At 42.8% G+C, this 137,771-nt stretch overlaps 1 protein-coding gene across 1 annotated transcript; it reads right to left on the minus strand.

The window, feature by feature from the left end:
* Window positions 1-56,174: 56,174 nt before the first annotated feature.
* On the minus strand, window positions 56,175-121,316 carry Barx2 (BARX homeobox 2). The gene is made up of 4 exons (XM_041657540.1): window positions 120,705-121,316; window positions 70,421-70,724; window positions 65,472-65,556; window positions 56,175-57,205 (listed from the first exon to the last, which is right to left on the minus strand). Exons 1-4 carry the CDS (start codon window positions 120,889-120,891, stop codon window positions 56,936-56,938), a joined length of 846 nt encoding a protein of 281 aa, XP_041513474.1. The 5' UTR covers window positions 120,892-121,316; the 3' UTR covers window positions 56,175-56,935.
* Window positions 121,317-137,771: the final 16,455 nt, after the last annotated feature.

A 137,771-nucleotide genomic window follows, 5' to 3' on the forward strand; every position in this document is an offset into this window, starting at 1 on the left:
AACATTTGAAAACTTTAGAACAAAAAGAAACAAGCTCGCCCAAGAGAACTAGACAGCTGGAAATAATCAGATTGAGAGCTGAAGTCAACAAAATATAAATAAAGAAAACAATACAAAGAATCAATGAGACAAAGAGTTGGTTCTTTAAAAAAATCAACAAAATAGACATGAAAAGAGGGACATAACAACAGACATGGAGGAAATACAAAGAATCAACAGGTTGTATTTCAAAACCTGTACTCCAAAAACTGGAAAACTTAAAGGAAATACACAACTTTATGGATAAATATCACTTAACAAAATTAAATCAAGACCAGATAAGCAAATTAAACAGACCTATAACTACTAAAGAAATAGAAACAGTTATCAAAATCTCCCAACCAAAAAAAAAAAAAAAACAACAACAACAACAACAAAAAAAAAAACTCAGGACCAGATGGTTTCAGCTCAGAATTCTATAAGATTTTCAAAGAATAACTAATACCAGTACTCCTCAAATTGTTCCACACAATAGAAACAGAAGAAACATTGTCAAACTCTTGTCATGAAGTTACAATTACCCTGGTACCCAAACCACATAAAGATATTACCAAAAAAAGAGAATTATAGACCAATCTCACTCATGACCATTGATGCAAAAATACTAAAAAAAATACTGGCAAATCAAATCCAAGAACAAATCAGAATCATCATACACCATGATCAAGTGGGCTTCATGCCAAAGAAACGGGGATGGTTCAACATATGAAAATCTGTCAACATAATCCACCATATAAACAAACTGAAGAATAAAAAAACACATGATCATCTCATTAGATGCCAAAAAAAGCTTTTAACAAAATACAGCATCCGTTCATGATAAAGATCTTAGAGAGAGCAGGGATACAGGAAACATACCTAAACATAAATAAAGGCAATATACAGCAAATCTACAGCCAGCATCAAACTAAATGGAGCAAATCTCCCAGCAATCCCATTGAAATCAGGAACAAGACAAGGTTGTCAGGTATGGGAGGTCCTTCTGCTTATGTGTTGTTTTTGTTGGTTAATGAATAAAGAAACTGCTTTGGACCTATAGCAAGGCAGAACTTAGGTGGTAGGCAGGGAAAGCTAGGGTGAATGTTAGAAGAAAGAAGGGCAGAGTCAGAGACACCATGGAGCCACCACCAGAATCAGACATGCCGAAACTTTGCTGGTAAGCCAGTGTCACATGGTGTTACACAGATTAACTAATAAGAGTTAGCCAATAGGGAGGCAGAAGCAGGCAGATCTCTGTGAGTTTGAGGCCAGCCTGGTCTACAGAGCGAATTCCAGGACAGGAACCAAAAACTACAGAGAAACCCTGTCTCGAAAATAAAAAAAAGAGTTAGCAAATAATAAGCTAGAGCTAATGGGCCAAGCAGTGATATAATTAATACCATTTCTATATGATTATTTTGTGTCTAAGCTAGCCAGGTGACCGGAACCAACAAGTCCCTCCTGCTACAAATTGGTGCCTAATGTGACCAACTAAAATCCACTTAAAACCTGAGAGAGCTTAATTCTAGACACAAAAATATAGAGTTTAATACAGCCTCTTGCTGTTTGCTTGCAGCTTGCCACAGATCCTTTAAGAGAGGTTTTCCTGACTCAGCTGTGGAAAAAAAGAAGCCAAGCTGTTTTAAACTGCCGGTTTTCTGGGCCATGCTGCCAGCATGATGTTTGGCTCTTTCAGGAGACCAACTATATGGATGGGGTTTGTGAACAATGTTCTGTGGCTTGCTTGATCACAACTTGGACTAGCTTTGTGTGACCAGAAGTGGTTAGGTGTGTGTGGCTCTCAGAGGCAGTGAGTGGCTCTGCCATGCTGGACTGGGCAGGCAAATAGGCAGAACCATATATATCATAGTAAGGGCACAGCTTAAGTTTTACCCTGGGTGGGAAAGCAGTAAGTACAGTATATACCATAGTAATGGTACAGCTTAAATTTTAAGAAGTACTTAGCATTTTAAGAAGCACTCCTGGACAGTAAAGAATTACAGATATCCAATAAAGAAAAATCTAGATGGAAAAGAACTCTAAGTGGGTCACAATGTTGGATAAATGTACGTAGGCTTGGCAGAGAAAAAAAGAGTATAGAGAGTTATATAAGGAAATAAATGGTTTATAAAAAAAAGTAGAACAAAGTCTTTAAAGACACAGAGTACAGGTAGTCATAGATTACAAGGAATAAAGAAAAATAAGCCATGTAAAAATGGAAAACTCACAGAGAATCTGGGTTATGTATATTATTGTTGTTGAATTTTTTGACTGTGAATGAGCTAAATACAGAGAGACATATCATTGTATAGGCTGCTAAGCTAAACCAGCATGCATATTATAAAGATATTTTGACTTCCAAATTTGGGTCTAAGGATATGTTGCTTTGAAAAAGAGGTTCTTCTCTTGTTTCCACAGAGGATGAGAACTTGTGAATTGCTTCCAGACAGGTGTGGTTTGATGGAACAAGACCTCCTGAAAAATTGCCTTGAACACCCCTCAAAAACACTTCGCTCAATAAACAGCAGGAAGTAGTTTGGACAGAACTATGCCCATATTACCAATTATTGTCTATAAATGTTTGTTTACATTTAAACGGTGATATGATATAGATATGAATAATTTGCATTGGTATGGATCTTGGTTTATTTATACAAATTTAAGGTCAATTTTTTATATGTATATGTATTTCTGACCTTGATTAAGGTATTGTGTTTGTGGAGCTCATTTAAAAATGTAATGCATAATTAAGAAATATAAGTTAATAGATACTCATCTATAATAGGCAAACTTGTAGTCATGTTAGTTAGATTTTCTAGGCATATCAAAATACATTTTGGTTAGATAACTAGTCTCCAAATCTTTCAGAGACCTACAGAATATGGCATTTAAAATATTTTAAGAAGTTAGAACTCTTCATGACAATGAGCATGCACCAATTACTTCAAGAGGAAGATGAGCATCGAAGAGGCTCCTTAGCCATGGGCAAGAAACTGCTCTTGCCTGGATTGCTTAACTGGACATGCAGGACCCACAGAGAAAGGACTGCTGAACTTGCCTAAAAGTGAGAAAGTCCTTTGGGGTTCCTGCTTCATGAAAGAGTCTGCTACACATTCTACAGAACACAGAAGAAAGTGACTGAAAACTGCCAATATAGGTTGAACTGTCTTTGAAATCTCCTGCTTCATGGAAAAGTCTTTTAGATACTATGGGTCTGTAGGCTAAAGATGAATATTCCAATGGTACAGAAAAACTTTGGGTGACTGTCCAGGTAGTGAGATGTCTCTGTTAATTCTAGAGTTTCGAAAGTTGCTACAATGCATTTCCAGTTTACATTGGTAATATAATATCTTTCTGGAGTTTTTGATGGAGTTGAAGTATTTATAGTTATAGTTTTCCTTATTATGATAAAAGATAAACTAGATATAAATATTGTAACTAATTCTTGCTTAATAACTGTTTTGTTATATGTAATATTTACTATGGTAAAGTTAAAGCCTTCTTTTTTGTTTAAACAGAAAAGGGGAAGTGGTATGGGAAGTCCTTCTGTCTATGTGTTGCTTTTACTGGTTAATGAATAAAGAAACTGCTTTGGACCTATAGCAAAGCAGAACTTAGGTAGGCAGGGAAAGCTAGGATGAATGCTGGGAGAAAGAAGGGCAGAATCAGAGACACCATGGAGCTGCTGCCGGAGTCAGACATGCTGAAACTTTGCTGGTAAGCCACTGTCATGTGGTGATACACAGATTAATGGAGATGGGTTAAATTAATACGTAAGACTTAGCCAATAAGAAGCTAAAGATAGTGGGCCAAGCAGTGATTTAATTAATACAGTTTCTGTGTGATTATTTTGAATCTAAGCTAGCCAGGTGGCTGGGAACTAATAAGCCCCTCTTACTACAATTTCCACTCTTTCCATAGTTATTCAATATAGTTCTTGAGATCCTAGCTAGAACAATAAGACAACAAAGGGAGATCAAGGGGATACAATTTCGAAAAGAAGTCAAACTCTCACTATTTGCTGATAAGATGATAGTTTACATAAATGACCCCAAAAATTCTACTAAGGAACTTCTACAATTCATAAACTCTTTCAGTAATGTAGCAAGAAACAAGATTAACTCAAAAAAATCAGTAGCCCTCCTTTACACAGATGATAAATGGGCTAAGAAAGAAATCAGAGAAACATCACCCTTCACAATAGCCACAAATAGCATAAAATATCTCTGAGTAACTCTAACTAAACAAGGGGAAGACTTGTATGACAAGAACTTTAAATCTTTGAAGAAAGAAATTGAAGAAGATACCAGAAAATGGAAAGATCTCCCATGCTCTTGGGTAGGTAGAATTAACACAGTAAAAATGGCAATCTTACCAAAAGCAATCTACAGATCCAATGAAATGCCCATCAAAATCCCAGCAAAATTCTTCACAGACCTTGAAAGATCTGTACTTAATTTCATATGGAAAAGCGAAAAAAAACAGGATAGCCAAAACATCATGTACAATAAAAGAACTTCTGGAGGCATCACTATCCCTGACTTCAAACTCTACTACAGAGCTATAGTACTGAAAACAGCCTGGTATTGGCATAAGAACATACAGAAGGACCAATGGAACTGAATAGAAGACCCAGATATTTATCCACACACCTTCGAACACCTGATTTTTGACAAAGAAGCAAAAAATATCAAATGGAAAAAAGAAAGCACATTTAACAAATGTTGCTGATATAATTGGATATCAACATGTAGAAGAATGAAAATAGATCCGTATCTATCACCATGCACAAAACTCAAGTCCAAATGGATCAAAGACCTCAACATAAAGCCAGCAACACTGAACCTTATAAAAGAGAAAGTGAGAAGTACACTTGAACACATTGACACAGGAGATCACTTCCTATATATAACCCCAGTAGCACAGACACTGAGAGAAACAATTGATAAATGGGACCTCCTGAAACTGAAAAGCTTCTGTAAAGTAAAGAACACGGTCAACAAGACAAAAAGACAGCCTACAAAATGGGAAAAGATCTTCACTAACTTCACATCAGACAGAGGTCTGATCTCCAAAATATATAAAGAACTCAAGAAATTGGTCATCAAAAGAACAAATAATCCAACGAAAAAGTGGAGTACAGACATAAACAGAGAACTCTTAACAGAGGAATCTAAAATGGCTGAAAGACACTTAAAGAAATGCTCAACATCCTTAGTCATCAGAGAAATGCAAATCAAAACAGCTCTGCGAATCTATCTTATAACTGTAAGAATGGCCAAGATCAACAACACTAATGACAATGTATACTGGAAAAGATGTAGGGTAAGGAGAACACTCCTCCATTGCTGGTGGGAATGCAAACTGGTACAATCCCTTTGGATATCAGTATCGTGATTTCTCAGACAATTAGGAAACAACTTTCTCAAGACCCAGCAATACCACGTTTGGGTATGTATCCAAAGGATGCACAATTGTACCACAAGGACATATGCTAAGCTACGTTCATAGCAGTATTGTTTATGATAGCCAGCACCTGGAAACATCCTAAATGCCCCTCTACTGAAGAATGGATAAGGAAAGTGTGGTACATTTACACAATGGAGTACTACACAGCAGAAAAAAATAACATCTTGAAATTTACAGGCAAATGGATAGATTTAGAAAAGATCATATTGAGTGAGGTAACCCAGACCCAGAAATACAATTATCATATGTACTCACTCATAGGTGTTTTTAAGCATAATGCAAAGAAAACCAGCCTACAAATCACAATTCCAGAGAACCTAGACAATAAAGAGGAACCTAAGAGAGATAAACATGGATTTAATCTATATGGGAAGTAGAGAAAGACAAGATCTCCTGAGTAAGTTGGGAGCATGTGGACCTTGGTAGAGGGCTGAAGGAGAGGGGAGAGGCAGGGAGGGAAATAGAGAAAAATGTAGACCTCAATATAAACAAATAAATAAATAAAAATTTTAAAAAACAAAAAAGAAAAGAAAAACAGGCTTTTAAGAGACAATAATATAATATAATAAGACAAAAAGAATAATAATATATTCTCTATTCAGGATATATTGTATAAGAACCTATTTTCAATAAAAAGGGGAATTAGTTTACATAATAAATAAATCTGAAATGTTAAAAAATAAAATAAAATAAACCTTGTCTCTTGCCACTCTGTTCTCTCTTTTCTCAACTTTCACCCCCTAATATCTAATTCTGGGTTTTTATTAAGAACAATTGGAATTTGTGTGACACATCCGGCAGAGACACAGAGTGAAGTACTCTAGTTTTCCCTGCCTAGCTCTACTCTGCCATATCACAGGCCAATGCAGATTCTTTATTCATTAACCAATAAAAGCAACACATATACAGGACTTCCTATATCAAAATTTGTCCTTCTGGGTCTGGATTACCTCACTCAAATACCCAGAAGTGGTATTGCTGGGTCTTGAGGAAGGTTGTTTCCTAATTTTTTGAGAAATCACCACACTGACATCCAAACGGGCTGTACCAGCTTGCTCTCCCACCAGCAATGCAGGAATGTTCCCTTGACCCCACAACCTCTCCAGCATAAGCTGTCATCAGTGTTATTGATCTCGGCCATTCTTACAGATGTTAAGATGAAATCTCAGAGTTGTTTTAATTTGCATGTCTCTGATAGCTAAGTATAGAGCATTTCCTTAAGTGTCTTTCAGCCATTTTAGATTTCTCTGTTTAGAGTTCTCTGTTTAAGTTTGTACTCCACTATTTTTTATTGGATTGTGTGTTCTTTTGGTGACCAATTTCTTGAGTTCTTTGTAATTTTGGAAATCAGCCTCTGTCTGATGTGGGGTTGGTAAAAATCTTTCCCCATTCTGTAGGCTGCCATTTTGTCTTATTGGTTGTGTCCTTTGCTTTACAGAAGCATCTCAGTTTCGGGATGTACCTTCATTTTTAAAGATAATTTTTAATTGGGTATAGGAGAAAGGGGGTTAATTTATTTGTTTGTTGTTTGTTTTTGTCAGTATCTCTGAGATGTTGTTTCACTCTCTTCTGGCTTATAATGTTTCAAAAAGAAATCTGCAGTTGCTTTTTCTTCTTTTGTATAATGATGTATTTTCTTCCTGGTTGTATTAGGCTATCTTTCTTATCATGAGTTTGAATTAGTTTAACTGCAGCATACCTTCATGTTTCTTGTGCCTGGGATTTGTTAAACTTGTTGGATCTGTGTGAAATTTTTAGCAAATTTAGAAATTTTTTGCCCTTTTTTTTTTTTTTGCTACATACCTACTCTTTTTCCTTTTAATTCCAAGTATTGTGTGGATAAGAGTTTTCTGCATTTGCTGGTGCTTCGGCTTGTTTTCTTTGCCTTTTGTCCTTCTTTTCTTCTTCCCTCCCTCCTTTTCTCCTCCCTCTCTCCCTCCCTTCTACCTCCCTCCTTTACTTCCTTCTTCCCTCCCTTCCTTTCTTTTTGGTCTTCTTTCATTGCTTTATCTTGGATAGCTTTTATTTCCATGTTGAAAAGTTCACAAATATTTCTTGCACAATGTCTAAGTTTCTATCCAGTGAATTTCTCATTTCAGATATTATTAATACTACTCTAATAACTATTTTGAGTAATCTTCTCTAATTACACATTTGGTGTTATTTCAGATCATTTCACGCATATGCATTTGCTTGTGTATGAGTATGTTTCTGTAGATCAAATAAGAATTCAATAGTTGATTATATGTCTGTTAGGTTTTGATAACATACCATGAATTACATATTTTTATTTTGGCACTGACTATTTTTACATTCCTGGAAGTATTGTGAACCTTGTCCCAGAATTTAGAAACAGTCATTAGAATTGGTCTGACCCTGTCAAGCCTTGTTCTGCATTAATCCTGTGGCCTCAGAACTAGGATCAATGTTCCCTATTACTGAAGCAAAATGCCGAATACTCTATCCTACCACATGAATTATTAGTTTGAGACCCTTCCCAGCCCTGTGTGAGTGCCAGCTATCATCCTCTCTCTTCCTCTAGTGTGATTTTTTCACCGTTCTTGAGTAGCTGCCTCCCGGGTACCAACTGGCCCTTACTCTGGTGAAGAAGAGCCCTTTGCAGATCTGCAGACCTCTTTCCTGTGCAGCTGCATCCTCAAAATTCTTGACTCTGTAAACTCTCTCTTCTCTCCTTACGCCCTCCCAGCTTTGCCTCCTCAACTCACTAATATCACCAAGTTCCGCTCTGTTCTCTAGAAACTCTTCTGACCTATGAGGTGATATCATCCCCATCAACTTGCACCAGTGATATGTTCCCATCTCTTGGAATTACTTTCCTTTGTTATCTGGTTTTCAATGTTAAATCACTGTCTGTGGATATACGTATGCATACATATATATGTATATACACATATATATTGCTTTTTATGTATTTCAGATAAGATGGTAAATCTGATTTCTACTTTCCCATCTTGGAAGAAATTGAATTTCTCATTACCTATCATTGAATTCAATTAGAATTTTAGCCAATCTTGCTTCTGTTGGTTAAATCCTGTACTTGATCACTATTTCTGTTTAGTAGCCTTGATCGTATTCACTCAAAGAAAGATTTTCCTTGGGCCTAACCTCCACATGCATCCTCCATCTGCAGAAAGCAGCTGCTACATCCTCAGTCCTTTCACTACCTCTGTCCCAGGGCTCTGGGTCATGGATACTTTTGAGCTCTCAAGGACATACTTATGATTGGGTGGATGGTCGTCCTCATGTTAGATCTACTTCAGTGTTCTTTCTCACGCAGAATCTTTTGGATTTCTCCTCCCCGTTTTGACTTTGACTACCATGTGGTACACAGCCCTGCTGACCACTAAATGAGAGACAATTGCAATTACAGAAATCCCTGGTAGCACACTAAACCCCAGATCACCACAAACAAAACTCATATTAACAAATTTGGTCTAAATTTAAAATTCTATTTTTGTCCTCCATTCTCATTCATCTCCTTATCATTTGTATTTCAGGCTTTTGACCTTGTAAGTCAGTACAATCTTATTATTTTGTTTCCTATTCGCAGACTGCCTTTGCAATCACTTCCATGGCATATTCTGAGACTGGACTTTAGTTCTAGGTCAGAAGGCAATGAGAGGTGGTTAATGTAGGACATGAGGTCAACTGGCTTTTACCACTGGACGAACAGCTTTTAATGAGACATTTCATTAAGAAAGGAATGGTTTTTAATGCAGAAGGAAGGGTGGGTTTCTCCTGCTGAGTCTTTCTATATTGACATGCTCTCAAATGTCTCCGCACTAATTCTCCATGGCTCAGTGGTTCCCAGTCAGTGTCCTGACATTGACCTGAGAATCCTCTTAAGTCTGAGCAGTCAGCTTCCCATGAATTTTTCAGCTACTTCAGCCTGTGGCTACAAGAGGTAGCATAGAAACTAGCTGATTGTAGGCATCTCCAGAGCTAAAATCTTCAGCTTGTAATACGTCTTTTTCTGTCTTAAACCCTCAGCAAGAGGGCTGGGTCTTCAGGTGGAATGTTTTCACAGCATTCATGAAGACCTAGTTTTAATTAATAACACCACATACATAACAAAACACCTACCAGGTTTAGAAGCTAAAACTGAGTCTGTGTCCTGTAATTTTTTAGTCCCTCCTTTAAGGAGGCCACCAAGCATTAAGTGGGTAGGTTAGGTGATAATTTAGCTAATTATTGAATCGTTATCATGTATGACTTTCCTTCTATTAAATGAAAGTGCAAACAATATGGAAAGCAGCCAAATGATTCCATGGTCCAGTCTTGTCTGGAACAAGAAGCCTGTATCTGATGCCAAGAATCTCTTCCCTGCCCCTTGGAAATACCATCACTTTGTCCCTGTGTGATAGCCCTCCATAACCCTTGCTACAATCTGGCATACTGGTTCCTCTATTTATAAAGCAGAATTTCTGGGTAGGAGATCCTTGGCAAATATTAGGACCCTGCTGTGCCAAGTCAGGATTAGGGTCCTCTGAATCTTGGTCACAGCAAATACTCATAGAAGAGACGGAAGCAAGTTGTGGCTAAAATTATAGGGTCCAGTCCCCCCCCCCCCCGCCTCCCAGCAACCAGCACATCACGCCCACGTTTGGAAGAGCTAATATTCCCTATTCTTCTAGAGGTCAGGTGGCTGAGGACCACAGCCAGGGCTCTTCTGATTGGGATGTGAACATTAGAATTCACAGGGGAAGCAGTACCCCCTGGGATTAAAAGGTGCCACCTCTTTAAATCTGATCTTCCAGAGTTATTAGCAGGCTATTCTTTGGTCTTTTCCTCTACCATCCTTCATTCAGGATGTAATCTGATCCTGAGAAGTAGATCTCTGTGTTCAGGGGAATCTTTCCTAGCCAGAAGAGCTGTGTAGGAAGATCATCATTAGCAAGACACATTCATCAAATACCTTCTCACCATCTGCTCTACCAGGGCTCTGAGAAACAGAAGCAGGAGGCACGGCCCTTGGCTCAAGGACGTGTAACCTAACACAGACACGGGGGCTTGGACAGGTCTGGAAGGATCAGACATGTGGTGAAGAATAAGAGGCAGCTGACACATAGAAAGACTACAAACTATTGTGCTGACAGTGAACCCTTTGTGTTTACCCCATCCAGGTCCTCATTACTTCATCCTGGAGCTATGCGAACAGCCCCTTCACTGCGTGAGCCCACAGTGGCTCCCTTCCTGGGTCCACCCTGAGCATGTCATTTTGCTCAGTGACTACCTCTTGCTTCTCCCAAGCCTTTCTTAGCCTAAGGTTAAAAACAAAACAAAAATCATAGCTTTCCATATAATAAAATTTTATTCTCATGATTTTCTGAAATAACCAAAAGCTAGTCATAACTAACCAAATCTTTTTTATTAAGTTGTATTTTATTAATCCAAGCAGGACCCACCTCCTTTCACATTTAAGTGGGACCTTATTTGTTCTGCCGAAAGATAATTGACTGTTGCACACTCTTATGGGACCCCCATGTCTTACTTTTTCAGGCATTTTTTCCTCTTTGGTTTACTACTCATTTCTAGGTTTGTTTTTCAGAGTCCGTGCCTTGGCTCATACTGTTTGTGCTCTGAAAACCACTTCCTGCTGCTATCTGGTTTCTATCTTCATGTAACCAGACCCTCCCAATAGTATAAAGCATAATTTAAATACCTCAGAGGATAGTTTGTGCACTGTCATTCAAAACATGGATTCCTTCCAGCAGGGCACATACAACACCCATGAAAAAAAAAAAACATGGATTCCCAAGGCTTTTATCTCCCAGTTCATTGGTTCTCAATGAGGATCAGGAATTGTATTTTCATTTCCAGGTCAGAGGACAATAAGCGATGGTTAATTTAGTAAATGCGAACAAAATTGGCTTCTGCCACTAAACTAGTGGCACTTATTGAGGCAATGGCAGATATTTCATCCAGAAAGGAACAGCTGTGATCCAGAAGGAAGACCAGGTTCCTCATCCTGAGATTTTTGATATTTACAATGAAACAACTCAATGAAATTGAAGAGAAAAACTTAAAGAGAATAAATGCCTATATGATGCCCAAGAAAATGTAAATATAAGGCTGATGATGAAGACAATTTGGGATTTAAAAACAGAATTCAATAAAGAGATAGAACCATTGAATGGGACTCAAGCTGAAAAGAAGGGACTGAAAAACCCAATAGTCCAGCTTGAAAACTCTAAGGAAGGTCCTACAAGTTAAATGAATCAAGTACAAGATAGAATTCCTGGTCTCAAAGATAAAATGGAGGATCTAGACCAAACAAGCAAGAAACATGAACAATTTAAAAACTACAGGAAAGCAACATTCAGGAAATATGGACATTATAGAAAGAACAACCTTTAAATTGTAGGCATAGATGAGGGAGAAGAATCTCAAGTCAATGACATAGACCAGATCATCAACAAGATCATAGAAGAAAATGTCCCCAAATTAAGAAAAGATATACCCATACAGTTGCAAGCAGTATCCAGAACATCAAAAGTCAAAATCAGAAAAGAAAATCCCCGTGGCATATTATAGTTCACACACTAAGTACACAGAATGAAGAAAGTATTGAAAGCTCTAAGAGAAAAGGCAGAAGTCGCATATAAAGAAAACTCATCAGAACAACAGCCGATTTCTCGGTGGAAACTATGGAAGCTAGAAGAGTTGGGAGCAAGGCATTTCCAGTCTTACAAGACTATGAAGGCCAACCTAAACTAATATACCCAGCAATACTATTTGCCATTGTTGAAAAAGAAAGAAAAGATTTCTACAATATAAACAGGTTTAAGCCTGGCGATGGTGGCACACGCCTTTAATCCCAGCACTCGGGAGGCAGGCGGATCTCTGTGAGTTCAAGACCAGGCTGGTCTACGGAGCTAGTTCCAGAACAGGACAGGCTCCAAAGCCACAGAGAAACCCTGTCTCGAAAAACCAAAAAAAAAAAAAAATTATACCACACAAACATATATAGCAATGTTTGGAGCTGAATTGAAGAATGAGCAGCCAAGAGGATGTGGAAAGAAATATGAAGTCATAATTACTAAAAAAACAAAATTCCACTGAGAACACAAATAACAACACCAAAAACCAACAACATATTGATCACAATTAATAGACACATTTCAATAACTCTAAATAGTAATGGCCTCAATTCTCTCATCAAAAGACACAGACTGAATGAACAGACCAAGAAACAAAAATTTGTCTATCTGTTGTTTACAAGAAGCACAACTTAGCTTCAAATATAGGCAAAACAATCCTGAGCAAAATAAAAATTAATAATAGTGAAGGAATTACCACTCTAGATTTCAAGATACATTATAGAGCCTTGAAAATAAAAAACAATATGGTACCTGCACAGACTTACAGACTTGCAGATCAATAGAACAAAATTGAAGTACCAAATATGAGTATATGAGACATCAGCCAATTAATATTTGATAAAGATGCCAATAAAATGCACTGGAGAAAAGAAAACATTCTCAACAAATGGTGCTGGGAAAACTGAATTCCTACACATAGAAGAATGAAATTAAACCCATCTATAACTTAAAAAAAAACTAACTTCAAATGGATCAAAAATGGGAAACTTGAGATACTGAAACAGCTAGAAGAAAATATAGGTGATATCCTACAGGATACCGGTATGGGAAAGAACTTTCTGAAGAGGGATCCATTTGTCTAAGAATTGAGACAAATTTATAAAACTAAAAACTTTTACACAGCAAGAAACAATCACTCTGGTAAATAAAAGCCCACAGAATTTGAGAGAATCTTTGTCAAATATAGATCTGACAGAGGGTTAATATCCAGAATATACAGAGAACTAAAAGAGAACCGACCCACTCAAAAATGGGACTGAGGTCTGGACCAAGAGTTCTCAAAAGAAAACATGGAGAGGGGGAACTAACTCTCAAAAGAAAAAGTTCATAGAACAAAAATCCTGACACTGGGTATAAAGCCATCTTTTGAATTGCTGGTCCTGGTCACCCAAAAAACTCCTAAAATATTATAGACTATTGCTGTAGTTTTTGGTTGACCTCCAAAATTGGAAAATTATGTCCCTATTGCTGAAGATACTATGCACTTCAGACACAGAGCCCAGAGGTCCCTTGACTGGAACTGACCTAAATGCTCCCTCCCTGAGGACCAATTTTCATGGTACCAGAAGGTACCATGAAAGATTCCAAAGGAGGGAAGCCAGCTATAATACCTGGGAAGCATGACAACCTGCATGCGAGGATGACCCTAGGGGTGCAAGGGTACAGTTGTGGCCTGCATACCTGGCTGATGACCAACAACTCTCTGATTGGACTGAAGACCCACTCAACAAGAGGGAAATCATGCCTGGTACTGGAAACCTAGCCAGCTACCCAGAGATAGTGAAGTCATGGATCTTGGAAGAGATTGCTACTTTACTAAGCCAGCATAGCCCCTAACTGCATTCTAAATATTTGTCGTTATCCACACAGCGAAGTACAGTCCTCAGCCCTTATCAAGGAAAGTTCTTTTTACAACAGCTCACAACTGTTTCAGAAAACCACAACCAATAAAAATGCAGAGTTTTGGATCCTAGTCCCAACCAACACATCTACAATGCAATTCCTGCGCCTAAGGCTCAGGGGTCATTGTGGAAGAGGGGGACGAAAGATTGGTAGGAAGAGCCAGAGGAGCAAGGAGTTTGTTGTGAGACAGTGTCTCCTTGGAATCTTAGGACCTGCACCTATAAAGTCCCAACATGACTGCCTAAACAAGACCTGAACGAGGACAATATCAACAGACAAGCTAATGCAGAAGGAAGAGAGGCTCATGGGATCCCCATCCTGCATAACGAACTGTAGGCGACTAAGCAATACTGAGAATGGGAGACCTGTTCTTCCCCATACAGACAAGCATACACATGTAGAAACAACTGATGAGAAAGGAACCACATGTTTGAAAGAGAACAGGAGGAAGGAAACAGGGAAAACGATGTAATTATACTATAGTCTCAAAAAATTTTTTAAAACCTGTAGAAAAATAAGAAATCAGGGCAATCTCCTCAATAAGCAAGGGTAGAATAGTCCCAACAAGCCGGGCAGTAGTGATACATGCCTTTAATCCCAGCACTTGGAAGGCAGAGGCAGGAGAATCTCTGTGAGTTTGAGGCCAGACCTAAAGAGTTCCAGGACAGGTTCCATAGCTACACAGAGAAACCCTGCCTCAAAAACAACAACAACAACAAAAGAAATATTCCCGATAAAATACCTGCAAATTGAGTATAACAACATATTTTAAAAAGTTCATTTACCTTGAGCAAGTTTGTTTCATTCCAGACATGCAACATGCAAGGTTGATTTAATGTATACACACCAGTAAATATATGTTAACATATTTTTGGGTTTTTGAGCAGATATATCCAAGACAGAAATGACATGACCTTATTAATAGATATAGGAAAAGCCTTTGGCAAAATCCAACAGTGCTTTATTGAAAAAAAAAGCCCTGGAAAAAAACTAGGAATAAAACCAACAACCTCAATATAATAAAGTTTATGCATGACAAATCATACCTAATACTAAAATATAAAACATACCTAAGAATAAACCTAAGGCACAGAAATACCTCTACAGTGCAAATTTCAAGATACTAAAGAGAGAATTTAAAGAGGACAGTAGAAGACAAAAAGACTTCTCTGCTCATGTCTCAGCAGAATCAGTGCAGAGAAGTTGCCACAGGTGACCACACAGGTACTGCGCCTCCTCCTACAAATTCCAATGGCATTCTTCACAGAACTAGAAAACAATCAACCCTAAAGTTCTTGTGGAAACACAAAAGACCCTAAATAGAAGTAATCCTGAGGAAGAAAAGCAACGCTGGAGACGTCCTGATATCTGGTTCCAGATCCATAGTATAAAACCAGTGCGCTGCTGGCACAAAGACAGATACACAAAGCAAACAGAGCTGAGGGTCCACACCAAACACCCACAGCTATGGACTCCCAATTTTTGACAAAGATGATGGAACCCACATTGAAGAAAAGACTGTGTCTTTAACAAATGATGCTCAACAGACAGCTCTGTGATGATGAAGTACAAACAGCCAATGAAAATAGCACTCGACATCCTTAGTCATCGGGGAAATTCAGATTAAAACTACCCTGAGATCCATCTCACTCCAGTCAGGTGTAATCCTTAAGAGAGCAACACATGCTGCCATGGATGGAGGGGGAAAGAATTCTTATACACAACTGGGAATGTAAACTGATAAGGTCATCATTAAAATCAATGCAATGTTTCTCAAAAGCTGTCAATATAATAACCATATAATTCCACTCCTCCACTCTATCATCGCTACTCCAAAGGAATCTAAGTCAGGGTACCACGGAGGAACTTCCACATCTCTGTTCATTTTAGCACTACTCGTAACAGCCAAGTTCCTGAATCAGCCTAGTTTCCCACCAAGAGGTGAAGGATAAAGATGTGAAATATATACACGTCATGCATATATGCATAATAGAGTTCTACTTAGCCATAAAGAGTAAAATTATGTCATGTGCTGGAATGAATACACTGAAGATTGTCATGCCTAGCAAAATATGTCAGACTCAGAAAGATAACTGTTATATGTTCTTTCTAATACATGGACCATATACAAAAACTTAAAATTTTACACACACACACACACCATGAAAGTAGAGCAAAAACTATCTGAGGCAAGGAAGGGAAATTAGTGGGGAAAGTGGCAGGTATGGGGTGATTATGATCAAAACACATGATACATTTGAGTGACAAAAATCACTGTGTGTAATGAGTATATGCTAGCTAATTTTAAGTAAATTATCATCAGGTGGAAACAGAGCACAATCTGTTGACTTGCTAGAGTGTAGATGCTCGAACCCTCTGAAGGTGAGCATGAGGGAAACAAAGTCAGAATAGGACCACTCCCTTTGGCCTGACACAGTGGTCATGCCTGGAGTCTTAACACTCGCGGGACTGACACAGGGCTGTCAGGAATTTGGGCCAAACTGAGGTGATAGTAAGGATTCTGTCAAAGAATGAATGAATGAATGAATGAATGAATGAATAAATAAATAAATAAATAAATACAGACTCAGAAGACTGTTGAGATGGCACTTGTCACCAAGCCTGACCGCCAGAGTTTGGTCCTTGGAACCCACATAGTAAAAGGAGAAAACTGGCCAGGGCACATTGTCCTCTGACCTCCACACATGTGCTGTGACATACACACATGCACGTACAAATACACACACACACATACACACTCACTAAATGTAATATATTTAATTATAAATATTCTCTTGAAAGTTTTTTTTTAAAAAAAAAAAAAAACAAGCAAACCAAAGCAAGCATCCCAGCTGCTCTCCCTGCCTTGAGGTCATATTACAACAAGATCCTTCCTATCCAGTTTAATGGTGGGAAAGGAAAGAAGGGGGGTGGGAAAGGGAGAGAAATTGTGAAACTAGAGAAGAGCTGTCGTCGTAGCAGAGAGTAAACTGTCTACTGCAATAGCTAAAGGCATCTGCAGTTTCAGTTAGCACTAATGAGTGACCCTAACAATATTCTGTAGAACCCACTATACAGAAATGACCCATAGTCTTACAGAAGATCACCACTGAAAATGGAAAATAAAATTATGAAAAGATACTACCTACAGCAACAACGGCAAATATAAAGTATCTGGGGATGATTCTTATATTTATGTTCTGGATGTTTGTGGAGACATTTTTAATCATTAAAAGATAATTTCAAGGCCATTTTCTTTACAAATATGATCTCATAATGTAGCTCTGGTTGGCCTGGAACTCCCTATGTAGACCAGGCTAGCTCTGAACTCACAGAGGTACACCTCCTCTGCCTTCTAGCTACCTAGCTAATTCCCCAGAATTTTAAAAAGATTTTAAAGATAATATTCCCTAAATTAATGTACATACCCAATATAATTTCAAATTAACAAGGCTTTGTTTCAGATAGCTTGGTACACTCACTTAAAAGTTCATATTTTATAAATCCAAAAAACTATGTAGGTAAAGATGGTGTAAGGAAGAATTGACCAGGTAGACTTTTTCTAGAAAGCCAAATAATTATATAAGTGTGCATTTTCATGAAGACAAAAGACAAATGAGGTAAATGATTATAAAGTTCACTATAGAGATTCAGACAGTCATACATGTGTGTCTCATAAGACTTTACAAACCAGTGAAAACTGGATTAGCCATTTAATGAATGACACATATCTGTACAAGAGGAAAACCATATCTTACTTCATGTGATATACAAAAAACAACACCCAGAGATTCCAGTTGTTACAAAAGAAACCTAGGGATTATAGAAGAAAACAGAGCTTATGAGACCCAAAGTGTAAACAAGCCATCGGCTAATATTTAGCAACTGCATTGTGATCCACTGTATGTAAAGGATAAAGAAAAGCACATTTTAAATTTAGAAAAGAATATTTTTAGATGATGCACAGAGGAATACACCTGAATGACAAACAAGGGAAAACCCATCCACCTAACAGACAATGAGATACCATTCCGCAGCAATTAGATTGCACAGAGCAGATATGATAGCAGTCTCATTCACTGCTGCCCTTTGCACACTTTGGAGAGTGATTTGGCGATTCCCATCGAGTAGAAGTTGTGCACACAGCACACAATAGCAATTCTTCCTTCTCGGGGTCTGTTCCAAAGAGACTCCCAGATATGCTCAAGAGGACGTGTACCAGTTTTATAGATTCTGTGCCATAAATGTCAGTGACAGTTGCCTTAGTGTACATCTTTCTTAACTGGAAAAACAACAGGCCTTGCTTTGTAAGTGTGGTGTGGGGGATTGAACCCAAAGCCTTGTGCACTCTAGGCAAACTGCTCTACTACCTAGCTAAATCCCCAGCCTTGCATTTATATGCCCTCAGGCTGTCCTCAAACTCATAATCCTCGTGCCTCTGCCACCTCCATACTAGGGTTATAGTCAACATTACCATGTCCGCTTTAGACCTACTTAATCCAGACATTAGCATCATTGAATTTTTGACAATATCCCTTGATTAGTTCTTTAATGAATCCCTCCACTTCGAACTATTTAATATGGTTTCTGCAATAAAATTTAGGTTAATGCCTCCCCAGGCCTATGTTGTGATAATTGGCTCCCCAGTTTATAAAGCTGTTTTGAAGGCTATGGAGCTTTTAGGAGGCAGGGTCTCACTGGTGGAAGCAGGTACAGGGCTTTGAAGGTTACCCCTGCCCTTGGTTCTTGCTGCCTCTTTGCTTCCTGATCTGTGTTGTGCAAAAGGGCCATTGGTGCAAGCTCCTATGGCCAAGGAATGAGTTACTCCTGCCACCAAGTGGTCCCTGACACAGTGGACTGAACACTTGGGGCAAAATGCCCCTTTCTTCCCTTAAGATGTTTGCGTCAAATGTTTTGCCACAGCAACAGAAAGGTGGCTAGTCCATCTAACCAAGATTCCAGTTGACAGCCAGGTGCATTGTTCTGTAGACAAAGATTACCAACATTTGAGGAACATTTCTAATCAGTTAGAGACAGGGGAAAAAGGCAGAGAACATATGACGGAACTATTTTCCTTTCTGTTGTATACTGGGAACTGTACGTGGAACTCAGAATCTGTGTTAGTGGGGTGCACGCTCAGGAGCGAGGGCTAGGGCTTAAGGAACCCGCTTATGCAGTAGAGGATGCTAGCGAATCCTAAATCTGCAGTACACGTTGGAAGACTGAAAATGCCAGCAGACGATGATGTCATGTTGAGTTTGAAGGTAGACTGGAGGTGGAACTCTTTATTATGTTTTTGAGGAGGACCTTGGTGTTTTTTCTTAAGGCCTTCAACCGATGCAATGAAGCCTTCCCACATTACCAAAGATAAAGAGTTCACTTGAGATCTACTGACTTTAAGTCAATTATATCCACGTCTCACCTCCACAGCAATGTCTACACTAGTGGTTGAACAACTTGACCCAATGGCCTTTCCAAGTTGACCCATAAAATCCACCATCACGGGGCCTCACTAAGGTTAGTAATGATTCAGGAAGAAAATACAATTCAACTCACCTATTCATATTTGAAACAAATTCCTGTAATGAAAAACAGACTAGCAAGAGAAAAGAAGTATGTTTCCTAAGGTGCACAGGGGACCTCTCGCAGAACAGTGACTCTGCCATGGCTCAGGAATCTGCTGTCAGAAGCAGCAGCATTACACCTCAGAAAGGCGACCAGACCAAGGAAAGTGGTCTCTGGCTTCAGAGACAGGAAAGCCGTGGGAAGGTATAAGTATATGGGCTGGAAACGTAGATCCTTTAGTGAGGCATCTTAACGGGCAAGCACGCACATTCAGTCTTTCCCAGGGACCCCTTGTCTTTATGAATCTCTGTCCTGCTTTGAAACAACACAGAGGAACTCAGCATTTGACTGTGTTTGATTCAGTGCTTCTTTCCTTATATTGGGGGGAAAGCATTTAGATCCTTTCATGCCCCACACATCAAATGCTCACATAGCATTTACTCTGCCTTAGGTACTTCCCCAAACTCTTGATGAAAAAAATTTGAAAAATACAATCACTGACGTCTTCGGGTTAACACTCTTAATCTGGATATCTGAAATTCAAGGGCATTGTAAAATATGGATTTTTTTTAATGTCAGTGATTGATTGCACAAGAGGAAAACATCACACTATTGTTGAAAACATGGTAACATAATGTGTAATATATGAACACAATATAAATGAATTCTGTGCTTATATTTGGGTCCCCTCCAAAAGATATCTCATTGCACATATGCCAATATTCCAAAATCTACACCATCAGCATACAGCATACATTTTAGACCTGGAGAACGTACACTCCCCGTTGTGTCTTTTCTCCTCCCTTTGACTCCTCATTTCTCCTTCTGCAGCTCTTCACAGCTGCTTCTATACCTAACATTGCTTCTAGCTTGGGATCTGCACTCAAGAGCAGAAACCCAGTTCTGAGCACTAGTAGACTCCAATCTAGAAAGTGCTGGACCAACTGCTGCATGTGCATTTAGCATGCTCCTTAAAGATTCTGGAATGTGCAAAAATTTCCAAAAATATACAAATAATAGGGGAGACAGAGCCCAACTTGTACCTCTCTTCTCACCAAATGAAGCTTCTAATACTGGGAATGGGTTGCATCACATTGAGTTTTTGTCCAAAGGGGCTCTATGGGAAACCCCAAACAACACAGGATCAGAAGTTTGAGGCCAACCTTAAATTTAAAAGACCTTATTTCAAAAAAGAAAAACAGTGTGGGTTACTCATAGGAACCCAACAAGGACCAAACAGTAGAAAATGATGCCAGGGAGAGAAAGATGAATTGCATTAGATTATGCCTCCGGATGACCTATACAAAGCAATGTTTTGATATTTTGAAGTATCATTTTCCCTTGATGTTACAATATTCAGATTATCTTATACTTTTATCTTCTTGTGAAGCCCATGTATGATGATGGCACAGGGTCTTAACCTGGCTCTATGCGTTTATTATTGTAACATGACCTTGTGTTCCTTTACCCTTAGCATTCTTGTAGCCATTAGTCTGAAAGGACAACCCCCAACGAAGGTAGCCAGCAGCAAAGACTGACTCACTACGTTCACTGCGAGGCATGTGGTCTGACTGGGAATGAAGGGAGGGCCTGCTTTCTCCTCGCCTCTTTAAGCTTTTGCTGTTTCTACAACAAACAAACCCAGTACCAAATAGAGGCAAATAAGAAGGCAACACCAGGACAGTGAGTCTGTCCAGCTGCGAGAAGTCTGGGTCTGCCTCACCAGTGAAATTTCTAAGAACTTCTGACCCTGCTTCCACATGGTCTCATTTCAACCTTTTCAACATCTTTTCCTGATCTACTCTCATTTCCTTTTCTCAACAACCTCCTGCTAGGACTTCTGCTGAGCGGTAGGGCATTTGCCTACTGCAGCTGAGGCCTGGTTTTCTTGCCAGCACTGCAAAAGAATAAGACAGACTGGCTTTCAGGTCTACTCTTAAAGCCATCTCTTCTTAGTTCAATCTGTGCCTTTCTCCTGCCTCAAGACCTGCTTTGCCTTCTGAAGGCAAAAACAAATCAAACTTTTATGGATGCGTATGTCCCTTCTTTAGTCCCCTCCCTCCTGCCATTTACCCATCTATTCATGGATGCGTATGTCCCTTCTTTTGTCCCCTCCCTTGCACCATTTACCCACCTAAATGATTCACATCTGAGCCTTGCTTATTCATTGCCATTCTATAACTAGATACAGAAAAATACCCCATGAGAATCAGAATGGTGCTTAGAAATGAGCTGTCTCAAGCCATTTAGTGTATAGATGAGGCCCAGAATCGTTTGTGAGAGGCACTGTCTTGGGCAATGCCATTGATAGAAGCAGGATCAAAAATACTGTGTGTGTCCTGCCTGCCATCCTGCCCCAGGCTCCTTTCTGTCCTGTGAGTCATTGGATTTAGTGGGGTGGGATATTCTGGTAAGTGTGGGAGGCTCTCCTCAGAGCTCTTCCCACACCTCTGCCCAAAATAATTCACCACCTCTCATCTCACATCAACACGACTTTTGTTTTTAGCAAAGAGTGTCACTGTCACTTCGTCCCATTCATCCATTCATTATTCACTTAGCAAACATTTTCAGCCACCAGGGTAGATTCTTAGGAAACAAAGAGGACTGTAAAAATGTCTTACTCTTCAAAAGTGTCGAGTCCCTGCGGGGAGGAGGAAGAGGACATAGACACATAAATAATCGTTGACGCATTGGAGTCCGGAAAGTATCTGAGACAAGCTTGGCATCTTCAGAAAAGAACATGCCGAAGCAACTTAAGCCTGAAACTCTGGGGTATAAAGGAAACTCCAGGTAGCTTCCTGAGGCTGGAGTGTGGGGGAGGGGCCAGTCTTGAGGAGTGAGAGGAGAAGTATGTAAACCTGAGTAAGTCAAATCATGAAGGCCTTGTGGGCCATGCACGGAAATCTAGACGTTATCTTTCAGTCTAACAGGAACCTTAAAGGTATGTAAGCTCTGGAGTTATGTGTCTAGACATGTATTTTTAAAAGGTTACTTTGGGGACACAGTAAAGAATGATGAGAAGGAAGTGAAAGCATAGAAGAGGAAACAAATTGACAGATTGTTGTCACGGCAAAATCAACAAGGGCCCGCATGGATTCACTCACCAGCAGTATTTAAGAAATCTCAGGGTCATCCTTGCAAAGGGGCCATGCTAGCCTTAGGGGAGGTGCCTAGTATTACTGCAACTTGATATGCCATGTTTGGCTGATATCCAGGAAAGGCCTTCTGCTGTTGGTTACTTTTTACTCTTTTGGATCTTTGAGGGGTGCCACCCAGCTCCCAAATTAATCACACACAGAGTCTTATTCTTTCTTATGAATGCCCGACCTTAGCTTGGCTTGTTTCTAGTCAGAATTTTATTTTATTTTATTTTTTAACTTAAATTATCCCAACCACCTTCTGCCTCTGGACCTTTATCTTTTTCTATTTCTATATACCTTTCTTTACTTCTTACTCCATGGCTTACTATGTAGCTGGATGAAGTCCTCCTCTCCTTCTTTTCTTGAAAGTTCTCTTGTCAAATTTATCCTATTTATTGTCTCTGATTGTCAGTCATGCCTATCCTTTCCCTGGCTCAGCTCTTTATTAGACCGATCAGGTGTTTTAGGCAGGCAAAGCAACACAGTTTCACAGAGTTAAATGCATCATAAAGGAATGCAATGCATCTTTGCATCATTAAACAAATGTTACACTGCATAGACAAATGTAACACATCTTAAACTACTATTCCACAACAGCCTGCCCTTTTCTGGAGAGAAACAGAGGAGAGTGGTGGCAGAGGACTGGGAAAAGAGAGGGAGGAGAAACTGCAGTTGGGATGTAAAGTAACAACATCAACAATAAAACAGTTGGATGTGGAAACATAGTAATAAGAGAGGATTTAATGTACAGGTTTAAGGATTTTGATGAGGGTGGTTGAGTGAATGTGGTTCATGTTACCAGAAAGTAAGGAAAGGCAAAAAGATCAAAAGTGAGATTTAGGAAGGAATAAAATGGCCTCAAGTTTGAGATTCCTAAGTTATATCCAGGTAGAGACTTCTCCTTGGCAGATAGAGATAGAGCCTCTCAAGACAATGACCTGAATCAAAGATGCTGATTTGAACATCATTGTAAGATGGTCAGCAGCTAAAGCCATATTAAAGAACAGTTTTTTCAGGAGACGGAAAATTGAGGCAGAATCTTAGAGGGTGCCAATACTGGGGTGGAAACAGAAAGAGAGGTCTTAAGGGGCAGACTCAGAAACTGTTGCTGAACAGACAGTGTGGGCCATAAGGGACACAAAAAGAGAGCTTAGGAAGCCCATGGCCAGCACTGTCCACTGCAGAAAGGCCAAAGAAGACTAGATTCAGAAAGCAACTCCTATCTCTGACTACTGTGGTGTTGGGGAAGGCTCAAATGTAGTTGACTTTACCGTGGGAGGAGTCTGAAGACCTAGAGACTGAGTCTAGAAAACCAGCCACGAAAGGATGCAATGAGAATATTAGCTGAACTGTGTATACAGTGGCGTCAACACCTCTTGACTAAGCAAACCTACGCACAGTGTCCTAGGGCAATTGCCTCAAGGTCCTAAATTTGCCAAATAATACTCAGCTAACAATAAGACAGCTATGGCTTCACAGAACCAATATAACAGAACATCTCAAGTCTCTACTAGATCACTAGAAATCCCTTGAAAAATTCTAAACAAAGGAATGCTTTAGATTCTTCTTAACATGTAATCTTTCTTCTTTTTTCTTCTTTAAATGCAATCAACGTAACAATATCCATAGATTCAATGGCATCAAAATCAAACTCATAGCAAATTATCTTACTGAGATGGGAAACTGATTCTAGAGTTTACAAGGAGAGGTAAATTACCTAGAATTGTAGAAACAATCCCAAAGAACAGAGTTGGAGGACTGCCATTACCTGATTTCAAGACTTCTTCAGATTCCTAGGGCGGTCACGACAGTGAGTACTGATAAAAAGAAAGACAAACAGATCAGTGAACCGAGTGCAGAAGACAAACAGATCCACACAAGCAAGATCAAATGATGTTTGATGGAGCAGCAAAGCTCCTAAGTCTTTCCAAGACGTGAGAATACCTGGACATACACATGAAAAAAAAAGTTTTTCTTAATTTTAAGCCGACTTTATGCTCTTCACAAATAGTAACCTAAAGTAGGCCAGAAGGCTAAATATAAAGTGTCAAAGATAGAATTCTCAGAAGATAGGCTGCGTATTAGTCTGCCAATAGCCTTCACATGATGCCATGAAGACACAGTTGAGGGGAGGGTTTTGTTATGAATAAAAACTTTCACTCTGAGGAAAACACACTGTCAAGGGACTAAGTAGACAAGACACAAACTTAGAGAAAATATTTGCAAAAGATAGAGTTGACAAAAGATTATCCAAAATATACAACGAACACGCAATAATTCAAAATGCTCTATCTAAATGGAAGTCCTGAACAGACTTCTCACTGGAGATTCCGGCATCGTATAAATCAAATGAGGATCTACTAGAGACCTATTTGAGTAGCCAAAGTGTGAAACACTGATAACAACAAGCACTGTGGAGGATGCAAAACTGTGGAACGATGGGAATCTCTCACTCGTTGCTGGTGGGAATAAAAGATGGTGCGGTCATTCTGAATGGCATCTTGACAATTTCTTGCAAATCTGAAAACATGACTTTTGCACAAGTTCACGGATTGATGTCCCATCCATACAGCTCAATGGAAATAAAAAATTAGGATAAAACATAATCTCTACTCCTACAAGAGTCAATAACTGCGACCGAATTTATCAAACCAGATGGAATCTTCTTGAGAAAGCAGTCATAGGTACCGAGAACCCACACCTAGATGAACTGAGCATCTCTGATGAGGTCAGTGCCAGCCACCAGAGAAGTACTTCTTTCACAGACACTGGCGTCACAGGAACAGTTAACTGGTCAACCAAGAGCTGGACACACACCTGGTGGTGAGGCCTGAAGACACAACGCTTCAGTCTCAACTCAAAGAGCTCCAGCTGAGGTCAGTGGGAGCCGCTCACACAACCACTCACACCATCCTCTCCCTACACACGTTAGCACTAGGAACAGTTCCAGGGAAGAGCTGCTGCAGAGCCTGGTAGGGGACAGGACTGGCGAGGGGATCTGGCTGTGAAGGCCTAGACTGGAGTTGGATGCTAAGGCTGAGGCAGACTTCTTGGCTGAAGTCAGCAGGAGCCCACAGCAAGGACTTCCTGAGAGGTTTTGCAGGGGCTCAGAGGACACTGAGATGGATTACTAAAGAGTAAGTGTTTACTGGAAGAGTCACTAATGCCAAAGTCAGATAGGCAGTCTGGCAATAGCATGGCAAGAATTCTGAGCTGATGTCAAGACCCATCTCCAGAAACAGATAGCATGGTGGTGCTCTCTGCAGGGAGACACCAAAGTCCTTGTGGCAGAACTCATGTTCTTATACCTTTTCAGATGCTTAGGGAGAATTCACAGAGCAAGACTGAAGCGAAGCTCTTTGATACCCAGACAAGAAGCAAGGAATGGAGTGGGGACCAGAATATGTGACAGTCAATGCCCACATTGATGTTAACTCACTTTCCCGGAGGGAGATCCTAGCCATGGATGTCTGTTAGCTAGGGACTCGCGGTGTCACAGACAATGCCTGTCAGTGTCTGTAAGAGGATGCTGCCGTGGATGTGACCTCTGCAGAGGCTCAATTCTAGCCTTACATTCTTACACTAATCCACCCAGCCAACTCTGAGCTCTGGGAATCCCGAGAAAGGAGGAAGGAGGGAACTGAGAACTATACCACGCAACAGAACAGTTGTGGGAAAACCCAAAGCAATTGGTCTCAACTCCACTGGAGCAATGCACACACACCCCAATCAGTTTTCCTAGGTTTGAATTGGAATTCCAAATCACACTTCCTCCATTAGCTTAGTTTGTTTCAAGAAACACTACAGGGAGGGAAAGTATTCAAAATCCTTCCCATCGAGGAAGAAGTCCTAACTGATGTGGCATTTTGAACCGAAGTACTTTCCCCCATGTTCTCTTTTCTGTTGATTATTTTTGCCATTTTTATTCCTTTTTAAATTTCCACTCCTGTGTAAATGCCGCAAGGTGGTCTTGCTTCCGTCTGTTTACTCCTCAGCTAGGCTTTATATTGTCCTGCATGTTTCTCTAACCACTCTGTTGTTGTGTGTGTTCTATTACTCTTCCAACACACAACTCACACACATTTCCTCTCCTGCCCACCTCTTTTCCTATTTTTCTTTGTCTCATCTCCTCTTCTTTTTCTTTCTTAACTATAATTTTCCATAAATTTTATAAGCCTTAAAATTAAAGGAACCAAATGAACCTAAATGAATTGCAAAAGGATTCAAATAGATGAGCAAAATAATGAAATAAATACAATATATGAAATAAAAATTAAGGAAAAAATAGAAATACTGAAAACAAATCAAATTTTAGAAATGGGGCTGGTAAGAGAGATGGCTCAGGGAGGAAGAATGCTTATGTGGAACCCTGACAGCCTGAGTTTGATCCCTAGACTCTAAATAGTAGAAAGAGCTAACTCCTACAGGTTATTCTCTGACAGCCACGCATACAGTATGGAACACACACATGCACACACACACACATGCATGTGCACACACATACACACAAATGCTTGTGCACACACATATGCATCCACACATGCGCATATACACACATATACAAAGGATTTTTCATCCTAAGGTCATCAACAATGTAATCAATAGGATCATAAAAAGCCTTGCAAATCTAGAAAGAGAGAGGACCACTCTCTCAGCAGATGTTTGGAACACCAGCTGCACAGACAAGAACCACCCACATTACACTGTAATTAGAGAACAAAGAAAGGCACTGAAAGCTAAAAGTGATAAGCGCCAAGTCACATAGGAAGGAAACCCATCAGAACTACAGCATATTTCCCAAGCCCTAAATGCCAGGACAGTATGGAATGTCATGATCCAAGTACTAAGGGACAGTAATTGACTGACTTGTGCTACTCACCCGGCAAAGCTATTGATATAACTGAGGAGAAAGAAGGACTCTCCTAACAGAAATTAACTGAAAGAACCTGTGACCGCTGGGCTACTGAAGATAGCTGAAGGAATTCTTCAGACAGGAGAGAAAGATAAAGACACACATGATGCCAAACCAAATGAAGATACAAAAATAATAATAATAAAAATTATAGGCCAAGCTCCCAAATAAACACAGACACAAAAATTCTCAAATACCTGGAAACCAAATTTAAGAACATAGAAAAAAAGGACTACTTGCCAGAATAAAATTGGCTTTATCTTTATTCCATAGATGCAGGAATGGTTCAATGGACAAATTACATAACGTACCAAATCACATGAATGGACTCAGTGAAAAAAATCCCATTATTATCTCAATAAACAGAAAAGGGTTTGGACAAAATCTAACATCATGATAAAAGTCCTCAAGAAACATAACAGAAGGATTATATATCAATATGATAAAGGACACATATAACAAAAGAATAGCCAATATTATACTAAGTGGATGAAAACTCAAAGTATTTCCACTAAAGTTGAAAGTAAGACAAAGGTGTTCATTTTCTCCATTCATACTGCATTGCCTTGTCCCAGCCTTAACATGTGGGAGCTGTTTAGTCTAACTGCAGATTGATATGCCATGTTCTGTTGATACTCATGGGAGACCTGCCCTTTCCTGGATAGAAATGGAAGAGGAGGGGACTGGGAGTGGAGGAGTGAGAGGAGATGGTGGTGGGGAGGTGAAGCCGAGGTGTAAAATAAAGATGAAAAAAAAAACACAGGAAAAAATAAAAGGGATACATGTAGGAAAGAAAGACATCAAAGAATGTTTATTTGCCAATGTGATCCTACACATAAGGGACCCTGAGGACTCCACTAGACAGCTCTTATAGCTGATGAGTATTTTCTAAGAGGTGAGATGAAAAATGAGTATAAAAACCCAGCTGCTTTCCTGTACACTAGGGAACAATCCCATTCACAATTGCCACAAGAAAACCAGGAATAAAGCTAGGCAAAGATGTGAAAGACCTCTACAGTGAAAACTTCAAAGCACTGATGAAAGAAACCAAAAGCAAATAAACGAAAACTAGAAGACAGAGTTTTCATTCTTGTGGATTAGAAAGAATAGTAGCATGAAAATGGCCTTGCTATCAAAGTAATCTGTAGATTTAATGCATTCTCCAGGAAAATTCCAATGTCTTCACAGAAATAGAAAAAGAAAATCTTAAAATCTATATGAGTGTACAAAAGACCTGTTCTGGTCACTTTTTGTTGTTGTGGTAAACACCAAGACCAAAGGCAGCTTGAGAAGGGAAGGGTTAATTTACACCTCTGGGTCATAGACCATCATTGAGGGAAGTCAGAGCAAGAGCTTAGGCAGCAGCCTTGGAAGAATGCTTACTGGCTTGCTCTCTGCTTCTCTGTTCAGCTCCTAATACAGCCCAGGACCACCTGCCCAGGGATGTTGCCACCCACAATGGGCTGGGCCCTCCCACATCAATCATTAGTCAAGACAATTTCCTCACAGCAGATGCTGGTCACAGGCCAATCTGATCTGGGCAGTCCCCCAAGTGAGACTTCCTCAAATGACTGTGATCTTTGTCAAACTGGCAGTTGTGGCTATCTAGGACAAGACCCAAGATAACCAAAGTAATCCTGCGCAAAAGAACAGTGCTGGAGCCGTCACCTACCTGTTTGCAAGTTCTACTGCCGATCCATGGCACTGTCCTCTGAGCAGAGCGGCCATTATCATCTCCATCAGAGCCGCTGTGACGAGTCCAGGAGCCCTTCAAGCTCGGGTCTTTTAGATTCCCTTCACAGATGTGTGTCCTGAAGGTCATCAGAACCTCACTTGAGATTCCAGCCGCTGTTTCCTATACCTCCCTCTGCATGAAATTCAGCATATGTTACAAGTGGTCTAGTAGTCTCAGGAAATGATTGTGCATGCTGAGTGCGGAAAGTTAACGGAAGAGGGGACTCCACTGTGCTGCCATGGAGAAGCTGTCCCCAAGGCTGGGTGAGACTTTTCTGTGGTGCAATTATTTTGGAGTCAGTTCCCTCTAAGTAGCCCTTCACACGTGCTCTGTATGCAAGTCAATAAACTAATTGGCCCGTGAGCTTGGGCTTTGGTGGACTTGTACTGCGGTGCCCAATCTGGGCTGAATAGGCGTTTGTTCCTGTCTCCCCAGAGAAAGTTCACATAGAAACAATTTACACAATACCAGCACAAGAACAAGGATGTAGATCAGTGGACAGAACAGTGGACCCACACGGATGTAGTCACATGATTTTTGACAGAGATCCTAAAAGTATCCATGGGAGAAAAGTCAATCTCTTCTACAGGTGATGGCATCAAAAACTGGTATCTATGATGTGAGATTCCTCTCTGTATGCTATGAATATGTTTTATTACCATTGGTTAGTAAAAAAAAAAAAATTGCCCTGGCCTATGGCATGACAAAATAGAGCTAGGTGGGGAAACTAAACTGACTGTAGGGAGAAAGAAGATGAAGTCGGAGAGATGCCATGTAGTTGTTGAAGGAGAAAGACTCCAGAACCTGACCTGTAAGCCACAGCCTTGTGGTGATACATAGATTAATAGAAATGGGTTAATTTAAGATGTAAGAGTTAGCTAGGAATACACCTAAGCTATTGGCCAAACAGTACTGTAATTAATATAGTTTCTGTGTGATTATTCGGGTCTGGGTGGCTAGGAAACTAAAGCTCAGTCTCCATTTATATATCTACCTGTAGGAGAATGAAATGAGATACTTACCTTTCACCCTCTATAAAATTGTCTCTAAATGGGTCAATGGCCATTAACGAAAGACTAGAAACTCTAAACTACTCACAAATGAGACTTCACTAAATTTAAAGTCCTCTACACAGCAAAGCAAACAACCCAGGTGAATAGACAGCCTATATAATGGGAGAGATTCTTTGCTTGCTATACACATGACAGCATTAATACAAATAATTCTATGCAGATATACTATATTTGTATATATAACATACAAATAACTCAAAACCACTGAAAAAAAACAAACAACCCAACCAATAAATGAATTAATGAAATGAGCATATAGTTCTCAAAAGAGAACGCACCATCAGGGAAATGCAAAAACTACATTGAGAGTGTCTTGCCCCAACCAGAATATACATACACATATATATACATACATACATACACACATGACATATATAGTAAATTTCTTCATTATTACCTCTCAAGGCCTCAAAACACATGAAGAAAATTAAAACGCACATTACTAAAGGATCCAATACGAAAGGACTTGGACCATATGATTCCAGCTGTGTGATGTGCTAGAAAAGGCAAAGCTATGGAGACAGTGGACCATGGTTGCCAGGGGTTGCAGAAAAGGAAAGAGCAGGGAAGCAACGAGAATTTCAAGGCCAAGAAATCACTCTACAAGGCTTTTCTGGTGGATAAGTTCCACGCTTGTATTGTGTTGATTTGGGGAAAACCCATGGATTCTAGTGAACTGCCTTCCATCCCCCTACCAGTCATAACCAGCTTCAGAAACTAGCCATGGGGATTAGACAATCAAAAATAGAACTAACTTTAAACAGAAGGGACAGAGGTGCAAAGGCCTCAGAGCTTTGCCATGGGACACACAGTGGGCAGGTGGGTGGGTCTGCCCTTCCTGATGTTACTGAAGGGTGTGTGGGAGGGCTGAGGACAGTCAGAGACAACTGTGAACTGTGGGTATATCTAGGGCGATGGAGACCTAACATTTTGAACTTTGTGGCAATATAAGATTTGCCCTGGTCATGGTGAACTGGATGCTGGAGTGCGGCTATAAGTAATTACCACCTGACTCTAGTTATTAAAGACAGGCCCTGAACTCTTATTCATTTACTTATTCAAGAGAATACCAAGGATCTATCATTAGTCAGGGAGCTTTTGAGACTTTGAAGCTCTAATGGCAAACAAAAGCAGACATTATGTCTACCACCTGAGTACTTACAATCCAGACAGTGGGAGGCAGAAATTAAGAAAATACACATAGATATATCATTGTAAACCATGCCTGGTGCTTTAAAGACAAGATAAAGAGCATATAAAAAGAACTTTTGAGCTGGTCTAGAAAGTCTGTGGTGATTGATTTTCCTAAACTAGCAATGTGTGAGGCGAAAAACAAAACACGGAGCAGAGCTTAACAGGGAAGGGAAAGGACAGCAGCAGTACTGGGGAGGAGAGAAGAGCACAGCAGACCAATGAGAGAAGAGAAGGTGACCCCAGAGAAGGCCACCATAGTTGGAGTCCCATAGCAGCCAGAGGAAGAGTGTGGGGATAGGAGCTGTCAAGGCAGGCCAAGCAAGGCAGCTCTAGACAATAGAGGTACTGTAAAAGATAGGAAGGGATAGAACTGCTTCCTGGGTCTCCAATTCAGTTCCTGGGTATATAATAAGGCCACTCACAGGAGCACAGCAAAATCTCTTTTTGTTATTTTATTTTCTGAGAATGAACCTGGGGGAATATTGTGGATTAAATTTGGGATATACTGAGCTTATGATGTATTTTTCCAGCCACTTAGTACACATGTCTAGCCGGCAGCTGAGTTATCTTTGAAGCTTTGGGTGTACAAGAGATATCTCATAGAATAAATACACATACTAGAGAAAACAGAGGACTTGTGGAGAATCTAGAGACATACAAGAACTTAATGACTTTCATAGATTAAGATAAACCTTTAAAGGAAGCCAAGGAAACAATGCTGAAATGGGAGAAAAGATGAATAAATGTCATCCAACAGACTGAAGAGTGAGAAATGGCTCAGATGTGCGGGAAAGTTAAGTAAGACCATGTCCAAAAATTATCCCCAGCTCTAAAGACAGTTCAGTGTTTACAAACTCTTTCAGTGATGTGATGAACCAGAATCCGGATTGGAGTTGAGAAGAGTAAAGAAATCTAGATTTTGAATCCATGCAGCTTTTCCCAGAAGGCATCGCTGGAAAATGGCATGATCCATTGCTAGAGATAAAAGTACGCTCAAGAGAACATTTTATTCCTGATATGTAAAAACAAATTTCTGTGTCCACCCAAGATGGAGTAACAGAGACCAGATCTACCTTCCTGCTTGACATGACAGCATCAACAGTTAGGCAAATACCTATTAAGTAGTTCTTATTTAAAATGTTCAAGAACAAAAGTGCTTCACAATTCAAAGATCTTTGGATTTGGGAATTTTCATATATACATAAGAATGGAGCATAAGTCTAAATGTGAACACCATTTATGCTCATATTAATCTGAACTCATAAATAGAAGCTATTGTACTTTTGATGACCAATTTTTTGAGTTCTTTGTATATTTTGGAGATCAGACCTTTGTCTGAGGTGGTGAAGATCTTTTCCCATTCTGTAGGCTGTCATTTTGTCTTGTAGACCATGTCCTTTGCTTTACAGAAGCTTTTCAGTTTCAGAAGGTTCCATTTATTGTTTCTCTCAGTGTCTGTACTGCTGGGTTATATTTAGGAAGTGGTCTCCTGTGCCAGTGTATTCAAGAACTTCTACTCTTAACAGTCTCAATACTGTTCAAGAGTTCAAAGATTTTTCTGACATTCAAGGCAAGTTCTTAGCTGTGAGTGTCTTTTTAAAGTAAAAAAAAAAATACATACTCCCAATATACAATATGTCACATAGCAAACATTTCCACTCCAAAAGGGAAGAATAGAAAAATAAGGAAAGACTGGACCAAAGCAAGATTAAAATGCAACAGGGTAGACATAAAACCCAGAATCTCATGTCCAGTGTCAGAGACTCATCTGGGATATGATGGACTTAGGTAACTCCATTTCTGTTCCCTACATCACATTTGGCCTCTCGGGCCTGCTCCACCTGGTGCCTGCAACTTTCATTGGCATCTTTAGCACATTCCTGATATTTCCAACTCTCTGGAGTCTCTATTAAATCTTGACATTCACTCTCACAACGTTATACATCTGCACTGTAGAACCTTTCTTCAGAGGGTCTGATCCTATCACATATTGCCAGTCTTCATTGCCTTTTGTCTGGAACCCTGGTGCAGCCCTCAATACCTTGTAACTGTTGTATTCTGGTGCCTGGAAAACCATCACTGCATGGGCGATGTCTAGGTGCACTGGTAGGTTGAGAAGTAGCCATAGCAACAAGAGCCTACAAGTGTCCATGTGGATTAAGCAGGACAAGCATTTCCATTGGTAGCCCTGTTCAGAGAGGTGCCCTGGAGGCTCTCTTTGTTCAGACACTCTCCTTTCTAATTAGTTCACGTTTTGACACCTTGGAGACTTCGCTGGGTGGGGTCTTGCTCTAAAGTTACCTTTGCTGTTATCCTAGCAAAGTCTGAGGCTACTCTTCTCAATACTAATCTCTTTAACTACTACAACCACTTTGTCTGCACCTGCTTTGTCTGCTCTTAAATGTCTTCGTGTCGATTTCTTGCTAAACTCTACTTCTTTTATATTCTTATCTTCCACCTTTTGCTTTGAATTTTCACCATAAATCTAACTGGAAACACAGCTAAATTTGTGCTGACTTAAAATTTCCTCTTTCAAATAAATCAGTTCACTCTTTTTAAATTAATTTCAAATTTTCGGGTCCTGGACAGAATGTACAAAGATTCCTCACCAGAATGGACCATAATGGGCCTCCACTCAATTTCCTTTTAAACTCCCTGTTTCTGCCTGATAACTCACTAGCACCATCTTTACTGTACTCACTTCTGCAGATAAAATGTTCTTCCAAACTTCCACCAGAACGGCCCAGTAAGCTCTGATCACATCTCCAAGCTCTTCCACATCCCTCATATAAAACCGTTCTAGAGACCAAGGAATCACATTTGTTGTGTATTGCAGCCAATAACCCCACTCCTCAGCACCAATTTTCTCTTTCAGTAAGTTTCGTGCCACTTTAGCAAAAATGCCTAAAATAGCAATTTAATAAAAATAAGTTTATTGTTGTGGGAATTATGGAAATTTGGTCTGTTTTGGCCAGTGACATTTGGGGTGACTAACCCTATGGGCATGGTTTTCTATGGATATGTGACCTGATAAAACCAAGAAGAGGGTGTGCACTCTTTCTTGGGTGGTCAGAGCAGGGGCAAGCCTTGAGGCTGGTCCTTATCGCCCTTGGGCAGAATTGTCAGGACAAGGGCAGCTCGGTCAGCAGCAGCATTGTTCAGTATGAGTCTGTTTTTCCATTGCACCCCTTAACAAATTATTGACCAGACCTTGCGGGCTCCCACTTCAGTTTATTTTGGATCATAGTTTTAGGACATATTAGTCCATTTATTATGATAGAGGAGGTGTGTGAGCTCAGGTGGCTCTGTCCATGGTGGCAGGAGTTTGCAGTATGGATTGTTATATCTGGGCATATGAGAAATCAAAGAGCTTCAGAAGAACTAGAGACAAGTAAGCCTTCAAAGTCTGTCCCCAGCAACATAATTTTTCTAGATAAGCCATAATCCCAAAAGTTGCATGACCTACCAACACAATACCACCACCCACAGACCAAATACTCAAACATGAGTCTATGGGGGAATATTTTGCAATCAAACCATAAGGCTACTTAAATTTATTTGTATATTAAGTTGCAGTTAAACTCTTATCAAGGTTGTCTTTATAAATTATTAAAGGAATCCCAGCACACATATATTCTAATGCATGTACATGTCATCTTTGGATTTTTTTCTGGAATCTAGATGCAGCCCTCAATAACCCTCTAACTATTGTATTCAGATGCCTGCAAGACCAGTACTATATGGGCAATGCCCAGTTCTGCTCAAAGATGGAGAAGTAGCCTAGCATCTCTGAGACATGGTGGCAACAGCCTCTGAGCTTTGGCTATAAGTTCCCCCTATAGCCAAAAAGCTATTTGTAACTAATACCTGCTGGCAAAGGGGAAAATCATTTTTATCTAACGGGGTATCACTGGGCACTGGGTATATCAACCACACTCCAGAGCAAAGTCCATGCCCGCGAGTAGTTGGCCAACACATAAGTAATTTCCTGTATTTTGTGGAACTTCTTGTTGTGTTTTGGGGTATTTCTTGTCTTTTTTTTTTTTTGCTTATTTTTTTGATTTTCTTTTTTGTGGGTATATGTGGTTTTATTTTTATTTTTTTGAAAGAGAAAGATATAAAGCTCAATGGGTAGGGAAGTGGAAAGGATCTGGAAGGAGTTGGAGGAAGAAAAAATGATCAAGATGTGTTGTAAGAAAAACAGCTAAAAACCATCAAATAAAAATATTTATAAAAACATGCACACCTTAAGTGGGTCAGGTATGGTGTCATACATCTTTAATCCAGCACTCTAGAAGAAGAATAGGCAGATCACTGCAACTTCAGAGCCTACTTGGTGTACATAGTCAGCTCCAGGCAGGTCATGCTACACAGTTATCCCTGTCTCAAATAATAAAAGTAAATTAAAATCATAGTTTTAAAAAAACAGTACAGACTTCTACATTCCGGGTAGAAAGAGTGAGTATCCTGTGTTGGTGAGGATACAGAGGGCAGAAACTGTCTCACGCTGTTGGTAGGAATCAAAACTAATGCAATCGCTTTGGAAAACAGCTTGGTAGCTTTGCAAGAAGTTAAATACTAAGTTGCACAATTACCAGCCAGTTTTTAGGAACTGGAACTACCTATGAGAAAAGAATGCAAGTAGTACATTAATATCCACATAAGCCTCATTTATAATGACATGAAAATGGAAACACCCTCCGGTGTCCATCAACTGGTAAATGGATAAATTACGTTTGTTTTTATATGCCTTAGAATGTTACTTAGCAATAAAAAATGATTTATGCATACAACATGAATCTCAAAATAATTACACTGACTAAAAGAAGCCAGACAAAGGGTACGTAGAGTATGATTCATTTCTATAAATCTTTAGAAAACAAACTAATCTATAATGACAGAAGGCAGATGCTTGATTATTTGTGGATGACAGGCAGGGAGGATAGAGGAAGGGATTAGAAAAGGGCAAGGAAGAAACCTTCTGGGGTGCTGGATGTATTCACTATCTTACTGTGGTGGTGGCTTTTACATGTATACACATATGTCAAAGCCTGTCAAATTATACACCTGCGATATTTAAAGTCTATTATATGTCAATTATCTGTCAGTAACACTGTTTAAAAATAATACTTCTGAAGTAGGCACAGAGATGAAAGAGGAGGGATATATGATAAATTTTCAGAAATTGAGAAAGGGGCATCCAACACACAGGTGGAAGGGGTAGTTTCACAGAGAGGAAGAACAGCTTTTAGTAACAGGAGGGAAGGAAAAAGGAGGCAGGCAGAGAGAAAGGCTTGTAGGTTTTGTAACAGGAAATTGAAGCAGTCCCCTCTATGTCTTTTTTTAATGAAGAGTTAGAAGTAAAATTGTCCGCTGAACATGAGGTGGAGGCATGAACTAGTCGCTGCAGACACAATACAAAGTTTTCTTAAGCAGAAAAACAGTCTCCAGGAAGTGTCAGGGCGTGGCAGAGAAGGCTCATCTTGAAGAGGTAACAGTGTCTGTTGCTCTTCATGGGATTTCCTCCAAAGCAACCAGACTCCCTCTGCAGACAGTGATGGCAAAAATATAAAAAGGGAAGACAGATCTGACACCAGCAGGATGTAGAATCTAAGATGAATTCGGAGCAAAAAGGACAAAGCTAATATTGTCTGAGAAAATGCACCTATAGAATGGAGGTTCTGGGGGTATTTGATAATGGTTACAGAGTAAGTTAAATTTAAAATGGCAAGAATTAAAAGTTGTTGTGAGGCTGTTCATTGCTGCTCTATTAAATAAAAAACAGAAAGTGGAAACAACTTAGTCATCCCTCAACAGATGAATGGATTTAAAAAAAAATGTGGTACAATTACACATGGAGTATTACTCAGCCATTAAAAAAATGGCATCATAAAATTTGCAGGTAAATTATAGAACTAGAAAAAATCACTCTGAGTGAGGTATCGCAGACCCAGAAAGACAAATATGGTATGTATATGCTTATATGTGACATTAGCTGTTATCTTAAGACAATGATAATCAAACTACAATCTGTAGAACCACAGAGGGTCGGTATAGAGTAAGGGACTAGAGAGTACAGAGAGGCCTTGCTAGGTAAGAGAAATAGAATATATGGTTATAGATGGATGGGAGATTAAAATGGAGGATCAAATGGGGAGTCAGAGAAAAGAGGGGAATGAGGGAGGGAATGTGGGAGAGACAGCTAAAATAAAGGGCCATTTGTGGGATAGCATAGAAACCTGATACAGTAGAAGCTTCCTAACACACACACACACACACACACACACACACACACACACACACGAAGGTGATCCTAATGAAATAGCCAGATAATGGGGGAGACCGAGACCCAGATAGCCATCTCTTATTAGGTTTGGGTTACACCTAATTGAGTTTTTGCCAAAGATGCCTCATGGAAATTCCCAAACAACACAGGTTGTTGCCCAGACGATAGGCTTGCACTCCACAAATTAACAGCAAGGCTCCATTTTGCTGAAGTCAGCAGCTACACAACTCCTTGAATATGGTGAAGTCAAGCTTGTGCCTACAAAGAGCCTTCACCCCTGCATGCTAGCATCTTTGGTACAGGAAGGTACTCGGCACATTACTAAAGGAGACATGGAAACACCAACCCAGCCACAAATCCTTTGAGCTACAATGGTGTCCTGCCTGCAAGTTACGCTTGGGCAGTGGGGGCACCAAGCTTGTGGGAGTAAATGATCAATATCTGATTTGACTTAAGACCCACTCCACTAGATGGAACTCGTTATACCCAACACAGTTTGGGTGACCTGATACTAGATAGCCTGGGAACCTAGGGTAAAGCCAATTACTACTGTTTGTTCTAAAAAAAGAAAATGTAGTGACAGAATAGCTGATAATGACATTTCTATACTCATAGATTAGTGCCTTGCTCAGCCATCTTCAGAGAACTTTCCTCCTTCAGCAGATGGAAGCAGATACAGAGGCACACAGCCAGACATTATGCAGAGAGTGAGAGACCTTGGAAGACTCAACCCTACAGAAGTTGTCTCCATCAAATTCCTCCCCTGAGAGTTCAGGGAAACCCGTGGAAGAGAAGGCAGAAAGGATGTCAGAGGCAGAAGAGATGGAGAATACCAAGAAAACACAGCCCTCTAAATCAGCATAATCAAAGCTCATGGGAGCTCACAGAGATGGAGTACCAGACACAGGACCTGCACGGGTCTGCACAAGGTCCTCTGAATATAGATCATGGCTTACAGTTGGAAGTTCAGCCTCCATTTTGGTGGTATGGAAGAGATTTTAAAAAAAAAAAAAGGTACAGCTCATTGTTAGGCCATAATAATAACTGATCTTAAGCTCATGGATTTGGGCCTCTAACCACTCTCTGGCTTCTTGTCTGGTTTATCTTTCATTTCCTACCACCCTCCAGGAGGTGGCACAGCCAGGAGAGGCCCACAAATGAGCCTAGTATTTGAACTTCAGCTCCCACAGCTGTAAACCTCATTTCATTTCTTCATAAAAAGAGCATGCGTATTTTGTTACACTAACAGAAACCAGGGCTGACGTCAACAGTGATTTGCTCTGAGAGAGTGAAGCTATGGAAGTCTACATAAAGTACATCATTAGAGTGTGTGGATTCTGCGGGCTGTGTCTCTGGGGCAAGTTTTAACACATTCCTCAGTCTTTTGTTATATATATATATATATATATATATATATATTGACATATTGACATTTTGGTCTAGAAGTTCAATCAGAGTCTAGCTTGATTCCTGTTTTGCAGAAGTCTGTCCTAAATTATGTTGTGGACTTTTCCTGGGACAGAGTTAATGTCTCCTTATTTCCCTGTGGCTCTAATATCCATTGGCAATGATCGCTCACATCATTTCTTAGCTCCCAGGGAACAGCTTTCTGTCACTAGTTATTTAGACACTAGAAGCATCTTTCATAGAAGATAAATGTCTCATGTCATCTCCTTATTAGTTTTCAAAAGCATGAGTTGGTTTCTTATTAGCCTTCTTTGGGGATGAATTAATTTTATATTAAATTCTGAATACATGGATTTGTGCATATCCAATGTACTTCAGTCATGCTTATAATTCTTACTGGTTTCAACTCACATCATCCACTTCAGTCAATGAAAGCATCTTGGATCCAGCTCCTCTGGCCCCCATTCCTTTGGCATGACTTAGTAGTGTTCTACAGCCCCACTGCTTCCTGGTCTAACAAGACATTTCAGGCCAAACTTGCAGAAGTCCCACTCTAGATCTGGGATGAGTCACCTCTCTAAGACTCCTAGCTATTATTTGGAGGGAGGACATTTTGAAGAGGATCATCTAAGTACTACTGGGTTAGCCATTATTGCTTGCCTTTTTTTCAAAAGGCAGAGCTAAGAAGCAATTGTTTTTGGAGACAAATGAATTCACACCGATATTAGCAGTCAATGGCTAAAGTTCATACATTCATGAAAACAGTGAATCTGATTGACAAATAAATTACAAAAGGGCCAAGGAGACAGACAATATGGAGAAGTTCATAGATGAAAGAAACATGGGAGGCATACTTGCTCCTAGCTCAAACAGGGCCTTTATCCCAGGCCAATACCAGCTACATTTCCCTAATTCATCTTTCAAAAATTGAGTTGGTTCTTTCAGAAAGCTGACAATGCCAGGAAAATGATGAAGAATACCTGTGTCAGATTTACTAAGTTTTACTCATTACTGTTATCAGTACAAATATGATTCAAATGTGAAAAGTGAGGCAGAGGGAAATAGGCAACAGCCAGAAACTCCTCTGGAGGCGGGAGGGGAGAACCAAAGGCACAGCCACAGAGTAAGCCAGTCTGCCCAGCAGCACACTGGCATTCCTGGCCAACAGGAGAAACCTTGAATCAAGTGGGACCAGTTGGTGTGATCACGACTTCTCTAGTATGGCAGGCTAATATCAGACACAAATGTCATTGGGCTGCTCCCTGCGTTTCAGAGTGTGTAATGGCTGTCTTCTTGAGAAGGGGCTCATTGTTTGAGACTGAGCTACTATGGGGACTTAAAAGTAGGGGACAATTGGAAGTCAGCGAGCCTGGGAACACCTTGCAACAGGAGATGGGTGAGAAATGCTAAGAGATGGAGCGGAGGAACAGTTGAACCTAAAACTGCTGAGAAGGGCAGGTAGCAGAGAGCTACCCAATGAGTCCATCGCCTGTAGGGACCTGAGAGGTTGAGGGCTAGGAGCTCTTGGCCGATGGGCTGCCTCCAGAGCTCATCTCTTGTCCTTTGTGGTTTGCTCCTAGGCAGGACTCTGAGCTCTAAGTCTGGGCCCAAGGGATCATTAGATTGTGCCAGTCTGGCTGGAGAACTTACAGAGACTGGAGGTTGGAGGAAAACGCAACAAAGAGACAGGAATTCTAGAGGAAAAAACAAAATAAAATTCTGGAAATAAAAAGCTCAATAATGGGACTGTAGAGGTGACTCAGCAGTCAAGAACACTGGATGCTTTCCCAGAGGACCTGGGTTCAATTCCCAGCACCCACATGGCAGCTCACACCTGTTTGTAACTCCACTTCGACAGGATCTGACACCCTCACACAGACAAACATGCAGGCAAAGAACATAATAATAATAATAATCATAAATAATGATGGTGATTAAATTTAAAAAATAGTGTTTAAAAAAACTCAGTGAATCAAATTTCAAAAACTAAATGGTTAAATCAATCCAGGTAGAAGAAAGAATGCCAGAGACACAAAACAAAGTTGAGGAGTTCTTGATTTCAGATGGCAGAGAGAAAGGTTGTCATCAACACAACATTCAAGATGCTAGGATACGATTAAGAGATCAAACTTACAGTCTGTAGTATAGGAGAGGGAGCCAGAACACAGAATAAAGGCATAGAAAAGTCTATTCAATGATATTGTAGCAGAAAGGTTTGCAAACCTTGGTAATGATTTCGACTTTTAAGTATAGGAAGCACTTAGGATCCCAAACAGAAATGATGTTCTACTACAGTTAAAATGAGCACCCAGACATGAGCTGAACAAAGATGGCACTAGGGAACATGCCCAACTGGACAGGGAAAAGCCCACGAAGCTGCAACACAGCACAAAGAACTATAGGCAGCTGAATGAAGTTGCCAACAGGAGAGATGGTCCTCCCCAGGGAAGAACACACCAATTGGCTGTCCAGTACTAAAAGGTCAACTCTGAAACACATACACATAAGTAAAGTTATATGGACTCAGCAAATCATATTTGGCAGTGTGTGTGTGCACGTGCGCATGCACACACAAGTTTTGTGTCAACTTGACACAAACTAAAGTCATTCGAGAGGAGGGGACCTTGATTAAGAAAATGTCTACATAAGGTCTGGCTGTAGGCAAGCTTTTAGGAAATTTTCTTAATTAGTAATTGATGGAGCCTGTTGTGGGTGGGGCCATCCCTGGGCTGGTGGTCCTTTCTTTAAGAAAGCTGGCTGAGCAAACCATGAGGAACAAACCAGTAAGCAGCTCCCCTTCATGGCCTCTGCATCAGCTATTGCCTCCAGGTTCCACTCCTGTTTGAGCTCCTGTTCTGACTTCCTTTCATGATGAGCAGCAATGTGGAAGTGTAAGAAAAATAGACTCCTCCCCAACTTACTTTTGGCCATGGTGTTTCACCATAGCAGTAATAACCCTAAATAAGACAATATACAAATGCATATGTGTATGTAATAACAATAACAAAAATGAGGTCATGGGTCTGAAGGAGAGTGGGGAGAAAAGAGTACATGGGAAGGCTTAGACTCTGAACTTCCAAGAGAAAAAAGAGAAGGGAGAAATGTTGGAATTCAATTTCAATTTCAAAAATGAAGAAAAGTTAATAAAATAAATACAGCGTAAAAAATAAATGCCACGGGGGACACAAGAAATAGAAACTTCAAGAGAGAAGGCCCAAGTTACTTATAAAATAAACATATGAATAAGAGTAGACTTCTTGGCAGAAGTCCCAAAGGCAAGGAGACCATGAAATGATGTAGTTTAAGCTATAAAACTGATCTATTTCAAGTCCTTGACAACACAGATTACCATATCTAGAAAAGTTATCCTTCAACATCAAAGGAGAAATAATTTCCATAATAACCACAAACTAAAGCATCTTAGGAACAGTGACTGTTACAGGTGAAACTTAAAGGCATACACATGGAGAAGAGGAAGAAAGATGTATACAAATAAGAAAGCTCAGAAAATAAAAACACTTACTAGTAGTGTAGAAAAGCAAATGAGAACCAGCAAATAGTCAAAATCTCTTAAGTAATCTAGAAATATCTAAGATGAAGAGAGGAGAAATTCTATATGCTTTTTGCAATAATAAGTCAATGTAAATGGTCTTAACTACCCAATTAAAATATGCAGACTGAACGGATGGATGGAAAAGCAAGCCCCAAATGTTTGTTGTCTTCAAGAAACTCATCCTACTGACAAAGAAGAAAAGGGTAGGAACTGAAAGGATAGATGATATTCCAAACAAATGGGATTCAGGGGCAAACAAAGAAGTCATTGTCATAGCTGAACAAGCAGAAAGCAAACCAAGAGTAGTCAAGGGATAAAGGTCATCACATATGAATATGGAAGGTCTAAATGCATATATATTATATATATTGTACATTATATAAGGAAGATATATATATATATATATATGTGTGATCTAAATACATGGAATGTAGAATGTAGAGCAGGGCATGGTAGCTCACACCTTCAGTCTCAGCAGAAGACAGAGAAAATCAGATCTTTGAGTTCCAGAACATGCAAGGCTACACAGAGAAACCCTGTCTCAAAAATTCAAATAAATAAATTGGTTGAATCAATTAATATTGAATAATAAAATAAATACACCAAAGAATATTGGTACACTGACTTCAGAAAGCAAACATAACTGAGCATAATGGACAGAGAGGTTCAGATACAAAAAAAACCAAAGCAAAACTTTAACATTAATAGATCATTCAGATGAAAAAAGTTCAACAAGAAACTTCAAAGTTACACCTGTTCCACAGATTAGATAGACTTAACAGATTATTTAACCCAACAATGATGATACATGCTCTTTTCAGTAACTCATGACACTTTGTCCAAAATAAATCACATTTTATATGATACTGAAATTCACTTAAAAATCAAATGATCTCTTAACAAATCGTAACAGAATAGATCTAGCAAAAGAAACCTCATAAGCACATGAAAACTGAACAGGATACCTTTCGATGAGTACCACTGAAGAAGGCAGAAGAATCTGAAATTTTATAGAATCAGGCTGGAGAAATGACTCAGTAAGTAAATGCACTTGTCATACAAGCCTGACAATCCAAATTCAGATCCCTAGAACCCATATGAAAACCATATGTAGCAAACATGTTTTTGTAATATGTTCATATTACATATTATATATTAAGTCCCCTAATATGAGTAGGGAGTTGGAGACAGGAGAACCACCCATCCCCCACACCAAATCTCATGAGCCAGCTATTCTGGAATACACAGAGCAGTAGCAAACCACACAGAGATATCCCCTCAATCGATGCAAAGATGACCTAATACCCAAGGTTATTCCTGTCCTCTACGCACATACCTTATGGCATGCATGCACTCTCATGTACAAAAAGTATATATACACATGCATAATCACATACACAAAAATAAAACAAATATCCTTAACACTTAGAATGAACTATAAATGGAAACACAACTTAGCAGACCCTTTGGAATGCAGAGATGGTGTTATAAGAGGCAAGTTTTAGCTATGAATATTAGCATTAAAATGTCAGATCTCAAGTAAATGCCTTAATGATGCACCTCAAATCATTAGGAAAATAAAAGCAAGTCAGATTCAAAATTAGTAGACAGGAAGAAAGAGTAAGGATCATATCAGAAATTAAAGAATAGAAAGAATCAGTGAAACAAGGAATAAGTTCTTTGAAAATATAAATAAGATCAATAAAATCAATTGACCCAAATTAATAATTAGAGAAAAAAGGGGGGTTGTTATAAAATGTCAATGAAATCCAGAAGATTTTTAGAGAATATTTTGAGAACATATGTTGGAATAAATTGGAATATCTGGAATAAATTGAGATGTTTCTAGACATATGTGACCACACTGAACCAAGAGGCACTAACAACATAATCAGAACAGTAACAAGCAATAAGGTTGAAGCATTAATAAAATGTCTCCCAGCAAAGGCCTGGCCAGTGCTGAATGGAGTCACTATCAAATTCTATAAGAGCTTTAAATGAGAATTACCTACCACCAGTCTCCTCAGAATATAAAACTGAATAAGAATGAAAGACACACTTCCAAATTCGCCCTGTGGGGCAAGGATTACTGTGATACCAAAACAGGATAAAGATTCAGGAAGACATGGGGAGAAAAGAAGTGGGGAGAGATTTTAGATGACCTTTCTTATGTACACAAACACAAAAATACTCACTAAAATGTCAGCAAAGCTGATTCAACAACACATTTAAAATATGTGTTCAAACTGTTTTCATTGTAGATACAAGGGAAGTTCAGTCTTTGCAGGCTGATAAATGTAACAGAGCACACAAATAGAATCAAGGACAAAAGTCACATGATCATATCAATACCTGCAGCAAAAGCCTTTGACAAAATTAAATATCCAAAGAAGCTAGGGGTAGCAGGATCTTGCCTCAACATGATAGAGAATGCATACAACAAACTACAGCCAACATTATGCCAAATGGTAGCTCTCACTCCTTATCAAAGCGGCTTCTTTGTCAGCAGACAGAGGCAACTACAGAGACTTAGAACTGGTCAAAATGCAGAGACTAAGTGGCCATCGGGGAGCCTATACCCAACTGGCACATCTACAGCTCAGAGTACAACGTAAAGCAAGGGCAGAGAGAACGTAAGAGCCAGAGGACCAGAATGATTGCTGCCAAATTGTGTTTTCTAGACACAGCAGCAACATCATTGCCTAACCAAGACCTGCACAGTGGAACACTAGGTGACAAGTAGGGCTCGTGCCTCGATGGAGGCCTACAGGCCATCACGGCTGCTGAGATAGGAAGAAACAGTCTTCTGTAGGGATGAGGACCCTGAGACATTATCCAGTCCCAAAGGGTCAACCCTAAACATACATACGTAAGAGTAAAGATAAATGGGGTCAGTAGTGTGTGTGTGTGTGTGTGTGTGTGTGTGTGTGTGTGTGTGTGTGTAAAAATAGTACTTATAGAGGAGGTCACGAACTTAACAGGGAGTTGCTTACAGGGGACCCAAGGAGAGGTAGAGGAAGAGGAAGAGGGAGGGGTGGAAATTATGGAAATGCAGTACTCATGTATAAAATTCTAAAATAATAAAAAAAACCTCAATTTTTTTTTTAAAAAGTAAATGAAAAGAGGCTAAGAATGCAGCTCATTGGTAGAGCGTTTGCCTAGGATGCACAGAGAGCTGAGCTCAATTCTCAGCATCATGTAAACTAGAATGTTGGTCCATATCTGTAATTTCAGAATTTGGGAAGTGGAAACAAAAGAATCAGAAGTCCAATCTATTTTCAGCCACATAATAAATTCTAGGCCAGCTTGGAAACATAAGACAGGCATAAAAGAAGATGCTAGAGCAATGGTTCATCTGTTATGAACATTCGTTCTTGCAACCGACCAGGCTTCGATTTCCAGCACCCATGTGGTGGCTCACACCATCCATAACTCTAGTTTCAGAAGATCTTTTCTGAGGTCTTCAGGCACTGGGCATACACATGGTGTGCAGACATACATGCAATCGAAACATTCATACGCATAAAATAAATAGCTATAAAAAAATTAATGAAGATGAAACAGCAAATCAAAGATGCTGTGGAGGAAGGACCCCTTATACATTGCTGATAAACATGAACCGATCCATCCAGTACGGAAACCAGTGTGGTATTTCCTCAAACGGAGGAAAATAGGAGCTGGAGAGATGGCTCCATGGTTAGAATGTTTACTGCCCATCCCAGTTTGCTTTCTGTTGCAAACACCAAGACCAAAGTGACTTAAAGAGGAAAGGGTTTATTTGGCTTATACATCCTGACCACAATCCATCAGTGAGGGAGTCAAGGTGCGAACTCAAGCAGGAGCAGAAGCAGAAAACACAGAGGAAGGCTGCTTACTGACTTCCTGAGCTTGCCTTCTTACAGGAAGCAGTACCCAGGGGTAACACTGCCCACAGTGGACCAGAGTCTCCCACATCAATCATTAACTAGGAAAATGTCCCCACAGGTCAGTATGACAGAGGCAATTCCCCAACTGGGATTCCCTCTTCCCGACTGACTCTAGTTTGTCAAACTGACCAATATCTAACCAACACACTGCTCTTAAAGAGGACGAGGCTGGGTTCCTAGCTCACAGTCACCTGTAACTCCAGTTCCAAGGAAGCCGATGCGCTCTGGCGCCAAAGGGCACCTGCACAAACAAGGTGCACACAAACTAAAGCAGATACGCATACATATATGTGTACTTATGCATACATTTTAAAAATGAATCTTTAAAGCTAAAAGTACTGCTGTATGTTCTCCAGCTGTGATGCTCCATGGAATGCCCACAAATGAATCCATCAGCACACAGGAGCAGTAGCCCCCTCCCCACCCCCCCCCCCCCCCCGCCGACCATACCTGCAGCTGGAGCAGTATTGACCACACCAGAACTGTAGAAGTATCCTAGATGGCCACATCAGGTGAATGGGTAGATAAAATGTGATATATACACAACTAATTAAATATTATCCAGCCGTAAAGAATAAAAGTCTGCCCTCTATAGAAAAATATAAAGAACCAGAAATCCTCAGGGTAAACCGAATTAACCAAACTCCGAAAGACAATGTGTTTCCTCTCATATACAGAATCTAGATTTTTTAAGGTAAAAACATGAAAATAAAAAGAGGAATGTTTGGGAAGAAATAGGGGAACATAAGGGAGGGAAGATGGGGAATGAATACTCTCTAGGGGCATCATATACAGATATGAAACTGTCATAATAAAATCTCCATATTGTGCCATTAATGTTCACTAATAAAAATGAGTAAAAATGTTTTTTCAAACTCACCTGAGTTTAGCTCCCAGATCCTTCATTACACTATGAACATTTTTTAGTTCTCCTGACAGGAAAAGCAGGCTGCCTTTGGATCACTGGGCCTTAGCCGGTGTTTTACCACCCTCTCTTACCTGGTATTTTACCACCGTGTCTTACCTGGTGTTTTACCACCCAGTCTCAGCTGGTGTTTTACCACTAGGCCTTAGCTGGTGTTTTACCACAGTGTCTCAGCTGGTGTTTAACCACCGTGGTCTGGTGTTTTACCACCATGTCTCAGCTGGTGTTTTACCACAGTGTCTCAGCTGGTGTTTAACCACCGTGGTCTGGTGTTTTACCACCATGTCTCAGCTGGTGTTTTACCACAGTGTCTGAGCTGGTATTTTACCACTAGGCCTTAGCTGGTGTTTTACCACCATGGTCTGGTGTTTTACATGGAGCTCGATGCTAAGTCTAAAACTGACCTGATTCTGGAAAGTCCCTTCACCTTTATAAGGAAACTGATGTCTTTGGCTCCTGCGACCCACACAGCCATGTTCCAGGATCCGGACACACACAGCTGCCTTGATGACAAGAGCCAGCATTTGCCATCCCAGAAAGCAGTCAGAGCAGCCATGGCAGGCTGCTGTGCCCCTGAGGATTCTTCGTATTTGCATTGGGAGTGGCTGTTTTCATGGGATCGTATAGAGTGGGGAGTTCCTATCTTCTACCATGTTTGCCTTGAAGACCAACTGAAAACAAAGTGCCCGAGAAAAGAAAGCAGTGGCTGGAATAAAAACCAGAACGATGAAGAAGTGGACAGCCGGGGGAAGGAAGAGGTGGCCTGGGGTGATTGGGGGCTGACCCTGGAAACGGGAACAGTACGTGAAGACTGCTGGGATCTCAGAGGTCACTCCAAGGACACCTGGAGAAGAGTGGCCTCTGGATCTGTAGCTGTGAGAAGGAGCTCTACATTTGAGTGGTCCTCTGGTCCCAGATTTTCCTCCCTCCCTGATATAAACAGCCACAACCTTGAACACTGCAAGTCAGAAGTCCTGTTTCATTGCTTTAGATGAGACTTCTCCCTCCAAGTTCGTCCGGATGTTAGTACCTGCTCCCAAGGTTACTGCAAACGGCAGCCCACTTCAGCACCCCTTGAGTCTCTTGAGCCTCTGGACACATAACCAAAGAGGTGAGAAAGAACGCCGACTTGTCATGTTTATGGTGGGGGGGGAGAGTTCACCCCAACCTATGAGGAATGGGGTCCTTATTTCCGCTGTGTGGGAGCAGAGGCAAAGACGCTTGCGGGGAGTGTGAGGGCGCGCACGGCCTGCCGGGAGTGTGAGGGCGCACAGGGCCTGCCAGGGCCATGCTCCTCTGTCCTGGAATCAACCTTCTTAGGTTGGGGCCTGGTGTGGGGAAACAGCAGATCTCTAGCTGCGTCAAGCAGCTGCACAAACTCCCTAGCCATATTAGGTCTCAGTTTCCCCATCTCTAAAACGGACACGGCAATGAGGCCTACGTCCTTGGTCTGCTAAGGGAATTAGCCTGGCACTGGAAAGTCCCCACTGTAGAACCTAGTGTGTTGTCGGGATATGTTGGAAAAGACAGCCGATCTGAACCTTGCTGCTTTCAGCCAAGCGACTTACTCGAGTGAGGATCCAAGTGAGAAAGAAAGGCCACCTGAAGGAGAGAGACACTGAAGGAACCCAGGGAATTTGGATGAAGGGAGCTGCTGTCTGATCCCAAAGGGATGAGGATTCGGCCTGGCATGTCTTGAGGTTCTTGGCAGGCGTTTTTGAACAGGTGCACAGCCGCCACTCAGCCTGCCTCAAATTGTGTGTTGTCTAGCAGGCAAAACAAAGGAATGAACTCTAGACCCCAGCATCGTGAAGGAGCGATGACACACGTCTTGATGAACAGGGTAAATCCAGGCACCTCTGAGGGCCTTTGGTACATTCTTGAGCTGTAGGAGGGGCCTCTGCTTGGGTTTCGGGTGCTTTTGGCCTCCTCACTGACCTGGGGCACTATTTCCTCCTCTTCTCCCCCGTGCCTCCCCCACCTTCTTAAAAAAATGTTTAAAGGGTTTTGTCCGTGAATGAACTTATTCATGAAGCAGGCATGATGACAGTTCACAGAGTTAAATGGGCACTTTAACGGTGTGTCTAATAAATCCGCAACAAAAATAAACAGAATGGAAGAGGGTTTGGGAAAGAAAGGAGTCAGGCAGGCTGCCGGGCACGAAAGGAGACCGTCACACAGATTTACACAGACCCTTAGAAAGCAAGGCGTCCTGCCCCTCCCAGGCGCAGCTGACCTGCAGACCAGTCCAAAGCAGCCAGGTAGAGACCAACTCCAGAGCACACCTGGATGGGTTGTGAATGGTGGACAAGAAAGGATGCGTCCACTGCCCATCGGAGAGATGAGGGCAGAATGCAAGGAGGCAAAACCAGACTGGTGCTGAAGCACCTTGGGCTCCACACCCAGATTACACATGGCATTACCAGGCTCTGTCTGCCTACCCCGATCACCCTCCGCCCAGGATCTGGGAGACAAACTGGGATTAGAGACATTCAGGTGAACTTAGCAAACACCTGTTGCATCACCACTCCAGGAGTACAAGGGGCCTGCAGAAGACCTTAACCCTTTCTTAGCCAGCCTAGCACGGTAAGGTAAGCTGTCATGAACACCATTACAACACAGGGAAAGGGAGCATGTCTACGCAGTGGAGACATAGCCCCATCCTCAAGCCCACAGATTATAAACTTCCCTAGGATCTGAACTCACTTGAGGGCAAAGCCACCCTTCCTCTTCCTCTTTGTCCAACTCTTAACCCCCACTCAGTGCTGTTTTAGACGTAGGCACAAAAACACATGCTAAAATGCTTGTCGGCTTGTGGCTGTGGCTACTAATGGCTCTCTGGAGCCCCGGGTTCTGCACGCTCGGGGATCTCTTTCAAATCCCTGCCATCCCCACCAGCTTCCACTCTGCAGAACAGAAAGCATGTCTCTGACTGTGGTCCAGCCCATGCTTTGGAGCTTGCCTCTATCCTAAAGCCAAGCCTAGAGGCATGGCTCAGACATTCTTGCCTTCACCTTCCAGCTACTCTACCCAACTCTAGGGCTCTTCTTCCCACTCCGCCTCTTGCTATCCCAGGCCAAACAGCCCCATGACTCCCCACCAGCTATCCAATATCATTTTGTTCTAGACAGATTTTAAATTTTGTTTTAGATAAATACTCAGCAAGTATTGCCTTTCCCCCAGGCCCCACACGGCTCACACTGCCCAGGACTCTTGATGGAAAGTACTTAAGGATCTCTTCAAAGCCCTGTCCAGACTCTTTCCAAAGGAGAGGGCCATCAATATGGATTCCCTGTCACCCTTCTTTCTGCACAGCTTCCCCAGGGGAAAGTGCCCAGCATTCTTTCCCTAGGTACTGGGAGGATTTCAGTAGGGTAGTGAAGCTCTTTTCTTTGACTGAAAACTACAGACAACCTGAACCCCATGGACAGATCTGCTGCTCTGAGGATGGTCAGGGACCAGAAGTGCTTTATGATAAGGGGCTTTAGGCTGCACGGCAGTAAGCAATGCAAATTTCTGTAGAGCCAATAACAACAACAACAAAGATAACAATAACAACTTAGCAGGAATCCAGGAGAGCACAGACCCTCTACCTGCACCATTGCAGGCCTTTGGAGACCTCAGCAGAGAAAGAGGAAGTGTCAGCAGTAAACTGAGAAACAGCCTCAAAGGATTTATGCTCTAAATAGGGGAACAAAAAAGAATCGAGTCCTTCTTGGGAAAATGGCAGGACACAGCAGCACTTACAAAAGGCGCATTAAGAAGAGGCGAGGGAGGAGGGAACAGGTTGGACTGGCGAGAAGGTGGGGTTAGTTACAGAACACTCTTAGGAGGTGACTTCACACTGTCCTGCTGAGGTGTGAGAAAAAGGAGTGGAGACAGGACACTGCCTCTTGGGCACAGGGCACTCTGGGGTCCAGTGTCTCACAGAGTCACCTGAGCCAAGGAAGAGGGATGCCTCTGTCCCTGGAGAGAGCATAGCAGGCAGCAAACACAACCGTGGAGAGAGCAGTGAGGCTCATGGGAGCGGGTCGAAAAGCAACAGTGCAGGCAACGAAGCACTTATGCATTTCAGCTCTGTCCCAACACTCATCTCTGGCTCCTGTCAAGCCGGGGAAATGTCTACAGACAATTGTGAGAGGAGTAGGTTTTCACCTAGCCACAGACTTAGGCAGGAGCAAAAACTCCAAACTGATCTACTTAAAACTTGCTTCTGATGAATCTGTTCAGATGAGTTTGGGGGTTATGGCTCATACTGTGAGACCCAATGCGTTACTGAATTCTGCGTGGTTTGGGTATATCTTAGCAAATCTTTAAAGTTAGCATGGGTGCCATCTGGCACACACAGTGACCCAGCACACAGTCACGTGGTTAGATGAGTTCACTGATGGCCTACAGTGGGCTTCAAAGCAGAAGTCTGTTTTCTCCCAGAAAGAATCCACGCAGTGGAAGCAGAGCCAGAGAAATCACCTCAGAAACCCTCAATGGGACCAATGGCATGCCCATCGCAGGCCCTTGTTTGGGAGAGAGAAGCCAAGCTTATAAGGAAGATTCTACAGGGACTGGGACCGGGCACTACTGCAAGACAAATGGCATTGGTCTCTCTCTTACCAATGGGCTTGCATAAAACTGAAAGAATCAGCCCACTTCACAGCCTGATTGGACAGCTGTTGTGGGGTGTGGGGGTATGTTATGGGGTACACTGTGTGAAGATGTATTGCTGTGACCGGTGTAATAAAGAGCCGAATGGTCAATAGCTAGGCAGGAGAGGATAGGTAGGATTCCAGGGAGAGAGAGGAAGAGCAGGAGGCGTGTAGGCAAGCAGATTTCAACAGCAGACTTGGAAGTTGGAGGTGTTCTACTGAGGAGAAATGACTGAGTCATGTGACAGAATGCAGATTAAAAATATGGGTTAATTAAGTTATAAGAGCTGGTTGGAAAAAAGCCTGAGCAAAAGGCCAAGCTTTCATAATTAATAATAAGTCTCCATGTTGTTGTTTGAGGACTGGTGATCCAAACAGGCAGCAGTAGGTTAGAAACATGGGGAGAAAGGCTCTGTCCAAGCCTCCCAGAGCAGGGTCTCTCCTTTCTCTCTCTCTCTCTCTCTCTCTCTCTCTCTCTCTCTCTCTCTCTCTCTTTCTCACACACACACACACACACATGCAAGCACGCACGCATGCACACACACACACTTTTTTGTTTGCTTGTTTTTCAAGACAAGGTTTCTCTGTGTATCCCTGGCTATCCTCGTTCTTCAGACCAGGCTAATCTCAAACTCATGGAGATCCTCCTGCCTCTGCCTTCTGAGTGCTGAGATTAAAGGCATACACCATCACTGCCCAGCTCAAACATCAAAATCTCTTGGGTCAGTTGATCCAGGCAGATTCTGAAAGACTTGCCTAAGTTCTTTCTCTTCCTCTGGAAAACTTCGGACATTGACCAGAGGCCACCTATAACATTAAACTCTGAGCCCTTGGTGAGCATCGTCCTGCATTTGCTTAGCAAGACCTGCAAATGGAGAAAGGAGGTTAAGAGGCACTAAGAAATGCTGAGGATGAGGCGATGCTGGGGAAACCACTCAGTAATTTCTTCCAGAATTCGTTAGAACAAGCTACCTACTGTGACGTCCCAGAGGAAACTTGTGAAGCTGGCACCTGGATGCCTAGCACTGGTCCTGGGAAGTATGTGCAAAGAGAAAGCAGAGTTGGAGGAAGAGCAGAGCTCGGCTTACAAACACAGCATAAGCCCTTTCCTCTCCACTGCTGGAGAAAGACATCGGCCTGCATGTATTCACGTCAGCACTCCTCACATGGCAGAGACGCTGTCAACCCTAGGATCCAACTAACAGGTGGCTAAAGAGACTCGTACATAGCTATGATGAAATACTGTTTGGCACAAAAGTGAAGAAAATCATATCATTTGGGACAAAAGAAATGAGCCTGGAGGTCATCATACTAAGCGGAAAAGGGAGACAGCAATCGAAGGCAACCATGGCATGTCCTTACTTGGTACGTGGATGCTAATGAAGTTGAGTGTATGATAGAAGTACATTGTTGCCATGGTAATTACCACGTTAGAGGTGGGGGATTAGGTCAGGAGAGACTTTGGGTAAAGGATTCAAGATTTCATAGGCCTGGAGAGATGACTCGGTGGTTAAGAACACTGGCTGCTCTTCCAGAAGTCCTGGGTTCAATTCCCAACACCCTATGGCAGCTCACAACAGTGTGCAATTCCAGTTCTAGAGGATCCAATACACTAACACAGACATACATGCAGGTCAAACACTAATGCACATGAAATAAAAATAAATAAAAATTTTAAAAAGGTTTCAGTTAAGATTAGTAGGTTTAAGAATATTGCACACATGGCAATTACAGGTTTTAGAGTATTAAGTAATTAAGTTACTGAGAATAGATTTTCTTAGTCTAGCCACAGAATAATGGTATATGAGTTAATGCAAATGCCAATTTGCCTAATGTAACCATTCTACATTGTGTGAAGACTGAAACATCAGGTATGCTTAAGGTATGTATAATCTGTATCTGTCAATTAAAAAATAATAATAAAGGTCCCGCCTGTCTCATCTTTGATTCATCAGAAAAAGAAAAAAGCTTTGCACATCTGAGAATAAGCCAAGAGCTTGTAAATGGAGGTACCCTTGGGCTGGGCCTTCCCAAACATAAGGAACGATAATCCCAGGTCTTAAATTCACCAGCGAAATGTCTTCAACCCCTCCAGGCAAGAAACAAACCAAAGAGGATGGGCCAAGGAATAAGCTGGAGTCAGAAGCGCCTGGAACCCAGCACGTGGGAAAAGCGGCTTGTATGCACTCAAACAGGTCCATAAGGTTGCAGTCATAGTCAGAGCACGGTAAGGAAGAAGGTTACACCCGGGGCAAGAGACTGAAAGCCCTCCTAGGAAACCGGCATCTCACTGAGAGGCGTCTCTTGGAGTGAGGTCAATAGAACGGCCCTCAGAGTCTAACCCGGCTGCCCTCCGCAGCTTACTCTGGCCATTGTGCATACTCCCTGTCTTGTTGTGACACCACCTGGTTGGCGGATTGTACAACTATACTGCGGGGTGGGTAGAGGTGAGCGAGACAGCTTTCTGTACACTTGTTACAAACCACCTCACACAGGCAGCTGGGTGTGGTCTGCACAAACTGGTTCTCGGAGGCCAAGTCCTTAACTCCTTTGTCTGTTCACAGGAGTGGAAAGAAAAGAAAGAGGGCTTTCTCTACTCTACTCAGTAGCAGAGGGGTAAGTCTGCCACGGCGACACCAAAACTGCAGTTGCCCTAACAGAGGGAAACAGGCAGCCAGATGTGTGCACACAGGCAACGTTTTTCCTGGTGGGCTCTGAAGTGTGTTATAGGACTATTTCAGAAATAGTAATCAGTTCTGCCTCCTAGTCGAGGCTCTCTTAGCAGCTGACTGGTATCCGCCAAGCCTTCGACTTGTCAGAGTTGACAGCAATCGGTGGCTGGCTAGCCACTGGGTATTGAGTCCTGAAGGGCACCACAGGGAAACAACCCTAACGATGGCCCTGTAAGATTCTCCCAGCCAGAGTGTGTGAGAGTCAGACGAACCCTCCTTGGGACACTCGGTTCCTGGCCCTTCCCTGGTCTTATTTAAAGTGGGGCATCCTTACTGCATCTCATTTGCCTTCCTCTGATGCTGGGAGTAGTGCCTAGGCCCCTGTGCATGTAAGAAAGCCTGTACCCACCAGCCACCAGCCCCAGTCTAGGGCATCACTTTTAAATTTGATATGACTTAGCACAGCTAGGCGGTCTGTTAAGTTTTCTTCTCTTAAAAACTGGACACTCCATGAAGAAAAGGTGAGAGGACAAGAGAGAAACCAATACAAATGAGTTTTGACCTTTTATAGCATATAACTTAGTTAGCTACTCGAAAGGTAAAACAGGCCCAGCCTGCAAGACAGTGAGCAGGTAAAGCCGCTCACCTCCAAACCTAGTGACTTGAGTTCAGTCACCAGAATCCACATGGTAGAGGATAGAACCGACTCCCCTAGTTTTCCCTCTGACCTCCACACACATACTGTGGCATGAGCATGCAGCACACACACACACAGAGACAGAGACACAGAGAGACAGAGACAGAGACACAGAGAGAGAGGGATATAAGCATGTATGTAGCCATTCGCACGTACATGCAAATAAAACAGATAGATATACTTTTAAAGGTCACAACAACTTTTGAAAGTTGAAGTCCCAGATCCACAGCTGCTGGCATGGGGCTGCTTCGTGGGGGCAGCCTAGCTGCTCATCTTCCTTGACTCGTGACCACAGCTGTGGCTCCTGTACTTTGGCATTAGTGGTCTGGTCCAACCTTTTGCTTTGTAGATAGGGAAAGGAAGGTCCAGGGTACCTGGCTACCCTCTTTTCATAGGACACTTCTCAAAATAATAAAGAAAAGAAAACAAGACAATCCTCTTGAAAGATGTATTTTTAATTAAAAAATAAAAGTTATCTTAACGTATCTGCATTTGCAGCTTCAGGGATGTCAACTTAATGAGGCAGGAAAACCAAGGCTCGTAAGGGTTTTATCACCTGACCATCTTATAAAGGTACAAAGGCACACGTGTCTCCAAACAGGCAAGCAGGACTCAGAGATGTCCCTAGTAACTCGTAACTCCCTCCAACTCATTTTTTTTTCTTTTTCTTTTCTTTCTTTGCCTGCCTTCAACAGTCTTCCCCACCCCACCCTCCAAAAAGAACCCCAAAACATTCCATTCTCTTAAAACTACAGAAATAAGCGCTGAGTCAGCAAGGAGCCTGGCCGGGCTTCCTGAGCGCTCCCACCCACCTCTCTGCACTGCTGACTGGCTACCCAGAGGGAAGCAGGGAGGGAGAAGAGCAGCCCTCTCTGCAGGCCAGCCCAGCTCCTCACACTGACAGGCTGCTGTACTCAACCCCACAGCCATCGCCCCAGCCTGGGCAAACAGCTCCAAGGCGCTAGCTCCCTTACTCGGGGGTATCTGTGGCTAACACAGCCTTGCAAGAAGGGCAAGACCCAAGGAAAACAAGTCTTCATCAAATGCTCAAGATGAAAATGCCACTGGGAGGAGGTGGCCAGGTGGCGCTCCTTCACCCAGGCGACTAGGCTTTAGCAGTCTCCTATCCTGAGTCTCCTTGCCTTCTCTCTCTTCCCTTTTCCCCAGTATCCCCCTTCCCCCAAACAACTTTAGCTTAGCTTAATGGTGGGGGTTCAGAAGAAGCTTCTGGCAACTCCTGGGGCTGGTGAGGTGGTGCTTCTGCCACCTCCAGGGGGATATGGCATGCTTTGGGCTCCTGGGTATCACAGGGCTCCTTTTGTCCCTGCAAGGACTCCAGGTGCTCTTGGCTCTGGGCCTGGCTGTTCATCTTCTCTTCAGCTTCAATCTCCTCTGATGTGGGAATAGAGTTCTTCTTGGGACGCCCCTTAGGTTTTGTGGGTGCTTCTTGTCCACCTTTAAGAACCTATGTGGGATAAAGGGAGAGAGAAATTACTGAATCGAAGAAATCCCTTCAGCCTGCAACTTCCTGGTCCTGGTTCGCCCTCACACAGCATTGTACGGTCTCTCCAGCCAATAGCAAAGCCATAGGGTTTGACCACATGTACTTTAAGACCATCCCCTAAAGTCAACTTCTTCCATGTTCAGTGGACATTTAGACAGCATTATATACTTTGGCAAAAAAGTCACCTTATTTGGTGAGGAAAGCAATTAAACTTCAAATGCTAATGTAATAACTATCGAAGTGATAAATCTGTAGCAAGCAAGAGAATAAACACACTTTGTGTGAAGATGGAGCCTGGACAATCTGACGATTCAAGCTAAATGCTTTAAAACATGAACCCCTTTAAAAAAGAAATTCCTCTGGATAAATTCTCAACACTCACCCATATCTACAAAAAGGTTGATCTGCAAAACATAGTCAACCCAACATTGATTACAATAGCAAAAGTTAGAGTGGGTACCCTAAATATGAGATAATTACAATCAATTCCAAAGAGAGGTTTCTGATAACCAAAACAATTATTATAGAGGAGAGGCTCAGCTTGGGAAACATTATAAATATATTTTTATTTTTATTAAAAACTAGCCATAATACAGCATAGTTCAGTTTTGAGGATAGAGAGCTATATGCTGCCTTGTTTGCAGGATCGAGATCATGGATAACGTTTCATTTCTTTATATTATGCTATTTTCTAAATTTTCACCAAGGATCATTCATTAGAATTTCTGTTATCAGAAGAAAAGGAGTTAAAAATATATCCTCCTGTCTTGTGGAAAGAGATAATTGGCCACCATAGAAAGAGATGCAACCGCTAAATTCCAGCCACTTTCCAACTTTGTTTTTGGGAAACTCTTTAAGGAACCTCAGTCTCGGTTTCCTCATCTGTAAAATGGGGCTCAGCGTACCTTCTACCACAGGTGACTGGGAAGAGCCCATTGTGTACATGAGACACCAGGAAGGTGCTGAATGGCAGCCTCTCCCTGGATTACATCTTTTGGAAGCCTACCTGCCCTGCTCTCCTGAGTCAATCACATGCTCTCCCCATGTGCCCTATGAGAACTTTCATAAAAGCACCACCTCTGCATGCATATTTGCCGGCCCCTCCCACTGGCTCCCAGCACGCAGCAGGCCTTTGACAGCTATTATGGATAGAACCTTTCTCAATAAACACTTTAGAAAGTTGAAGAAAGATGATAAATAAAAAAAAAAAGCTCAGCATAGTGACATACACCTGTGATCCCAGAATTTGGGAGGTAGAGGCAAGTGGATCATCTCTATATAACAAGTTCAAGGCGAGCTGAGCTACGTAAGACCCTATCTTAAAATATAAATAGAACTTAGGGGATGGGAGGTAGATATGAACAAAACATATGATATACATATATATATATACTTAAACATATATATGTGTATATATATATTTTAGATATATATATATATATATATATATATATATATATATATATATATATATATCTTCCATCATTCCTTCACCCCCAACAGCATTATAGGCTAGAGATGGAGCCTTCTATACATGGGCCTTTGGGGCCATTCTAGATCAAACTATAGAAGATCTCTGTCTTCTCCATTTGCACAGAAGCGCCTTAGGGGCAAATCTCTCCTGAGACTTCAGCTGCCAGGACCTTTCTGTGTAGTCACTGGGTATTTATTGACCCTGTCTCTTTCTTCAAGGACAAAAGAGGACCTTCTAAATCTCTTCTGACACTTCAGCTGCCGGAATCTTTCTATGTACTCACTGGGTATTTAACAACACTGTCTCTTTCTTCAAGGACAGAAGAGGACCTTCTTAGGCTAAACCTCAAGAATGAGTACAGCAACTCACCAAACTTTAAGTTCTTATTAAAACAGCTTTGAGACATAATTTGCAAGCATGCTTTGTGTATTTAAACTATCCAATTCAACAATGTTTAGTATAATTGCCAACTTGGGTATCTATCGTTGCAAGGCAATTTTAGAGCATTTCCCTCATTTTCAACCTTATACCCATTAGCACCAAATCTGCACTCCCCACAACATCTTTGCCTTGTGCCTTGGCAATCAGTAGTCTTCGTGTTTCCTTACAGATGAATCCATTCTGGACAGTTCATTTAAATAGAATCATAACATGTTGTAGTGAAAATAATATTCACTTTATGTCTGTATCAAAGGTTGGTTACTCCTACCTTTGGGCTCTGTTAATAATGCTGTTATGAACATGGGTGAACAAATATCTCTGCAAGTTTCTGCTTTGATCTCTTTCAGGTCTATACCCAGACATGTAATTGCTGCATCATATGGCAACTCTATGATTAACATTCTAGGGACTTTTTCTAAAGTAGCTGTACCATTGTGCATTCCAGCCAGCCATGTGTGTGGATTTCAAGTCTCCACCTCCTCACCAATGTCTGTCATTACGCCTTCCTGACTATAGCCATTCTCGCTAGTGTGAAGTGGGATTTCATTTGATTTGCATTTCCCTGATGTGAACAAGGTTGAGCAGCCTTTTGTGGGCTTATTGGCTATTTGTACATCTTTTCAAAATAAATTTTAAAATATAATTGCATCATTCCCCATTCCTTTCCTCCAACCCTTCTCATGTATCCCTCCCCACATTGGTCTCCCACAAATTCATGGGCTTCTTTTCTTTTAATTGTTGATACACATTTTCTCTTAAGTATATAAGTACAGATTGCTCAGTCGGTTTACTTCTTGTGTGTACACCATCTCAGGGTTGACCATGTGGAATGGGAAAACCATTTGTACATCTGCTTTGGAGGTAGGTCTGTTCAAATTGTCTCCTTAGAATACATCACAAGGGATGCTTTCTTTTAAAAAAAAAAATCTAGATACATGTCCCTTATCAGATAAAACATTTGAAAAATTTGTTCTCTTGCTAAGGGCTCTTTTTTTCACTTCCTCTCTCTCTAGTGTTCGCACTTTGTGACAGACCCTTCACAGTACAAAAGTTTTCATTTTCATAAAATCCAGCTTAGTTTTTCTGTGTTGACTCTGATTTTGTGTCTTATATCAGAAAGCCTTGTTCAGTCCTAAGGCAAAAATATTTACTTAGGTTTTCTTCTAAGCTTTTACTGTTTTAGCTCTTGTGTAGATCTGTGATCTGTTTTGAGTTAGTTTTCATGTACAAAGGCCAGGACAATATGTATTCTCAACGAACACCTCTTTCCAGCTGCAATTCTTCTTGGCTTATTTGAACCTGACTAGATAGCTCCCATGGAGATACGAAGTAACCTTCAGCAAGGTGTAGACATTAACAGAATTCACCTCTGGAGACACGACACCCCTGTATTCCTTTTTGGGTAAGTCAGTATCTGATTTTGATGTCATCAGTACTTTTGAAAGTGCCTGGCTGTGCCAGGACGGAACCTACATGTTGAAAGCAGCTCCACCAGGTATGAAAGGGGTTATACAAAAAGCAGTTGCCCCATGCAGTAATCAAGTTAGAAAAGGGCAGGTCTAAGGAAGCCACCTAATTGGCAAAGGAAAGCCCGGCAATTAGAGGACACCACCCACACAGCTTGGATTTACCCCACCTGGCTGCTTTCCGACAGCATGGAAAAACAGTCAAAACAATCAAACCATTTTCTACATGGAATAGAACATTCCAGTGCAAGCAGTAATTAGAAGACAACTACCCTCCTGGCTGCTTTCCACATCGACCTCTGGCCCCTGCCTCCCAGCACACCTGAGACATGCAATTATCCCGCACCTACTCTGCGCCAGGACTGCAGACTGGCATGCACCCTGCAGCCCTCTCTGGGGGCTTCCTCACTGACTCCTAGAGACCGTCTGTTCCTTAGTCCAGATGGGCTAGGCAACCCATTGGACACAAGATCACATGCTTCTGTCTCTCATGAAAACACCTAGAACAAGGTACTTCACTAACTGTGTCTATCGCCAGTCCTCCTCTGAACTCTAAATTGGAGCATGTGACTGTCCTGTAGCTGAGACTGTCAAGATTGGTCTATTGCTTTCTTTGAGAGGTACCTAGATGGTGTTCAGGCAGTCACCTCAGACAACAGAACAGGATGGCAGTATAGAAGTGTGAATCTGCCTTCCTCTTCCAATCAAGAAAGAATTGGCATAAAGGGCTTTCAGGGTCAAAGTGAGCCACGGACAGAGCTGGCCTTGAACCTAAGATTCCTAATCACTCAAATCTAACAGGCTGACCAGCAATTGATTCTATTTAATGTGCAATGAACATAAAGCACATACCACTATGTTTTCTGTTCATCTGCATTTCCAACAGATGCCAGGCTTATGAACTCAGAGTCTTGCTTCTCTCCCCCTTCCTCCCTCCAGCACAGTGGGGACCACAGAATTGATGACAGTTTCAGTGATACCAGGAGAAAATGTCTGGGTTCTCCTGCGTCAGTCTCTCCCAGGGCGTTACTGCTCACATTACTCTTGCCCCAGCCTGAAAACCCAAGGCCTCAAACTGTGTCCCAGTGCCAAACTCTGACCGGGGACCAACAACCCAGGACTCTCTCAACCAAAAGGGCAACTCGAGGGGCCCTGGAAGCCTTTGACTTTACTGATAGTGGTCTCCAAAAATTCAGGTTATCTGAAAACATGGATTTTGCAGATAACAAGCAATAATAACGGCAGCTAATATCCCTTGTCTGTATCTTGTTTGGCAAGCACTGTCCTATGTATTTTATAGATGTCACCTCAGTTTTAGCACCACTCTGAAGTAGATGTGAGGTTTTTACCAAGGAGACACACAAGAACGTGTCCAGGGTCATACAGGTAACAGCTGGTAACAGTCTCACTGAACTGTTGACTCTCTTGAGACAATGCAAAAGCTAGACCAAAAATAAATTGTTTTTAATTAAAAATAAAATTTAAAAAGCATGACAGTACAATCCACCCACATTCTGGCGTGGGATTGGGTCCTCTTTCGGAAGAAAGACCACTGAATAATAAGATGTTTCCAGGCAGATATGAATTATGTGGCGCCACAGAAATAGAATACAGGATAAGCACCCCATCTCATGTGCAAGATTGAATTTACCCAACCCGCTATAGGTTACAGATGCTGACCAGTCAAAACTCGTCAGAGATCCTATCTTGCTCTTGGCAGCTTTGTCCTTGGCAGCCTCAGGAGTGAGTCTGAGAATCAAATACTAATCTTTTTCCAGTTCCAATTAGGTTACTAGCCTTGAGACATCTTTATTACCCAATTATCTTTCTCTTCCCTCCTCAGTACCTGAAGAGATAGCCTTGAAAGAGTTTTTAGGCGGAAAACCTGTGAAGCAATCTAGAGCTCAACAATGCCTCGCTGTTCGGAGGGAGTCAAAACTCAACACTCACAATGGAACGCCAAGCCTTTGTGGCTCCCGCCATTTTGAGGGTTCTAAGTGCCCCAAGCTTAGGTCTTCTGCCTGCAGTCCATCCCCAACCATCACTGGACACATGTCCATTCAGCCACTGAAAACAGCTTGATGGCATCTCTCCCACAAAGCCCTACCTTCTCTCCTGCTTCTGAAACCTATCATCCCTTCCTCTCTGGTGCCCTGGTTACTTTGTGTAACTTAGTTTTCAGGTCTGTGGCCCTGACTTGACTTTTCAATATTTTTTTTATATTTTGTGTGTTTTGATTAATACTTTAACTAGCATTCAAAGCATTAGATTTCACAAAGTATTTCCAAATGTTATTTGTTTGTGATGGCCTTCCCCCCATTCCTCACATCCTCTGCTTCCCTTTGTACTCTTCACCCCATCTTTCCTGCCCCTTCAACACCTTTTTCTCCTCTCATGGTCCATTGGCGCTTCCTGACTCACCACACTCACAGCCGCCATATGGAAACACAAAGGGTCACAGAACGATTTTAAGGTTTCATGAGACAGATTCAACTTGTCACTTTGTCTCTATTATTGGTTATAAATTAACTGGTCCATGTTATTGCTAACATGAACTAGAAGCTCGGTTCTCTTCTCTCCTGAAGGGACCCGGAGTTTGGTTTGCCTAGAACCCTCTCTGAGGTTAAATCTGTAGAGTTCCTTCCACTTTGATGTGTAGGGTTGAAAATCACCATCAACTACCCCAGCACTGTGCCAGCAGTACAGTGGCTGATGAAAAACAAGTGATGTCAGAGCCCAAGGCACACACACTGTCCCACGGGGGACTGGGCGGTGCTGGCCCAGAGGATTGGTTGTCAGTTCGTTATTCAAATGACTCATGAGAAGATTGCTGATAACCAATTTAAACAATACTCTGCTACTCAGGAGACATTGATTTCCATGATGAAGATTGATGAGGAAAGAGGTAGGTGGTGGAGCTTAAAAGGAAAAGAACCAAAGGGACGTGCCCCAAATGGGCAGGGAGGGGCATGCACGGGAATGCAGCCTAGCGCCTCTCACTCCCAAACTTGGTTCCTTCAAAGAACGACAACTCCCCCCCCACCCCAGTTTCCACCGTAAGTTTCATGCGTGTAGAGCCTTATGGAATTTTTAGAATGATTCTATTTATCTGAATTTCACGTTCCTGCACTTTCAACTTCCGTCTGCAGCTGGCTTCTTTGGAACTACTCACTCATATTTGGTTTCTAGCCATAAATAAAGGACATTGAGCTTATAATTCATGTTCCTAGAGAAGCTAAATAAGGCGAATCCAAAGACAAACACATAGGCATCCTCAGGAATATTAACCTTCATCAGGCGATGAAAGGAGACAGAGACAGAGACCCACACGGGAGCACCGGACAGAAATCTCAAGGTCCAAATCAGGAGCAGAAGGAGACGGAGCACGAGCAAGGAACTCAGGACCACAAGGGGTGCACCCACACACTAAGACAATGGGGATGTTCTATTGGGATCTCACCAAGGCCAGCTGGCCTAGGTCTGAAAAAGCATGGGATAAATCCGGACTAGCTGAACATAGTGGAGAATGAGGAATACTGAGAATTCAAGAACAATTGCAGTGGGTTTTTGATCCTACTGCACGTACTGGCTTTGGGGGAGCCTAGGCAGTTTGAATGCTCACCTTATGAGACCTGGATAGAGGTGGGCAGTCCTTGGGCTTCCCACAGGTCAGGGAACCCTGATTGCTCTTCGAGCAGATGAGGGAGGGGGACATGATCGGGGGGAGGGGGAGGGAAATGGGAAGCGGTTGTGGGGACGAGGCAGAAATCCTTAATAAATAAATAAATTTAAAAACTGAAAAAAAAAAATTAAAAAAAAAATAAAATAAAATAAAAAAAAAATAAAAGAGCTAGTGGAACAAGCCTAAGCTAAGGCCAAGCATTCATAATTAATAATTAAGTCTCTGTGCCTTTATCTGGGAACTGGTGGGTGGCCCAAAGAAAATGCCAGCAGCTATATAATAAATAGTTTTAGTAGACTATTAAAAAAAAAAAAAAAAAAAAAAGAAATAACCGGCCCTGGGTCATTCTGCCCTCCTTGCTTCTTCCTGGGCCTTCTTCCTCCAGCTTCATAACAAATTCCCTTGTGAGCAGGGCTTATAGTTTATTTACTGTATTTCCCATGGTGTCTAGGCCAGCATGGCTAGCAGAGGAGCAGCAGTGTTTGGGGGTCACGTGTGTTTAGAGCACGATGTCGAAGACGAAATGTCCAGAGGTGGGGACTTCAACGTAGTGAGCACAGTGTGGGGGCTCTGGCCTCATGGCGGGTTCATAAACTCAAATGTTCAGAGGTGGGGACTTCAAGGTAGTGAGCATAGTGTGGGGGCTCCGGCCTCATGGCGGGTTCATAAACTCATAGATCACTGGAAGGTGGGAATTGGTTGAGGGGAGCATGCTTTGCTATAACCTGGCCTGGCCCCAGCCCTGACATGAGTCTCTGAAATCAGAATCCCCAGAGAGAGAAGGACTTATCTTGCTACCCAGGTAACTATGACCAGTTTTAAAGATTCCTACATTTAAGGGCCTACGTACAAAACACATGTCTTTTTTATGACTGTCACTACTGCTGGGAGGGGGCAGAGTGCTTTGGAAGTACCAGCAGGTGGGATTCAGAAGAGCAGCTGAGAAGCTTTCTTCTTTGATTTCTAGGAAAACTAAAAAAAAAAAAAAAAAAAAAAAAATCTCTCTCTGGTTAGGAGATAAGGTCAAGCTCAGTCTCCCTCCCTGCCAGCATGGTGGAAGACCTTCCTGTCTTAACCAAACTGCCACCAGTCCTCCCTGCCCCCCACAGCGCAGGGTTCTTCCCTTAAGGATGGCTCTGGACTCGACTCCCTGTCCTCTCTTACCATCTTCTTCCATTTCATCCTGCGGTTCTGATACCAAGTCTTCACTTGCAGCTGAGTGAGTCCCAGAGACTGGGCCAAGTCCAACCTAGAAGGCATGAGACACAAAGGAAGCGTGAGGGATAGAAGAGGGAACAAGAGAGGAGGGGTCATACTGGCTAGCCCCAGACACTGGCTTCTGAATCTCAAACTGTCGCCTGGACATCTGAGCCTTCAGTCTTCACCCTGATCCTCTGTAAACCGTGGATTATCAGCCCCAAACACGGGAAATAAAAAGTAAAGCTATACTTCTGTGGGAATTCCATGCATCAGTCCAGATCCACCTCCAGCAAGCCCCCCAGCTCCCATGACCCCTCATATTCAGCAGTCCCCCAATAGACCATGTTGTTAGCTCTCTTCAGAGAACACGTTACTTCAGCCTCCCCAACTCAAGACCAAGTCTTTCATTTTACGTTCACAGAAGTACCTACTACAACACTGCTAAATCCAGAAGCAGGGTTCAGAGATATTTTTGCATCGCCATGAATATATGGTTACGTGTGCACATGTTTGGGTGTGATGTGTGGACATCCGAAGGCGATGTCAGGTTTCCTCTTCCATCACACTCCTTGCTTTATTGAGACAGGGTACCTTGCTGAACCCAGAGTTCTCCCATTGCCCTGGGCAACCCCTGTTTCTTCCTACTAAATGCTGGGATTATAGGGAGCAGTTGCACCTGTCTGACTTTGATGTGGGTTCTGGGACTCTGAACTCGTCCTCATACCTGTGAAGCAAGTGGCTCGTCCTCTGAGCCATCTCTTTGGCCCAGGAACTTACTGGAGCTGCCCTAAATTGTTACAATGATTGGAACAGAACACCATAAAGAGTCCAAGCATCAAACCCAGAGTCCCTCCTGCCTTCTACGCTCATCGTGTCCCTGCTTCTCTCTGTGGCCTTTGGAAAGGCCCCAACAGCAAAGCCTTTGCCATAGAGTGTGCAGTGGGAGGTAATCCCAAGAGCACAGCAACCGTTCCTAGAGCACGACAGCATCCCAGACACACACTAAGCCCCTGCCCCGTGCTATCAATTCTGAAGTGGGTGTGGTTATTCCCATTTTACAAGTAAAAGATTTAAAGCTTAGAGAGAGATTAGGATTTCTCAACAATAGAACCAAACTCTTCTTGACACTTGACTTTCTTTTAAATAAAGTTTATCGGAACACAGATAAGTTTGTTTGCTTTCATATTGCTTATGGCTACCTCTGTGCTCCATAAGAAGACTTGATGGAGTAGCTGTGACAGACCATGTGTCCCCAAAAGCCTGAAATAAACAGTCTTCTAGCTCTGTTTTTAATGACTCCTGAATTTTGGAGAGAGAATGAAATCCACCCCTGGCTGACTTGTATGCTACCTTCTGTGCGGGCCACCTTCTGTGAGGACCACCTTCTGTATGAGGACCACCTCTGTGTGAGGACCACCTTCTGTGTGAGGGCCACCTTCTGTGAGGACCACCTTCTATGAGGGCCACCTTCTGTGAGGACCACCTTCTGTGAGGACCACCTTCTGTATGAGGACCACCTCTGTGTGAGGGCCACCTTCTGTGTGAGGGCCACCTTCTGTGAGGACCACCTTCTGTATGAGGACCACCTCTGTGTGAGGGCCACCTTCTGTGTGAGGGCCACCTTCTGTGAGGACCACCTTCTATGAGGGCCACCTTCTGTGAGGACCACCTTCTGTGAGGGCCACCTTCTGTGAGGGTCACCTTCTGTGAGGACCACCTTCTGTATGAGGACCACCTTCTGTATGAGAACCACCTTCCGTGTGAGGGCCACCTTCTGTGTGAGGGCTCACCTTCTGTATGAGAGCCACCTTCTGTGTGAGGGCCACCTTCTGTAAGGGCCACCTTCTGTGTGAGGGCCACCTTCTCACCTCACAATTCTTCTCTACAAAGCAGATCTGCCAAGGGGACACAGGGACGCCACCGCCTGAGGGCGCAGCCAGCATTCCCAGGGAGCACATGGAGGAAGGGGCAATTAGTCAGGTTCCTACCCTTAGTCCTCAAGGCTGCAGCCAGGGACCTATGTGGTTACCTGGCACCATGTAAAGAGATGTGAGATCTGAGAGAACTGAGCCGCCAGCCTGCAAGCTCCCTGGAGCACCAAGCCTGCTCAGCAAAGCAGTTCAGACCTGGACATCAGCCTGAGCAGTGACCACCACTGCTCGAAGGTTCCCAGGTTTCTGAGAATTGCCACTTGCAGACCTAGGGCCGCTATTTCTTGCAAGCCTGCACAGGTTCAAAAAACCTAAGCCACAGGCAGTCCAGGTGTGCTGCCTCAGCTGCAGTTTTCTCTACCTGAGGAGATCTAGCATTGGCAGGAACTCTGACCCTGGTATCAGCCAACTCTTGGTGTTCACAGGCATGACTCCCAGGACCTCTGAATAGGGTATATTAATTAAGCCTCTAATAATAATTTTAAAAATTGAACCTGCCCTCAAAGGAATGCTGAGCCTGTCTTAAAACTACATCCACACACACCTACCTGGTCATCCCTGCAGAGGGGCTACTGGCAGCTGAGCGTTCTACAACCGAGAAAAGCAATAAGTTCCCAGTGCCAACAGCACTTAGCTCTTCTCATTAGTGAAGAGCTATGCCCTAAGCGGTCATTCCTATGAACCAGCAACCCAGGGGGATGCCCCAGTTCTGGTCCTCTCGGGCTGCTGTGGGGTTCTCCTGAGCCTGGTTCACCTGAGGCCATCAGGTGCACTAGTCAGTGGAAGGTTCATAGTTCTGCCCCGGCATTAGCAAATGCTGTTAGCTCACTTGGGAAAAATGCATCCCTGACTCACACTGGCTGCGGAAATGTCTCGCTGTCATCAGCTTTCTCTCGTTACCTGCCACCACTACAAATTCTCACTTCCCTGCATATTCACTCAAATGGGTCACCTAGGAAACTGCAGAAACAAACACGGAAGAGGAGGGCAGGAGCTGTGGGAGGAGGGAGTGCTCATGGCTCCGGTCACGTAGGGAAGCAGGGAACATGTGAGAGGGAGGGAGGGCGGGTTGAGGCGTCAGCCTCAATGCCAGCCAGATGGTATCCTCCTCCCTAGGCAAGTGAGTCACTTCTGTGTGGGTCACCTGAGAGATGCCGGGGGGGCAAGTATCAGGAAGCCCCAACAGATTTATTAAGAACTAACATTTCTAAATGTTTCAAAGTTCTCTAGCTTCTGAGAAATAAGCCTAACTTTTCTTCCATCCTTTCTGAAGGCTCTTAGATACTCAACCCTACATCTAATAATGATGGCCGCTCTACCTGTTTACACATAAAGTTAGTTACCTGCTACCTGGGGAGCACATGGATTAATTCTCCAATCCACAGACCTGCGTGACCAACTGCTACTCACAGTGTGAATGTTCAAGGCAAAGGTCACTTTCCCCAGCAATCCCAGCCTGCCCTGGCCTTTCAGCTTCTGTGAATAGCAGCCTTGTTTCTTAGTGGCCCACCTCACTCAGGAACCACAGGGTGCTCAACTTCCACCCTTCTCCCTCATCCAGGGTCAGTGCTTCCCATTCCATTTTCAAGCATCCCCCATCCTCTCTATTTCCAGTATGACATCCAGCAGCTATCCCTAGATTCTTTCAGAGCTGGCTTCTCTGCCCCACCAATTACCAGCCGTGGTGCTACCAAAGCTATGATCCTAAATTGTAAATCTGGCTCTTATGGATCAGTGACTGCCTCAACTGCGAAACCTTGCTCTTCAGCCAGGCACCTGAGGTCTTTCTTACCCTATTCACACCCATGCTTATAGTTCCTACAACGTGCCCAGTGAGACAAGAGTCTAAGCCTTTTAAGGGCATCCCTTCCTCTGTAGGATGCTTTGTCTCTCCTGGAACCAATGCTCTTCTTAAAGGTTTCCCTGTCACACTTAGCAATATCTTTAGGTTTCTATGGCAGCATCTGCCACTGGTACCGGCTCGCTATGCTAGAGCAATTGCAGTTATTCTTCCCCTGTGGAGTTCTTCAAAGCAGGGCTCCATGTACCGCTTTCTGGACCCGCTGCCAGCCCACTTTGCCAGCACCCAAGAGATCCTCAGCAAGCAGCTGGCTTGTGGAACCAGTGGACATATTCTCCCGGAAGGGGGGATGTGCACTTCCATTTTGTTTCCTAAACAAGTCCTAAATAACTTCAGGCGTTCATTTACATTTACCCCTGTTCTCTCACAGGACTGGGGTCAACTGAATAGACACAAAGCAATTAGCAAAGGAAAAAAAATATATTTTTAAAAAGGCTTGGAAAAGTCCCCCAAGAAATAGTCTCATCCCTGAGCTTAACCATCTCAGGATGAGATAAGGCAGCAAGGCGAGAGATGCCTCTCAGCATATTTTGTACTTGAGATCCTAAAGACAGAGGGTGAGGCACTAGGCCTCTCCAGAAAGCAAGGGTTACAACCACCCCCACATGAACTGCAAAGGGGTCTCAAGAGGAGACTTCGCTCCCGCTCCACAGCGATCTCTGCTTTCAGTCCTGCTAGGACACACTGCGGAGTCAGAAACCTCCTCACCTGGACCAATCCTGGCCTTTCCCAGCCAAAGCCAGGCCAGCAAGCTGAGTCCCGTAGGTGTCAAGACAGCAAGGAAGGACTGAAGTCACAGCCCGGTGGCCAGGTCTAGACCCCCTGCTCAAGATGCTAGAGCCTGGGCAACTATTTGCAGAGCTTTCCCTAGCTTGTTACACTGAAGAGGTTTGTCTAATGCGTAGAAGAGACAGAGAAGAGATTGCATTCAGGCTCTGAGCACTAGATTTAGATGGCTGCCTCTTCTACCCAGAAGTTGACGTGACTTGAGCAAAGGAATAGAGTCTGGACCAAGAGTGGAAGCCAGAATGGAAAGTGCCCTTCACGAATCCACACCCCACAAAGGGCAAACCGCTTCTCCAGGCTGGTACCTACAGAGAGTGCCTTCCTTATGCCCTCACCTGTCTGGAGTAGACAGGTATTTCTGTTTCTGAAATTTCTTCTCCAGGCCCATGAGCTGCAGCTCCGTGAAGATGGTGCGACTCCTGCGTGGTTTCTTCTGCCGCTGTGTGGGTTGTTCTGTCTCGGACTCGCTGCTGGCTAGTGCCTCACCACCAGGGGGCTCGGTGGCGGCAGCCTCGGTGGGGACTGCATGGCGCGATAACACTGGGGTGATTCCTGGGCCCGTGGGAACCAGATGGGAGATGACTGTGGGTTGTCGGGTGATCACAGAGAGGAGGGGATACGCCCTTAAGGAAGGAGAGCCTGGAAAACAAAAAATCATGTCACCATGGAGCAGAGTGCAGGAGAGACCCAAGACGAGGAATCCCGAGAGAACCCCTTGCTAAGACCTGCATGAATACAGGGCCTCTAGATCATCAGAAGGTTCCAGCGGAGCAAGCAAAATGAAGAGAAAAGCAACTCAAGGTCCTGAACTGCAGGGTGGGCCAACTATAGAGAGCCTTGCTCCAGCTTGGTGTGGGAGGCCATTTGTGCCCCACTTAGCCAAGAAAGGTTCTTGTCCTCTCATTTAAATAACTCCCTTTCCCACTGTGAACGCCTAAATTCTAGTTTCAGGGATAGAGATCAATGGAACCATGCAAATAAAAAGCAAGTGGCCAAGAGGCTAGAAACATGTACTTCTAAATTCCAGTAACAGATCTGTAATATGCAAATTTCCCAAACAAACAAACAAAAAACTTCTATGGTCATGGTCAACTTATAAAATCACCAGTCAAAACCTCTGTGCCTTGACTCATAACGACATCAGAGCAGGGGGATGTTTAGTGATTACCCCACTCAACTCCCTCATGTCAGGGCAAACTGGTCTAGAACAGTTAAGTGACTTGCCTAATACAACATAACCAGGAAAAGCAGATCGAGAAGTCAAACCACAGTCTTCTGGCTTCAGGTCCAGGGCTCTTAGCATCTGGTCATGAATCACACGTTTATAAGGGGGAACCAACAGGTGCTCAACTCACATAAAAACTTGGCTCCATATCGACTAGTTACCAGCAGCACTGTAGAAGGAGGGGTCTTAGACTATAACTTTCTGAGGTTGATTAACAATGTCTGCCACGGGCAGGTGGTGGGTGCAAGGGTTCAGGGACATGTGTACTGGTTTGACACTGCTTCTTAGGGATTTCAAAGCAAAAGTGCTTTTTTGCAGCTAACAATCTAAGTCTATAAAGCACACACGACAGTGCCCGCTTTACTCTCCCCGTTTAAAAGGAAGAGTTCTAAAGCGTCTGGACTATCGCCTATGAATCTCAGTTTGTCTCTCTGACCTGTTTCATCATCTAGAGAATTGGAGTAGCTAACTTCAGAGAGCTCTTCAGTTCTGACATACTGATGCCACCCAAGAATCTCTCGTCCCACATTCGACAGCTGATGGAAACAGAGAAGACTGGGGTTTGCCCTTTGAACCTCAGTGCATCCCTGCTGGCAGCCACAAGGGCAGAGCAAACGAGAGTCAACCAACATTCACACTAGTCCTGGGCTGAAACCAACTACATCACAGAAGCCCCCGGGTGCTGCTGTGAACTGGCTCTCCTCTGACTTGGCATTGCTCTTTGTATTCATTCCTGTGCCTGTGTTCTGGACGCCAGGCCGAGTCATTAAAACAGATAACTGTTCTTGTTCTTTGCGTATGCTCTAGCGAAGCCCGGCAGAAACCGCAAGGCTGTTAAGTAACAATAAATCACCCAGTGCAACAACTTCCACGAACCCTAAAGCCAACTCCAACACTTGAGGTTTTGTGTTGTGGATTCGTTTTAAGAAAGAAAATAAAAATCAGGGCTGGAACAGTGGCTCAGTGGGTAAGAACACTTTTGTTCTTCCCGAGGGCCTGAGTTTGGTTCCCAGTACCTTTGACAGGCAGAACACACCTGTCTGTCACTCTAGTTTCAGGAAATCCTAGGCCTCTGGTCTCACTTGCACACACTCACACACTGAGATATGAAAATAAAAAATGTTAATTTAAGAAAAAATCATCTAGAAATAGTACTTTATGGAAAGAAAACCAAGATCCTGGAAGCAGATATTTGATGTCTCAGCACACACCAGAAACAATTCTACATAAGAAAGTCTCTGGAAGCTTCTGCAAAGACAAATGTTTCTCATCTCAAATCACTTTCTATACTTTCTTCCATACTTTATTCTTTCTTTGTGAAGCAAGTTTCAGATCTAGGAATTCAAGAGTTTACCAGCTAGAAAATGGTTTTTATTACTGATCTCATTTGTAAAGGAGTTGACCTTTTTTTTTTCTGATAAAGTGGCATAATATGTTGTGTTGACAAAGATGCGGAATAGCAGGTACCAATATACAGTTGCTGGGAATACAAAAGAAGAAAGAGCATTTTACAGTCCCATCATCAACATCTACCAAGTCACTCACAGAAAACTCCACATGAGTTCTCCTGTCCAAGCTGTGTGTCCCAACACATCCACTAGTAGTGGAAAGGGGACACAATCTACAGACCTATTGACAGGACAATGAACTTGGTTCTATTTGTAGTGTGGGCTATCTGTATAATCTGATAAATACATAGAGGGATGGATAAACTAATTCTCCAAATGCATTATTAAGTGAGAAAGATATAGTGTAAGATTTGTGCCATCAGAAAAGCTGTGTGACCACTGTTACAAATGCGTTTTTTTTTTTTTTTGAAAACTAAAAAGCAATTTCCCTCATGAATAATAATAGCAACCTCCATGGGAAAGGAGGAAGTAAAATAGAATAGGAAGGAATCGACTGGTATTGATCTCACTGAGTATGAGATCCTCCCAGAATACTCTTTGAGCATGGACTATGGGCCACACCTGTCCAAAAGCCGGAGTTACAGCTATGAATCAATCAAAGTTCCACCTTCGTGGTGTTTACATCTTGGTAGAGGAGGTAAGCAGAAGGCAAGCAATAGACCCACAGGCAGTGGTGAACTCTACAAAGAAAGATACAGCAAAGAGAGAAGACAGGCAGCCAGGTAGGGAAGGAGGGTCCTTGGGAAAGGAGTCAGGGAAGGCCTCTGAGGAGAGCAGTGGCTTCTTGGAGGATAAGGGTATCTCAGTGTGCTGGAGTCTGGAGAAGACACAGGGTTGAGCACCACAGCACAGAGCCAGCATGCGCAAACCTGTTCAGAAACAAGCTTTGATTCAAAGACTACTAAACAGGCAGAAGTGAGAAGAACAGAAAAGTTCAGAGAGACCTGCTGGGATCAGGCCACATGGAGATGCAACCGAGAATGATGACAAGCCTCCCATGAGACTCTGACTGGGAAAGGACATGATCCGCCCTCGTCATTAATGCTTTATGGCTATTGCAGAGAGCAGGCTTCAGCAGTCAGGAAGGAAGCTACAAAACCACTGAGGAGTAGAGGCTAAATCCCAAGGCAGCAGTTCTCAACCTATGGGTCATGACCCCCTTTGGGGGGTAGACCCCTTCACAGGAGTCACATATCAGATATCTTGCATATAAGATATTTATTTACATTATGATTCATAACAGTAGCAGATTTACAGTTATGAAGTGACAATGAAAATAATCATATGGTTGGGAGTCACCACAATGTAAGGAGCCATATTAAAGGGTCACAGCATTAGGAAGGTTGAGAACCACCGCCCTAGGCAACATTTGTGACCATGGTACAATCCAATACTGGGAATACTTCACTGATAGTGGGAAAAGGTCTGGTGGACAGTTTCAAGTGACATCCAGGCTCCTTTGTCTTAGCAAATGGAAGGACGACACTGAACTTCACCTCAACGGGAAAGCCTAGCCAAAGGGGTGGGTGGGGAAACCAAGACTCCTGTGGTAGGCAAGTAGCTACTGGCCATCTCTGATGTGTTGAGGAGGCAGTTGGCTAAAGCAGTCTGGAATTCGGGGAAGCAGGAGGCAGGAGGAGCTTTGACTCATGAAGTGTATGTGGCATTTTCAGCCACGACCTGAGGGAGATCACCCAGAGAGTGAGTAGAAGAAGAAAATAAGAGAGCCAAGGACTGAGCCCAACGTCTGAGGTCATGAGGAGGGAGAGATGCCAGCCCCAGACAGCTAGGAAATGGGGAAGAAGTAGAAAGCCAGCTCCGGTGGTGTTCCAGTACCCAGATGACACTTCTGCTGTGTGTACACTCTGCCACATACTTGTGTTATTTTTGTAAGTTTAAAAAAGGCAGAATTCAGTTAAATGAGCCTTCATTTCCATTCTCATTCTAAAGTGTGATATATTTTCAGTCTTTCTTGAGCTTCTAAGAAGCTGGGCAAAGAGAACTGAAGTATAAACTATGTTTGGTTTTGGAAAGCCAACTAGGTGTCCTCTTAGGCAAAAGGGACTCTTCATCACATCAAGCATCTACAGAACTTTTTCTTCATGCTGGAAGATGCTTGAGTTATAGGCTGGATTATTTTCTTTTCTTTAGAATAAATTTCACTAAGTGTGAAAAAAATAAAGGATTTTTCTACAGTGAAAAAGACAACAGTTTTGGGGCGGGGGAAAACCCATGCTTCCTGAATTATACAAAAGTTTACTCAAAATAGACCATAGATCCCAAACACATAGAAAAGTCTCACGGCTTTGGAGTAGGCTGAGAATTCTTAGTAGTGGCACCAAAAATACAATGCATTTTAAAACGGAAAAAAAAAGTTGATCTAAGCCAAAATTAAATCTTTCATATACAGCATGTTTTTTATATGTGAAATCTAGATTTAAATTCTGTGTGTGTGTGTGTACGTGTGCACGTGCGTGTGTGTGGTGCGAGGTGGGAGAGGAAGAAGAACAGAAAGAGGCAAAAGAGATCTCAAGGGATTTCGAGACGAGTAGCAGAATACATTGACACGGAAGTGGAGACTGTGGGGAGAGAAAGAGGGCCAGGAAGTGGGGAGGCCAGGGGATTGGGAGAGTGTGATGGAGGAAGGGGATCCCTGAGAACACAGTATAGTGACACACTCATGTGAACATTTCACAGTGACATGCGCTGCTTTGTGTTCTAACTTTTGCCATGCAAAAGATACTATTAAGGAAAGGAAAAGGCATGCCACGGATTGATGGGGGGGAGGGGGTATGTATCACAACTGATAAATGATTTGTATATAGAGTATATGAAAGATTTCATTTTAAAAAATGATGAAAATTAGGCAAAGTGTGGTGTAATCCCTCGTAATCTCTGTAATCCCAACACCAGGGAGGCTGAGTCAAGAAGTTTGCAAATTTGAGGCCAGCCGGGGCTAGACAGTGACAATTCACCATACATATTTTAAGTATACTTTTTTTAAAAAATATTTATTTATTTATTTATTATGTATACAATATTCTATCTGTGTGTATGTCTGCAGGCCAAAAGAGGTTTAAAGACAAGATTTGAAATTTTATGTAAAAGCATACCATCAAAGGTGATTAGGATGATTAGTCACTATGAAAATGCAAACTATAGCCTGAAATTTTACCATACAGGGCTAGAAATGTCCACAACCTTTTATGAGCTGCTAGACTCGAGGGCTGACAAGGAGGGGAGCAACTGGACTCTGATGCACTGCTGAATCTTCAGTTTCTTCCGAAGTCAAACACACAGACTCTGTTTGAGCCAACAAAGTAAGCTCTGAGGTGTTGATCCAAGTGAGAAGAGCACCCAAAACCTACAAGCCAATGCTTACAACAGCGTATTAGCAAATGCCCAACACTGGACACACGCCAAGTGCCCCTTAGCTAGAGCGGGGTAAATAAACCAGAATTCACAATGACTACCCTATACTGCTCAGAAATAAAAAGAGAACACTTCAGGTGCACAGAGCACAGGGTTCTAAGTAAAGCGCTAAATGCTGCCTGCTTCCATCCCTGATGCTCTGGACACTGCATGACTGTGACCGAAGAGGACACCGCCAGAAGTAGGAACAGGGTGGTGCTGACTACAGAGGGAACACAGTGCAAAGGAGCTGACGGTGATGAAATGGCTTTGCGTTTGAAAACACCAGTAATCATGACAGTTTTTTTTTCATCAGAACTCATATCCATATAGTAATGAAATTTTACAAAACACAAACTTAAAAAAAAGAAATGGAAAACAGCTCAGGTTTTTTTTTTTGTTTTGTTGTTTTTGTTTGTTTTGTTTTAGGCAACTTTCACTTCCGTACATTTGTATTAAGATGCCATGAATCTGTATATAGGGTCTGCCCCCTGCCCACAGGTTCTGGGGATTGAGGCTGGAGCCTCACATGAGCTAGGCAAGCATTGTGTCACTAACTAACATGCCTGTCTTTTAAGAAGTTTTGTTTGGGCTGCAGAAATATCTTGGCTACTAAAGGCTAAGCTCAAATTCAAAAATATAAATTTTTGTTTATTTGGTTGTTGTTGCTATTGCTCTTGTCTTTCGAGAGAGAGTCTCATATAGCCCATGAAATCAATCCTTAAAGTCTCTATGTAGCTGGAGATAACCATCATCCTCTGCCTCTATCTTCCAAGTGTTGGAATTATGTGTGGACACCACTGTACCCGGCTGTTAGGAGTATCTTAACCATTTTGTTTTTATCACAAATGAACACACATGATTTTTAAAAGAAATTCAAATCAATTCAGGAGCCCCTAAGGTAGAAGACACCCCCTCCCTGTCTGTGACACCAAGTCTCTGAGATAAATGCAGACGCGCTGCTGTGTGCATGCAAACACTTGTGTACCAAATCTAGTGATGTGCGCCAATTCAGAAACGCAGAGCGGTGAGGGGTCGGTTCCTTTGGAACAATTCTAACACCATAATACCGGGCTTTTCTACAGCTTAAAATGCCAGGTTTAAGGTTTAGCAAATGACCCCAAAAAAAAGAAGCTGGGAATTTTTGTTCATCAGAATTCTGGGAGCCTGCAAGGGAATTCCCATAACCAGAATCCTGGGACTCTTGCTTCCTAGAAAAGCTGCCAGACTGGGGAAGGAACTGCCCTTCCCAAGGTGTCCTCTACACAGGAGTCACACAGAGAATACAAGATAGGGGAGGAGAGAAGGGAAGGCTAAGGGGGAAACAAGAGTGCGGAATACATTTTAGAGGGTGTTGGGAATGTGCAACTTAGATGAAAGTGGAAGCTACAAGAGATAATTCTAGAAAGGGCATTAGCTAAGAGGTGTACTATAAAACATCCATGAATGTTTATAGGATCTTCCTACCCAAGGTTTTCTTTTCAACAAAAGGTCTTTTGCTATGTAGCCCAGGCTAGCTATGAACCCAAGGGCCTCCTGCTTTGTATGTATCACTATGTCTGGCTCCATGCTAAGCACAAAACAGACTTCTACCGTCTTTGAATGTAATTCTACACATACAGTGTGCCACTTAAGGCCCTAGAGATGGTTGGTTAATATTATGCCAGTCTGATTCTGAAGTCTGTTCTACTGAGTAATTTCACTTTGACTATTACTAGACATGGTGCATACTCCTGGCACTCTGACAACAGAAGTAGGTGGATCTCTATGAGTCAAGGCCATCCCAGCATACTTAACAAGTCCGAAGGCAGAGAGAGCCTGTCTCAAACAACAACAAATTCACTTTAACTTTAAAATGTGTCTTAGCATATTTTGTTATCAGATAGAACAAGTTCTCCTTTATTCTGTTCATAAATCTCTTGACTGTTGTCATTCACTACTTGTCTAATAAACTTTACCATCAACTTGTTGTCTCTTTTAAGAAACAACACACACACACCACACACACACACAAGCGAAGAAGCAAATACTATTAATACTCTTGTAAAATTATGTTAACCTCATGGGTTAATTTAGGGAAACCTTTAAAATCTCTCTCTCTCTCTCTCTCTCTCTCTCTCTCTCTCTCTCTCTCTCTTTCTCTCTTTTTCCTGGTGGGGCACAGCACTTTAAGGAACATCAGAATCACCCAAATCTGCAAGAATCTTAACTGAATATTCTAATGCAAATTCAGTGACAAAAATTACATCCAGCTACCCCCAGAGAGCACTTCTGAGGTTGGGGACACACACAGATGGAGGACCACTACCATGACAAATAGAGCTGCAGTGAACTCAGGGTCATGGGTACTTGGTGTGTATCTCTAAGGTTTAGAAGGGACTAGCATGACTGGGATAAGAGCTGGTGGGTAGTGTGTGTGCATCAAGCCTTGAGTCTCTTGAAGGGTAAATCCATACACAGAAAAGAGAGGCGAAGTATGAGCGAGTCAGCTGCTCCTGTCTTTTCTTGTACGACCCAATTTTCATCAAAATAACTCTGCTCAGAGCTTCAGTTTCATAAACCAGTTGCATCAACATTTCATAGTCCCATCAAAGTGCTGAGATGGTTTAGTCAATGTGCCTACATTTTACCTAAAAGTGGGGGGAATTTACAAATTAAAGCATAATTCCTAGAAATTATCACGAGGAATGTTCACTGAAGACAGCTGTCAGGCTACCCTGGATCGCTCACAAGCACTTGTGAAACTCAGGCAGCTATCTGCGTGAGAGGGAGTGATGACTGTCACAGCCCGGACACCCCATTTCAACAAATTCACTTTCAGGTGACAAAAGGAGTGTAAACGGGACCACACTCGATGCATTTTCTAATAGTTTTTTTTTCTCCAACTTAAACAGTGTTTTCCTGTGTGTGTGCTGTATCTAGAAACACTTCCCTTGCCGAATGTTTGGCCTTTCTAAGACTCTGCCTTTGATTTTAAAACCTGAGTATATTAGTGGTTGACCAACTAGTTTGAGAAGATGAGTTAAAGAGAGTAGTCATAATCTGGACTCATGAATTCTACATCCATGAGTTTACCCAAACACAGGTTGAAAATATTTCTTAAAAAATCAAGTCTGTACTGAACATGTACACTTTTTTTTCCATTATTCCCTAAACAATTAAGTGTAACAACCACTTCACAGTGTTTCCACTATGTCAGGCATTAAAATCATCTGGAAAGGCTTACATTATCAAAGAGAAAGTATACCTTTTTATACAAGGAATATGTCCATCCCTGTGTTTTCATATCCACAGGGGCAGGGTGACCTAGAACCAGTGTCCTGCTTCCAGATTCCACATACTGTACGTGAGCTCACACGCGAATACACACCAAAGTCAGGCAAGGGCATCATCCAGGGTTGCCAATTCCTAGCATATCTCACCTTCAGCCATGGCTGTACTTGAACTATAGCCCAGACAATAGTACCTTCCACAAATCTCCTTTGGGCTTCTCTTTTATTTTTTCAACATACAGTTCCCAAACTGCCTCTCCACACCCACATTTATGGCTGACACAGAAAGGGTCAAAAGTCAGAATGAATAAGAATCTCTAAGCTGCTGATTGACTCACTTATGTCCCAGGAATGTGTGACCTATATATGTGTAGAACGCTTCAGAGCAACCCAAGCAGCACACACAAAGAAAAAGAGGGAGGTGTGCTCGGTTAGCCTGAGACAGGATGGGACAATCAGGAAGCAACAGCCCTGAGTTCCCTGGGGGATGGGGGTGGGGACTCACATACTCACTCACATCAGATAATTCCAATAGGATCTCATTTCCCCCAACTGGCTGGTAAATTGTGTGTGTGGGGGGGGTGTACTGGGGAGACAGGGCCTCTACTTCCAACTCTCAGAGTGATATGGAGCAGATAAAGATCAAATATTCCTTAGTTTTAATGTCATCATCTATAAAGTCAAACAAATCCCAGCTCTTCCCTTATCTGACTGTGAGAATTAAATGAATTAAGATATAAGAAGCCCCCGTGGGCAACAGGTTGATCTTTCTTCCTTTTTATTTTCCCATTAATAACGCTTTTTTTTTTTAAGCAGACTCATTTCACTTTATTTATCTTGTATAAAACCCCTATGTGAGGGCCACAGCTAAAGCCTGGGTCCACTGAACAGAGATTCTGGTGTGGTTGATTTTTCTTATGAAAAAAGCAGGCTTAAATTTGGCTTGGTGGTATAGGCCTGTAATCCCAGTTAGTCAGGAGATTGAGATAAGGGGATTGCAGGTTCAAGGCCCTGCTAGCCTGGGAAGTGTAGTCAGATAGCTGTTAACTGCTTCCGCGTTAGGCAGATCGCTTAGTGGTTGAGCACTTGCACTTGTCTGGTACACAGGGGTTCAAACCTCAGTATCAAAAGTAAGAAAAGAAAAAGCAGACCTATTAAGGAACCATGGGCATATCCCCTTGCCCTCTGTGTATTCAAATGCAATGCAAAAAACCAGCAACCCAGAGTCAAGTAGCTTCTCTCTACCCAGTGAAAGGCTTCAAAGGCCCTGGAAGCCATGTGCTGGGACTGACCACAACCAGAGAGCAAAGACATCAGTGTAAGCTGGCCAGAAAGTCTTCTAAAACCACCAGAGTCCAGAAGCAGTTGACTTTGCTAATCTATAGGGAAAAAAATAACAGAGGTAGAAAAGTAGCTCAAAGGCAAATCACCTGCTTAGCAAGCAAGAAGCCCTGGATTTCATCCCCAGCGTCATACACACACACACACACACACACACACACACACACACACACTCACATCCACAAACACACACATACATATACACACACATACACACATGCGCACACACATGCACACACACACAAACACACATACACACAAACACACATACACACACTCATATCTACAAACACACAAACACACATACATACACTCACTCACACACATACCAACACACACAAAAAAACCAATTCATTGACCAGCCTGAGCATTCGAAGACACGGGCCTTGTCAAGGTAGTGGGGAAGGAAAGGTGAATTTCAGGATCCAGCAGACAAAACCAAAGTCAGTGTCCATGAAGCGCAGGAAAACAAGTACACAGTAGTTCAAATGAATTTGTGGCGAATGAGTTGAGGGTAAACGAACTGGACACGAAGTTCAGTGGCTGTAAGTGTTACAAGGAGGTGCTGGATGGCCCTTTAACTCTAAGACACACTAGGTTTCCAGGCCAGCACAGTAAACAAAATAGGCTGGACTCCGGTCACAGCTTTGCGTGGCTGAAGAAAAGAGAAGCTTTTTCGAGAAGCCGACTCAAAAGCCAACAAAATTTCTTAGCTGTTAACTCCCTCATTAAAAGGAGGTGTTGGCTTTTAATGAGGTAAGTGTAGATGAATTTGAAGCACAGAAGAAATTTATTTAAAAACCCACATGAAACGGCCACGGTGTGGAGTATGGAATAGCCATCTACGTGGCTATAAAGCAAGCAAGCAAAAAACCCTGAAGAAGATTCATAAAGGTTCAAAACAAAAGGCAGGAGGTGCACTGGAGGAGTCAAGGAGATGTGGAAAAACCACATCTGGGAAGGAAGCAGAGACTCAGAGAAACCCTGGGAGGCTGGTTGCCTCACCCTCTCTGTTCGTTATGCATGCAAGCTCAGTCTTGTCACATTCGACCTGTGATGTTATCAGCTCCGCAGATATCCACGAAATATCAGGCTATGCTGGAAGCTGAGATCAATGAAGACACCCAAGAGGATGGATTTCTGGACCTTTCTGCTCTGTGAACACGCAGGTTGCCCCACCGCACCCCGCCACTGTGGGTCCTCAGCCGTCCCCAGCTCCCTCTGCCAGGGACACAGGAGAAAAGGCCTGGTCTTTCCTCCCTCCCCTCCTCCTCCCCCGCAGCCATCCTATAGCCACACCTGCTGTCACTCACCCCTCGCAGGGCAGCGCTGACTGCGACTGCGCTGCCCAGAACAGCTGTTGTTTATTACCAAAGACAGAATTAATCACTCCTACCTTCGTGTACCCACACCTTTCGCTTGTGTCCTTGTTCACCCTTACTTAATTCAGACCTTAAGTTACAAAATAATTTATTACCCATCTGCTTCTCATCAACTTGCAAATTTCTGTATCAGAAGACAAAATCAAAAGGCTTATCTTTGTGGAACTTGGACTCCCATTGAACCGATTTTACAAGAGTCAAGAGATTAAGCCCAGGGAAAGTAGCTCTGACCCACGGGGCTCTGGGGCTTTGGTCAAATCATCTTCCCGGCTTCTACTTTCTCTTTTTAAAACGGCAGTAACACTTTACTCCAAGCATGTCATAGGGCAACACTGGGTAGTAAGTATGAGAATCAATGAAGAATTGTTCCCCAAACCCTTAATTCCGTCAGCATGGGAGTGTGCAGCAGGAGGGCCCAAGCAAACAACAGGCGGGCGGGGTGTGTGTGTGTGTGTGTGTGTGTGTGTGCGCGCGCGCGTGCGCGCGTGCGCGCGCGCGCAGATTTTCCTGAAAGAACAGACCTAATTGAGGTCGGAAAGGTGCATTTGACTGAGATTCCAACACAAATAACAAACAGCTAAGAAGAAACAAGTAGAAACGTAAGATATGTTCGCTCAAAAGCATACAAATTTGCCAAACGCCATTAAAAACTACAAAGAAAAAAGCACACAGGCACAGCAGTCAAGAAAATAGAAGAAAAGGGACTTGCCCCTTCCTCAAGCACACTCCAAAGAAGCTCCTATGCTGAAATAGGTCCCACAGAGTAAAGAAGAGTGAGAAGCCCTCTGGAACAAGCCACTAAGGCGGATACTCTCCACCAAACCCTGGTCTCATAAGGGTTCAAAAAGATCGCTAGGGATCAGAACAGTTCCCACAGTGTGATGAGCAGTACTGGGATGTTTCCATCAGAATATTTTGACATCATACACCCAGTCCTATGATCTCTGTGGGTAGTTTTCCTCTCAAGCATCTTATTAAAAGGCAGCTTGTGGTCAAAAGACAAAACAGTTGCAAAAACGTCTCAAGTGTGAGGTAAGGAAGAAAGGGAAAGTCCTGTGTAATGGTGGGATCTTTTAAAAATTTATTTTACTTTTATTTGCATGTAGGCACACACATGTGGGTGACCATAGCAGCCAGAAAGAGGGTACAGGATCCCCTGCAGCTGGAGTTACAAGAAGATGTGAGTTTCTCGTACGGCTGGGGACTGAACGTGGGTCCTCTGTGAGAGTCGCAAACGTTCTTGGTCACTGTGCCATCTCTGCAGAGCCCACTGACAGGATGTCAGCAGAAAGAATAAAAGCATTCTTCTGCCTTTCTCTATTACTCAAGCCAGGGTGTCCCAGCCGTGAAACCTGCACGTCGCATAAGTACTCCCTCATGTCCGAGGCCTACTCCTGGAGGTGTGCATCCCACTGAGCTAACAGTAACAAGACGTCACAACACCATCAACAGCAATAGTGCACATCATGGTACCCAAACAGGACCAAGGCCAGTTTCTCCCCTCAGCAAAATGGCTCTAGGCTTTTTGCTAAGAACCAAATCTTATACATTAAGATTCATCCCTTGCAGAAATTCTGTGCAGTTTACTCAGTCTCCGAAACTTCCTCATCTGTAAATAGGAAGGCGGATGATTTTATGGCTCTTTTGGTACCAAAATGCAGTGGTTTTATTGGTATGTCACACTGAGAAACAAGAGTCTTTCTATATTTCTGAGTCTGATTTGAACTCTTTGCTTTATATTGCTACCTGCCCTTCTATTATATTTCTCATAGGATATCAACTAAACAAACACTAGCTGAATTAAACAAGAATCCAAAGAGCATGAATAGTAATACATGCAGGTAAACTTTTCCAGCTCTGCTTGGCCCACAGGAAGTAGGGTGATAAACTGTTTACTTATCTGATATCCCCGTAGGTGATCCTGATTAACTACTGGAGGCAAATGACTCTATCTGCATAATTCTTGACTTGCACAATTGAGACTTTGAGGTCCTGTGCCTTATACTTAATGACACACTGGAAACAAAACATGAAGCTATTGTTTTCTAAGGCGGCAATAAGCACTGAACAGAGAGAGCCACACAGATAGTCCGCGTCCGAACTCAGGCACCAGCGCTCAGACCTCTGGAGGAGAGGACTGCTCATCTCACTAGACTGCCTTCGTGGACAAGGGCCACCGAATGCTGAGTACCACCGCCCCTTATAAATAGATTACCGCTTCATGTAATCTATTTATCAGAAGCTTGTGGGCTAGAATGTCATCGCTAATTATCTCAGATATTACCAGCAAGTGTATGACATTCTGCTTAGAATGTTTTCCTTAAGATCAATACATATGCAGGGAGAAAGGGTAAGCTTCTGATTGGTTGACAACACAGAAGTACTGATGCTGGCATTGTTTGATAACTAAAAAATAATAGTGATAATAACAGACTCTTGAAGGGTCGATCTCACTGAAACAAAGGAAGTCCAACAAGTCATTCAACCAGCTTCACATTGTTCAAATAACACCTCTAATCTAAGGGCAATGATCATAGAAGAAAAAGGAGGAAGGAAAGTTCACGAGTCCCGCCATGTGTATTTCATCCCCTCTTCCTCATAAACACCACCCAGTGACTAGGGCGTGTGTCTGGGATTTGAACGTAGACTTTTTGGTTAGTAACCATCTTTTTTCTAATTATATAATACCACTTCACAAAATTCCAGAACACAGCTCACCAGGAGCTCACCTCTCTGACACTTACACTCCCTAAACACTAAGTGTGCCTTCAGACATGGATAAGACTCCAAAGTGGGTTCAACAGCTATGATAAGTGTTATCTTACATTGCTTAAGACTAGTCATACCTGTCATACCTTGTCTCAAGGCCTTCAGGGTTTTTCTGACACGGTACCCGATTCCCAAAAGGAAGACACAGTCAAAGAATGTATTTAATTTTTTCTAGATGACAATTGCTCCACAAAAGACAATAATAAATTGCAGAGTAGAGAAACACAGAAATATGTGTCCCCCAAAACAGACATGTATATTCCTACATACAAAAAAGCTACCAAAAGCCCACGGGTTTCTAAAAGATAAAGAGGCCCAATGTGGAGAGGTTCTTCACTGTTGAGGGGGAACCATGGCACTCAGGTTCCAGTTCAGGTAAGAATGAGACAAAGAATTGTCTTTACCAGAGAACAATTTAGGTTTAAACAATGACATTCTAAAATCCATCGAACATAGAAATAACAACTCCGTTACCAAATCCAGAAAACTGAGCCAGCACACACACATAGGTGATGAACTCAGATCTGCAGCCAGATGCTCAGGAATTTTCTCTTTTTCCATGAGCTGTCTGCCCACTGACTATGTGAGAATGTATATTGCTTAAGATTTCCTTTAATAAGTCAAATTTACTTTTTAAACTGGTGATGATATAATAAGTGCTTCAGGAACACAAGTACACACACACACACACACACACACAAAACAATCAAAGCTAAAAGGAGTGTAACCACCTCCAAAGCTTGGCTTTGGATTATAGGCTCAAGAATTGTTCTCACAACAGAAGAGATAAGATTAAAATGCAGCAGGGCTGGAGGGATGACTCAGCAGTTAAGAGCACTGCTTTCCCAAAGGACCAGGGTTGGAAACCAAGCATCCACATAGCCACAGTCATCTGTAACTCCAGTTCTAGGGGATCCAATGCCCTCTTCTGGCCTCTGTGGGCACCAGGCACACATGGTACACAAACATACATACAGGCAAAACACCATGCACACACACACAATAAAAAGAAAAGAAATCTTTAAAAGGAAATAAATAAATCAACCACAGTGAAATTTTTTACCATGACAATTTCAAAGCATGCATTTTAGCTAGGCATACATAGTCTACACCTGTAGTTCCAATACCCAGGCATCAAAGTGAGAAATATCACAAATTTAAGCCAAGCCTGTCTATACAAGAGCCTGTCTTCATATAAATGTTGGATCTCTTTTGTCCTCCTAGTAACATGGATGTTAGAATCATTCTGAAATTCTGTTATAAAAGAGAAAATTATTAAAATGATAATTTAGTAAATTTACTCTAGAGGCATTATTGTACCTGCATTAAGGGTGTAAATTTGATTAAGAAAAATCCAAAAAGGAAAAAGCAGCACAAATGTAAATCATGACTATGATCTGTCAGGAACCTGTTCATGAGCCCAGTCCTCCCTAGTACATCACTCTCTTGACCTTGGCATCAGAGAACCTATTTCTCACCAGAAATGAAGATATATATTATGAAATATATCCACGGGCCTTTAAAAATTACAGTATCTATTCATTTCTTCAATTTCATTCGGCATAGAAAGGAGGATTTTTGAAGTGTCAGGCCAGCTATGAGAAAGCAAGAGGCCCCCTTCCCATGATTCCCTGCAGGTTCCACCAGGGAAGCAAGAGGAAGCTCTTTCTGATGCTTTTGACCTGGGGAGTGGAGAGTAAATCGCCAAGAAGTGAGCAGCTGGCCAGCAGAGCCCACACAACCAAGCCAGAGAAGACATCAAAGAAGCGGGCCTATTAGGCAACAGGCATCCACTTAAAACTCATCATTATCATCAATAGCACCATCAAACTGCCTATTAAGAACCTAATTATGGGGCCTATCACAGGGAGGGAACCAAGGAAGTTCCACAGTAGGAAAGCCACAGGTACTGCAGAGCTTAGGCTAGGGAGGGGGACTTGGGAGTCGTCCTCTGCTTAAGAACAGACAACTAAATCAAAACAAACAAAAGTTAAAGAGATCAAAATGAAAAGGGCAGTAGGAAGCAAAGGTGTAAGTGAACATCAGTTATCATGAGATGCCTGGTGCCTGGAGCCAGAAAGGACAATGAGCTCACTCAGTGGATAATTGCTATCTCATTATTTGGGAGTGTTGTTGACAGGACTATTGTTCGCTTTAATTATTTTTGGCCTAAACTCTTTAGCCCTTATGAAAATCATTAGTAAGAATGCATTTGAATTTCTCACACCTAGCTTGGGTAGCATCTCCACATACCTTTGACGGGAGTAAGCAAGGCCCAGGGTCTTTCTCAAGCTACCACATGACTACAATCACAACAGAGGTACAAACACACCCTGATTCACTACCTGCTTCTCCCCACTGAGGTCATTTGCATGCCGTGCTAACACAATTTAAAGGCACCGGTGAGATTCAGAAATACAACACTATGGAAGCTTGGGAAAGGACATGCAGACGTTTCTAGCCCTAGGCTCAGAGAAGACGGCATTTGGTAGAAGGTGGTCTGAAGTTCTTCAAGAAAGAGGTATATTAAACTGGGTAGCTATAATGAACAGGAAAGAAAAGAACACAAGGAAATAAGAAAAACAACTTGCTGGCCTGTTGAGAAATATTGTCAGAGTCCGGCATCAGAATCTGATTGTATTTAATTAATGTAATCCCTTTATCTCAGAACTTCTTAGATAAGGCATATAAAACAGCTTAGTCACAGAGGCCAAAATTCAATTATACACAACAGTGAGCTGAATCAAAGGTCGTGTCGTCCTGATAAGCCTAGAATGAAGACAGAACTTACACCAGCTAAGAAAAGCCATTTGCCTTTTCCTTAAAAGTCTGTGAAGAATATGGAGTCTCAACTGTAAGACACAGGGAAGCTCACAGGGGTGCCAGCCTGAGACCTGCTGTCTAAGAACTTTTCCTGTTCTTCCCTGCCTTCCCTTCCCCCACTGCTCAGGCCTCTCAGCTTTGTCTGCAGAGATATCTTTTTAACTGGCCTTCTATGTCTCCTGGATTTACTTTTTGTCTCTCAAAACAATACTTTCCATCTTCGTGCCCTGCCCCTCTCTCTCGAAAGCCTTCACGTACTCTACAGTATATAAAACATAAGACTGAACTCTGGGAAATGGTGGTGGACAAACTGTCAGCTTGGGAAATGGCTCCATGGACGGAGGGCTCGCCATACAAGCGTGAGAATCTGAGTTCAGATTCCCAGCACCCAGGTAAAACGCCTGGCGTGGTGCACGCATATCTGGAACTCCCGCACCAAGGAGGCAGTCAGCCCAGCCAATGCCAGGCTCGGTGAGAGACCTGTCTCAAACGCTAAGGTGGAGGTCTCCTCTGACACTAACCAGACACTGAGTCATGGTTCAGAAAGCATGTGGTCCAGACGGGGCTCGCCTCTTCTTACTCTCGTTCTACAGATGGTGCTGATGGGCCCAGCAAAGAGCCACTCAGCCCCATTTTAGAGAAAAACTCCAACTGAGAAGAATTGGCTTTTCCATCTGCAAAGCAGAGATAAAAACAACACATGCCTCCTAAGGACAGCAGGGAGAGTAAGAGGTTCTTCAAGAAAAAGTTTAGAGCAATGGCCACTGGGAAACCACAATGCTCTCTGCTCCCTGTTTACATCACTAAGCTGTTGTCTGGAGTTCTTCATGGCCAAACTCAAATTAGATGTGCAACTAGGAACCTTTTCCAAACATAGCCAAGCTGTCTTCAAATCTATATTGCACTCAAATTCCCAAACATAATTTAGCATCAAATAACTCCATTTCTTCAAGCTTGTTCTTCTTACTGTCCTCAATCTAAAATAGAAATTTCTACAGAATACAGACTGTTGTCTCTACTTCGGAACATATTTTAGACCAGGCACATAACTAGCCCTCAGTTAGGTGGCGCACTCCAGAAATCCCAGCTATAAAGATGTCTCCCTCTTCTAAGCTCATTTGCACGAATATATTTTTTCACTTTTAAAAGAATTTCATTCCATTCCTTTCTTTTTGCAAATGAAGAAGTGTGTGCCACAGAGTGTGTATGGAAGTCAGAGGAAAGCTAGCTGGAGTGGGCTCTCTCCTTCCACCATGTGGGTCCCAGGAATCGAACTCAGGTCCTCAGGCTGGATGAATAAGAATCTTTACCAGCCGAACCATCTTGTCAACTCCTGTATCACAGTTCACAAGCTGCCTATTTGGAGTTTATAGACATCTAATACTATAATTTAAATTCTGAGTGTTACGTTATGGGCTCCAACAGATCACCTTAAAAGCAGAGTCTCTCACATCTGCTTCTTTTCTACAAGACTCCCCCACTCTTAAGGGTTTCATATTTGTTCCAAATCAAAATGGCCTGAAGAACTTTTAATCACCCAAGGACTTCTGATTAACTGACCTGGGGTGGGTCCTGGCGTTTGTACTGTGCAGCCAGACCTGAGAAGTGACTTACCATCAGACTCAAACCATTGTTCTTATCGAGGGACTGCTAAATAACCTTGCGGTCCGCAGTGAAGCTCTTGGTCCCTGTCTTTGTGTGAGTGAGCTTACTCTCTCCAGACCTGGTACCCTTGTGTGGACCCCATCCAGTTCTTTCTGTTCTCTCCAATCCCATTGAACACATGAACCCACAACTCAATTATAATCTAAGCAAGCTCCCCAAAGACTTTGGTGCCAGATGCTGCCCCTGACTCCTCATCCATACAATCCTCAGTTTGATCCCCTCTGCTTGTCTCGGATGTCCACACTCCATACAGCATGCTCCCGCTGCACTGAGAGCCTGGATCTGTCAAGCACAGATCGTATTCAAGCCTGTCCAAGAATTTACTTGTAAAGAATCTTGTGATGATTCAGACACGTCTATAATGTGGCAACACAGCTTATATCATGAAGAAAGCATGGTTTCAACAGTCCAGGATCCATAAGGACTCTGGATTCCACAAATCGATGTAGACCACAGAGCAGGCAGGTTTGTTGGGCATCTTGTGCAGAAACTTACTATGAACCCTGCTGGGATTCAGCTCTCCTGACCCCTTAGACACATCTCAGGTCACATTCCAACAGAAATTGAGGGATCCTTCTCCAGAGGGGGAGAGAACAGCCTTGGCGAAAGAACTCCTAGCACTCATAATGCTGTGTCCACCAGCTGGACTGCCCTCCCCCTGCCTGGACATAGGGAAGCACACCTGTTGAGGGGGCGTGCACTCAGCCATTCTTAAACACACACCCGTCCCACTCAGTGGCTTAGAGTTCCATTCTGGTATAAAACGACACAGCCCAAGTCATTAAACATTGAAGTAAGCCTTAAACATGAAAGTCAAAAATGAAATAGGGAGAAAAAGGGAATTGGTGCAATTAAAGACAATTCAGGGAAGTAGAAGAAAAACTTAAAAGAAAACTCATTAACATCCTCAAAGAGATGAGAAAATTTTCATATTCATGAAATAGGATGCTATTTTATTTATAGAAGAAACTATCAGAGGATAAGAACAAACTTTTAGAACACAAAAATATGATAGCTGGGGGCCATTGAGATGGCTCAGCAGGGGAAAAAAAACTTGCTGCCAAGCCCTAAATACACTTTCGAAACCCATACAGTAGAAGGAGAAAACCAATGCTCATAAATTAACCTCTGACCTTTTCTCATGTGCCATGACATATGCATGTCTCCACATACATAGATGTGAAGATGATAGATAGATAGATACATACATACATACATACACATACGTACATACATACATACATACATACGTATATACATACGTACATAGATACATAAGTAGATTCATAGGTAGATAGATGACAGATAGTTTTAATATTATGTCCAACAACAACAAAAAACAATGATTCATAAGGCAGAGTTGCGAAAATAACATATGCAGTAAACTGGGTATCTTCGTGCACACTTCTAATCCAAGTACTCAAGGGAAGGAAGCAGGAGGATCACAACTTCAGGACCAGCCTGGACTAGACAGCAAAATCCTATCTTAAAAGTAAATGAATAGACAAATAAAAAAGAAATAAATTAAAAACACACAGCTATCAAATACATTAAGAAGAGTAAAGCAAAAATTGCATACTGGAATATCTCAACAGCAGAGCTGGGCACCATCTAAACATTTTATAGTCATTTGTAAACATGCTGCAGTCCATGTGTTGGGGCTTGGTCACCAACTGTGGCACTACCGAGACATGATGGAATCTTGAGGAAACGGGGTACTGGTGGACGCTTTTATGTTCCAAGTTCAAACCAAGGTACCAGACACAGAAATGTTTCTCTGGTCCTCTCCCACTGCAAGTGAGAAAGCACAGCTTTCCTTTGTAGTCAGGGAGCATGTGGCATGCATACATTTTCATCAGAACAACATTATGTTATGGTAATTTCTGTTTGCTTTTCCTATTGGTCTCAACTTGAATCTAAAAACATACCCTAGTCCAGGGTGGTATCTTAAAATAAAGGTACATAGGAGAAATCTTAGAAGTCCATAGATACCCGTGGCTTATCAGATAAATGTATCTAATAAATAAATAAATACAACATGGGAAACACCTTAGCAGCTGCCTGTGAAGTAAGGCCGGGTGAAAGGTAAGCTTTGGAATGATTATAATTCAAGAAAGCCACAAAACAGATGAGGCTTAGCCTTATCAAATGTGTCCTGTGACGGTGCCCGGGGACTAACTAGGCAAATAAGCTAGAGTCCTCCACACCAGTTGCACCCAAGCAGAGGTTGTCACCAGTATGGTGGCCTGAGGTTAAAGGCCCTACAGTATACAGAATACTGAACCAAGTGACTTCTTAGGGCCCATGCTACAGGCTCTAGGACTCAGAGAGTCTACAACAGAGAACATGTGGAAAAACACATGTGTGCAGAGCAAATCCAAGAACATGCTTCCTGTAGACACTGTCAGATTTCTCACTAGATGCCCTTCAGTGCTTCCCTGCTTCTTCTCCACAGTGCATTATAATAAACACAACACGGAAAACACCACAGTAGCTGCCTGTGGAGTACAGAAGAGTAGAGGGTGGCATTTGACTATAGTTCAAGACAACCAAACCGAGCTGAAGCTTCATTAACAGGAGCCGGGGAAGGAGTCAGGGTAACATTTTCAACCCAACTTTAATTAGAATATATTCTATTTATTCTTTAGCAATTTCAAACTTAACCTTTTTTTAATGTCTGTGAGTGTTTTGCCTGAAGGTACCACATGTGTGCCTAGTGCCCAGAGAGTCCATAAATGGGTGTCAGGTCCCCTGGAAATGAAGTTACAGACAGTTGTGAGCTTCCTTATGGGAGATGAGAACCAAACCCATGTCCTCTGCAAGAGCAGCAAATGCTCTTAACGATCGAGCCATTTTTCCAGCTCCTTAACCTAATTGTTTTATTTACAAAATATATAGACATATTTTTTAGGCTTTCATATGGCCTCTCTGCCTACCATCATTTTCACCTCCATTCCCACCACCACAGCCTTTATTTTACATGAATGCTAAAACCAAGGTCGGGGTCACAGTTGACTGTGAAACAGATGTCCCTCTGCTGAGCCCATGAAAAGGGATGGTGACAGGTGGATCAACGTTGCGGATGAACGGCACACCACGGTCCCTTCTCCTCTCACTGGTGAAATGCCTTGCAGTGTCCTTGCTCCTCTACTTCCCTGGGTACATTTACAGCAGGTGCCCCTCTTACAGAGCCTGTCACCAATATGGAACTTGTGGATCCATCTCCCCCACTAGCCTGAAGGCATCTCAGCATCTCCTGCTGGGGCTGGGCTTTACCTCCTGAACCTCCTGATGGCTCCAGAGGGCTCACCAGAGGAAAGCACAGTTCACTGGTCCAAACACGGTTTTGGAGTCAGACAGACCGCAGTTTGAGCTCAGACTCAGGCACCAACAAGTTGGAAAGCTATGAAGGAATTGATGTCTTTGGGGCCTGTTTTTCTAAAATGCAATGAGGGAAAAAGTTTTTTTAAAAAAACTATTCCATGGGACTATCATGAGGATTAAATGATATTTATATTAGTCTTATTAATGAGGATCTCTTTACATCTTTACTTAAGATTTATGGGCACAGGCGATACTAGGTGAATACATGGTTATCATAGGTTAATGCCATCCATCCATTTATTTATTTATTTATTTATTTATTTATTTATTTATTTATGGGTTTTTTGAGACAATGAGTCACTCTGTAGCTCAGGATTGACTGGAACAACTATGGAGCACAGGCTGGCCTTGAACTCATGACAATTCCCCTGCTTCAGGCTCTTGCATTCTGGGATTAAGTGAAGCAAGCAGAATTAGGAATGTTAAGTGTTCTAAATATTCAGTAGAAAGAGTGAAACCATCTGACTGAAGTGTCCTGATGGAAGATGGCAAATAAGCTGGACTCTGAAAAGATCTGACCAGCAGACAAGTCATGGCGGCATTCCAGGCAGCAGGGGCATCACGGTGGAGGCTAAAATACAAAACTGTTCATGACAGGTTTGAGAGGAAAGGTCATGAAAGATAACTGGAGACTTATGGTGACACACAAAATCTAATTTCTAAGTTTTCAAAGTATGTGAACTTTTAGAAGTCACAGCTTCTTCTATGATCTCCCGAGGTCCTAAATGGCATGCCTAAACCATGTGTTACCCTAGAGCATGTGTTATCTCAAAATTCAATTCTTTCTGTCTTCATTCAGTGTGTGGGTAGATCATCCATTAGGATACCAGACCTGGTAATAGTGGCCTGGACTAAACTTATTTGTGAAGAAGCAGATCTTAGAACAGAAAGAAAGTCTACATAGCCTCTGGAGGCTGGTGAGAGAGAAGAGAGAGGCTTCCCCAGAGCTCAGTGTCTATGTAAGGAAGCAAATGGCAATCCCATAAGTCAAAAGAAAGAGCCTCTTGAGAGGGAGGGAGGGCGGGCATGATGGAAGGAAGAAGGGAGGGGAAAGGAAAGTTTGGGTTCAGCCTTGCAAACTCCAACATCCAAGTTTAGACTCACCACACATGAAAAAGCACCTCAGGCTTCTGTCCAAACTGTGGGCAGCCTTATGACATTAAAGGGGATCTCACCGAAGGGGTTCCTCAACTTAAGGGTTCTGGTCCAATGAAACCATTGGGAGTTGTGATGATGCAGGTCAAACACGCGTTTAAGGCACATAACCTGTCTCCACTGTGCTCAGAGTGCATCAGTTAGCTTACAGTTGTGCAAAAACATCTAAGGCCTTTTTGTAATAAAAGGTCGATTAAAGAAATCCTAAGCAGAGCCACTGGCAATCATGGGCCTTATGGAACTGTAATGTCTCAGAAATGATACACGTCTGTGTGAAATGCTGTTGCCCCAGTGTCCTGAGACCTTGATCCCTCGGATCATAAGAGAGCCTGGATTTCCCTGCATTAGATAGAAATCTCCCTCAGATCAAGCTCTGATCCCAAGGATGCAGAATGCAGATCGAGAGCATCCATGCGCAAATGTATATACAGCCCACATACTCTCTACATACTTCCAAGCTGCTCTGTTTATGCAGCTGTCCACAAACCCAACTCGTCTGTTTATTTTCGTCGTTAGAGGAAACGGAGAAGAGAGTTCTGCCTATTAGGCACAGGCAGATCAAAGAGTCCCTAACCAGCTTGGGAGAGTGCTACACTCCAGCCCTCCATCTAAGCAAAGATCAAAAAAATAACAAGGCTGCAGCTCTGGCTGGCCGCGGGCCGGCTCCCCAGCAGCAGGCTGGTGGCGGCACCTGTTGGGACCCTCCTTTCACTGCTCACACCAGATGGGCATGCCTCTGCTCTCCTGGGAGTGAGCCATGGAATAACACCAAAACTCTCAAAAGAAACAGCATTTCACACCGGGTTTACTGAGGCCGTATAGCTATCTCAGAGCACACAGCGCCACACTGCTTTATGAACCAAAAGGGGTGGGGTTTAGAAAAGGAAGAAAGCAAGCCGGCAAAGGTCAACTGGCAAACTAAAGGTTATCCAGCCATTTATAGTGGACTCAGGAAGGTGGCAAACACTTGCTCTCTCTCCTGGGCCAAAAGGAAAGGACTGGCACCTTCTGGGTTGTCGCTCATCCTTTCTACTGTGTCATCCTTTTAATGGGTTCTAATCACCGAAAGCAAGACTGTAGGGTGACATTCATATCCACCACCATTTTGGTTGGCTGCAGAGACAGGCGTGCCCTTGTGAGCTGTGAATAGTGCATTGTTCGTCTCATCGGCCTGTGGCACAGCTACTGCCCTCTCCAAGCCGCCCCGGGTTTGTCTGGAGTTATGGTAATGACCATAGCAGTCAACACCATAACAAAAAAGGCTGTGCGGCAGCCGATGTGACTTTGGGTCTCAATAGTTCTTTTCCTTTGGGAAACTTCAGGATGGGCTGGGTAAGAACTGCATCACGGAATCTCCTATCCAATCACTATAGGGGACAGGTTTCCAGGCAAGGATCCTGATCCTGGTTTCAATTTTGTCCTTACACCTGCTGACCTTTCTATGTTGGAAAGGACAATCTGCATGTTGACATCAAATGCCATAACCATGGAAAAGACCAAGGGCTATATCAGAAAGAAGCAGGGTGACCAATAGGTCACTGCTTTCTCAACGAGGTTCTGGCAACTCCGCCTATGATCTACAACAGGAAATACAAGTTGGCAGCACAGTAACCATAAAAATGGCCATGCAGTACGGAAGCAAGGCATGGCACAACAGACTAGCAGGGAGGTTCTCTCAGAGTGCCGAGTGGGGACCATGGCCAAAGGTGGTAGGACATACAGAAATGGTCCAGGAGCATAGGCTGAGAAACCAGCGCTTCCCGTTGAGCAAGCCTGGAGTGGCCTCCAAGGCAGATCCACATTTACACAAACCTTTCACTGTGATCCAACACAGGAACCCCCAATTTCCACAATAAAAAGCGAGCTTGCCGCATTGTCCTCCTGCACCCACCGAGGAAGTAGAAGACACTTCTAAGTGGATGACTGGTGACAACCCCACTGAGGAAATCTACAGACTAAGCAAAGCAGGTCTGTGTGACGGCAGAATGGCGGGAACTGCACACCGCACCTCCTTCCAAGGTTTCTCTCTCTGAAGATGCATTTACTCAGAGCTGCTCTGTGGCAGGGCTCCCCTCCTCTGAGCTGCTCCTTTGCAGGAACTATTTGGCTCTCACTTAGCCTGATCCTTCTTCCTAGCATCTCTCCCCTTTGGTAGACCTTCTGCCCTTTGCTGTTTATTCTGGTTCTTCCTGGTGAATTGCGGTGGCTTATATAGGATAGGGATTTCATTAGCAAGCTGTTGACTGGCAGGCCCATTTCTCATACAGAGAACCTACTAGGAATCTGAGAAAGAAAAAGAGTTAAACATCCAGTTGGTCATCTCACCACCAACATTTACTCAGTACTTACAAACTTAGTGAATTTATTCCTTCAGCTTCCAAAGCCTTTCATTTCATAAGAGTGCAGTGGTGGCGCACGCCTTTAATCTCAGTATCTCAGAGGCAGAGGCAGGTAGATCTCTGTGAGTTCGAGGCCAGCCTGATCTACAAGAATTAGTTCCAGGACAGGCTCCAAAGCTACAGAGAAACCCTGTCTCAATAATAATAATAATAATAATAATAATAATAATAATAATAAATGCTTTTCATAAACGGTGCATTTTTATCATAAAATTTTATAAATAAAAGAATGCTCCCATGAACCCCTTTCTTGGAGTTCGGGAGGCTGTGACATTCCAATGTAAGTGGCCGCCTGGTCGTGCAGTGGCTTCTGCATTCACTCACATGTCATCCGAACAGCTGTTGGGCATCGTGTTGTGGGCACTAATGTGGCACACCTGACGGTCTGCATACACACTTGCTCATTTAATCACCATGGCAATCCTGGAGAGTGGGTATCAGCTCGCCTTTTTTTAGAAACGAAAAAACAAATGCTCAAAGCGTCTAAGTCATTTGACCACTTTATCACATTGAGAGCCACATGAGGGCTGTCCTCTAGAAATGAGCTGTTACGAATGTACACCGATGTCTCTCGATGCAACACAAGGCAGAGCCGGGCCTCAGAGCCAAGCCTCATCGCTGCATAGCGACATTTACTTCATGTCAGCCCACACCGTGGTGACTCACACTTGATCACACACTTCTGTGTAAAGACACCGGTCTTCTGCATGTTTGGTACGTTTCAATCAATAAACAAAACCTCTGTCCGCCTGTGTGCTAGAAATTGGTCATTATTTCATTAAATGTTGCTAATACTCATCACAAACCTTTACATACGAAGTGTCATGGGTAATTTGGGTCAAAAACACCAAGCTTGTATTACCTACTATACATAAACTTCTGGCTAGAGTTAGTTGCTATTTCTTGTTTTGTCTCTACCTCCTGTATGCCAGTCTATAATCAATGCAACCCCTTCTTAACTACAAAAAGTTCAGGATCAAACTACTGAAGGCTGAAATAGTTTTATATAAATAAAGATATCTTTATTATTGTCTTGATCTAGAGCCCTTGTATGTCCATCTTACGAGTTCTTCATAAGCTTCAAACTCTCCGTTTTCCTATCAACTAAAGTTGATTGCTCTACTGACAGAATAAAAATGTGTTTCTCAACTTATATCCATCTCTAACAACTGTCTCTTCCTACTGTAGTTGAGTTTCTTAAGACTATATCTTCTCTACTTTCTCAGTCCTAGTAAATTTTCAGTAGTGCTACCTTTGTCCCAACCATTGCAATGAAACAGTATGTCAAGGTCATCAGCAACCTCTTGCAGACTCAAGTAACACCTCCAAGTATGCAGCGTGAGTCTGCAGTCCTTACAAGCTCAAGGGCTGCTCAAGCCAGAGCCGCGGTTTGGTACCGTCAGTCTTTATCCAGTGGGGCCCTGACTCTACTGATTTCCTTTAATCCTCTTGCTGAGTTTGCTCAGGCTCCTGACCTCTCTTTCCTGTTAAATTCCAGGGTTCTATCACCACCACCGTGGCTCCTCGTCTCCTGCCTGTATGTTGGTAGAGGCCTCCAAATGCCCCCAAAAGGGTTCTCCCATGCTGACTCTTGTCCTTGCCAAGATCATCTTCCAAAAACCCCTCGAATATAACTCCAGGCATATTTTTCCCTTAAGTCCATTTGATGAATCTCCAGAGCCTATACAACATGGCCTGGCCTCTGCTCTCCAATCTCACCCCTCTATATTTTCTTTCTATTCAAATTCCATAGGCTTGTCCAGAGTCTCAAATGTATGTGCTTCAAGCCACTTCACCTTTGGTGACATTTTCTCTTTTCTCAGAATGTCTCCTGCTTCACCTCATGATCTCATTTGCTTAGCTAATTCTTTCTTTTTCTTTTCTTTTTTCTTTCTTTTTGTTTGTTTGTTTGAGACAGGGTTTCTCTCTATAGCTTGTAGCCTGTCCTGGTACTCGCTCTGTAGACCAGGCTAGCCTCAGACTCACAGAGATCCACCTGCTTCTGCCTCCCAAGTGCTGGGATTGAAGGCGTGCGCCACTACAGCTTGACCTTAGCTAATTCTTATTCATCCTTTGTTATTGAGCTCTGGTTTGCTCATCCGGAAAGCATTCTAAAGCCTTTTCTCATCCCTACAGTGCACTCTGGGCCATCTACTTTCTCTGCACTTTCATGTCCTTCCAAGCCTCCATGCTTACTGTCTCTCGGTTAAAGAGTTCCTGGGTATTTGAACTGACTTTTTACTTACTTGTATCCCTTTATGAGTCAGAAAACTCTGTGAGGGAGTAACTCATCCTTCTAGATTCTTCTCCAACCTTGCAAAGAGTAGGTTCTTGATGAATGTTTTGGGAATGAACCTCAGCTGCTATCTCTCCTCCACCAAATCAAAATGATTCTGAGAGGAATCCTAAGTGACTTTCTGCTGTAAGCTCTGCAGTTCTAACCAAAGAGTCAGCTCTCTGTCTTTAAAGGAAAAGGAGCTAGCTGAGTCAAGGTTGCCTTGTTGGCTCTCCTGGCTATTTGCCAGTTTGACCTCTGATCAACCTGAATGTCTTCCTATGCAGAAAGTTCTCCAAATAACAAGAAGTCAGGAAGCACACTTCCGAAAGCCTACAGAGCTGGGGAAAGCTACAGAAGCAACGCTGGTGGGCTGATGTGGACAGGCGTGAGCTGAGGGACAAGGTCTCTCATGCTGCTCTTTATTCACGCTTCTCTCTTTAGCAATATCTCTATAGCTGACTTACAATCCCACGCTGCTCGCTTAGGGAGATAAAGTAGCACACAATGTTTTTTCTGAGTCACGGTGTTAGAGAAGAAGAAGTTCACAGCTAAACAGAGCCCTGCTCTCACCTCCTCACAGCCAGGTAGTTTCCTGTGTAAACAGTATAGTGTGCTTATACAAAGACAGCGATAGTGTCACTAGGAAATACAATCGTATGGCATCACACCTGTGCATGGAGTCAGTCATTAGTGTAAGTGTCATTGCACAGCCCTTGACTGTAGGGAACGGGACTCGCTCACACTCAGCTCTTAGCACCGACTCTAAACTGTACTCTTTACACATGAACACGTTCAAATGATGTGTGTGATTCAAATAAAAAATACTCAAACGTGAAACTCGCAAGTTCCAATGGGAACAGAATTCATACAGAATTTTTTATTCATCAGCTGCAACAAGGATTCTGTTTTGTTGTCTTTTCTTTTGTTGTTGTTGTTGAAGAAGCAGGGTTTCCCTGTGTAGTCCTGGCTGTCCTGTCCTGAAATGCACTTTGTAGCCTTGGGTCATCTCAAGCTCAGAGATCTGCCTGCCTCAGTCTCCTAAGTACTGGCCCTCAAGGCATGTGCTTCTCCATCTAGCTCACGACTCGGATTCTAACGCTCTGTTGTAAGCTCTGAGTGTTTAAACTCTGAAGTTTAAATTGGAAAACAGTTGCTGGGACTCTGTTTGGAACAGCTAAAAACCTGCAGACCCTTACTTTGGATTTTCTGTTCTCAGCTGATGTGTAGGAATCAAGGGGCTTCTACAATGAGGTTGGTCCCTCTGTACAAGAAGAGGAAAAAGCTCAAAAGAGAAACCACCTATCCACGTCACTCTCATTACAAAGCTATGAGAAAATGCCACAAGTCAAGGAGCCTCTGTTCCTGGTAAAGCCCAAGCCACAGTTCCATCAAAAAGATGTAGATACTACTGTGACCCTCCAAGGCATCTATGTCAAAGAGGGGAAAAAAAGTATGAAATTCATGAAGTAGCATTAAGTAAGGATTCATACACACTCATGACTGTGCCCATAGGCATTAATACAAGTTTACAAACATACCATGGAAATACACATTTGCAACTAAATTATCACTCAGACTCTACTTAAATTGTTTATATGGGACATTTATGACACTGTGTGAAGACTAGTGATAAAAAATTAAAAGTTAATAGCCTAAAAGTTTTGAGATCCTCAGCCACCACAAGTGTTCATGTGTATTAGTTATCCCACTCAGAATAAGAACGGGAGCAATCATTTAGAAAGTTTCTGCCTCTCCTGGACCACTCCTTTTAACCAGCCTGTTGCTCTGCAGGCTCAGCTTCAAGGCTATCTTCCCTAACTGTTCCAATAACAGTGGGGTTTCAGGGCCTCTTCAGCACCTCCATCTCCCAACACAGAATCTGTCAGATGACACTGACATAGCCTCGTCAGATCCACTGATGAGAGAAATAGCAGGACTTAGAGGCTGATACTCCATCTCCACGTCTTGCACAGCGGGGGTCGGGAGCAAGTACATTTTTTTAAGTTTTAGTTGAAATAGTGAAGGCCATTAGCTTTTTACTGTTTTAATCAAGAAGTATGATCGCGCCATCATTTTGGAGCTGGATTCAAATTCAATAAGGGTGGGGTTTTTTTGTAGATATGGGTTGAGTGTCCCTTATCCAAAATGTTGGTATTTCAGATTTAATATTTTCATAGAATTTATGAGTTATGCAACTCTAACTCAAAATCCAAATTCTAAAATATTTATGACTCATTATTATTATTATTATTATTATTATTATTATTAATGTGTGTATTTGTGGTCTATATGAGTATAGGTGCCCTGGAGGCCAGAAGAGGCCTTTGAAGCTGCTGCAGCTGGTGCTTCCCTGAGCTGAAGCCACCTGATGTCAGCGCTAGGAACTGAACCCAGGTCCTCCAGAAGAACCAGTGCTCTTAACCTCAAAGCTACTTCTCCAGCCCCCTTACTACTCTACAATCTTAAGCTCTTGGTGTTTTGTCACTTCCTAAAACTTTGAGTTCTGTGCCATTTGGTCAAAGGTTTCAAGTAAAGAAGCCGGTCTGTACTGTAACTTCTTTATTAACTTGTTAGAACTTTGATTTTGAATAAATGTTTTTTAAAACCCTGCAATGCTTCGACAATTTCCTGAGAGTTAAAAGAGGCTAATGATCTCACTAATAATTTCATTTCCAAGTGGGTTAGCACTCTTAAATGCTATGAGTTTCCCAGGGAATTTTCCACTATCTGCCAGCAAAGACCAGAGTCTCTCATAAAAACGTGTTTAATTGCAGTTACACACATTAAGTGATGAGGGTTTTATTTTCCTTGTTTCTTGGTAAATCTTATCTCTAAAGCCTTTGAAGGGTTCTGTGGTTCTTCTTTATAGAACACTAAGGTGACACCAATTATGTTGTCCTTCTCATAGAAGCTTAATTTAAGAAGAAAGGAGTAGACTAGGAACAGAGGCAGCACGCACAGCCCTATGAGTAAATGTTTCTGCTGATAACTCCACCAGTCTTTCTCCTAGGACATCCTGGGGCAAAGGTTCAAGAATTCCGGTCCAAGAAATAGTTATTGTCTACAACCCTAAGTTCAAATCCCGCATCCCACAGCTCTCAGTGTCCTCATCAAATTCCAGCATATTCTATTACTCCGACTTCTTTTTCATGTTTAAGCTGTTGTGAAGAGTTGCTATGCACACTTAACAGCTGCCATTTCGCTCCCATTCCCCCACATCCACCCAAAGAGGCTACACTTTAGTCTTGTAGATTAACTTGAAATGAACTATTATCCCCCAGGATGAAATACAATCAAAATGAACTTAGAGAATTTAAATACACACACACACACATAGCCAGCAGACACTTTAATGTCTATAAATAAGGCCTTAAATATTAAGGATTTTAAAGTTGAAGCAGAACATTCCAGACAACAACTCCAGCTGCATATTTTAAGTACTTAGTCCAAAAGGGAAAAAAAAAAAGCTGGGAGGAACTGCATGTGTAGAATCAGAGGACCCCAAGCCTGGAAAAGATTCATGCGGGCAGAAGGAGCAAGGAAAATTATGAGTTGTTCACAGTAAAAAAGCAAAGGCCAAGAACCATCAGGCAAAGATAATTCTCAGCAGTTTACTAAGGCTCAAGTCCACACTGTTAGGACTGGGGACCGAGCCCTGAGAGGGTACTTGCCTAGCCAAAGCCAGCTCTTCCCTTGGTCCCCAACACAGCAAGGAAAACAGAGGTTTTAGCATCCAGGTGCCAAAATGCATCCTGAATGCTAGAGACAAAAGATTAAGAAAGTAGACCTTTGCCCAAAGAAATCTTAGCTTTCCTAGCAGAGAGGATGCAATGAAAGTCACTAACACAATGGACCAAAAAAGGCGGTGACACCGAGTTCAAGCTGCAGGAGTAGGGGTCTCGCAGTTGGTAGGGCCCCTGGGCTCTTGGCCATTCTGTTCTCTGGCTTTCTCATGCAAAATCTAAAGAAGTACATGTTGATTTTTTTTATTTAAAGTTATTTCAGAGGTGCAATGCTTTGTCCACAGCTGAGCCCGAGGTAGCAAGCTCCAAGCCTAATTGCATTCCTCTAATGTCTCATTAAATAGATTTTGAGCATGTGGAGATTTCTCCTCAAGGAGCAGAAAGGCAAAGCCCACCCCTGGCAAATGTAGAATGTACCAGCTCCTGAGGGATTAAGGGACCACATTTCTTCCATGCTAAACCATGGCTATTTCAGGATGGGGACACAGTGGAAGGTGGCCCCAGGGGTGTGACAGGGAGGGCTAGGGGATGTGAAGAAGATGAAAAGCTTCGCACCCAGCCCTAAACGGAGGCCCTCACTTCCCACCAACTCAGGCTAATCCAAATGGACTCCCCCGAGGATCTTCCTTAAGAAGGAAAGCCTTACCCACCCCACTTCACCCACCCCACAGGGCACAGCACAGCACAGCAGGTGGACAAACTGTCTGGAGAGCCCTGTGCCTCTGTTGACACAACAGGCGCCTTCATGCTCAGGGCTCGCCTGGAACCATTGGTAGAGAGCAAGTTGTAAGAAATATTGGAAATATTGTCACCAGCAGGAAGCAGGGACAAGGTGAGACCCCTGCAGGCTCAGCATGGAGAAAACTTGGTGTAATCGTCACACCTCCAAGTGTCAAGACTGTATTAGAGACTTAGTATTTTAAAATAATATTAGATATTCGGATGAATTCGCATTGAGGCAAATACTTAGGTATAAAGAAGCCTGTCGCTTTCGACAGGAGAAGAAATGACGAAGTCACAGAGCTGTTTTAGAGGAGTCACATTTAAAAGACACAGCAGGACTCCATTCACTAAATGACGTCATTACTGGGGGCCCTGCTCTTCTCCAGTCAGAGCAGAACGGTGGATCAATCTGGGTCTGCTCCAACTCAGGGCATCTGCATAACTCTGGAGATTATTCCAGAATGGTTTTATGGTTTACTGTTTTAACTGAAAAAAAAATTTGTGAAAAAATAAAAATTTCTTTTCCAGTCTGTTAATAACCAAGTGGTGCAGAGACCATCTGATGGACATATGCTAATGCTGTATGTTGACCGGTATGGAAAAGCTCACTGAATGTTTAGTTTTCAGAAGAAAGTGTTTCACATTCAACCACGATTTAATATGTTAAGTTTATTCATTTTATGAAATGTAAACATATTAACTATTAAATACACATCTCTTGGTGTTTTTTTAAATCATAAATGTTTTGATTTACTTGAGAAAATTAAACAAAAACCAGGAGGTGATGGCACAGACCTTTAATCCCAGCATTCAGGAGGCAGAAATAGGTGAATCTCTGTGAGTTCAATACCAGCCTGGTCTACGGAACAAGTTCCAAGGCAGGCTCCAAAGCTACAGAGAAACCACGTCTTGAAATACACAAAGAAAAAAAAAGAAAGAAAAGAAAATTGAGCAAATCATTATTCAATTATGGACAATATTAACCTATAAACCAACTAAAAAAAACTTATTTAACTGGTAAATCTGTGCCCCAAATTAAAACTACATCTTTGTGTATACAGGACAGATATAATTGCCATTGGCAACTACGAACTGTAGAAGAAATATTTTATTTAAATGACTCTTGAAGTTAATGAGCTGGGGGAAAGTTTGACAAGAAGTTTCAAGCAACAGTATGTACAACACTAAGAACAGGAAATATTCCAAAAGTCCATCAGTTAGGTGAGGACACAGCGTGGCATGTTTATATGTTCGGTCCACTTTAATGAAAATGCGTGCACTGTTGCCATAGCAACAGCAAGGAGGAACCTTGGAAATAGTATGTGAAAAGGGGAGTCACATAAGATACGCTCAGTTACACTGGTGTGACACCCCAAAGTGAACAAGGCATAGTAGGACATGACAGGGACACAAACATGTCAAAGCTACAGAGGAAAGCAGCCGTAGCAGAGAGCTGAGGCACTGTGACCTCTAAAGGGACAGGCATCAGGCAAAGATGCTCTTTTCCAAACAGGTTGATGGGCATAGTATTGCTCATTTTATTGTCATTCTTGATGTTCTATTTGTATTTTATTGATAATTTTACGTGTGTGTGTGTGTGTGTGTGTGTGTGTGTGTGTGTTCAGACTTGGGATTGAACCCAAGACCTTGTGCATGCTAAGCACACACTCAACCACTGAACCACACCCTCAACCCAACTTTAAAACAAAGCAACAGTGATAGGAAATGTATTTAATCACCTGCATCCTTAACCAGTACCTAACTGGCAAAGCATGGTGGGTCAGGGTGGAGCAACACAAAATTGTTTTGGAAATTTGGTATAAAACACATTCCTAGGACTTCAGCCATATGAGATTTGAAGGTCTCTAAAAGAAGAAGAAAAATTAAAAGATGCCTTAATCCTTTTTAGGGATAGTTTAAATCCTAAATTTTACAAATCAAATCAGTAACAATCAAATTAAGAGCAGAAGAGTCTCCAGGACAGCTCAGCTGGGAAATGTGCCCAACAACCCAAGCTCAGTTCCCAGTATCCACACAGAGGAGAGAACTATCCTCTGGCCCTCACACCTCCACTATAGCTCTCTAAAGAGCATGCATGCATGCACACACACACACACACACACACACACACAGACACACAAATAAATAAATAAAATGTTCCACTCAAAAACAGGAAAATTCCAAAACAGATGTACGTCTGAGGATCTACTATTCTCTACGCAGCACCAAACTTTTTCAAATATATTTTTATTTTGGATAACAAAGCTCTGAATTGGGCAGCAGTACCCTCAGTGTGTTAAGGTTTGGATTTGTCTTCTGTCCCTTTACCCATACTGTTTGGGAGTGTTGCTTGGCTTTCCTTATTAGCGTGGCAGAAACCCAGAATTGTCCTCAATGTGAGTAACCCTGTCCAACATGGAGAGTTACTTCATCTTCTCCTCCATCCTATTCCTTCAGGGTGAGGGAGGTCTCGTGTGATCCCTTCTCTATCAAATGAGGTGAGTTACCCTGAGTCCAAGATAGTTATGGTAGGAATTACATAAAGGAGCTGATGTAGAACATCCAGGTGTCAAAAGGTAGGCATATGCAAGTGTTTGCTACGATGTGTGTTTGTCACCATTGTCATTTTATGAACTCCACCTAAGACTGAAAAAGAAAATCCGTACTTAGTGGAATTCTACCCACCAAAATCAATAATGTATTCCTCTGAGAATAACTGACCTTATGACTCTCCAACTCCTGTTTAGTGGTAAGGGCTAAATCAGCCTAGAGTCTGGGTTAACCCTACAAGGCAGAGGCAGCTATGGAGTCTGGGTGAACCCTACAAGGCAGAGGCAGCTATGGAGTCTGGGTGAACCCTATACTGTAGAGGCAGCTATAGAGTCTGGGTTAACCCTATAAGGTAGAGGCAGCCATGGAAAACCAGCATACTGTCACACACCCTGTTCCCTGAAGAGGTAGGCACAAAGGCTGTCTCCCATGAGTCAGCCTTCTAAAGGGAAGCAAGGGAGCCATGGAAGAGCTAGAGCAAGCATCACACTTTGCCCTTCCTGGAAGGATTTGAGAGCTCCTGACCGAGACATTTGGGAACTCACAGGCACAGAAAGACAGAGAGATATCCACTCCACAGCAGGACAGACAAGCACAGTCAACTGCCTCACCCCGCTGTGAATTCTCTCTCCAGCCAGGGTTGTGGCAAATGACTACATGACTTTTGTTTGCATTTAATATTATGTCTAGGGATGGGTAACAAGTTCAAGCCAATTAAGAAGCACACGAACCGTCACCGGTTCTCAAGCTGAAACCATCAGTCATGTTGATACTTCAGTCTGTCCTCACTTGTCACCCTCAGATTCCCTCCAGGAGAAACACTGTGGGTTGAGACAGCGAAGAGGGAATCCTAAAATGATTTTATTGAATTCCAACCACTTTATTGTGGTTGAAACTCACCCACTTCATTGGAAGCATTTTTTTTGACTGTTCTCTCAGCACAGAATCATTTCGAGAAAAATTTGGGAGCTCATCCTAAGAGCTCGTGCCCTATGTCAATCTCTGAGAGTCTTTGCAAAGATCCCCACTACGCTCTCCCCTTCAGCCCTTCACACACCCGAGCATGACAGCAGCACCAGGGACCTCGATGGACGAAGAGAGTTATTTGCGAGGCTTGAGATGACATCAGATGCTGCGGATCAGTAACCGCCCTGTTTCGCAACTAGGAACTCCTCTTCTAATAGCCTCTGTCAAGGGTTGGCAGTTTTTCTGGAAAATAAATACTTAGAGCTTTTGTGAGCCACGCTGTCACATCTGTCACAGCTCCCTGCTTCTGCTGCTCACCGCGAGAGATGCCCAATACGCAAACAAACCAGAGGGCACACGTAAGCTCTAGTGAAGCTTCTACGTATGGGCACCAGCCGAATTTCAGAAAACTTTCACAGATCGTGAAATGTTCTATTGACGTCTTTGTGACTATTTATAAATGGAAAAACTATTCTTAGGCCATAATATCAAAAAATAGATGGTGGGCCAGATTTGGCCAGCCTACAGCACACAGTAATATATATAATTACAAAGACCATTTAGCTTCCTGTATGCTTATCATGTTTCTATCTTTTCTGAGCTAAGTTAATTTTCCTTAGTCATTCCTCCCTAACACAATGGGGAGGCGGGGCTTGTTTTATCAATAATAGAACGTAAAGCATTCAGACATTATCGTGAGGGAAGGGCCACAGTAACCAGGTATGGGGGTGGGCGGTACTGGTTTGTTTTGGTTTGGTTTGTGTGCAGTGCTACAGGCGGAACCCAGGGCTTCACAAATGCTAGGCAATCCCTCTGCCATGGCGCTACATCCCCACCCCAGGAAGAAAGGTGGTTTTGGCAGAGTTTCCACCTTGATCTCTGCTTATGCACTGTCTGTGTGCACCAGGCACCCGGTTTCCTGTGTGGTACTGTCTGACTCCCGTGGCTGGGTTAGAATCCAGTCCTGAGGATCTCTGGTGAGCCAGGATGATGACCCTTTTTAACACATCATTAATGTGTGCAGTAATTAGGCTACATGTGTGACCGAGCAGGCTGTTGCCCCCTCAGAAATCCCGGCTGCCGTGAGCAGGCAGGAACGCCTCTGAGAGGAGCACGTATGCACAGGGCTGTCTCCAAAGACAGTGTTCCAGGCTTGTCGTTAGCATTTGTTTGTCTCCTGAGGACAGCAGGTGCTGAGCAAGCACCTCGAGAACCGGAACCGGCTGCAGTCCACTGGCCAGCTTCCTCACGCCTAACTTCTCATTCCCCATTTGCCGGCATTCCTCGTTCACCCCCTCCCCATTCCTGCCTGCTGTCCGCCCATGAGAACACACACATACACACACATACATACACACACACACACACACACACACACACACACACACACCCCACTTTGTCTGGATCCACAGTCTCACAGAATATTTTCAACAAGCTGCTGAAGATCCATAAGCTCAGTTGCATCCTGTCCCACCTAGTCAAAACTCAGCCTACGGCTGAAAGTCCACCAGAGACGTGACCGCCCTCCTCGCAAACACCGCCCTATGGTGGCACACCCGTGTTATCTTGTCCTCCACCTAGCCCCAGTGCTGTGAACGTGGAAGAGGACACTAGGTCTTGTTTATAGGACACAGCATTTGAGTGGTTGGACAGTTGCACTGCCTGTATTTCCCTTGTGCCACAGGAGTCAGAACTGCTTGTCAGGAGACTTTTCTCACACCACAGGGAATCACCAAATGAAGTATCGCCAGCAGATTCTAGACTTTTTAAGATACCAGTGATCTTCTGAGACACAATTCCAGAAAGAGTCATGCAGGACTCTTAATCTAGGCAGTCCTTCCACACAAAGGCCATCCACCATGACCACTTAGAAGATCACCAAAGCATTCACCAACAATTCAAAATTATAAAATAGGGGCTTCGTGTAGAATGCACCCCAAATCGCAGACCGAGAAATAAGCTAGGAATGCGCAAGTCACCCTCAAACTGCTACTTTCTTCCATGTGTCCAGTTAGCAAATGTTTCCGTCAAGAGATTTCCGCCTCGGGATTCTGATATAAAAGAACATGAACTTCTGCTCTCCCCCAAAAGACAACCCCTGAACTCTACTCTTGTGAAGAAAAGAAGTCAAACTCCTTGAGGGGTTCCTCTCCTTTCCTAGTACAGTCCTGGAGTCTCTAACACCCCGTGATGAAACATTTCCTACGGGTAATTAATCCGAAGCCACTCCTATGGAAAGAAAGTCACAGAGCTCATTGTGTGAGGCGGCAGGGTTGACCTGTGTGTGCCGCTCATTTAACTTTACGAAACTCTGAGCTCCCACTGTAACACAGAGAGGTGAAAGGAATGAAGCAAACCTATCCAGGAAGACCTGAACTCAAACACTTCACACAGACCACCCACGAGGCCCTAAAAGGCATGATGTCACCCAGGAGGGTTCACAGAATAAAGTGGAGGTTTTGAGAGAGAGTTAATTTTGCTTGAGTTTAATTCATAAATAATGGTAATCTTTCCCTAAAGGGCTGTGCCTCAATCAACTGAGAAGACATTCTTTTTATAAGATAATTATTTTTAATACAAGCTATCAATTACCGAGTGCTTTGTTTCCAGGAACTATGCTTAAGAGCTTTATAAACACATATCTTATTTAACTTGAACAACTAACCCTATTGTGTAGTCATTATTATCTCTATTTTACAGATGAGGAAATAGAGTGTCAGAGAGGTTACGTGGTTTGCAGACAGGTCACACAGACAATAAAATATAAACCCAGGACTGTCTAACTAAAAAACCTGTACACGGCATGCCTCCACTGCAGGTTTTGTTCACAATAGACTGCATGATGTACTGAATTATCCCACTACACCCCACCTGCTTGTGGAACTACGTGGAGACTGGGTCTGAGAGGTTAAGCATTTTCTACCCACTCATGACAATGAAGGAATACAGATTCCACCCTGGTTCTTCTGTGAGCAGCCTTACTCAGTGAATCACAGCTCAGTGATGCCCGAGAGAGACTCAGCGAATGTCACCCAACAACAAGTGAGTCACAGAAGCAGATGGCAGCAGATCGGAAACCTCCTGATGACCAGATCACTTCATTTCCCACCCAAAATCTCATTGCCTCATGGGATTTTTCTGGAATCACTGAAACCTCGATCACAGGGAAAACTTTGGACTTTGCTGTGTATATTATAAATACACACATACACAAATATATATTATGAAGCCTGCCTAATGGCGGACAGATTTGAATTCTAATTTACAAGCCTAATAATCACATGAAGTATGCAACTCTCCCTTGAAAGAGACGCATAATCTAATCTCAACTCTGCCATATTCTCGTCACTTCTATAAGCAGTGATGGAAACCATTTCATACAGGGTCTCCACTTAGGCTAACTGCCCTTACATCTACAAGTTCTTAGCGCAGAGCCTGCCACACAGCTGCCTTTGTATCCTCAACACCTTAAACAGCAAAACACATTCTGTTTCGGCTAATTGCTACAAGCATCAAAGACAGAATATTCCAGTAGGAAAACACAAGGCTAACTCTGGCAAGGTGATCTGTCATGCTGTGATATGAACAGGCAACCTGGGAAATAAACTTTCAGTAGTCACAGCCCTCAAATGTGCTAAGAGCACTCACGAGCTACCATGATGATATCCAGGAAAAGCAATTTTTTTTTCAATAAAAAGAGTTGTTTTTTCTTTTTTCTTTTTTCTTTTCTGGGTTTTTCGAGACAGGGTTTCTCAGTGTAGCTTTGGAGCCTGTCCTGAAACTTGCTTTGTAGACCAGGCCTCAAACTCACAGAGATCCGCCTGCCTCTGTCTCCCTAGTGTTGGGATTAAAGTTGTGTGTCACCACTGCCATGCTCAATAAAAAAGTTTTAATCATGAAAAAAGAAGTAACATAGATAAAATTCCTTTTCTCCCCCCAGTTTGCCCATGCATTCGCCATTCCCTGAATATCCTGTTTCTTAACTCTTGTTGTCTCAAGTAGTTTTCTTTTTTATTTGATAATTTGTTTTTTCACACAGAGTAGCCTTGAGAAGGCGGGATCTTGCTGTGTAGACCTGGCTAGTCTAAAACTCAGAGATCCACCTGCCTATGCTTCCTGTGTGCTATGATTAAGGGCATTCACCACCACACCTAGCTTAAGCAGTGCCTTCTTTGATTTATTTTATTTTCCTTTGTGTGCATTTTGTGGGGGTGAAGGTGTCTAAGGAGGCCAGAAGAGGGCATTGGATCCCCTGGAGCTTGAGGCACAGGAAGTTGTGAGCAGCTAGATGTGGGCACTGAACAGAACTATGGTTCTGTCAAAGAGCAACAAGTACTGCCAATCACTGAACCGCCTCTCCGGGCCCTGTCCCAGGTAGTTTCAACATGAAGGTTTAGAAGTAGAACTATAAGATGTGATGCCAATGTGCAGACTTGCATAGTTTGCAGAATGATGGCCCCTGTGATTTTCTCATAGACATTCACATGGCTGCATGAAAGTTCTTTGGATTCAGCAATCCTTATCCTTACCCCAAAGATCCAAAGATGACGTGTTTCAGTACCCTCCATGGATGTATGAAAACGAAACTACTACCAATCCCTCTGTGTTCTGCTGGCATATATATATATATATATATATATATATATATATATATATATGTAGGTGACTGATAGTGATAAAATAGAACAATTGTAGCAACATACTATATTTATGTAAGAGCGATGCCCCTGTCAACATCTTATTGATCTGTTCACACCCTTCTTCCCATGTTGGGAGATGTTAGCTGTATCTTTGCTCATACATTTATTTGGGCATAAAGGCATCATCTGGGGAGTGGGGGATGTTTTGGCAAATTCAACTGTACTAATGGCTTCACATAAAGGAGGGCAAAGCTCACAGAAGGCTATGTTTTTTTTGTTTTTTTTTTTTTACCAAAAGGCCTAAAAGCAGTATTTCTAAATTAGACGTATCATGCAATGATAATTAAAACGTCTAGACTGCTAGGAGAGCTGAATAAAGCATCTGCCACTATGGCTGCCATTACAGAATAATGTGGTTGAGATTAGCACCTCTAACAACAAGATGACCACTTATTACTGGTAACAGACATCTCTCTGGAGATCGCCATGGTAACATTCATCCCTTCCAACAATCCCTGACACCACACACTGAACAGTTTTTAAATTAAATCATGGTTACAAAATATAAAGAAGTTTTAAGATGACATACAAATAGACTTATCCTCCATTGCCAAAGAAACTATAATTTAACATTATATTCTTTGAAATTTAATCTCAACTATCATAGACAATTTTTGCAAATCAAAATATCAGTACCAGTGAAAACCTGACCAAAAGTCAAGGGTAGTACGTCACCATATCAGCAAATATTTATAAAAGTAAACCGCAGAGGTGGTTTGTTGTGACTTTAAGCATTGCTAACAATAAGAAATCCCAATAACTCAGACTTACATAATTATCAACACATATTAGCAGAAAACAACAATTAAGAGTTAAGAGTTCTAATAATTCCTTCAGAAGTTCAGAGTTTCTTTGCTCGCATGCCAAAGCACTGATGGGGTACAGCAGTTACCCTGGAGAGAAACAACATTGTCAACCAGGCTAGGAAGGTGGGCAAGACCTCAAATCCAGCTTCAAAAGTCACAGTGGCTGTGTAGTATGAGCTGTTCATGTATCTAATTATAAATTGACCTTGTGTCCCCACTGTGAAACTGTCGACAAGCTCTGTATTTAAAAGCTTTTATCTTGGGATGGAAAAGCTATTGAGAAAGCCATCAAAAGTTCCACAAGATTAAGAGTTTCACGGATATGTGTGGTCCCATCCCCTATCGCTTTTCAATGTTTACGTTATGAAAAGTTTCAACTATACCCAGAAGTGCAAAGAGTAATATCATGAACATCTGTGTACCCACAACCAAGTGACAGATTTGTAATGCTTAGACTGAGTCACAGAAGGCCTTTTAAATGGCAAACAATTACATAGGAAAATAAAAACTTGTGGGTAGCTCTCCCCACTGCCATCCTCCCGCCCACTAATATTCTGTACTGCCCCGAATGTTTTCGGTCACTCTATAAACTGTAGCAGACTCTACACACCAATCCACAGCTTGTTTATCCCCAGGATTTTTATTTCTAAAAATGATCCATTTTAATTACTACATAAAGTTTATTGCATGATTACAGCACATGTTTTTTTATATATGCCAGTTAGGTTGTTTGTTTGTTTGTTTGTTTTAGTTTTCCCTAATTTAAAAAGCATGGAAATGAACACTGCTATGCGTGCCCTGGTACACATCTACCATGACTCCTAGAGGCGCCGCATTGCAGGGTGCTCACATCTGTGGCATTACCAGGAGTTGCCAACTGCTTTTTGTAGTAATCCAACTCAGACTGGCATTCTGACTCGGCCCTAACAAAGTCCCAAATTTGATACCACCACCAAAAAAAAAAGATAATTATACTAACTAAGTAACACCCTAATCACCAGTGTCTGTCTGGGATTGGAGAAGGTCTACTTCTTTCCATCTCCATCCTTGACTAAGACAGCCAGACCCTGTGCTTTGCCTCCCTGGTGGCTGTAAAACATCCCATTACATTTTCCTGACACAGTCAGGCTGAGCATCTCTGCATTTTACTGGTCATCTAGACCATTAACGCGACTTAACTTCCTGAGTTCCTCACTAGCAAATGAAGGTAACAGTGCCCCCTCTCAGGGATGCTTTAGAACTGACTTAAAAAGCAGTTATTCCAGTGCTATAATATAACAGTTGATTTTTAAAAAATTACTGGACCAGCTAGACGGCTTAGTAAGTAAAGGTGCTTGCCGCCAAACCTGACAATGTTGAGTTTGATTGCTTGGGCTCACGTGGTGGAAGGAGAGGACGGACACAACCCCATATGATTATGGTTATGCAAGTGAATAAGGAGGCTCGAAGCATAAAGTCTTTCTGCCACTTCTCCCAAGTTTTTAGTCTGGTCTGGATGATTACTGCCAGACTCAGAGAGCAGATTCTTTGCAATCCCTCTTGCTCAATCAACAAGATAAGAGGCTATACTGTCTGTTTCTAGTGTCCATTCAGGAAAAGTACAGTCAGCAAGACAAGGTATTCTGTAAACTAAACCTCAATCAATACACATGTGACTGCCACCTTGTTTGTGACAGGATCATTATCTTGAATCTCAGCAATTATTTTGTCACAGAGTAAAGGGAACTCTTGAAAAACAGGGTGGTGGAGGCTGACAGGGCTTGCCATGCCCAAGAATTTCCTGGAGTGGACACACAGCCAGGCCTTCATAAATGTCACTATTCCCAAGGTCACTCCACTCCCCCACAGGGCCACCACAGGGATCTTGAGTGATCTTGCGTATGCAAAGGGAAAGAACAATCATAGCATTTACTGAAAAACCAAGTCATGTGTAATAAAAGGAATAATCAAAAGTATATTGAATCCGGGCATGGTAGCACACACCTTGAATCCTAGCACTTTGGAGGCAGAGGCAGACAGATCTCTGTGAGTGTAAGGTCAGCCTGGTCTACAAATGGAGTTCCAGCCAGGGCCAGGGCTACACAGTGAGACCCTGACTCAAACAAAGTATACTGAGCGGGCATAGTGGCACATATCTGCCTTCCCTCACTCAGGAGGCTGAGATCGTAGCATTGCAAATGAGATATAGCCTTGAACTACACAGTGAATTCCAATCTGACACAGAATACGTAGTGAGACCTAATTTTTTTTAAAAAAAAAAAAAAGATGTGTGCTGTGCCTGGACTCTGCCATACACAGTGCCCTGTGATCAATCGCCTCTGGACTCGCGTCACTGGCAGCTGACCTTTCCTTTGGGAACAGCTGCGCTCGTCTTTGTAGCCTTAACTGGTAGAGTCAGGAAATACATAGAGCTGCATGCTACACCTATGGCACAGTTCTGACATCAGCACCCGCTGGTGATTGATTGGCAGGGCCTCCTCAGATGTGCTTTCATAGCCTCTGAAGTTCATGATTCCTAACCCCTGCAATCAATTTGAGCTGGCACTCAGAGACCAGAAACTCCTCAGTAACTACACTCCGAGGTTCTCTCTCCTCTCCAGAGTTGACTCGGGGCTCAGCTGCGGCCCAAATATAATTAGGCGGCCTTCTGGAACTATCTAGGTGCAAGGCTTTCTTCCTCACATGAGTGCCAAGTTTCCACTTTCAAGAACTTAAACTGCCATATAAAATGCTCTAGCAAGGATGAGTAATTAGACACTGTAATGGAAAATTAACTGTGTTTTTATTTAGAGCACTTATTTTAACAAGACTATTTTTCTAACTATTATTAAATTGCAATAAAAATAAATTAAATCCTGAGAATTTACAAAGACATTCTGTTTAAAAAAAAAAAAAACAAGTGAACACTCTCCTGGAGAGTGTTTATTTTGTTAATGCCATGAAGTGTGTGCAAGGTCCAGATCAGAACCTCATTAGTAATGATTCCTAATGCTGATTCTATATCTGCCACACTTGCTGTGAGAGACACCGTTTGCAGCTCTCTGGCGGCTAAAACAGCAGGCACCGGCATGTAGGCCCCCTGAGAATTCCCTTAACCCTCAGTCCTCTCTTTCCTGCCCTGCAGCTTGCAGTAGACATGTGTCTTGCTGCAGAATGCTCTGTGAACACTCAGTGAGCACCTGTGGCTTTAGCAAGTTCCTGGGTGGGAAGAAAGATGCTGGCTAATCCAAATATGAACCCATCTCAAGAGACACGCTAGAGATCGCTCTTCCACCCAACAGAAGTGCCACGCAAGTGCTTCCTAAAAGATGTGCATATCCCCTATCACCCAAATTCTCGCATCCAAACCCTTCAATCATATTCCAGTTAAGAGCTGGCAAACTAGCTCAGCCATGAAGCCACAAAATTTATCCAGGACGGGACAATGGCAAAATGGGAGAGCTGGCTTGACGGCTCCCACACAAGCCAACAGGCAGGGTACAGCGAGTGAAGCTCGGGACATCTAACCTGCTTTGCTTTTCGTTTGTTCCTTTGCCTGCAGCCTGCCAAGTTTGCAACGCTAAGCCCTCCTATTCCGAAGGAGAAACAGACCCTCAAGATGTTTGGAGTATGACATTTCTCCAGCCGCTTACCCTTTGCCATGAATGTTCGATGATGGGCAGTACCACGTTCCAGGGGACTCCACTTAAGGATGAATCTGAGTAATCAATGTTACCTGTTTATTGTTTGTGGACAGTGATCTCAGAAGTCACCTTGATTTGGTCTATAGAACAGAATGCTCTAAGCTATCCTGTGGCATAAGGTTGAACCTGAGCAGCCTCGAGACTTCACAGAAATCCACTTTTCTCTTTTATCTTCCTTTTTTTTTCTTTCTAATCTCTCTTTACAATTTAAACAACCATTTCAGTTCTTACTGCTTCTCATACAGACCAATGGAAAACCTACAATGTGCTAAAATTAGTTTTATACTGTCTGTCTCTATTTGCATTATAATTTCAGTCTCCATCTCAAAGAATAAATATCCTGAATGATATATGCAACAGGCCTTATAAGTGAACCTGTCTGTCTGGGTATTCTAAGCAAATATAAATATTTGCTTAATTAAATTATCAAATTCAATGTTATAAAGGACATTGGAAGAGGCACTTTAAGTCTGCACAAAATTTCTAATCCTTTTTCCATCTGCAATTAGAAAAATCAGCAGCAACAGAAACTGCTAGGAAATAATTCATAAGCTCTTAGAGCCAATTCCTAAGGAACCCCTCAGCATCTCAATATAATTTCTTTAAAGAGAAATCAGAAAACTTAAGAGGTGGTGGGTGAGTCAACAGCTGCTCTGCAAATGTATTCTGACCCTGATGCCCCCGACGCTGCCCCTCAATGTGTTCTCCCTTTAAATGGGAATCGAGAAACTGGCATGAGTAATTGCTAATAAAAGTCTGCTTGCCTTTGGCAGAACTGATAATGATCATTTTCCCAGACCCTGGTTTACGTTTCCCCATCAACATTCCAGGGCCCAGTTCTCAAGTTCCCAAAACGCTACTGGATTTGGTCTCCAGCTGAAAGACCTGAGGTTCGGGGAATCAGTGGAAGGAAACTCATGAAGCCCTTGCTGGCTCTCTAACAGAGTCATGCAAGTCTGGGCCTCGGAGAACTCTTCACCGTCGTGACAACCCGGTCTTTGTGGTAAGTGTGCACAAGGACACCACCCCAAAGAACTTGTTTCTCACGGACCCACCAGAGGATAAAATGTTCTCAATGCCACCTCCTAAGATAATCACCCTGTCCCAAATGTCCCTTTTGATTGGTTGACTGGCCTCTGGGTGCGACTGCACGAGCTTATCCAGGGTGTGTGACCAAGATACAACAGTCTTCCTGATTTCTGAGAATCCTGACAAGGACAACTGCGTAAAAGGTGGATTGAACTATGTCAAAACACCACTGTGATGCTGTGACTCTGGAAAAAAAAATCAATGAATCTATCTTCCACTTGGATAGATTGACCTCTCGACCCCTGCCAGCTCCAAAGTCATGGCCAGATCTAAAGGATCAACTCTGAAGGTCATGAATAGATTCAGCAGAACCATCCTGCCCAAGAAGGGGGAAGGAGCTAGACTACAGATTGTACCAGAATAATTGAAAGTCACAGGTCTCAAAGTGTCCAAATATTGGTAAGCTCCTCCCCAAGATGAGCAAGTGGAAATGTAAGCTCATTCTAAATAGAAACAATAAATTATAAGTGATTAATCCCGTAGGTGTGTTTATCAATCACCTCACAGGAGAACCCTCAGGGTGAGCTGTTGCATGTTTGTGTTTGTGGAAGAAGTTACCTGTTTTCCCTGAACGTTTCTCAGACTTAGAAACTCTGACCGTCTCTAAAGATTTAAACACAGAGGCAAAGCTTTCAAAAGTTCCAGTGCCAACAACTTCACAATCTAGTCCACTGTGAGGGGCCAATCTTATCCAAATGACTTTCAACCAATGAGAGTTCATCCTGATCCAAAACAGACAACAACAACATACCCCAAAAGGTATACCGTATTTATGAAATCATAAAGTGTACCTTGTTTGGGTAAACTTTCGATCACTGCCTCCATTCTAATATTTGAGAGATGATTACTGACTTCCAGCTGGCAATATATTTGATTCTGTGTGAGGATTGCTGCCAGCAGATTTAAACATAAAACCTACGGGTCACATACACATTAAGTCAAAAATATTCTATACCTCGCTGACAGTGTGAACAGCAAACTTTGTTTAAATGGAGATTTTCTTTAGATTTTGTTTTCTTTTGTAATTTAATGATAAACTTTTCTTTAGTTTGGCTTAAAGAGAAGGACTCTCCCCGGGATCTAGTAAGGTGATTTAGGGGGAACTACTGGAAAACAACATTTAGAGACTACTCTCAAAGAGGATAATTATTGTGTTTTCAATAAAGGGCCTGTTAAACAATACTTCTTAATGATGAGTACTCCGTCAAGAGTAAAATGTTTAGTAATCAATTACTTCCAGGCGATTATCTGCCTAATGAAAAAGCCTTCCATTCTTCTGTTCGCGTAAATGCATACTCATCTGCCGGAGGAGATCTGATATCATGCGCCGCAACTTGGATTACCAAATCTAGCAACACAGACTGCCTAATTAGACAGAAGTTTTTTAAACGCGGCTTTTGTTCTGCCCCTGTCCTGTGTGGTTATTAGACATGCTGGTAAGTCAATTGTGAAGGATTTTCTTAGTCTTAGTTTTCAGTAGTTTGCCTGACAAAGTTCACTTCTGTTGCAGTGACTTAAGCTAGTGGACATGGGCAAACTAAGATGGGAAAATTTGGTAACGTTAATTTCAGTATAAATTTTCACTTACTTTGAATTTCTTGTACATTGCTCCTGCCACATATGCTAAATATCTGTCTCTATCCAGAAAAATGAGTTACTGTTTCATTATAGATACCAGCAGCTTATGACTTCTATTTTTAATTCATTTTTAAAATGTTGTACTTATCCCAGCTAAGATTTAGACATTTGACAGTTAAAAAGTATGAAAAGGCTTTGGAAGCATGAGACCCCAGAGAAGTCACTAATGGGCTTCCCATGATCTTACACATAAGGCTTCCGCTGAAATCGTAAACCCGCTGAAGGCTTACGATCTGAAAGCATGAATTGTTGTAGCTAGGTTTTATGAGTTTAATTCCACTAGCAAATCCTACTTTCTATATTTTAAGTCTCAACAAGAGCAAAATCGAGGCGCATTTTGAAAGAAACAATCCAGAGGAAGAAAGTCACTGCCAATAACCCCTTCTGCCGCAAACCATTAAGGAACTTCTAGGAGCATAGGACTAGCCTGCCATGCCTGTCAACCCACTATTAACACTCACGAAACTGCCTTTGAATCATTACATTTTGTCTGTTTTATTTCCCACACAAGGTTCAATAAATCACGCAGCCTAGATGACTGCATGACAATTTTCTGGGCCTTTTTCTCCCTCTATTTTTCCAGCATTTTTTTTTCATGACCCAGTTCTGTGACTCCTACAAGCCATGAAAAGTTGCCTTAAAATTATGGCAGAGTCCGTGGAAGTCGGCAGGTACTAAAGGACCCCTAGGTCCTCAGGAATTGTATTTTCCTCCCGGAGTCTCTCTCCTGGGCAATGACTGAACAGGGTGCACTAGGATTTACCACAGAAACAAATCCTTGATGGCAGTTGCATTACTGTGTTCTCAAAAGAAGACTGAGCCCCCTTCTCCCTACCCAGTATATCCACAGACGACTTTCATGGGAGGCACCACATACAGCAGACACAGGAAAGCAAAGATGTTACATGACGGGTCCCTCCCGTGTTTCTAAACTCTCTTTTGTGTATCTTACTTATTTCCTTGTTTGTAACATCCAGTTTTATAAGACTTGTTGGGGACATAAGATCTAACTCTGCCTTGCTGACAAAATGTGTAATATTCATTTCTTGGCCAAAAAATGTAGGAATATCTTGCTTTTGGAAAACCTTTGCTGTATTTATTCTAGGTTTGGTGACGGGTTTAGCAGGACTGTCAGAGAAGCAAAGGAGAAGTGGGATCCCAAGCACTATGTTTAGCAGATTTTTATCCCAACAGCTCCCGTAAGGAAGTCTTTGAGAACACTGCTAGCACACACTTTTATTTTTCAGAGTGTAGTTTCTTGACCTTACTTTATGGTAGTCATTCAACAAGCATAACGCCAAGGCCCCTCTGGTTTAGAAGCACTAAGTGTTTGTTTTTATGGGAAGCATCGTCAAGAACTTCTTTTTAGAAGAATTTTTTTAACTTTTTTTTTTAGCTACTCCCACGGGTTTTGTATCTACACCACAAATCCCTGAATCCCCACCATGCCAAGTGAGTCTGAACCCCGGGAGTTTCTCTCACTACACTCAAAATGTTTTAAACGTCTTTGGATTGGTTTCCTACAGACCTACTTTTTCAGTATTATTACTAAATTCTGTCTCTTTCCTATTGGTCTAGTTTTTGTGGCGAGAGGAAACCAGGTTGGAGGGATGCTTTTACTGTTACTAGTTTTGGTTTTAGTCCCTTAAAACCAAACAAGCGTTTGGTCCCCTGCCTATGTCAAAACTCAGCATAGTCCAAAACTGCTTCCCCAGAGGGAGATCATTTTAAGTAAAGTTCGGTGAATTCAGTTTTGAAGCCCAGGAAACCGATTTACTTGTAAAATTACAAAGAAGACATAAGAAGTAGGGCATTAAGTGTACGACCACCAAACTCAAGTTGAAACCGCCAAACACACTGCGCGAAACCACCTAGGCACTGAATCTGGTCAAATGCTTTGAAGTTTCTCATTGGAACTCCATAGTGCCAGGAAGAAGGGTGTTTTCTCCACGAAACAGGAAAGGGCGCTACAGAGGCGTCCCACTGCCAGGGCTGCTTGATCTTAACTTATCTCCCATCCAGGGAGCAGTACCTGCCCTGGCCGGGTTGCAAACGCTCCGCTTTTGAATGTCCACCGCTGGCGGGTCTGTTCTCCTTGCAAGGACGCAGGAAAGAAATCTCTTGGTCCTCTCGCTCTCGGGTTGGAAAGCAGAGGCGACCGCAAAAGGGAGAAACTACCACAGCCCACTATCTCCCAGCGATTCTTACCGGTACAAGAATGCAGAGGCTTGGGTCGCACCACCAGCGACGGGCACACAGAGTAGAGGGAAAGTTTCTCAAAGTAGTCGCAGGTCTCCTTGGAGAGGATCTCATCGATCATGAAAGTCTTGTAGCGCCGCCTGGCTGCTTTGAGCTGGCCGGGTGAGCTCAGCCTCAGTTCCGCGTGGCAATGCATGGTGAGCCGGGACTAGAGCCTGGCGACCTGAGTGCTGCGAGCGCTGGCTCCTCTCGGACCGCGGGGGCTGGCACGCGGGCTGGGGCTTGAGCCCCGCTCTTCCGCAGCCAGAGGGGCGCCGGGGGCAGGTGAGGCGCGCGGACCAGAGCGGGCACGGGCGCGCCTGCTGCGTCTACACCCACCCGCGGAGCAGCATCTTTGACTACAGCCTTTTTGGGACACCGCAGCTGTCAATCAGCGCGCACTTCCTGCAGGGCCAGGTGCGGAGCGCGAGCCGAGGGGCGTCGGCCGCCACCCCGCCCCTGCGCGTCCGCGCTGCCCGGGTGCTGAACTGCGCACCCAGGGTCCGGCAGCTCCAGCTCACCTCCTCCCGCCAGTCCGAGTCGAGCGCTCCCCACGTTAGCTCTCTATTTTAAGACACTCGCGTCGGCTCTTCTCTCCCCATCCCCCCCCCCAAGCTCCAGGTGTGTGTACGGGGGTGCGTGCATGTATGTGCACGCGCAGCACGGCCGGCGCGCGCCACCTCCTCCTGCGGCCCAGGAGCCCGCGGCCGCTTTTCCGAGCCGTGTCTCCCTCTGTCCTCGCTTAAAGCCAGTGCTGCTAAAGGGGCCACCGCTCCCTGCCCCACAACCCTGCGGATAGTTACGTCCCCTTCTCTTACCACAAAATAGTGGAGTCCTCGTTCGGGACTCCAGAGGCTCTGGGCCCCAGAGCACGCGCTTCCCTTCGACCTCTATGTCTCACTTGTCCTCGCGTGGGCCGTTTCCCAGGACCGCGGCGTCCCCTTTTCAGCCCGCAGCTCCTAAACCCGCGCTGCACCCGCGCGCTCCCGGCATGGGGGCATTTAAATAAACTTGATTGTCTTACGATCCCAAACTACAAATGACTTTAGCACAGTCCGTTACCCCAATAATAAACTGGAGGAATAATGTGTATTTGTGTGTGTTTAAATTCTGGTCATAAAACGATTTGCTTTGCTGGAAAGGGCCAAAACAGCAGGATCGTGGCGTGTCCGCGGCTCTTCCACAGTCAGCCTAAATTTTGCCTTTTTCTAGTGCCCAGTCCCGGTTTTCATTCCCAGGCATGACAGACTTCAGGTGTTTGGAGATGGTTTGTCTTTTTTTTTTTTAATTTTTATTTACCTATTTATCTATCCATCTATTTATTTTAACGTCCTGATCTCAGAGTCTGTCCCAATCACTGTCTGGACGAACTTTTGTTTTCAATCACAGAGTCCTTGAGTGAGAGGGACCGGCGGGCACCTAAGCGCCTGGGACAGCTCCCGCTGTCCTAGATGCGCGCCGCCCTGGAAAGCGACCTCCCAAGTCGCTCGGTCCCAAGATTGTGTCCTTGGAGCGGTTTAGGCGACCTGGGAAGGAAACCGACACGGAGGCACAGAATTTTGGACCCGGACAGCCGGTGATGCTTCCTCGGTGCTCTCACCCTGGGGGTGACCATGAGTCTCGAGGAGTGTTCTTGTCGGGCTGCGCGCTCCGAGCATGACTAGCTAAGAAAGCAAGTCCAGACGCGCACCCAGGCGGGTGGTTAAACTCACGAAGGAGCAAACTTGTTGAACTAATGATTAAGCACTTAGGGAAAATAGGTTTTAATAGACGGAATCATAACCGAGCGTTTGCTATGACCCGCAGCCCTTATTGACGGTCTTTATTTCCCACGTGTCTGCGTCCTCCCGATACCGTTTCCCCCCTCTCCATTTGGAATTGCTTTTATTTCTTCTCCAGACGGAGGCAACCCGCCAGGACTGCAGCTAGGTACCCCAGTGGTGACGCTTTCCTTGCTTTCATCCCCGGACCCTATGGCCTTTCTGATGTGGGGGAATCAAGGGCCTAGCACTTGTCCCTGATCAGTCTGAGCGCTGCCTCCCAACGCCGCGGCCCGCTGCGCTGCGCAGAAAACCGGGCCAGGGACTGGAGCGCAACGCTCGCTGCCAGGGCGATCCTGGAGAGCTCTCTTTGTCCCCAGGACAGTGCCGCACTATTGGCCACCACAGGGAAGCTGAATGTTGTGCGGGATCCGCGTCTAACCGACGTGACAGCGAGGCGGGCTCATAGCGCTAGGGAGCCTGGTACCAGAGTGGCAGCTGTCGCGCTTAAGCAAGCAGGCTCCATCGTGGGCGCAGGGAAGGTGGACGCTCTAGGTCACCCTGCAGGAACCCTGCCCACTGCACTCCTTTCCTCCAACCTTTTTCTTGACTCTTTCCACTCTTTCTCCCACTAACTCTTTCTCCTCCCCCCCCCACCTCATTTCTCTTTTTACCTCATTTGTTCTCGCATTTGGGGCCTCTAGGTTTAGCCCCCCCCTTCACTTTCCTGTTCTGTTCTCCCCCATAGCACGTCTTTCTTTTTCTTTCTTCCTTTCTCATCTTCTTCTCCACCTTCTCTCTTTCCAAACTCGGGTCGGGAGTGGCATTTGTGTACCCCTTTCCTGCGGAAGTTCATCTGCAGACACAGGGCTTCGAACCCCCTACCCAGCGGGCAGGACTCAGCCCTTGGATTGGCTTCTGCCCTGACACGTCTCCCCCAAGGCAACCGTCTTTCAACCCTCTAACTCCCTACTTCCACAGAGCCACGGATATAAAATTCACTTAGGCCCTGAATCCAGTGAATTTCGATAGCCAAAGAAGTAGAGCAGCCCCCATCAGTGCCTTAGTTTCTTTGTTTTTCTGTTTTCCCACTTTCCACTAGGAAGACCCGAAGAGGTCTGTGGGAACAAATTTCCTCTGGAGAGAGAAGTGCGTGGTTCTGGATCTTGGAATCTGGAGTCTTTGGCACTCTGGTGTTCCCTTCCTAAACTGACCTTGTCTTTTCATTTCCAAATGCTAATCCTAGTTTCTACTTCACAAGGCTGGCCTTGCCTTTAACTGGAATGTTCTGCCACCTCTCCCCTCCCCCCTTCTCTGCCTGAAAAACTAGAGACCCCTCTCAAATACAACCTCCTCCCAAGACCTCCTTTCTCAGCTGGAGGCCTGCCCCTAGCTGTTCTGCCCCTACCCCAGCGTTGCCTTCACTGTGTTGCTTCTGCATGTTTATTTCACCCTCTGGACAATGAATTCCTCACGGCCAATGCTTTCTTCAACATTATTCATCTTTTACCATCATTATTCACATAGCACCTGGCACATGGTCCTTTCTCAGTAAGTGTGTCCTGAATAAATGATTGTATGCAAGCTCTGGAAACGGAATTATATAATGTGTTTGATGGGACATCACATCTTAATTAGTTGTACTAAATTTGTCTTTCTCTTTAAACGAGTCTCTCCCCTTTCCTTGTTAATTTTGGGCTTTGAGCAATGGCATGCAGCCCAATTTCTCCAAGCTCCTTCTTTCCAACCCCTCTCTGCCGTTCTTAGACTGTACAGCATTTCCAAGGGAGGAAGCACACCCCAGCTGTCAATCATGAAGTGGAACTCTGTTCAGAATAGTCAGGGGTTTTGTTTCCAAAGTTAATGAAGTGGCTGAAACAACAAACATCTGCCAAAGGGGCTCAAACCTTTTCCAGCTGCTGGAGACTGGCAGACACCCTTCAGCATCCCGGTCACCATGCCCAGGCAGTGTCTGCCCTTGCAGTCACAAAGGAACACACACAGAGAGGGACAGACTGTTTACCCTGCGTGATGAGCATACAAGGTGAGAAAACTTCACACCCTGGAAGACAGGTCTCAGAGGATCACACTCCCTCCCCCTGTTGGCCCCTGATTCCTGACACAGCCCAGCAGGAGAGAAGAGCAGGAGGATAAAAGTTGGACTGGGTGATCTGAAAACCAGCGACTCCATTCCCCCTTAGATCTTACACTGGACGTCTCTGCTCAACAAGAACTCTTGAAGTTTAATGAATGAATTCCTCTAATTTCAAACGTGACCCTTAAATTACATGTAGGACCCACCTTAGGTGCTATCACCTTAACCTGTTAGCCACCCCTTTATAATCTTGATTATAATGCAATCGGGTATAATTATGACTAATACACAGTTCGTTCCCCAGCTGTCACTTCTTCAAAGGGGACAGAGGGAGCAGAAAGCATTTCCTATAGTCTGGTCACGTGTATTTAATAACTTGTATTTCAGCCACTAAGTTTCGAAATAGTTTTAGACATGTAAAAGCAAAATAGAGAAAGTCTTGTAAGTTAATATTCCCCTGGGCCCCAGGTTCATGCCAAAACCGCTTGCTGTCTGTGCAGCCCGACCAGGCAGCCTCAAATAACAAGTTGAAGGAGGTGTACGGGGAGGCCAGATCTTTTTAATGATGATATTAATTACAAAACTGCTCTCATCCACTGTAAGGCACCTTTTTAAGAGAGGCCGCAGATGCAATCCACTTGACCAATGAGCTTAGAAAGGATGGAGTACAGCCCTCGAGCCTTGCCCCAAAGCCACATTTAAACTGGAAAAAAGTAAGACAATAGCTGTATCTATAATGCACTGAGCATTAATACAAAGATGAAAAGGTTCAGTAAATGACACAGGTAGTTCCAAATTTGAGAAGCTTAGTGTACAGATTAAGATTCATAGATTTTTCACAATACAGACACGCATATGTGTGTGTGTGTGTGTGTGTGTGTGTGTGCGCACGCACGTGTGCATGTGAGCCGGCTTGAATGCTTTCTTTGTTTTTTGAGATAATGTTTCATGTATCCAGACTCCCCTTGCACTTACTATGTAGCTAAGGCTGATCTTGAACTCCAGCTCCTGCCACGTCCATCTCCCAAGTGCTAAGATTATATAACTACCTGGCTGTGTTTCCCCTTTTCACCTGTACTATGCTGATATCATCTGGACAGCTTTCTGCAAATGATCTATGTGCCTCAGTCATCCCAACTGCTGTAGTCAGAGTACTAAAATTAGGTGTTGTGAAGTTTACCATAATATTGTGCGGAAACCCACGGGAAGCCTGGATCGTCACTGCCAGTGCTTTTCCCCACCTGTTATCCCTTCGCTAAGGAGAAAGCTGCAGCAGAAAGTGGCAGAGTGTGAGACAAGGTGGAATTGCTTCTGGGGTGAGAAACATAAACCTTCCAGCCAGGCCAATCCGGGTTCCTTTCCTAGCTTAGACACCGAGCTATTCTCTGACCACTGGCCTTCAACCACCTACCTGTGTATAAGAAGAGCAGATGCAAGTTTTGAGGAAGATACTGTGGGACTCCATGTTCCCAATGCTCAAGAATTGCTACTGTCCCTAACACCCGCACTGTTTCAATAACATAAGTGATTTTAACAAAGCAAAACTGTTCCTTAATAGGTACAAGGACCTGCCTTTCCTCCTTCATAGTCTTAGATTTTCTCAGTGTTCTAAGACCAGAATCAACCAAGGTATTAGGAGTGGGAAGACAGGACATGGAACTTAGCAGTTTGTGAAATGCCTGCCTGGTTTCAGTGCTCAGGACCACATTAAACCAGATATGAGAGTGTGTGCCTGCGCTGTCGTCACAGAGAGCAGCAGAATCATGGGTTCAAGCCCATCCTGGTTACAAGGCAAGTTTAAGGTCAGCCTGGAATACATGAAACCCTTGCTCAAAAAAGATTTTTTTTCTTATTATTTATTTATTTATTTTTTAAATGAAATCGAGGGTACGAATAGAGGGCAGGACTAAAGTAAAGAAACAGCCTTGGCTACCTGGGGCGCCTAAAAGCTTCTGGCCCTCCAGCACATGGTCAGGTTTACCCAGCACTTTACTGACAAGTTTACCCAGCACTTATGATCCTTATGATTGATCCACTAGGAGACATCTCATCAAAACCAGTTCATAAAATACGTTTGTCTCTTCTTGTTCTCAAGTAGTTTTGGATGGGATTTTGTGTGTATTCTTTGTAGGCAAGAGAGCTGGGTTTCAAAGACAGTCAGCAGTCCCTGGGTCATTAGTATGGCTGTTTTGCTAATGAGGACAGAAGGGTCCCTGTCAGCCAGCACAGGAAGAGACTGGTGGAGCCAGTAGGCCTTCGGAGCATTCGAAGAAAAACAACACTCATGAAAGCAATGGATGATTAAGAGACTTTGCTGGCAGGATCATTACCCTGCTAATTCAGAACAATATTTACCAAGAACACTGGGGGCAATATGCCAATCAAAGTGTAATGGTCTCTGCACTCCAGGCCCTTAAGAAAGAGGAAGTTTGTGCAGAGTCCTGGACACAGCTGCTGCTAATCACCTTCTTTGGTCTAAGTGCAGAGGGTGTGTGTCAGTGAGTGTGTGAGGCTGTGGGCTTCTTTCTCTGTATTCTCTCTCTCTCTCTCTCTCTCTCTCTCTCTGTCTCTCTCTCTCTCTTTCTCTCTCTTGTCATTGTGGCTTTGTTTTTGTTTTTCTTCCAATGGTGAGCGGAGAAATGGAAAGAAAAGACATTTTAAAATAGTATTTATTAATCAAATTCAAAAGAACTTGCCCATACTACAGGAGGAAACAATAACAACAAAAAACCTGAGCATTCTCAGCAACCCACAGCTTCACATCCAAAGCATGGTTCTTCCTACTCTCAGCCATCCTTTGCTGCATGTACAAAGATGTAAATTGTTTCTGTTTCTAAGATCTACTTATAAGGAATATTCTTTATCATCTGTGAAGATGATAATATAGGGGAAAGCAGAGAAACAGAAAGGATGAAGCATTCTGGAACAAAACAATACCATAGGAAATAATCCAAAACTTAAAATGCTAAAGTGTCTTTCCTTAGAAAATAAGTCAAAGGAATCTCTGTTTTTGTCTTTTCTTTTTTAATCAATTTTTCCCCCTGTGGAGAAACTTAACTTCCAACAGACAACCCCGGGACAATTTTTCCATTTCTGTGACGCTTCGGGTTTTCTTTCATGTCTTTCAACAGTTATAGGAATGCACAGACCTAAGCAGGCTGTAAATTACCGAAGTAAATGAATGAGATGGTGCCAATCTCTATTCATTTCAATTCTGTGAGCAGACTGCCTTTTTTTTTTTTTAAATTCTAAGTCATCATGGAACAGAGATTCCCTGATTCCACTGCCAGTGCACATTCTGATACGTTTACTTAGATCAATTATTGAGTTACTTAGATTATGTCTCCAGGAGCTGCCAGAACATCTGGTGGTTTCAATCAGGTCAATAAGAGATTGTGCCAAGTCAGGGGGAAAAAAAATTAGTCCGATTACTCATTTGTATAGGCAGAACAAGGGCTTGTTTTCTTCGCATAGACACTGAGTGGATATAGCTCCAACCGGTTTTGGTTTTTTCTTCGGAAACCATAATACAGTCCATAATTCCTGAAAGAGGCTGTGATTTTTATCAGTTAATGCTTGCAAAGTATTCTGACAGATCTTCAGTCTACGAGGTAATGAGTGTGAAGCTGACTGATTCATGTCTGTGAGACAATTCCGTGTTATTTAAATTCTAGAAGTTGGGACCAAGCCAACAGACCAAAGCGGGTTGGTATTCACTGAATGCTGAAAAAGAAAAGTAGCCACGCTAGCAATCACAGACTGATGTCCTCGCTGTAACAAAACTCCACGCGTGCTTTCATTGCCTAAAGCAAGCCTAGCGCGCAGCTTTTTGGCTGGAAGCTTCGTGCGTGGAATGCTTCTCCATACGATAGAGTATAGCCTGGGATCAACAGAGAACTTTGATTTCCTCAGCCTTTCATGTGACATCCTCAACTGATACCAGGAATTTCAAATCATTATCTTTATGAATCATATAGCCACAGCCCCAAAAGAACAAGGAAAGGGAAAGCCCCGAGAGCCTGGCATTCCGAGGACGCCGTCCTGATTTTCCTTTCCCATGTGTTCCTTGGGAAGGAACTATCCTATGATTTGTAACGTTCTATTGAGTGATTTGGTTCAGAAATCTGCACCACGATACAGATTCTTTCTTGAAGAAACTCACTAGAAAAAGAAAACATTTTCATATTGATTTGTACATTAAAGACAGACGACTATGCCTAATTAATTACCTGTGTCTAATTTTTATAGCTTTCTTATCTGCATATAGCTTTAAACTGAAAAAAGAAAGCCAGAGACGATTAGAAACAATTATTGTCATGTATACAATATAAACTTTGTGTAAAGGTCGGGGGTGACTCACTTTCGTTCTGAATATTCCAGAGCGCGTAATCATTTATGCTGATGTCTGTGTGGAACTTGTTAGATGTCTACAGCTTAATGGCTCAGAGTTAATTGCTAATAAACTAGGGTTGTTTTTTTTTTTTTTTTGCTTTGCTTTGTTTAAAAAATTACTTTCTCCTAAAGGTAAAAAGCTTTCAAGGGCAAAGGAATTTAAAGGAACCCATTTTCTCAGTAGGAGGAAGTGGGGTTTTTGTTGTTTTTTTTTGGGGGGGGGAATACTTTATTTAGAAACTCAGCATGAGTAGACCCTTGTTTCTTTTTAAAAAAAAAAAAGGTAAGGGCTGGAGAGATGACTCAGGGATTAGTAGCTGTAGCTACTCTTCCCGAGGACCTGGGTTCAATTCTCAGCACCTCCATGGTGGCCCACAACCATCTGTAACTCCCATTCAAGGGGATCCACCCCTCTCTTCTTGCCTCTAAGGGCACTGGGCAAGCATGCGGTGCACATACATGCAGGTATATCACCTATATAAAGAAAATACATTCAAATAAATAAATAATTTTATTAATCACTCAGACTAATGATGCAACTCTGGAGCTCACGTGCCTTGAGCAGAGTGGGCGCTGGGATGGAGTCCATCCCATGTGTGCATCCTACACTGAGTTATACAACCAGCTCCTATGCTGTTTGTGCGCTAGCCTTCCTGTGGCTAGTACAACCTTAGGAACGTGGGCCATGCGGAGAGTGGCCTGGGAGCAGAGCATGAAAGAACGCTGACGAGGTGGGAGTGTATTCTTGAACAGGCTATGACTCCCAACTCCCGGCAACCTCAGAGTTACTGACAAGCAAGATGAACATGCCAGACTGGCAGTTCCAACTTGAGAATGCCATACCTGCCCGTGGACACACGGAGGCTAGTAGCCTACAAATGAGCTGTTGTCCTAATGACAAACCGAAAAGTGACTTACAAGGAGCACGGTTAGACACACAGAAAAGAGGCGACTCCCATCCTGTTTGTGGGCATGTGCCCTGGTGTGACACTTCCGGAGGGTAGCTTGGCATCATGGCAAATTCAGAAGCGATCTAGCAATCCCATTCTAGCAACTGAAACCAAAGTTGTGGCTCTCCAGTGTGATATGGTCATTAAGGTCCTACCAGAGTCCTCAACTTCTCCTGGAGTTTAAGAAAACGTGTCTGAAAACTGTTGATGCCTGGCATGTGAGAATCGACCTCTCTTTGGGTTTTGAGGGTTTTTGGGTTTGCTGTTGTTTGGGTTGTTTTTGTTTTGTTTTTTGTTTTGTTTTGGTTTGGTTGTATCTTGAGACAGGCTCTCTCTATGTAGCTTTGGCTGTCCTAGAACTCACTCTGTAGACTTACAGAGATTCTACTGCCTGTCTCTAAAGTGAGATTATAGACAAGTGCCACCATGCCAGCAAGAATTGACATTTTCCAACAAGCTGTCTGCTGTTGGTTTTACAATAAAAGTGGGAAAGTCATGAGCAGAAAGATACATGTGAATTGTAAGATTCATTGAGATTGCAGAAATTAGAGATAGTTATTTTACATTTCTGATCCTCGGTTTTCTTGTGTTTGATACACACACACACACACACACACACACACACAGATCTCTTGAAGCTTGTGGGATTTAAAAAGATACACATTTAAAAAATGTCCGACATAAAGGTAAACAACTGTTAATTATGAATACCGAATGATAAAGTCCATTTTTTAAAAAAAAAAAGTCCATTTAAATCATATGCAAAATACAATTTAATTTTTGAAATATTGTTCATGGGCTTGTGTATACATGCAGACATGGCTCAAAACATGTTTGAATTTTAGCTGATAATCTCTTGCTGGTAGATATTTACAGGATTTATCTGAAATTTTAAACAAATATTTCCACTATTTTACTTTGTATTATCTATGTAAAGCAATTTATATGGAGTTAAATCACACACCTTTAGCCTCAGCACACGGAGGCAGGGGTGGGCAAATCAACGTGAATTTGAGGTCAGCCTGGTTCGCATAGTGAGCTCTAGGTTAGTCAGAACTACACAGTGAGACTTTGTCTAAAAAGGAAAGATGTGACAGTTGTGTGGTTAAGTTTAGCCACGTAAAGTGTACTTTAATATCTTATATTTGTAGAATACATTTACAGAAGTTTTTGGTTTTTTTTGATTTTCGAGACAGGGTTTCTCCATAGCTTTTGGTTCCTGTCCTGGAACTAGCTCTTGTAGACCAGGCTGACCTTGAACTCAGAGATCCGCCTGCCTCTGCCTCATGAGTACTGGGATTAAAGGCACGTGCCACCACCGCCCGTCTTACAGAAGTATTTTTGCTTGCATCGCTTCCTGGACGCCTCAAGCAATCCTATGCATGGAAAACTAATATGTGCACTACTCCTGTTTTACATTGAAGGACATGAAATCATTCGCTTCCCTCGGGTTTTCCAAAGACTCCTCAGTTTTTAGAGCTGAGTGCCAAATCCAGGTTATTTGGGTTGTTTTTTTTTTTTTTTTTTTTTTTTTGGTTTTTCGAGACAGGGTTTCTCTGTGGTTTTGGAGCCTGTCCTGGAACTAGCTCTTGTAGACCAGGCTGGTCTCGAACTCACAGAGATCCGCCTGCCTCTGCCTCCCGAGTGCTGGGATTAAAGGCGTGCGCCACCACCGCCCGGCTGTTGTTGTTGTTTTGGTTTGGTTTTTTTCTTTTGGTCCAAGTTAAGAATGCCCTATGTTGGACAATGTTTTCTTATTGACCCCAGTTATGTTTTTAAAAAGAATTCTAATTTCTACTGTTCATTTGTCTGCCCTATGGTTTTGTTTTATATGCCAAGCCATTGATGACATTGAAATTATTTGAGTATTAAGAAGACTGGCAGAACCCAGGTGGTGGTGGCGCACGCCTTTAATCCCAGCACTCGGGAGGCAGAGGCAGGCGGATCTCTGTGAGTTCGAGGCCAGCCTGGTCTACAAGAGCTAGTTCCAGGACAGGAACCAAAAGCTACAGAGAAACCCTGTCTCAAAAATCCAAAAAGAAGAAGAAGAAGAAGAAGAAGAAGAAGAAGAAGAAGAAGAAGAAGAAGAAGAAGAAGAAGAAGGTGTTCAGGAAAACATATGTGTAGAAACCTTAATCATCTCATGGCCCATAAAGCTTCGGTTATGAAGCAATCTAGATATAAATAGTTCCAATTGCCTTTTTGAATTAACAGAAATTTCCTGAGCAAGGAAATCAGCTGAGTGTGTGAAGTCAACACTGCCAATTGGACTGCTGTGAGCTCTCCTGAGCGTTCCCAGGCCAGCAATACAGCGAGGAGCCTGGCGGAGAGTTATCAGCAAGCAAATTTAGCTGTTGACTCTGCCTGGAACCCTCAGGAGCCCCTGGCAGAGGCCACATCTCAGAGCAGCAGTTCGGTGGTTACTGCCCTCTCTCAGAGATGTCGTCTGTGAGGTGGAGTTACGGCTCCCTCTATTGGCAGGACACGGGAATGTCCCTGAAGGCAGGGCTCCTGAGGTACCGAGTCAACTCTACTAACTTCTGTTCTCCAGGGATCCTCAAGGGGCTGATTTCAACACTGTGTCGGAAGCATCACTGCCCACTGTTCTTCCCAGATCCGGAACCAGCTTTAGCCGTGACAAGAAAGGCTCTCTGCTGGTCCTACCTTCATGTAGGTTCTAGTAATCCCCACCGTCAAGGACTCGAATATGCATCAAAAATAATTTAAGTGAGCCCAAGTCCAACCTCAAGCAATACTAAAAGCCCACTGGCCTGAGAGAGTTAGCTTCAGAGGCCTCATTGGTATTCTCAGCAAATCTCCAATATGATCTCCACTACGTACTTACAATGTATTTTAGTCTATGTGTGCCGACTTCGGGCCGTATTTTAACACACCCAGCTTCTGAGGGTTGGCTGTGCTTAACATCACCCTGAACTTACAGATACACATGGTCTCCTTTAACCAAGCCTGTAGACCTTCTGGGAAAAGAAGTAGAGAGTGTAGCTGAAATACGAAGATGTAAGGTACAAAATGTTAAAAAAAAAAAAAACACAGGGTGCACATATGAAAACACCTTACCCTTCCTACCATGGAGAAAAAGCCCTGGTCTTAGAAATGCCTAGGCCACTGTTGACTTGGCAGCAGTGACACTGGTGTTTTCACATGAAATGCCTATTTCCTTATTCGCCCCTGTTCTGCAATAGGACATAGCAAGCTAACCAGTCTGGCTAGGCATGAATAGCAAGTTTGTATGTCTCTACAGCCATCCAGCCCTGCTGAACCTTTCAGAGCAATGCTCCAGGTCATGTGACTGGCTGAAACCAGCACAAACTACAGAGCACTGTGGATAATCATTAAGAAGCTGGCTTCGATACCGCATTCCCAGTGACGATTTAGCCAATCAGATAAGTGAGCTTAGGACCAGGACATTGTTGTTTCCTGATATTTAATACCACACTGTTCAATAGCAGCATTTTTCCTTGCGCTGCATTGCCTTCCCACAATCAAGGCTGTGTGCTGTAATTCTGTGTGGCAGAGAAAATGCACATTAGTTAAATATAGAAATAATGTATCTAATTATTTGTTGACCATCAGTTCTCTCCCAGAAGCCCTCGGGGGGGGGGGGCTATCAGAGAAACATGGGTTAAGAAGTGCACAGTCCCACCTCAGAATAGCAGACAAATGAATCAACAAGTAACTATGTCCTATGTCCTAGAGAGTGTGCTTGGAGCTAGTGTAGTCAGAGCTCAGTCTCAAAGGAGATCATGGAAGAATTTCAGAAACAGAAAAGGGGAAAAAACTCACTTCCACTTAAGTTAAGGTCTGAAAGAAGATATAAGTTAGCAAGCAGTGAATGGAAAGTGGAAGTCATTCAAGGCGAGAGGCAGGTGAAAGAAAGTACCCGGTGGCCTGGAGGTGGCAAGTGTAGCGAGCGGGAGTGCAGTTATAGAGAGGGTAAGGTCAGCTGACGGTCAGGTGAGAAGATGAGCAGGACCGTAAAGCATCTCCCAAACTGTCATCCACTTAACCTTATTCTGCAAGCCTAGAGAAGCCCTGTCACCTCCACGGCAGGAGTGATGTAAGCAGACACATGCAGATGTGACAAAGAGAGATGGGAAGCCAGTTAGGATATTATGATACTAAGGTCTGTGGGGAGTAGCTATTTTCGGAAGTGATGGAGATGAAGTGAAGGAGAGATGGGAGCGGTTTTGAGAAATTTCAATCTGTGAGACTCGAGGATTACTTTAATGTGAGAAAAACAAAGAAGTCAGAGTCGGGCCAAGCATTGTGATCATTCCTATAATCCCAGTCTTTGGGAGGCTGTGGCAAAATGATTATGAATTTAAGCCTACCTTAGACTGCATAGCAACATCAGGCAAGTCTAGTCCTCAAAAATAGAGTGAGTGTGGGTCATGGTGGTACATGACTTTAACCCTAGCAGGTCCAGAGACAGGCATACCTCGCTGGGTTAGAAGCACTTCTAGGCCGGCCGGGGCTACACAGGGAGACTCTGTCTCAAAAAGAAAAGGAAAGGAAAGAAAGAATGTTTCGATTTAATATTCAGAATATTTAAATTCCCTAAGAACTCCATTCCAAGGGGAGCCAGTGCACTGATTCATACCTATAATCCCAAAACTTGGGAGGCTAAAACAGAAGTGTGGCCAGGAATTTGAGCCCAGCCTGTGCTAGACAGTGAATTGAGTCCAACTGTCTCAAAAAAATGGCTTGAATATATTTCCTCCAATAAAGTTACAGAAATGTCAAACACAGACAAGAAAAGATGTCCGATATTATTTATCACTAGGAAAATTAAATGAATAAATCAAAATCATAATGATATAATCCTTCACACATATTACCACTAAAAAGAAACAATAAAAAAGTATTGGTGTAGATATAGAGAAATTGGAGCCCTTGCTTTGACGAGGCTGCTGGGAAAGTTAAATGGTGCAATTGCTCTAGAAAGCAGTTTGGCAGCACCTCAGAAACCTAACATAAGATGACTAAACTGTCTTAGCTACTTTTCTATTGCTGTGATAAGACACCATGACCAAGGCAACTTACAGAAGAAGAAGTTTATTGCTTATCTTAGTATTTCTATTGCGGTGAAGAGACACTATGATCGTGGCAACTCTTATGAAAACATCTAACTGGGGAGGCTTCCTTACAGTTTCAGAAGTTCAGTCCATTATCATCATGGTGGGGAGCATGGCAACGTGCAGGCAGATATGGTGCTGGAATAGTAGCCGAGAGTCCTACATCTTATAGGCAACAGGAAGTCAACTGACACACGGGGTGGTATCTCAAGTATAGGAAACCTCAAAGCCCACCACCGCATTAGCACACTTCCTCAACAAGGCCATACCCACTCCAACAAAGTCTCACCTCCTAATAGTGCCACTCCCTATGAGATTATGGGGGACAAATACATTCAAACTCTCACATTCCACTCCTTGGCTCCATAAACTTGTAACATTATCATAATGCAAAATTCATTCAGCCCAACTTCAAAAGTCCCCATAGTCTATCCCAGTCTCACCAACGTTTTCAAGTTCAAAGTCTCTTCTGAGATTCATGCAATCTCTTACCTGTATTCACCTATAAAAGTCAAAATAAAAGAGCAGATAACATACTTCCAACATATAACGAGAAAGGATATACGTTATCATTCCAAAACATAGGGAAGGAAGTATAGTGAGGAAATTTTGGACTAAAGCAAGACTGAAAACCAGTTGGGCAAACTCCAAACTCTGCATCTCCATGTCTGATGTCAAAACACTGTAAAGATCTCCAACTCTTTGGTCTTTGATCATTTATAGACGTCTGCCAGAATATATGTTTCCTATTTCCTACTGGAGTTTTTGACTCATCCTCCACATCTATTCCATCATCCAGACCAGTATGGGTTTTTACAGTTGGCACTGGATTTTTTAATTTTCCTGGTGAGACATACTCTACACAGTACTCAGAATTATTGGACCATGCTTGTCATGGGGTCCTGCAAGAGGCCCCCCCAAGGAGTTTCCCAATGGTATTGGGTTGCCTTGTCTGTCTTTTGTCGACCTACATTTATTGGTCCAAAGTTGGCCTTTGCCACACCTCCTATATATACCTGAAGGCTGAGTCCTTCTATTCTTGCCATTCCCAGAGGAGATATTATTCCTAAGAATTCCATGTCTACAGTCCCTTCTCAGATGTCCTATTCTACCACAATTAAAGCATTTGGAATTTTGGTGTCTCTTCATGCCATTGGAAATTGCTTCTCCTATCCAAGCTTCAGTACTATACTCAAATGTCTCAACATTCATTGTATGCAAGATCCATTCATCCATTGGTGCTGATCTGATCTTACAAGTCCAAAGATTTTTTTTACAATCTAAGTTGGTACTCTCAAAAGCCAAAGATCCAATTAGTACACATCTAGCTTCTGGGTCTGTTACTCCTATTTGTACAGCCTTAGTTAATCTTTGTAAAAAGTCACTAAAGGGTTCTCTCTGACCCTGTTTAACCCTAATATATGATTCAATTCTCTTTCCTGATTCCTGAATCCTGTCCCAAGCATTTAAAGCTACTGTGCTACATAGGGACAAGGTGTGTTCATGGTAAAGAGCTTGATCCTGAGGATCAGAGTAAAGTCTCTCATTCAGAATTTGATCTTGGGAAATCTCAAGTCTGTTTGTTTTTCCTTGTTGTTCTAAAATTTTAGCTTCTTCCCTCCAATAACACTTCCAAAGAAGAAGCTGCAGTCTATTTTCTAGGACCACTGAGATTAATTGAAGTTAATCTTGTGGGGTTGCCTTATTGCTTGAAGCCCACGTTGTGACCATTTCCCTAACAAAGGTAAATGTGTGTTAAAGTCTCCTACTACTAGTGTGTGTGGTTTGATGTCTGCCTTGAGTTCTAGTAATATTTCTTTTACATAAGTGGGTGCTTTTATATTAGGGGCATAGATATTCAGGATTGAGATGTCATCTTGATGAATTGTTCCTGTTATGAGTATAAAGTGTCCATCTCGATCTCTTCTGATTGATTTTAGTTTGAAGTCAGTTTTGTTAGAAATTAGTATGGCCACACCTGCTTTTTTCTTAGGACCATTTGCTTGAAACACCTTTTCCCAACCTTTTACTCTGAGTAGATGTCTGTCTTTGTGGTTGAGATGTGTTTCTTGCAAACAGCAGAATGTTGGATCTTGTTTTCGTATCCAATCTCTTAGCCTGTGCCTTTTTATAGGTGAATTGAGACCATTAATATTAAGTGATATTAATGACCAGTGGTTGTTTACTCCAGTTATTCTTATTGTTTTTGGTAGTAGAGTTTGTGTGTCTCCCTTCTTTGAGTTGTGCTGGTGAAGGGTCGCTAGATGCCTGAGTTATTGTAGGCAGTGTTGGCAATGTTGGATTCCTTGGGTTGCAATTTTCCTTCTATTACTTTCTGTAGGGCTGGATTTGTGGCTACGTATTGTTTAAATTTGTTCTTATCCTGGAATGTCTTGTTTTCTCCATTGATAGTGAATGATAGCTTGGATGGGTATAGTAGTTTGGGTTTGCATCTATGGTCTCTTAGCTTCTGCAGTACATCTATCCAGGACTTTCTGGCTTTCATGGTTTCCATAGAGAAGTCAGGTGTAAGTCTTATCGGTTTACCTTTATAAGTTACTTGGCCTTTTTCCTTTGCAGCTCTTAATATTCTTTCTTTGACCTGTATATTTTGTGTTTTGATTATTACATGGCGAGGGGATGTTTTTCTTTGATCCAGTCTGTTTGGTGTTCTGTATGCTTCTTGAATATTCAAAGGAATATCTTTGTTGGGAAAGTTTTCTTCCATAATTTTGTTAAAAATA

The sequence above is a fragment of the Microtus oregoni genome, unplaced genomic scaffold (assembly GCF_018167655.1).
Source record: "Microtus oregoni isolate MIOR12 unplaced genomic scaffold, Mior012 000008F_ref0000371, whole genome shotgun sequence".
Taxonomy (NCBI): Eukaryota; Metazoa; Chordata; class Mammalia; order Rodentia; family Cricetidae; genus Microtus; species Microtus oregoni.

What these genes read in the sequence shown, in the direction of transcription:
- Barx2 (XM_041657540.1), bottom strand. Translation starts at nt 120,891, where the DNA reads ATGCATTGCCACGCGGAACTGAGGCTGAGCTCACCCGGCCAGCTCAAA. An exon ending in TACCTGTCTACTCCAGACAG is followed by an intron (nt 65,557 to 70,420) that starts GTGAGGGCATAA and finishes CATGCCTTCTAG; the next exon opens with GTTGGACTTGGCCCAGTCTC. An exon ending in GGATGAAATGGAAGAAGATG is followed by an intron (nt 57,206 to 65,471) that starts GTAAGAGAGGAC and finishes TATCCCACATAG; the next exon opens with GTTCTTAAAGGTGGACAAGA.